Below are 133,359 nucleotides of genomic sequence, written 5' to 3'. Positions count from 1 at the left end.
CCCAGCCCAGGCTCCTGCAGCCGGGCTGCTGGGGTGGACGCCTTGCTGGGGCCTCTGAGAGCTGAGGGAGAAGGGGCACACGGGGGCCCTGGGGCAGGGCTGCCACCCTCGCCTCTGTGACAGGGGAGGGACCTTGATGGGGGCAGGCCCTCTCCTCCCCCAGGCTGTACGAGGAGGAGGCAGGGATGCCTCAGAGCCCCCACCAGTGCAGACTCGGGACAAAGAGCCTTGGCCCTGGGCCAGGCCGGCCTCATCCCACCTTCACCCTGCCTGGCTGAGGAGACAAACAGCCAGGTGGGGCAGGGTCCCCTGGAGGGAGACCCCAGGGCCAAGGGGGTCCCTGCTCCCAGTTCTGCAAAGCCCAGGTTCCAAGAGGAACGTTCTTCTAAGTGGGCACCCTAACTCCTGGGGTCCTGCATGCCTGGGTAGGCTGGGCCCCTGCAGCCGGGCAGGAGAGGCTCAGGGCTGGCAAGGGGGGCTCTGCAGGCCCTGGAGGAACTCCAGGGAGACCAGCCCCAGGCCTGCTCCTGCCCCGGGCTCCTCTGTGCTTTCTGGAGGGCAGCAGTGGGGGCACTGCTGCCCTCAAATTACGCACAGGGGTAATTTGCTGACACTAGACCCCTAGGCAGGGCAAGTGGGGGGCCAGCCTGGGTCCCCTCCCCACAACACGCCCTCTGGGCCCCCGGGCGGGGCCTAGGGGCAATGGGCGCCCTCCACTGCCAGGACCCAGCCTGCTAGAGGGGGGTGGCCCGCCCAGGGCAGGGGCTGGGCCACTGCTGGGGAGGGAGGTTGGCCGGCCAAGGAGGCTCCTGGAACCTCAGGGAGATCGGGCAGGGACGGCGGGGGAACAAAAGGCCTGTTCCCGCCACGGGCCAGGCATCCGGCCGGTGCCCCGCACACCAGGCCCTGCCTGGACGGCACTGGCCTCCGCACCCACTGACTGCCCAGGTGTGCCACCGACTCGGCCTCCTGGTGAACACCTGGCAGCGTCCACATCCCAGTGACCCAGCAAGAGAGTCGCCCCTCAGGGCCGGTTGGGCCCCTCCTCGCGGGGCTGGGCTAGCGGGGGGCCAGCGGGGAGGGAGAAGAGGGCAGGGGCCTCAGGAGAGGGGCTGGGGCCTCATTTCCATGCTGGGCCCCCGAGCGCCCCGCCCACGGTGCCCCTGGCCAGCGCACAATCGCAGCCTTTGTGGTGGCCTGCTCCCGCCCTGGCCCTCCGCACTGAGGCGTGGAGGGCGAGCGGAGGGACTCCTCCCGGCCGGCCCGTCCAAACCTAAGCCAAGAGACCCGGGCCTCTGCGTCTGTGGGGGGCTTGCCCCGCGTCTGCATTGCACCCCTCCCCTGTCACACAGGAAGAAGCCACAGGTCAGTGTCCTCAGAGCACGTGGGGGCAGAAGAGGCCCCATGAAGGGTCCTTGCTGAGGAGGGTGGGGCCCCTCCCCCCCCGGGGCCCCTCCCTCCCCTCCCCCTCCCCCTCCCTCTCCCTCTCCCCCTCCCTCCCTCCCCCTCCCTCCCCCTCCCTCCCTCCTCCCCTCCCCCCCCTTCCCCTCCCCCTCCCTCCCCTCCCCCCGCAGCACCTGGCCCCTACTGTGTAAGTCTCTGAGCTGTGGAAGGGATGGGGATGGGCAGAACCCAGGTGCTTCCCTGGGCAATGCTGGCGGTAAACTGGTGTCGCTGCAGGAACCGTTCTGTACGTGGGGGCCTGTGAGGTCCCGGGACCACCCAAGCTAGAGCTTGGGAGCTGTGGACCATCTTGAGGCTACAGGGGCCTCAGAGCAGGGCTTGGCCCAGGAGCCCTGGGCCCGCGCCAGCAAACTGCCCCCTCCCTTGGGCTGGGGCTCTCAGCCCCACCCCCCCGCAGGCTACCTCTGCCCTGCGGGTCCCTGCTGCTGGCCTCCGGCCTCTCCCCATTCCTTCGGGTCCCAAGACCCCGTCCCCCATTCCTCCCCCACCTTGGAGCGAGGGCAGGGTCAAGGGTCAAGAGGCCAAGAGCCAGCGGTTCCCAGATGTGCCATGGCCCCTCCCCTTTCTGGAGGAATGACAGGCCTGCACCCAGGAGGGCGGGCGTGTGATGAGGAAGCAGGAGCGGAAAGGGCGGGGGTTCTTCCTGGTTTCTGTGGATTTGTTTTAATCCCACGCTATTCGCAGGCTTTCACGGTGGCTGAGGGGAGGGGAGGGGAGGAGGAGGGGGTCTCGGCTGCATTCCTCCCTCCCTCCTCCCCGCCCCCGCCCTGCAAAGCCACCTGACCCATCTCCAAGTTGCCGGCCCAGGCTCGCGGGGCCTTTGTGCGCAGGGAGCCAGCTGCCCAGAACCCGGAGCCCTGAGCCACCGGCCTCGCCGCCTCCCCACGCCCTTCACTCGGAGCTGGGGAGCCCTGCCCCCATCTGTGGAGCTGGCAAATAAATTAATCCACAAACACAAATTCTCGGTGTGACAGCGGAAGCGGCGGCGTGGGCGGCGGCGGAGAGAAGGTTCGGGGGCAGCTGGGCTGGGGTTTGGTGAGGCTGGGCCGGTGCCCGAGGAGCCGACAGGAGCAAGCAGGGGCCTGGCAGCAGTAAGTTGACTCTTATGGAACCTTCGGAGGCTTCAGGACCACCGAGAAAGGTCCCCACTGGGCTGGTGCAGAAGGGCGGGCTGGGTGGAGGCTGCAGGTGGTCTCTCTTTCCCCATCCAGCAGCCCCCCATGCCCAGGGTGGCCCTTCCTCCAGAGGGCCAGGGCTGGGGGCATGGGTCACTGGGAATGGGAGAAGGGGTGAGCTTTGGGCCCCGTGGGTGGATCCTCCTAGGGATGCACAAAACGCCCGTCTGATCCAAGACGAGGGGCGCAACCCCCCACCTACCTGCTGGCGGCGGGGAGGCAGAGTGGAGGTGCTCAGCCAGGGAAGGGAGCAGGCCTGGGAGGGGCAGTGACCCTCCCCCGGCCCTGGGTGGAGCCCGCTCGGTATGAAAGGGGTCCGAAGAAAGATTTGGGGTCCATAAGCCTGAGGAGCCCTCCCCCATAGGATGCAGGCGAGCTCCAGGGAGCTGGAAGCCAGAGCAGGCCTGGACCCACCCAGGAAGTCACGGGTGGGGGCAGGCGTTGGCACCGACCTTCGAGGCAGAGGATGGAGTGGGGCGAGCAGGGTCTAGAGGAGGCGGGAGAAGACGCCTCTGGGTTCAGGGTTCGGTTTCAACACCATGGACAGCGGCCCCCGCCGCCGTGGGGACCTGCCGCAGTCGCATTAGAGGCCGCCGGCGACGCAGTTTCTCATGAAGCTGAACTGTCAGCTGCCCGCGTCCCCCGCCCTGCACCCCCCCCACTCCCACCCCCCACCCCATCCCCACCAGCAAGCGTCAGGCCTGGGCCCAGCTGTGGCTGCGCACCCGGCAGGCCTGGGGTCTTATTGGGCACTGGGCTGGGGGAGGCGAAGTTCAGCTTCCGGTAGACAAGCGGTGGAGTGGGGGCTGGTTTCACGCCCCACGCAAGGGAGAAGGACCACTCCTGGCACCAGTGAAGGGTGAGGAACCTCAGCGGGGAAGGGTCCCAGGGGAGGGCTGTCCCGGCGGGTTGAGGACCTGCAGGGGTTGAGGCAGAACCACCCCCTTGCCAGTCGGCTTTGCTTCCCAGGGCTCCTGCAGTGCTGGAAGGCGGGCGCCCAGAAGGGAGAAAAGGACCGCATGCCCAAGGTGGGAGGGTCAGCGGGCTGGGCTCTGAGGGCAGATGGCGCAGGGGCTGGGTGGGCCTGCAGGGAAGGAGAGGGGACAGAGGCCTGCTGCCCAGGCCGGGCCTGCGGCTCCCTCACGTCTACCCTGAAACAAAGGCCCGCGGGGAGGCCTGAGGTGGTCTGGCTTCGGGAAGCCGCTGGCCCTGGGCCCTAGAGGGATGAGTCAGGCTCAGCCCTCAGAAGGCTCCAAGGAGCTGGGCTCAGTCAGGCCGTGGGGTGCCGCCTGCGCTCCCACAGGCCATGAGATGGGACTGCGAGCACCCACCCGGGCCGGGACACAGGGAGGAGAGCGGGCTTTGACGCGGGTGGCTACCTCCCTCCTCCAGATAACCACCGGGTGGGCCAGTGTCGGCGCGGCCTGCGCGCCCCAGCAAGTCCCTGCCCTTCCTCTGGGGTCTGGAGGGGCTGCAGGGAGGGGCGGTGCAGAGCAGCACGGGGAGTGTGTTCTGGGGAGAGAACTCGGAGCGGCGAACCCGCGGCGAAGGCCGAGCGCGGAGGCGCGTTCTGCGGGGGGACTCTGCTGCGTGCAGCCGCGGAGTGGGGGCGGGTGTCAGCGTGCGCTCAGAGGGGCTGCGGCGGGGGGCTGCAGGAGGGGCGTGCACGCGGGGGCAGGAGGCGCGCGGAGGGGGTCGTATGCGCGTGTGTGTGTGTGAGAGAGAGAGGGGCGTTCCCGTGGGCAGACGTGTGGCCGCGGCGCGCCGGGGCCGGTCGAGCGCGCTCGAGGGCGGCGTCCGTGTGAACGGAGGAGCGCGCGGGGCGCGACGCGGCGAGTGTGTGCGGGAGGCACCGGGCGCGCAGTGCGTGTGTGCGCGTGTGCGCGGCGCGCGTGCCCCCGCAGTTCTCAAGGACACCTCGGGGAGGCGGCGGCGGAGCCGGTGTCCGGGTGACGTCACCGCGCGCCCCAGTGATAATCGCCCGGTGCCCGAGCCGAGCGCGGAGACGCGCGGAGGCAGCTGCGGCGGCGGCGGCGGCGGCGGCGGGCGGGGGACAGTCGCTCTGGGCCGGCCCCGGCGAGCAGGAGCTGGGCGCCCGCCGCGCTGAGCCCGCGGACGGTCGGCTCCCAACCGGCCCGCGGCGCTCGGGGACTTGCTCGGCTCCTTCTGCGGCGTCCCCGCGCCTTCCTCCGCCCGGGCAGCGGCGTGCGGGGCCCCCGGGGCGCGCGGGGCCTGAGGCGCGGCGGCGGCGGCGGCCGAGGAGCGGCAGGCGGCGGCGGCGGCGGCTCGGTCCCGGACGGGTAACTGCGCTCGGGACCGGGCCGGGGCGAGTCCCTCGAGCGGCTTCTCCGGGTCTTCCCGGCTTTCTCTCCACCAGCAGCTCGAGCGCCTCGCGGGCCCGGCGCGTGGGGAGGGTGAGCTCGCTGGGCTGTAAAAAGAGACTGGCTTCCATTTCTGAGCATCGAGCTTCTTTCTTTTAACCGCTTTCGTGGCGCGCTCGCGGGTCGGCGGGGAGGGGGAGGCCGCTGCGGAGACGCTCGCGCTGCCCTGTCGGAGCGGACCCGCAGCTCCCCGCGGCCCGCGGCGGGCGGCCGGCGCGCACGCGCTCGCTCAGTCCTTGCCTCGGCGCCTCCTCGCCGTGCTTCTGCAGAGTGCCAGGCTCGGGGACGCCCGAGCGGCTTGCCGAGGCCTCCTCCGCGCTGCGGGAGGGGACGAAGAGTGGGCTCCTCGGAGTCGGAGGCGGATCCGGGCTGGAGTCCGAGGAGGCACCGTCGGCGTGGCGCAGCGCCCCCGCCCCGCGCGCCCCGCGGCGAGGACGCCGGAGCGCTCGCGTCCTTCGGGCGAGGACCCCACGCGAGCCGGAGCCGCTGCCCCGACCCCGGCCCGGCCGTCCGCCGCCCGCCGCAGCCCTGAGGGCCCCTCTGCGTGTTCACAGCGGACCTTGATTAATGTCTATACAATTAAGGCACGCGGTGAATGCCAAGAGAGGCGCCTCCGCCGCTCCTTTCTCATGGAAATGGCCCGCGAGCCCGGCCGGCGCGCTGCCCCTCCCGCGGGAGGAAGGCGAGCCGGCCCCCGGCGGCCCCTCGCGCCGCGGACCAAATCCGGCGAACAATGCGCCCGCCCAGAGGGCGGCCCAGCTGCCGGGCCGGGGACCTGGCCGCGGGACACAAAGGGACCCGCACGCCGCGGGCGTCGCGGGGCTGGTGGGGGCGACCGAGGGGAAGCCTGCGGCCCGGCGAGGCTGCGGCCACGTGTGTCGGCAGCGCGGAGCGCCCAGAGGGCGGCGGGGACCGCGAGACAAAGGGAGGGGCGGCGGGGGCGGCGGGGGTGGGGGGCGCGCGCCGGCGGCCGTGGCGGGGGGCGCGGTGCGCCGGGGAGTTGGCGGCCGCGCCGGCTGGCTTTAGGGAGGCGGGCCACCGCGCGGGCGGGTCGGAGCGCTGTCCGCGGTGCTGGCGGTGGGTGGCCCCGCGGGACAGGAGCGCCGCGGGCGCGGGGCCAACGATGTCCCGAGGGCCACTCGTCCCATCCGCGGTGCGCTGGGCAGTTGCCATGGCTACGACGGGGGAGGGGGGGAGGGCCTGAGGTCACTGCAAAGTCTGTCCTTCCTCAGTCCGCTGGGCCACGGGTGGGGGTGGCCCTCTCTGAGCCCCGGAACTGCCCCTGTGCCTCGAGGACAAGGGTCAAAATGGGGAGGGGGGACGTGTTTACACCCAGGCCAGGGTCCAAACAAGGCAGGTGGGTGTGCCTGACCACCTCGTGCCCCAAACCTCCTCTGGGCTGAGCAGGACGGGGGCACGTGCGGCTCCGCAGCCCCGGGGAGAAGGCGATCCCTCCCCCACCATCTGCAGCCGCAGTGACACCCACTCAGCTTTGCTGCAGGCATTTTTTTTTCTGTCCTTGGAGCTAGCGCCACCTGCTGGCACCCTGGCCCATGCTCGCCCTGGGCTCCTCTGTCCCCCTCTCACCCGCCAGGCTCCCCCATCCCGACAGCATCTTGGGTCCCCCTTGGGGCGGGCGGGCCTCTCCGCCCAGCTCACTGTGCCCTGCTTCCCCTGCAGCAAGCCCCCAGCCCTGGCTCCGCAGCTGCACCTTTCCTCCTAGCTGGGCCGAGGATGAGCCCCTCTGGCCAGGCTCCAAGCCTGGGCAGGGACCTTGGTCTCCCTTATTCTCCCAGCCCCGGGCCCCAGGCAGGGAGCAGAAAATCAGCACAAAAGCAAGCACTTGGGTTTCCGGCTGTGGGCCCTCAACACCCACCCCTCCTGCAGCTGCAGGGCAAGGGCCCCTGCCTCCCGTCCTCCTCAGCTCAGCCCTCCAGCCCCTCCCAGAGACGTGGGTTGCAGGCACAAGCAGAAGCCAGGGGCCTCCATCTGCCACCCCACCCTGCGTCGGGGTCACTGCAGAACCTGAGGACAGAGTCCTCCAATCTCCTGCCCCCTGGAGGACAGGGAAGGCCAGAGAGCCACAGCCCGATCGTGGCGCAGCAAGGCTGGCCCCTTCTCCTTCCTTCAGCTGTGAGGGGGTGCAGACAGTACCTCCAGGGACATCTCTGGTCAAGGGGGCAGGAGGAGCCAGCAGGGGCCCCAGGGTCACTCCGGGCAGCCCTGGGTCTGAGTGTCCCCACTGGATGTAGGAGGGTGGCCCTTGTCCCGTCTGAACCTTCTCCAGGGACCATAGCGGCAGCATGGACCTTCTCTCTGAGGGCAGGTGAGCCCTGCATCCCTGGCTCTCTGAAGCGGGAGTGGGTCGGGCTCGGTGCCTGTCCACCTCCCTTCCTGGGGACTCGGCTTCTGACCAGAACGACGGACCTTCCGAGTGGAGAGCCGGGGAGGGGGCACCCTCGGCACATTTCCCAGCCTGCCCAGTCTCTGGTGGGAGTCCCTGGGAGGAAGCTGGGGGCTCTGCCCCTCTAGAACACTCCCACAAAGGAGGCCTGAGGTCACGGTCCACCCAAGCCCCGGTCCCATCCAGCAGGTCCACGGTGCCGTGGGGTTCTCGGGGCCTCCACGGGGCTGGCGTCGCCGGGGCTGGGCTGCAGCTGGATGGCCGCCGCAGCGCGGGGAGGGCCACGTGCCACAGGACAGAGCCCAGACCACGGAGCTGAGCCCAGACCTGCACCCTGCACCCAGCAGAGCCCCGAGGGCCCGTGCTCGGCCTCCCTCTTCACATGTCCACACACGGACCCCTGACCCCACTCCCAGGGAAGAGCTGGGCCCCCACAGGCCCTGGCCCACAGGACACGCCCTGTAGAGGGGCCGGGGAGTCACCCTGGGGGGGCGGCAAGCGTGGGTGAGGGCTCAGAGCAGCCCTGACGTGGGGCTGGGCACCAAGCGGGGGTCCAGCCCAGGGCTCTCCAGCAGGGAGCCACCCCCAGTGTGGGGCCAGTGCAGGGGACCCCAGCAGATGGCAGGGGACCCCCCCCCCCCGGCCTGCCCAAGGATCCAGCCCTGGGGAGAGGATTTCTCTGCTCTGAGTGAAACCTAATAAACACCAAGGCCGGTGCCACCTGCCCACAGCCTCCTCCAAGCACCCCGGAGCCCTCCCCCGGCCCCAGCACTGCCCACTTGGGTGTGGCCGCAGAGGAGGCGGCGCTGCAGGGCTGAGCAGCAGTCCGCCCAGGCGGGGACGGTCACCTCCTCACGCTCCCGGTGCCCTCGGCCCCGCTCTGACCTTGCCTCTTGGGCAGGGTGCCCTTAGGTCCAGGCCCCCAGCAGGCCCCCGGCTGGTGCACACATCAGGAGCCAGGCTCCCCGGCCTGTCTGCCTGGCCGCCTCCCGGCCTGGCTCGTAAGCCTGGACACTGGTGGCGGGTGAGGCAGAGAGCGAGCTCCTCGGCGGCCCAGCCTTCCCCCCAGGCTCCCAGCAGCTGGGCGGGGTATGGGGTAATGACGGCCGGGGGGCAGTAAAAGTCAAGACCTGGAAGTGGAGAAGCGCTGCTCCCCCAGCCTGCCAGCGGGGAGAGGGGGCGGTGAGGGGTCTGCCTCTGTGTGGGGCCCCCACGGCAGAGGGACTGAGAAGGTGGAGGGGTCTTCTCACGCACACCCCCAGCCTCATCCCCTCCACACCCTGCAGGGCTGCCAGGCAGAGCCCGCGGAATCAGGGAGCCAGAGAGAGGCGGCCCTGGGGGAGCCTAGACTCGGCTAAGCCCCCAGCCCAGAGCTGGAGGCGTGTTCCAGGCGAAGCACGGCCAGGCACCTCCCGTCCCACCAACATTCCTACAGCCGTCCTTGTTCCCACATGGGGGCATGCGCAGACGGCCTGGCTCCCTCATGGGCGTCAGCAGCCCAGACAAGAACGGCCATGGAGACGGGCGCACACCTGCCCTCCGCAGGTCCACTCTCCACCCCAGCCGCTGGGCCGGTGCCCAGATACTCAGCACCCAGGGAGCTCGCAGCAGGAAGGCAGGGGCAGGAGTCACCCCTGTGCTGGGGAGCAGGAGGCAGAGGTGATTCTGAGGCCCTTCGACAAGCCACTTCTGCAGACGCTCTTGGGGGCGGGGGACAGCTGAGCCCTGTCCCCACGTCCAGGGGCGGGAGATTCAGGGAGATGGAAACGCACAGCCCCTCCGCCAGAGGCAGGGCTTTGCTCACGGGGCTCCAGGCCCCATCTCAGGTCCTCCGCGCTGTTCAGCAGGTCCCTTCAGGCTGCCCCAAAATGCCTGTGGGCTCCCTGACTCCCCACCCCAGGGTCAGCAGCTGGTGTGGGACACCACGCTGGCCCCAGAGTCCAGCAGACCTGGAGTTCCAGCCCTGCCAGGAGCCCCAGGCACTCAGGGAGGGCGCCTAGGCCCACCCTGGGGTGTGACCACCCTGGACCCTCCTGCTGAGAGCGTGCTGGGACCGAGACCCGCCACCAGCCCCGGGGAGGTCCAGTCCTGGGAGCCGTGTGCACCGCACAGGAATGATGAGCCCCAAGACCGGGCTTGGGGCGCTCCCAGCCCCAGGCTGTGGCCCGTCACAGCTCAGAAAGCACAGAGGGTCAACGCTCTGCAGTGGCCATTGTCTCTGCGGGTCAGGACGGCTGCTCCTGGAGAACACAGAGCCCTCCACGCGCACCCCAGTGTAGACCGCCTCTGCGCCCGGCCCCCTGCAGGTGCTGGGACTCACCACACGAGGGCACCTTCTGCTGCCCGTGGAGGGGGAAGAGGGGGGCACCCACCTGGACGCTTTTCAACAAACATTTCTCAGCCCATTCTGGGGACCAGGCCACAAGTGCCACCAAGCTCTGGGATGAGAGCCTGATGGGCAGAGAGGGAACCCAGCGGGAACTGAGTCTGGGACAGAGCAGGAGCCTCTTGGTAACAGCAGGCAGGAAGGTGCGTCTCAGGCCTCACCCAATTCTTCCACCTCTCTGTGCCTTGGTTTCCTCATCTGTGCCTGGAGAGTGAGCTCAGACACATTCGCTCAGTAAATGTGACCACTGCCACCACCACCACCACCACCACCGTCATCTCCACTATCATCTTCACCAGCGGCAGCAACGGCAGCACATCACACCACCACGGACCTCACAGGATGAGGTCACTCGGACTCCCTCTGGCTTGTCCTGTTTTCAGTCCTTTGAAGCAGGGGGGGTGGGCGAGCGGAATGAAGAGGACGCAGACCCGCTGGAACGGTGGCCGCCCACAGGTGGCCCGTGTGCTCCTAGGAGGGTGGCCATGTGGTGAGGACTCAGGAGAGGCAGCGACAGGGTGAGGTGAAGGGCTGAGAGTTGAGCAGTGAAGGGCGGGGCTCTCAGGGACAGCTGGGTGTGACGCCCAGGTCACTGGCCCCGTACCGGACAGCTCTCACCAGGCCACGGAGGCCTCCGCCATCACTGCCCCGTCAGCTCTGCGCCCAGCTGACTCTGGGGCAGTCCCCAGTGTCCTTTCCCCACCATCCTTCAACATGTCGGGGAAGACCCCTGTCCTGGCACCCAAATGACATCTCCCCAACCACTTCACACCCAGAGAAGCACAGACCCTCCTAGGGGTAGACAGTCCTGCCTCCTGGTTTAAAAGGCACAGTGCCCACCTGTCCAAAGATCGGAGATGATGTCCCAAGAGCCCACAGAAGGCCCACTCCCAGATAAACCCCACTTTCCCCAAGTGCAGAGCACCTGCACCCAGATGGAGGGTCAGGCAGGATTCCTCCCCAGGGCCCTCACCCATCCTGAACCACTGAACTCACAGGGTGGCCGGGGCCCATGTGCGTGTGTAGGCATGTGGATGTGTGTGCACTCGTGTGTGCGTGTTGTAACGGCTTACATGCGTTCACACACTGGGGCATGCGTGTGTGTGCTCACGCGCACATCTGCATGTGTGTGGTGGGGTGTGTGTGTGCAGAGCACAGAGGGCAGCTTGAGGGTTGGGAGGAAGCAGGGAGTCCAAAAGGCCTCCCGGCTGCTCTAGCTGGAAGGCCCTTCCCCCTCCCCAAGCCCTTCCCCAAACAGCCCTTCAGGCCTCAGCTCCACCCTGATGGCCGCCAGGGCACAGGCGCTCCTTGTGGTCATTTGCTTACTCCCCTCTCCCTCGGAGGCTGGCCCACCCGAGGGTCCCTCACTGGCAGCTGGAGAGGCCGGACCAGGACCCGTCCCACGGTCCAGGGCTGCTGGAGGTCTGTCTACCTACTTCTCCAGCCGGGCTCTGCCCTCCAGGCCTCCCTCGGCCCCGCCCCAGCCCATCCTGGCGTCGACCAGGCCACGGTCCTCCATAGCCAGTGGCAGAAAACTTGTGGCTGGAGGTGAGAAAAGCCGGTTCCGTGCCGCCCTTCCTGTGACCCCCAGCCGCCAGGTACCGGGGGATCGGGCCAGCTCTGGGCTTCACCGCCCCCACCATGCCCAGGAGTAAGGCACTGGCGGGGGCTGTCCCAAGAGGGCCTGGCGGGGCCGTGCGCCTTCTGGCAGCACCTGCATTCCCCCCACCACCCGCAAGCACCCCCACCTCCTGCACAGCCGGGACCCGGAGCACCAGGCAGTCTCCCAAAGGCTGGGTCTGCCCCCGGCTCTCCCCTGTCCTGTCCCGTCTGCTCCAGCCTCCTCCCTGCATCCTGAGTGCAAGCGGCAGCCCCCATCCGCTCGCCCTCCCGGGGGCCTCAACCCCCTGCAGGCGCAGGGGCCCTCCGTGGCAGGGACGGTGTCAACTAGCCCTGTCCCTTTGAAGGAGGCCAGTGACCAGAGCTCCAGAGGCTGGCCAAGTTCCAGGTCCCAAGGACTGCAGAGTTTGGGGACGATGGGAGACCCTGGGGACCTGCATGAAGGGACATGTCCACTCCATGAGGGGCCGGGATTCAGGTGGCTGCACCAGGCATGCCCTTGGGCAGGAAGGAACCCTGACATCCGGGGGGAGGTGACCACGGAAAGGGTGCCACTCGGCCAAGAAAGGGGGATGAGCCACAGGCCCTGGCCACTGCCTGGAAGCTGCCCCCTGGTGGGACTGTCCCAGGGCTCAGGCATGAAGCACAGACCCCGTCCTATCAGGGCCACATCAGAACCTTTACTGGCAGTTGTCTTCACACTGGGTATGGGCGGGGAGAGGCCGTCCAGCCCCTGCCACCATGCTGGGGTGCAAAAGGCAGTCGTCACTCAGGACCCCTCAGAGGACAGGCCTCCCGGAGAGCTGGTGGCCAGTCTCCCGTGAGCAAGGAGACACCACAGTTCATCCCCGCAGCGGGATGGGCCCTGCTGAGCCCCTGTTGGCCCAGCCCTGGACCCTAGCCCCTGCCCCGCCCGCGGGCGACCCTGCCCTCTGCACCGGCCCTGGGACTAAACGCACTTCCGCTCCCATGGGCTACTGCTCTGAGCTTCCCAGCCACCAAGCACCTGGCCCAAGTGCTCCTGGTGCACCGGCCCTGGGACAGCAATTACCAGAGGAGGCCACCGAGGGGCCAGCCACACAGGGGCCTCTGCAGAAGGAGCTGGAGGGGCAGGATCGGCCCTGGGCCCCGCCCTGGGGTGGCGAGGCGCCGAGGTGTCCTTGTCCAGAGCAGAGAGCAGGGATGGGGGCTGGGCATGAGTGGAAGCCTCCTCCACGGGGAGGTCCAGCCAGGAAGCACTCCCGCCCTCGAGGTGCTGTCACAGACCCTGCTGTGTTGATGACCTAACTGGGCCCAGCTGCACCCACGCGCTGGAGCCCGACAAGCTCCGGCCAGACCCACGCGGGCATCTGAGAGCTCCGCACACACCTCACAGGGGGCGGAGGGCACGCGCGCAGCACGCAGCACACGCACACAGCACACACCTACCTGTGCACACACGCACATGCCACACGCACCTACACACACACACGACACACCCTCAGCACACACCTACCTGTGCGCACACATGCACATGCCACACGCACCTATGCACACATGCAACCGCACATGCACATACACACAACACACACCTACACAGACACACACAGGACATGTCTGCATCCAGACACACACAGCCCTCCACACACACACACAGCACATGCACAAACCTATACATGCATACACACACGCACGAGAGGGACACGCCCACGCCCACGCCCCCGCACAAGCCCATGCAGCAAATGATCAAGGATGGGGCCAAACACTCACGACAAGCAAATCTGGGTAAAAGGGATTCTCTGCTCTATTCCTCTTCTGGTAGCTTTTCTGTAAATTTGACATTATTTCCAAATTAAAAGTTTGAAAACAAAGATTGTGGCTTCCTCACCAGCCACCACCCCCCTCCCCCCGCCCCGGAATATGCCTCTGTGAGCAGCTCTCCCCGACCTGGGACAGCGTCTCCTCTCACGGCGCCCGGTACCCTCCCCATCTCCAGTACCTAAGCCCTGTCCCGAGGGGGTGGCAGGTCCCCCAAATAGCAAAGGGCAGTGAGGCCCTCCCCGGCCCCAAGGAGCAGCTCTGCCCAGGGACCCGGATGTTCTGGGAGCCCCGCCCCCCGACCACTCAACCTAGACTGAGAAATGGCACCAACTCCCCCCCCCCACCCGCTCCCTCCTACCAAGACAGAGGCGAGGCTGGCCACACCTGCCCACACTCCCCTGGGCCCCGGGGACGCCGAGGCCACCCCTAGCCCAACCCAAGCAAAGCGCCCGAGACACAGGGACAGCTCGACTCTCCTCCTGCCAGGTGCAGGTGGCAGCAGAACCGACACTTGGGGGTGGGAGGGGCACCGCCTGGGCTGGACACTGCCTGTGGCCACTTCTCGTCCAGAGCACTGCGCCCTGGGTCCCCGGCGTGGCCAGGCCTCTGCCAGGGAGAGCCCCCCATCCCTCCTCAAACTACAGAAGCCCCTAATTTCTGAGCCAGTTAAGCAGGGCTGAGGTGACATGGCCCTGTCCTCACAGCAGGGGCCACCCACCAGCCCTGCACCTCGCTTCCCCTCTCAGACCCTCGGGGGGCAGGGGGCAGCCTGGGCACACGAGAAACCACCACCCCGACTGCAGGCCCGTGAGAGCCCGGCCACCCTGAACCGGGCGGAGGTGTTCCTGCAGCCTCCGGGCTCTGCAGCCCTGGGACCCCCGCCCTGTACCACCATGGGGGCCAGCGGGCCAGGCTCTCATCTGGCCGCTCCCAGAGCTGCCCTCAGGAAGGCCACCGTCAGGGGTGAAGCTGGCCCTGAGGGTGGGTGCCAAGGCGCCCTCTGCCCAGTGAGGAGGGGTCTGAGTTGCCTCCTGGCGTGTGGCTGTGCCCATCCCCTTCCCCCTGCCCATCCCCTTCCCTCTGCACCATCCTCTGGGGGCCTTTCCAGTAAATGAAGACACGGTCCACCGGGTGACCACTCGGTTCGAAAAGGTCCCCCATGTGACATGACCCACACGGTTGCTACAGTGAAGCTGCGGTGCAGGAACTGCTCTAGTTCCTCTCACACCCACTGGTTTCGGGAAAAAGCTGAACAAGCAAACCTCAAATCTCCAGGATGCGGGAGAAACCAGCACGTGGGCCTCACGGGGGAAGCCGGGCGGCAGGAGCGATTGCCACACAGGGCTCGGGAGCCCGAGGAGGACCCCAGGCCCCGACGAGAACCTGTCTGTGGGCTACCGTGCCACCTGAGCCCCGCATCCTGGACAGCAGACGACCCGAGGGGCAGGGCCCGCCGAGGGAGAAGCCCCCGGCAGGCTGAGCCCACCTCTGTCCAGGCCTCCTGGTCACCAGATGGCTTACCTCCTGGTCACCAGATGGCTTAACTCCCAGTGTGGAAGAGCCGCCCGCAGACCTGCCCATGAGGGTGCAGCCTGCAGCCAGGGAAACTGCTCACACCGGAGGGACCGCGTGGAGCACAACGGGCGGACAGCACCCGCCAAGGAGCTGCCGTGCGGTGGACTTCCGGGTGGGACGAGGGAAGCAGACACGGGGCGGGCTGACAAGCAGCTGCCCTCTGCAGCCAAGACATGACGCAAGGCCCCCGCTGACCCTTCCACACGGCGGCCCGCACTCCTTCCCCCTCGGGCACGTTCAGGCCCAGGTACCCGCAAGGCCAGCATGCTGCCCGCCCTCTGCTCCTGGTGCGAGCCGGCTGGTGGGGAGGGGACGCCTTCAGAGCCGGTGCCGTTTAAGGCCCAGGAGCACAGGCCAGTCAGTAGCCGATGCCATCACGGCCTCTGCCTCTGCCTCTGCCTCTGCCTCACAGCGCTGCCCCCAGTGCATCGCCCACCGGCCACTTGACGAGCCAGGCTCTTCACGGCTGCCCTCGAGCAAGCACACGTGAGAAGTGGCCAGCAGACGCGGGAGACACACGCAGTTAAACCCATGTTACCTGGTGAAACAGGTGAAGAATGAAGTGACAGCAGACTTGCTAAGTAGGTATAGTTTATTAAGGCCTGTATTCTCCTAGAGGAAGTTATCCGATGTCGCCCGTGACTCCGCCCAGGCAGTAACGGTTCAGAGAAAGTGACACGTTCTAAATACAAGTCTAGATAAAACAGCTGCGCCTGCACCGCGAGGGTCTGTCGAGTACACGGTTTTCAGAAAGCACCTGCGCTCCGCACGGGAGGCTCTGCATGGCACGTGCGCCCGGCTTTTGAGCTCCAACTCCGACTCCCGGGGCAAGTGCTTTGGCGGCCCCTCGTTCCACGGGACGTGACAGCAAAGTGTTTCTAAAAGGTCTTTTGTTTTTGCTTTTTTCACCCATTCAACAGGAAAAAGAAACGAGATACACGCTGACATCTGCAGCCGGGGGCGTCAGCCACCACGCGGTCAGGACGACCAGACCCCACGTTTAAAGCTCGGCGTCACTGGTACAAACGTGACACGGCATCAGGGCTCCCCAGCGAAGAAAAGCGGGGAGTGAGACAGTCTGCACACAGCAAGGAACCCTCCGTGCCCGGGCTGGGGTCACCGCCCGACCTTGAGCAGTGACCTAACCTTGGTGTGCGCAGCTGCGGGAGGCGGGTGTTCTGAGGAAACAGCGGGCTCACCCAGTTGGAGAAACGGAGATTTATCCTCCCGCCTAGTGGGAATCAACGGGCAGAAAGCATCTCAGACAGACGACAGGTGACGCGGCCAAGCGGCCGAACACGGTGATCGTCAGCCTGCTGGCTTCAGCATCTTGAAGGGAAGCCTTTGAACAGAAAACGCTAAATGCCAGACGACGCGTGGCTTCCTACATTCGCTACTAAAGCAAAAGGGGTGAGAGACGAGAAGTCTCGTATAAAGATGTTAAATGGCTGCGATTGTAAGAAAAATAACATAATTTTCACCAATAATAATAATAATAATAATAATAATAATAATAAACCTTTGGGATGGGTTAGGGTTTTGAGGCCAAGGGTACTTACACTGCGCGTTAGGCCAGTGTGGCTGAGAACCTGACAGACAGTCCTTTACCAGAGAGCTCTATACATGGTAACACACAGAAACACGCAAACGGATGCAGGTCGTCCGGGCGAAAATAAACTACAAAGGACATGAAGACACAAGCTGGCGCGCCCTGCACGGGGTTGGCTGCGGCCGGGGCCAGGAGACAGCACCGAGCACACGCCCGCCGACGGCACCGGCCCCACGTCTGACGGCGCAAGAACCTGCTTCACCCTCACGGCTTGTGTCGGTTCTGCCGTTCCTGTAAGAAGAGGGAAGAAGTGTAACACAGTGAGCGCACGCGCCCGCAGACGAAGCCCCTCCGGGTCGCGGCGCTGTGCCAGGTCTGGACCCCACTCCCTACAGGGGCCACCGCCCACAGCAGCACCGAGCCCCGGGTCCTGGCCACACGGACCGGGCGCCTGATAACCACCTACTCGTGGCAGCCACCTGGGCAGTCTGTTTTCTGCCGCCGAGGGCCACCTTGCCCAGAGCATGTGACGAGCCTGTGACTCACAGCTCCGTCCCTCAAGGCTGCGAGAAGCCATCCAGGCCTCTCCTCACAGGCGCCACTGGATCCAGCTGAGACACGGAAAGGCCCCCCCTCCCCCCACCCCCGCCAGGACGCAGCAGTGAGGGACACTGCTGGGCAGGGGCAGGCCGGTGCCACTCGGGCTCACTACCTGTGACGTGTAACACAAGGAAAACCCTCTCTCTTGCTAAAAACGCACCACACGTGTCTTCAGGTTAATAAAACACCGACTCCCCCCGCATCCTCTGTGTCGTCCCCCAGGCCAGGGCCATCCTCAGGAACACCTGTGGGTCAAACCATCCCTGTCCCAAAAAAGCCCCAGAGCACGAGGAGGCGCAGCCAGGCTGGGTGGACGGCCATGACTCCAAGACTTAACCCTGCCTCCCGGCCCTGAACTCTGAACTGGAAGAACCAGGAGCTCTGTGTTCTGCGCCCTCCGAGAAGGGCGACAGCTCCCGCCCCTCCCAGGGAGCAATGCCAGCCTCTTTCAAGTTCAAAGTGACTGCGGCTGAAGCGGTGCCGGCGCCGATGAGCGTGGGCACCTCCCAGAGCCCAACTCCCTGCGTCCACGACAATGCCCACCCCTCCCCAAGCTCCCCCCCACCCCCGAGGCTGCTCGCAGCCTCTTCTCAAAGCAAACACAACGGAGGAGGCCGAGCGCCTCCGGGGCGGAAGGGTCGAGGACAAAGCCCCGTGGAGGCTCACTCCTGACCCTCTGCCTCTACCTGCTTTTCTGCTGAGTCGCCCCGTCTGTGCAGAGCTGACCCCGGGCCGCGGCCAGCCTGTCGTACGAGGAACTCTTCAGCTTGACTCTCGCTGTCACTTAAAACCTGCACTATTTTAAGCGCTCTGAGGAGTGGCTGTTTCTAGATTTAAAACCCAGAGGCTCGCAGGGCTGGGTGTGACCCAGCTGCCACAGGACGTGGCGCTTCCCTAAGGAGGCAGCTGGCTCTCAGACTCCCGGCTGAGGCGCAGGACAGCCAGCCCACCTGCAGAACGGCGAGCGTGTCTCTCCTTTCCACACCTCCTGCTTCTAAGCATCGCGAACAGTTCAAGACAATGGAGTCAAACTCCAGCCGATAACAAGAGGACCTGCTGACAGTCTCCAGGGCGGCCTCCCTGCAGGGGCGGCCTCAGCAAGCTCGGGGTTGAGGGAGCGGCTTCCAACCTCACCTCAGTGCACGTCTTCCTGAAGGACTCGTCCCGCTCCTGCCTGGGATCAGTGCCAGCCGCCGACTCCGGCACGAACCCTGGAGACAGCGTCCTGGCGGGAGCCCCACCCCCACTCCCCTACAGCCCAGCGAGCTCCAGAGAGACCTGAGATCCCAGCAGGACAGCAACAGGTCCGGGTTCCAGGACACGAATAAGGTTACACTGACCCCTGTGGACAGAGGCCTTCAGCCGGCTGGCTCACGCACCTTTCCTTGCGGGCACGCACCTGCTTCCGGAGCATTCCCTGCCCCGGGGGGGGGGGGGGGAGGGGGAGCAGCCCACAGAAGTCTCACAGCAAAGACAGCAAAGTGACAGGACAGCCCTGCCAGCTGTCATTAAGGTCCCAGCCGTGCCTACCGGAGGACCAGCTGGAAGCCTTGAGCCCCGCAGACCTGCGTGCCGGCCGGCTCCTTCTTCCGTGCCTGCACCATCACCACGACGCAGTTCTGGGACACCAGCAGCTTCAAACGCCCACCAGGGCCACAGCACGTGAGACCCCACACACACAGAGCTGGCGCCCAGTCACCAGGCCCCCCAGTCTCACGAGCACGACCCCGTCCTGTGCCCGCACAGCCAGCAGCTCAGCGTTTCATTTTATACCCAATTTCGCAGTAACCAGAAATAAACAAGCCCATCTCCTTTCCGCCCAAGACTGACAGAGGGACCAACCCGCTTTCAAAGTTTTGCAAACTGTGAGTTGTTAGTGTAACTTTAAAACTGCTACCCGCACGTGGCGTTCTCTGCACATCCCATTCACAGAACACACTCAGGACACTGAAGTTCCCAGGTGGGTAATGCTTTTCTAATGCACGTGACTAAAAGGGGGTTGAAAACCCATCTATTAGCAACTGATACTTCATGAAAGGACATTTTAATACCAGAAAAGCAGGAAAAATTTCAGGATGAATTCTCTTGAACAAAGTGGCTTTGCCAAGTGTGTCACAATGTCCTCCTCCTTCCCATTTCTGGGCCAGCTGACGGGCACCTAAGCCCCGATCTACAGAGCGGAGTCACGCCCTGGGCTGCCGCAGGAGGCTGGGACCCGCTCAGAGACCCGCCTAGGGGTCTTCACTGTGGCTCCAGACGCACGCAGCTGTGCATGGTCTGCACTGCAACCTCCCCTCCTCCACCCTGCCACTCTCCGGACGAGCACACTCACGCTTGCAAAACGGCAGGATACTGGGTTTTTGAGATAGAAACAAGCAGCAGCCTCTAGACCAGGGTGTCCCCATTGCTGAGCGCACCACCCAGGGAGGCCCTGGGGGGTGACACCCGGCCCGGCAGCCTCACCCGTCCACCCCGGGGCCCCAGAACAGGACTTCTAAGTGTTTCTCTCCGCACAGAGACCAGGAAGCATCGTTCTGGCAAATGTCACGATTCACAAAGACAAAAGGAGAAAGCTCCCCGCAGGGCCTCTCCAGCAGCCTGCACGCCCGCGATCACGGGAAAGGCCCCGCCCCGCCGCCAGGCCCGGACTGACCTTGCGCACCACCTCCTCCTCCTCCTGGCGCCTCTCATAGTGCGAGAAGTCGTCGAAGATGGAAGTGGTGTGCTTGTAGGCGGCGATGATCCTGAGCACCTGCTTGGCCTTCTCCAGGGGCACCTCCTGTGTGTCGCGCGAGTTGGTGACGGGCTTGTTGTCGTTGTTCTCCAGCCGGATGTGCCGCAGCTGGTTGTTGGGCACGTCCTTGACGAAGATCCACTTCACGTCGAACTTGCCCTTCCACTTGTCCTGGGACCACACCCCGGCGCTGGTGCCATAGTCCACGGGCGACTTCATCTCAGCCACGCCGCAGAAGTGGCCGCTGCCGTTGACGCTGAAGAGCAGGTAGACGGGCCCCCGGCTGCCCAGGGCGCGGAAGGCGCTGTCTAGGCGCCGGTTGCCGTGCTCGGTGCTGCACCAGAGCGAGTACTTGATGGAGCGGTGCACGTCGTCCTCCGAGTAGCTCTTGATGATGAACACGCGCCCGCTCTTCAGGTTCCAGTCGAACTCCCGAGGGTTGTAGCTGTGGGCGGCCTTCAGCCTCTCCAGGACGGGGTGGGGCTCGGCGCCCAGGGCCATGCCGGGCGGGGCGCTCCCGGGAGAGCTGCGGTCACCCCCGGCCCCCCCGCCCTGCCCGAAGGCCGCGCTTCTGTTGCGGGGGGCAACCCAGCGGGCCTGGGGGGGCTGCTGGGGGCCCGGATGCTGCAGCGGGGCCGGAGGCGGGGGCTGGGGGGGGGAGAGGCTGCACGGCCGGCTGGGCCTGGGGGGCCGGCACCGGCTGCAGGGCCGGGGCCTTGGGCACAGGCCCCTTGTCCCAGGTGCCAATGTCCATGTTATGCTTTATAGGGGGAGGGGGCAGCGCCCCGCCGACGGCAGGCCCGCTCTTCACCTTCACCTTTGGCTGCGGTTTGGCCGGCTTGCTGGCAATGGCCGCCCACGAGGTCGGCTTCGACACTGGCATGGTCACGTTCGCCCCGCCACTGCCAGGAAGGATGCCCGTCATCGCCACACTGCTGACGACCGACCCCGCCGTCTTGACCGCAGAGGCGGTGACGTCCCCAATCTTCAGGCCCACCACGCCCTGCTCCAGGCTGTTCATCCCAGGGGCCTTGTTGAGGGTGTCGCCGTGAAAGCCCGTCTGTCCGTCCACGATCGTGCCGCCCAGGGAGCTCGGCGGGTAGGTGTAGCTGTTCCCGTAAGCCGAGTTCTGGGCCTGCTGCCCCTGAGACCCACTCGTCCCCCAGGCCGAGAAGGCAGGGTTTTCGGGGAAGAAGTTAAACCTGTGCTGATAGATGCTGTTCCCCAGGCCTCCGGGCTGCCCGAAAACAGCATCGTGCATGAAATGGTGGTCTCCGTTACTGAGCTGTCCGTAGGTGGTGAGGTACGGGATCGGAGGGTCCCCTCCGGTAGACCACGGCGCCTCGCTGAGGGAATAGGGAAATCCGATGGACGGTGGGTAATAGCTGGGCAGGTAGGGGTCGGCCATGGAGGGGTAACTGTTACTCTGCGGAAACAAGCACATGGTGAGTTAGACACGTCACGACACAGAGGAGGCACTGCCACGCCAAGCACACCTTCCTCTGGGCAGGCTGGCGGGCACGGGCCTGTGCAGCCCGGCTCCCCTCCCGGGGACCCCACCAGGACACAGAGGGCGAAGGCCCGGACGACCCGGGCGGCCACTCCGAACACAAAGCATCCCTTGCAATGACCTGGATGCAAGTCAGGTGACAGCAGTCTTCTCAGCAACCCCTCCACTCCACCTTCAAGGGTGACCCACTTGAAGGAACCCAGCCTGAGGAACAGGTCTCTGTCCTACCGGCAGCACGCTTCTGCAAGACACCACCAGCATGGCACAAAGCGAGGAAGCTTTAAGGAGGCAGCAGACGCTTCCAGCAGCAGCCGGGACACTCAGGAGGGGCTGCGTGGAGAAGAGCCAGTCCCCGGGAGGCAGGGGCCGGGGCAGAGGACCTGCTCTGTGAGGCGCGGCAGCCCTGGGGCGGAAGCCTCCGTCCTCTGACCGGCGCCTGCCGGTGCCTGCCGACGCCTCGCCAGGACCTCGGGCACAACCCTTCCCTTCGGGAGGCCAGCCCTCCCTCCCCCGTCAGCCGGGCGCCCTCCTCGACAGCACCGGGACCACGTCAACACGCCCTCCCTCACACGCAAGGACCGCACTCGGGGGAAGAGGGGCCCCGAGGGCTGCGTGGCATCCGAACCATGTGGCCATAAATCCAACCGGAGCCACAGGAGCACGGCCACAGAACGCTGAGCTGGTGAGGCCCGCACCTCAGCCTCAAGCACAACAGGACTGAATTTAAAACGTGAGACCGCACAGACGACGTCAACCACCGCGCGCCCCTCAATCCACCCACGCTCGCCATGAACGGAGAAGCCCAACACCCCGGTCACAGCGACCCCGCCGTGTGGACGGGCGGTTCTCAGCCCGTCTTCAAGGCAGAATGAGTCTCGCGATGGTAGGAAAGACCCCCGAGTGCTGGACCTTCAGGGCGCCTCCCTGAGACTCAGCGACAAGCGGTAAACAAAGGGGACCCGCGAACCAGACAGACTCAGTGTGCGTCACCCGACGACTTTCTTTGAAAAATCAAACAGTAACACACAACAAACTCATAAACCTGTTCTACAATTAACTTTTCTGTATTTAAAACTTAACCACGTTTTAAAAAAACTCATCCTCAGTGACCAGAACCACCTATTTTAAAGTTAAAACGTTTGATTCCTATATCCATTTTTCTGAGCACGAAGGAATTCTGAAACGACGCAAATGCTTGACGTTTCACAAACAATAACGTGACTCAGCCGTTAAAGTGACCAAGAGGCAGGACTGGAGGGAGAAACCGAGAGGACCGCGTGGAGCCCGAGGCACACGGACACCTCGCCTGCGGAGAAGCGGTTCCGGCGCCGGGGCTGAGAGCAGGCCCCCCTGGCGTGCGGCTGGGGCTGCCCGCTGCCCCGCCCTGGGCCTCAGGCCGCAGGCAGGGGAGAGAGCAGCCGCCCCGGCTCCCAGACCGGCCCCCCGAGCCGCCGTGGAGCAGCAGGAAGCCGAGCGCCTCCAGGCTCGGGGGCGGGGGGGGGGGGGGGGGGGGCGGCGCCCCGAGAAGGCGGACGAGCCCAGCTTGGTGCCACCGGGCGGAAAGCCCACCTGACCCTGTCAGAAACCCCGTGCGACAGCCGAGCACCGTTTTCCAGGAAGGAGCCGTCGGGGAGGCCAGAGCGGAGAGGCACACACGCTGGGTGGACCACGCGGGACGGCCTGGGAGACGGCGGACAGCGGGCCGCCAAGAGCCGCCCCCCGGACCCCCGGGGGGGAGCCCTGGGCACTAACCCCCGCCCAGCCTGAGCCGACCGCGGGGCGCAGCGCCCACCGTCCCGCGCGCCGACTGTGCCCCCTCGCGCTCCTCACACTCGCGACGCGGCCGCGCTCTCCCAGGGGAGGAGGGAAGAGCCCGGGCCGCAGCGCCGCGTGCAGACGCAGGACCCCGGGCGCCCCGTCCACACCCGGCCTGGCAGTCGGCCGGCAGCACCTACAGCGAACTCGGAGGCACCGGCCCCAAAAGCCCGAGCAGGAACTTTCCGGGTCCCTGCAGCCCTTCCTTACCTCTCAGAGAAAAAAACAGAGAACCAGGGGGTGGGCAGGCCCCGAGGAGGACCAAGCCGGGAGGATCCGACGGCATCGGAGCCCCGCCCAGAGCCCCTCCCCTCGCCCCTGGGCCCCCCACCCAGGGCCCCACCCCCCATGCTTTCTCTCCCGCCCCCCCCCCACCGTCATTTCCGAAAAGCTGACTGAAGTGCACTTGAAGTCCCAGAAGGGGACCCAGGGCCGCTACACAAGGAGGCTCCAGGGCCACCGGGAAGGGCAACCCGCACCGGGAGCGGGGCCCAGCCTCTCTGAGGGCAGAACCACCCACCCGAGCGCAGCAGTCCCGTCAGCGTGCAGTGCAGGCCACCTGAAGCCATGCTTTCAAATGTTTTCCAAGTCATCCAAAGCGTCGACGTGTCGCATCAGAAAACCATCATGTCTCCGACTGGCTACTACAAGCCACAGCGGGGTTGAAGGAAGACAAGAAAGCACCGCAGGGCTGGTGGACAGCCCGTGGGCTCCCCCGCCGTGAGGCTCCGCAGGCGCACGCGCATACCAGACAAAGGTCGCGTGTGAACCTGTCCTCTTTAAACACGCCAGTTCGTCTCACAAGGCCTCAGTCACGACTCCGCGCACAGACAGGAAGTGTGTGCTCCCCGCTTCCGGCCACGCCGTCTCACTCGCTAGCGGTCTGGCTGGACATCTCGGCAAAGTCCACAGCCAGAGGCAGCGGCAACCCCAAGGAACTGCTGACTGCATCACAGCCCACGTGAGGAAATGTGTGGCAAACACAGGACCACAGACCCCGCTGCATGCTTGGGCGAGAGGTACCGCCCCTCCGTCCCCAGCCTGGCTCTGCCACCTCTCTGGCCCTTAGGCTCCTCACCTGTAAGACGAAAAGGCCGGGAAAACCAGGATCTAAGAGCCCTCCGGCGTTGCACACTCCCCACACTCCAACAGCTGGACATTTCTGGAAGGTCTGTTCTCAACTAGGAGTTTCCTCAATAGACTCACCCCAGTGACGTGCTGATTAATCACCTTGCTGAAAAGCACACGTCTTAACATACAAGATAAAGGGCTGTTCTAAGGCTGTCCACGGGTAGCACCAACTTACCACGGTCATTCCACGTGGCTTCCCCAGGGTGAGCAGCTGGGACTACTCCACCGACATGACAAAGTCAACTACTCCATTTTTAAAGACATCCTCCCAAGTAACGAAAGCTCCTACCTTATAAAAATATATCTCAAGTGAAGCAACCCCCTCCCCGACCTTTCTGGTTAAAATTCCGTCCTTAACACTGCTAGCGCAAATCACCGAGAGAGACAAACAAGTCCGCTTCGCTTCCTGCCACCGCCTCTGGCTGAAAGGCCATCACCGCACAGCCCCCTGTCCTGCCCAGAGGAGAGGTGGGCTCTCAGGGGCCCCTCAGGTGTTGACGTGTCAGGTGCAGTATTAGGAGGAGAACGGAGAACAGTTCTAAGACATCCTAGAGAAGGGCAGACGAGCAAGACGAGAGGTGGACTAGCCTCGTTCCACAAGCAAGAGGCAAGGCCTGATTTTACCCTAGAGCAAACACACATTTTAAAAGTGGCAGACGTTTTCCCTCAACTTGAACTCCAACTAGCCCAGTGGTTTTAACCAGGACAACTTAGCCTCCCAGAAGACATCTGCCGAGACATTTTTGGTTGTCACACAGAGGGTGGCAGGCAGGTGCTACTGACATCCCATGGATGAAGGCCAGGGAGGCCGCTAAACACCCACAACGCATAAGACAGCCCCCCAGACAGAGACTGTTTCACTCCACAGTCCCCTAGTGCCAAGGCTGAGAACGCCTGCCACACCTAAGAGAACAGGTGGTACAACTGACTCAGGCACCGCTTTGAGCTCTGCAGGCGCCATCTAGCCTCACCCTCCACACACCTCTAGGAGGTGCCACCTCTTCACACTGTCCTAGATAAAAGGAAGCAAACACAGAGAGGGCGAGCCATCTCGGAAGTGTCACAGCCAGTGGTGGCGTGAAGAACCCAAGGCTGGAGGCTCACTCCAGAGTCCTACTCTAGCTGCGCCCAGACCAAAATTCCAACTGTCCAGAGGTAAAAAAAACACACAACTCACCAGAAAGCTTCAGAGAACTAGGCGCACCTCCACGCTGTCAACAGGGATGCATGACTGACCCGCCAGCCCCAGGGGCGCCACTTCCTCCAGGGAGAAAGCTGCACACACGCCCCGCCTTCAACACAAGCCTCTGTCAGCCTCTGGCTTTATTTCTACTACTTTACAGTCTGCTTCTCTGCTGTTTAGCATAATAAGGTCACAAATACGGCAGCAAAGGTGTACTACAAAGCTCAGTCAAGATAAACGTAAAAATGTTAAAATAGAAAAAAGATAAACTCACCTGGTTCGACTGTCCGGAAAGGTAGGGCTCAAAGTCATGGTCGTGAACTGCATCCTTCTGATGCAAAGAACCGTTCTGTACTAGAATGAGAGGTTGCAAAACATTACCTTTCAATTTTTAATACATTACTTTTAATCACAGAAATGAAAGGTAGTCAAGTTTATATCCATCAACTTATACTAGAAATCGCTTTTACTTAAAAACGGACACAGACATTATGGAACTGATATTTACACAACTAATTAGAAACGTGGTGCAAAACTTTCAATAACTTAGGGTGTGTTTTTGATAAAAATTAACGATAATTTGGTAGATGTTGACACATAGAGATGGAGATGCAGACAAAACAATGCCAGGAACTCGTAAGCGAGTTTTGGTAAAGATGATGTGGTCTCAGATCTGTGTCTGCCAGAGAGAGCACGGCGCTTGCCAAAGCCCGACCCTGTGGGCAGCAAAGCTGGGCAGCGGGGGAGCCAGCGACGTTTCTGACCTGCTGTCTGGCTGTGCTCTTATCCTCCACTGTCCCCATGCTCAGCCAAGAAAGGAAGGAAAGGTAAACACGTGCTGGGCCTTCTCCAATCTCAGAACACGACAACCGTATTGGGTTACACCCGAGTAACACACACACTGGTCCAAAACAGTCTTTGGAGTAAACACGAAGCGTCCCCCAGTTCTCCCGAGAGTGAGTCTCGGAGTGGACCCCACGCCGGAATATCCCCAGCGACCCCAAAGACAGAAGCTTTGACCCCCGAGGCAGGGCGCCAGCGTTCGGGGCCGAGGGCCCACGGGCGCCGCAGAGCCAGCCCCACACCCGGGGCCGCGCAGACAGGCAGGCAGGGGGCTCGGCCGGCCTCCTCCGCTTCCCCCGCCTGGGCGGCAGGGAGGGACGGACCGCCTCCCGCCGCCGCCTGGCCGACCCCTGCTCGGAAAGCGCCCGCGTCCGACCTGTTGCGCGCCCCCCGACATCACAGCCTGAAGCGCCGTCTCCCCGGAGCTGAGCGAGCGCCGCCCCCGCCCCGGCCGCCCCGCCGCCCGGACTCGGCTCACCTTTAGCGTCTTGTCCTTTTGGCCTCTGCTCCGCCGCAGCCCGGACGTGCGAGCGGACAGCACCCGGGGAGAGGGAAACACCGAGTTATCCACCAGCGCCCCTCCCGCCGGGCGGCGCGCCCCGGCCCCGGCCCCCGCCCCGCGCCCCGGCCCCGGCCCCGGCCCCGCGCCCGCCGCCCCGCCGCTACCTGGGGGTCCACGCTGGCGGCCGACATGCTTCATGAACCGGCGGCGCGGCGCGGGGCGGGGGCGCCCGCCGGCGCGGGCCTCCCCGCGAGGCCGGGCCTGTCACCCGCGCGCTCGCGGCCCCGGGCCCGCCGCCTCCTCCCCGGGCGCCAGCCGGGCGGCGGCGGCGGCGACGGCTGGGCGCGCGGGCCGCTCGCAGGCGGCGCGGGGCGGCGAGCGCGACGGGACACACTGACCAGGCGCCGACTCCAATGGCGGAGGAGGCGGCGGCGGCGGCGGCGGCGACGGCGGGGACGAGGCGGCGCGACGTCAGCGCGCGCGGGGCAGGCCGGGAGGTCGACGAACCGCCACGCGCCGCGCCTGCGCGCCGCCGCCCGGCGGGACGGATCTCGCGCCCGGGTCCCAATCTGGCGCGGCGGGGCGGGGCGCGGCGGGGCGGGGCGGTCACGTGGGCGTGTCCCGCGGCGTCAAGGGGCCGCCGGCAGCCGAGCACCTGTCGGGCCTGGGCCCGCGGCCACAGCTGGGGCGCTGGGGGCGCGGCCGCGCGGCGTGTGCAGGCGCAGGCGGGCGCGGGGTGGGAGCCCAGTGGCACCCCGCGCGGGTCCCTGAGATGTGAAGAAGCGCGGCCAGCGAGCGCGGCCAGCCACCAAGAGCCACTTTCAGCGGGCCGCGGCCCCCTCTTCCCCGCAGCTCGCCCCAAACGCCCCGCCAGCAACCCTGGGAGGGCGCGCAGGCTCTGGAGCTTTGGGATTCTCGGGGCGGCTCCGCGGAGCCCTGCGCTGGGGCTCTCTGAGGGCGCTGCTGTGTGAGCACTTTCTTGGGTCTCCAAGGGGCTCCCCAGTTTGTAACCAACTTGCCTGTTAGAGTCTTGACCCCGGGTTTCACCCCGGGGAGGCTGAGTTCAGTCCCGCACTTTGCCCTAGTCCAGGACCTGCTAGGGGCCTTTTGGTCTCTATTCCCAAGGGGACAGCCCCTTCCTGAAGGCAGACCTCTTCTCTCCCCCCACTCGCTCCCATCTCACCCCACACCAGGCCCCCAGTCTGGATGCCCCTCAGGGCTCCCCGGCCCCTGCAGCCACTCCCCAGCACGGCTTCCAGGTGGCTGTCTTTTCTTCTTTTCCAGCTCTGGCAGGTGTTACATCTTCGCAAGGCCCAGATCTGCTGAAGGTTAAAGGCCTGGAATGCCAGCTCTGCCAGCATCTGGCGGCCCCGGTGTCCCTGGCTCTCGGCCTCTGCAATCACACAGCCTCTCCCTGTGTCGTGGCTCTGAATCTTCCTTTTCTTGTAAAGACACTGTCATTGGGTTTAGGGCTACCCTCATCCGGTATGACCTCATCTTAACGTCATTCTGTCTACAGAGACCCTATTTTCAAATAAGGTCACATTCACTGGTACCCAACGGACGGGAGTCTGGGGGGACACCATTCAGCCAGTAAGGGGATCACAAATGATGTCAGCTGAAAATTCAGGGGCCAAGCAGTGGAAGGGGTGGCCCCCCAAACTAGAGGCCTGCGGAGGTGCAGCCACACTGGCCTGCTGGTCAGGGAAGGGGCAACCAGGATCTGATAGCCACCACCTGGGCCCACCCCAGGCTGCCACTTCGCCAGCTGGGAAATCTGGCAGTGGCCCTCACTGATCTCAGGGAGGGGGGAGCGTGACGGCAGCCTGCAGCGCGGAGCATAGAGTCCCCAGAGGCCCTATAAGGGGACTCTGTGGGCCCAGCACAGGGGGCTGAGGCCCCCAGACCAGCCCCAGGGGAAACCTTTCCTCTGCCAGGCCTGAGGACACGGGAAGGGTGGAGTCATGGAGTCTGGAGCTGAGCTTCCTGTTACTGCAGAGGGGCACTACCACGGTCCAGCCGTGAAGGGGGTGGAAGAAACTGCCCCAGCTCCTGGCACGGGGAGGGGGTGTGGGGGCCTCAAGTGACACTGACCAGCTCTGGCTTTGGAACAGCCCAGGGACCTCTGGGCAAGGGTGATCGGGACCAAGGGGCTCTCCCCACTGCCCAGAACACGCCGCTCCTGCCCTCCCCCACCTGACACCTGGTCGCCCTTCAGCTTTGGGGAGGAGTCGAATCCATGCAGGCACGTGGCTCAGGGGTCTCCTGCCAGCACCTTATGGGGGCCCTCCACCCTCAGGCGCCCCCTCCCTGCCGAACCCAGCTGGGATGGAGGATGGGATTGTCTAAACATTTCCAGCACTGATTTAAACAGGTTTGATTTTCTATTTATTTCAAAGGCATGTAAGCACGTGGTTGAAAACCTCATCAAGGACTTCCCTGGTGGTCCTGTGGTTGGGGCTCGACGCTTTCACCACCGTGGCCCCAGGTTCAATCCCTGGTCGGGGAACTAAGATCCCACAAGCCACGTGGCCAAAAAAAATCAAAAACCAAAAAACAAACAGACACAAAACACCTCACCTATGTACTGAAAGGTACAAGGTGGGAGGCAGAAGGTCCTTCCCAGGCTGTTCCAGCCCTGCTGGCCCAGACGCACATGCACACCTGTGCGGGGGCTTCCTGCAGGTGGGATCACTGGGTCAAAGGGCATGCACAGTGGCCACCCGCATGATGTTAGATCTGGCAGGTCACCCCCAAAAGAGGCTGTGCCCGTTCATTGACAAGGAGACCTTCCTCCGAGCAGGGGGTGGGGCCAAAGCGTGTTGGCCCTGAATTCAGATGACCGTTGGCTGGAGCAGAGTGCCCCCCAGGGACTGGACAGGGCTCACCCCACAGTTGGCCTCCAGGGGCCTGCACACAAAGACACCCGTCCACCTGAGGCGTGAGGGGGGTGCCCGTGCTGGGGCCAGCCACTCCCCGGCCCCTTCTCCCCTAAACGCGGGGCTCATCCCCCATCGGTGGCCTCCTTCCGGAAGCCGCGTCCTCTGTGCTTTCTCGGGAGCTGTTCCTACCACACACACCTGCTCACGTGCTCGGGCCTCTCCTGCTGCTGGGCTCAGGAGTGCCTTTGGTGTGTCGCTATGATTTACAGCACTTTACAGTTTTGAAACCGCCTCTCTTTGAATGTCTCGTTGGGTCAGTAATTCCGTAAGTGTTAATCGAGCACTTCTCTGTGCCTTGCGTGTGTGGGGCTCGGGGGTGCACGTGGCCCCTGCCCCGGGGAGCCCCGCCCTGGGGGTCTGCTTCACAGACCGCAGAGCGCCGCTGGCCTGACGCTCAGTGAGGGGAAGAGGCTGCCCCTCGCCGGGGGGAGGCAGGGCACCTCGGATCAGGGTTCAGGTGGAGCCAGGAGGGGCGCCGGCCTGACCTTGGGAAGGCCTCCGGGGCCCGTCCCAGAAAGGAGGCTCAGGACAGGCAGGCGCTCGCCAGCTGGGGCTGGGAGCCAGGGCACAGGGCTGGCTGCGTGCTCCCTGGAGGGGGCTGTGATCCCCACCGGTCACGATCTAACAGGTAGAGAGCAACCTGTGAGACAGAAGCGGGTCTGGCTTCCTGGAGCCACTAAGCGCCCAGAGGTTAAAGCTTGCCCGGGCCACACAGCTCATCCGTGGCCGCCTGGAGGTGCCCTGGGCCCTGCCCCTCCGCACCGCGTCCCCCCGGGCCCTGCAGCACCCGCCCCTGTGCTGGTCATGCCCGTCAGCTCCCACCCTGCTTTTCCAGGAGCTGCACTTGAGGTGTCTGAGTGCCACGTGGTCAAGGGCACCTTCAGCCTCAGCAGCGTACCACTGTCTGTCCCCAAAGACAGTGCCAGGTGGTGAGGGGCCTGATGTCTCGCAGGTGCGGGAGCGGGACGCGTGCTGCCAGGCAGTCGACACAACAGCGGGGACTGAGTTGCTCTGCAGCAGCATCCCAGCTCAGGTGGCGTCGACCTCGGCAGCGAGATGATGCAGGGCCGCCGCAGTGCAGGGCGAGAACCTGGGGCCTTGTTGCAGAAGCAGGAGAGGCCTTCCCTTCCCTCTGCCGTCTCTCTCTGACCCGCGGTGGCATTCGTTATTTATTATTTGCTGTTCAATGTCAGGGGGCACTCCCAGAGGGAACACAGGCCCTCGCAGACACCCGGGGCCCAGCCCTGTCCATCAGTGTGCCTCTGTGTTCACCCCTCGACCTCTGCTGGGGCGAGGGGCAGCGATGGTCCCTGGCTGGAGGGCCAAGGAGTGGGCGGCCAAGAATCGGTCCTAGGAGAAGGGGCACTGGGAGGCCCCAGGCCCCTGCCACATGCCCCTCTGTCCCGTCGGATGGCGCTTTACAAAACATAAATTCAAAGACAAAAGTATTAGGAATGTCAACGTGGTGATAACAGAGCTTTATCTCCCAAGCACCAGCTCATCTCCGCGCAGGGCGCATGCTGTGAGGTCCCAGGACACCATGAGGACTCTCTGCTAGAGGTCCGCAAAGATCGGGACCACAGGAGCCAGAGTGGCCACAACACAGGGCGGGCGGGGGCGGGGGCGGGGGCGGGGGTGGCACCGGGAGCAGGAGCGATGGGGCCCGCGTGACAAGACCGTGCAAGGCTGCAGGCAGCCTGGAAAAGGAGGGGCCTTGATGGCTGGGCCGGGTGCCTGGGGAGGGCAGGCAGCTGGGGCAGGAACGAGGGTGAGCGGGGCCAGCCCTGGAGAGGGGACCTGCCGCTGGAGGGGTCCTGGGGGCAGGTGTGGAGAATCACGCTGGACAGCACAGCCCCCCTGTGGGAGGCATGGAGCCCAGGGCCTGTGGCGTCTGGGGACGGGGAAGGCCCTCCACGCGGCTCCCCAGCTGTCTCTTTTCGTGCCAGCATCGTCCCCTTCTGTGCAGTGACACGTCCTGCTAAACTTTTGGGGAGTCCCCCGTTGGTCCCTGTGGCTGGGGGTGGGCACCTCACCTGGCCCAATCAAGAGCCTGTGAGCCCCAGCCCAGAACAGCGGCCAGGTCCCCGGGGATGAGACGCTGAGCTGTGAGTGCAGGAGCTGTTGGCGGCCGCTCAGGGGACGGTCCGGGCTCTGCAGGACTGAGACCAGAAGGCCACGTCTCAGCATTCCCTCCTTTCCCTTCCCCAGGCTCTGCCTCCCGTCCACCTCCCAGCCTTCTAGCTCAGCTTCAAGGGGCACCTGGGCTTGAGGAGGGGCAGGAAGGAGTCAGGCCAGCTGTGCAAAAGCCTGTTCTGGGAACCAGGTGATCATCCTGCCAGGCCTGGGGCCATGCAGGCCCAGAAGTCAGCTGATCTAACAAGCCCAGGTGACGCGGACTGGCGTGCGAAGGCCGCCCCGAAGCTGTGGTCCAGACAGCTGCGCGTGGGCAGGTCCAGCCTCAGGCAGTGGGGAGATGCCCGGGAGGGCCCGGCCACCCTGGCACTCACTCTCCCCACGCGCCCCCGCTGGCCTTTTGCTGCGAGCCCGGAGCCAGAGCCTGGCCAGCTGCCGGAGGGCCGCCTGCTCCGTGGCCCCCAGCAGGGGTGCCCAGAGCAGGGACCCCTCGGAGCATCTAAGCTAACAGCACCTTGCCCACCCCCCAGCCGCTTCCTGCAGTGACCCCCAAATAAAGCTCTTCCGCTCCAGTCTTGGTTTCAGGGTCTGCTCCGGAGGACCCCACCCCAGCCTCAGGGCCAGAGGTAGGGTGGTACACAGCATCTTTCTCTGAGGGTGAACTGAAAGAGCCATCCTTCCCCTCTCCCTCTGGCCCTGGGACCCTCTGGTCCCGGCACCTTTCTAGGCTCTAAGGGCCCCCCAGAGAACCACAGCAGATGTGTCCCCTCCATGGGACCGCCTTGGCCTGCCTGGGCTGACCCAGGCCGAAGTCAGTGCCGGTCACGCGCAGCTTGTGCTTTGTCTGATTTCCACTGGTGGCTGGAGGGACAGGTCCTGGTCATCACCCGCAAGTGGGGCCCAGGTGGAGTGCAGGCCGCCAGGCAGGGTCTGTCTGCAGGAGCTCTGAGGGGGACGGGGCTATGGACACGGTGGGGAGGGGAGGGTCGGGGAGGGAGGGGTCCCGGCCCCAGGTGCTCTGCCCCGCCTGCTCTGCGGTGCTGGCCTGGTGCCCGGTGGTCACCTGAAGTCCTTGCTCTCCGGACACAGGCCGGGACGCGCCTGTGCCAGCCAGGCTCCAAGATCCCCGAGTGGGGGACCTGAGGAGAGGTGGGGTGCGGGTCCGGAGAGGGCCGCCACTCCCCAGGCTCGGAGGAGCTTGTGGTGCCCCCAGGCCCGGGCAGCAGGCGCAGCTTCCCAGCACTGAGCCTCCTGGAAACTCAGGAGCCCGGAGGGAGGCCTGAGGCCTGGGCTGGACCAGGGCGTGGCCGGCACCCTCCCCTGCGTTCTGCCGACTCAGGCCGCGGCCTCAGAAGCCTCGCTCCAGGGGGATAGGTCCAGCAGGTCTACCCACCCGCCCCCCCAGGGACCCTGGTCCTGCCATCCCGAAGGAAAGCCAGAGCGCCTTCGAGTGGCTGCACACACAGCTCCCGTGTGAGAATCTCCTCTGGTGGGTGAGCGGCTCTGGGGGAGGTGCTGGCCCGGCCCCCATCATTCTAGGCCAGGTCCCGTCATGGGGGGGAGCCCTCAATCTGGGGATATTCCTGTCCAACCCTGGCCGTTTTGTTGGTGTTTGTTTTATTTGTATATGTTGGCTGCATCGGGTCGTCATTGCTGTGTGCGGGCTTTTCTCTGGTTGCGGCAAGTGGGGGCTACTCTTCATCACAGGGCGTGGGCTTCTCAGTGCGGTGGCTTCTCTTGCTGCGGAGCAAGGGCTCTAGGTGCATGGGCTTCAGTAGCTGTGGCACAGCGCCTCGGTAGTTGTGGCGCTCGGGCTTAGTTGCTTCCCATCACGTGGGATCTTCCCAGACCGGGCATTGAAGCCATATGCCCTGCACTGGCAGGCGGATTCTTTTTTTTTTTTTTTAAGAACTTTTATTGAGATACAGTTAACATACAATAAGCTGCATATATTTAGAGTGTACAATTTGGTCTCCCAATCTTCCAACTCATTCCCCCCCACAACCCTCCCCGCTTTCCCCACTTGGTGTCCATATGTTTGTTCTCTACACCTGTGTCTCTATTTCTGGCAGGTGGATTCTTAACCACTGTACCGCCAGGGAAGTCCAGACCCCATCTTGTTCTGAATCTGTGGGGGAGAGTGGGGATCTGGTCCAACTGCAGGAGCAAATCGTATGGGGTCCTGGGTCGTCTTTGCGCTCCTGCCTGTAAACGGATCGGGGTGGCCTGGAGGCCTCTACCCGCCGCCTCCCGTCTGGCATCGTCTTACCTGGGGAGGTTTCACTGCAAAGATTCACAGAGCTCCCAAGGTGGTCAAGGTGAGCCATCTGGGGCGTCGACAGATATCTGTTCGTGTTTAAAAACTGACACAGGGGGCTTCCTAGGTGGCGCAGTGGTTGAGAATCCGCCTGGCAACGCAGGGGACACGGGTTCGATCCCTGCTCCGGGAAGATCCCACATGCTGTGGAGCAACGAAGCCCGTGCGCCACAACTATTGAGCCCATGTGCTGCAACTACTGAAGCCCAAGCGCCTAGAGCCCATGCTCCGCAACAAGAGAAGCCACGGCAATGAGGAGCCCGCGCACCACAACGAAGAGTAGCCCCCACTCACTGCAACTAAAAAGAAAGCCTGCGTGCAGCAAAAAAGACCCAACACAGCCAATAACATAAATAAATAAATTTAAAATAAACAACACATTAAAAAAAACTGACACAGAAAGCAAAAAACAAACAACAACAACAACAAAAACTCCTGGTATGTGCCCATTTAAAGAAAAAAACCTGACGTACAACACTAAGTGAGGAAAATGGGCACATAGCAAATGCGCAGAGCATGCCTGGAAGGAAACAGCAAGATAGTAACAGCCGTGCTTCTCTCTCAGGGGAGGGGAGGCTGATGGCTTTTCTCAGTTGCTTCTTTTGAAACGACTGTAGATTCACGGAAAGTAGCAAAGAAACGTGTGAGGCTCCAGGGAGCTCCCTGCCTGGGCAGCTGCCGGGCAGCGTTGGTTCTGGAAACTGGCCCTGGTGGTACCAGAGCCAGTTCAGGTGGTGACTTTTATTTCCTTATGTTTTCAATGTTCTCAAAGTTTCTGGAATTAGCGTATGATAGTTATTTTTAGCTCCCGATGTCTTTTTATTTAACTGTATAAGTAAGACACGAATAATTCCTCATGTTGAGAGTTTCAACTGTGGCCTCAGACAAGCAGAGAGGCCAAGGCCAGTCTTCGTCCGCATCGCGCACGGCTCTGAGGGTGACCCCAGCCCTGCTCCGTGCAGCCAGGCGCCTGGACGTGCTCGCAGACACACCCGCTTCCAGGTGCGTGCGCGGAGGCCAGGAGCGGCGGGGCCTCCCTCAGCTCAGGCACCGGCCCCCCTTCCCAGGGAGATTCTGCCACGGGGTGGGGTGGTCCCTGCAGGTTGCACGTCTGGAATTTCTGGAATTGAGGGACCCTGCTTCTCCCCTCTCAGCCCCCAAACTTCAGGATCTGAGGGAACAGACCTCAGAGGTGCTGCCGGGGGACCCTGCCCCTGCTGCCAGGACCCCCTGCAGAGGGCCCTCTGAGCCAGCCCGTCCCCATGCCCGGATGGTTTGGAGCAACCCTGGGGGCTGTGCTTTCCCTCCTGAGATGGGAGCAGCTGGCGACCCGGTGCCTGGGGACCCTCGTCCTCCTCGCTGCCCACCAAAGGGTGGGGGTGGGGCGGGCAGAGGGCCGTCCCGGGGAAACCTGCTGAAAGGGCCCCGGGACGGGCACACCTGAAGTTTGCTGAAGTGACAGAGGTCTCGGGGTTTCCGCACGGGCTGCGGGACCGGGGCAGAGAGGAGGGGCCGGGGATCCCCAGGCGTCTTGCTGGGAGGTCCCAGCGGGGGCCCATCCGTTTCCGCCTGCCCCCAGGACCCTCTCCTGGGCGACGTGGCCCGCCCCTTCCAGTTGCCCGAGCACCCCTCTCCTGAAGGCCCCCCCCCGTGCGGGACAGGCTTTCCTGTAGGAAACCGGCTGTCTCCAGGCCTCTGCTGGGCGAGGCCCCGGGGCTCCACGGGACCCTGGCCACTCGGCTGAGCGGCTGGTGCAGCCAGGTGGCTGATGGGGTCTCCGCCAGGTGCAGAGGGCAGCCCCGCTCCCAGGAGCGCGGCGCAGGCCTGGGCTCCGGGCTCCTCGGTCTGTGCCCAGGTGTGGGTGGTGGGGTGAGGGCCACTGGGGGCGATGGGGGCCCCGGCCTGTGTGAGCACCCACTCCGCCCACCCCTCTTGGTGACGCCCACTGTGCCCGGCCGCTCCTGCCAGCCTGGCCCTGGGGCCAGGGAGCCCCTCCTCCCCGACTCTTAGCGCGATCCCCAGAAAGCCTGTTCCTCTCTGCTCGGCTCTCGGGAGCGGGGAGGAGGTTCGTGCTCCGGGGAGGAGGCTGTGGGGGGCAGGAGCACCCCATCCGTCTTCCTCTTCATCCCTTCCTCCCTAAGCCTTTCCGTCCTGGGGACCCCGCTCCACCCACCGGAGTTACAGCCCTCCTCCCATCTTCCCTAATTGCTAGGTTTGGGGGCGCTGGGGCCCCTGGGCCTGGGCTGTGACCAGGTTGGAGGGCAGCCCATCCAGGGAAGGGGGCACCCCACGCGGCCAGGGGCTTTGACTCGGGCCTGGAGCAACCCCAGACCAGGAGCCAGGTCGCCCTGGGCTGGTTGGGCTGCATACCTAGCAGGCAGGGGGCAGGAGTGGGGCCGGGCCTGGGCACCTGATGGGAGGGGTGGTCCAGTCACCCGAGCAGCAGGACTAGCCTGACGCGCGGCAGGTACAGGGAGCTGGAATCGTGGACCCTGGCGTCTGGGGCACGGCGCCTCCTGGAGTCTGGTTCAAATGGGGAGACGGACCTCACCGCGTACGGCTTCAACCCCTGGATCCCTCGGAGGCGGAGGCTGAGGGAGGGGACAGAATCTTGGAGGCCGGAGGCTGGACACTGCTCCAGGGCCTGCTGAGGGCCTCCTGCTCCTGCCCAGCTGTGCACAGGCATGGCTCAAGCCCCTTGCAGCTCCAGGCCTGGGAGCAGGACATCCAGGTAACGTGCTCCAGTGCCCAGGCCCAGCCCTTCACCAGGCACCCAGGTGCTAGGCCGTGCCATCCTCTAGCGGGGGCTGCCCTCCCCTCCTGGGCAGCACCGACTGTGCGGTTTAGAGCACCTGGAACCTTCTGCGTTCAGAGGGCCCCCTGGCGCCGGGCCCAGGGACCCGGCACGGAGAGCCAGAGCACAAGCCACCCCCATCCTCTCCCCTGCCCCTCTCTCCACCAAGGTCCCAGAGCCAGTAGCAGCCCTCTGCTGCCTTGGGAGGGGCCTCCACGCTCTGGCCCCTCCCTTTGTGCCAAGAGACCCCGCCTGCCCCTGTAGAGCAGGGTGACCGCCGCGGCCCCCACGGTGGCCCCACGGCTGAGGCCCTGGCCCAGGAGCCCCGTGACACACGCCCGCTGCAGCCAGCATGTGACACGGGCTGCCACGCTGGCCCCTTCCAGAACGTGGCGGGGCCCCAGCAGCCCCCACCCCCAGCCCCCTGGCTGCTCCGCCCCCCGGGGCACCGGGGGGGGGGGGGGGGGGGGGGCAGGACCGTGCCTGACCAGCTATTGGAGGCAAAGGCCAACGCTCTCCCCAGGCAGGGCCCAGGGGTCGGGAGCCCTGGGGCAGGCTGGCTGGGCACATTCCAGAACGGGCAGCCTAGGGACCCGTCACGGCCACAGGACGCAGCAGGGCCGCCATCTTCTCTATGGGGCCCGAGGACGGGACCAAGGGCTGGCACTGTGGCCCGGAGCCCAGCCGCTGGGCAGCTGGCAGCCACTCCGCTGGGGAACACCACGGACCCCCCTCTCTGTGCGGCCTCATCCGGGGCCAGCGTGCCGACCGTGCCCTGTCCTGGGAAGGCCAGGACCACACGGATGGGCAGATCCTGGGCCAGCTGCGCCCCCTGGCAGAGGAGGAGGAGGATGGGGCCGCCCAGTCCGCGAGGCCTGCCTTCCCCGGGATGGGCTCCGAGGAGCTGCGGCTGGCCTCCTTCTACGACTGGCCGCCGAGCGCTGCGGTGCCTCCGGAGCTGCTGGCCGCCGCCGGCTTCTTCCACACCGGTACGTCCCGGGGCCCGGGCACCGCGCGGACCCTTCTGGACTGGGCTCCACCTTCTCCGTGGAGCCCATCCCCCGTGGCAGGGAGGGTCCTGGCCAAGGTCCCCACAGCCCTTCCGCGCCTCCCCCCGCCCTGCAGTCTCTCCTGTGCCTCCAACCTACATGCCCCCCTGGGGAGAGGCCAGAACAGCACGGACAGTTGGACCCTGGGCTGGGGGCGGGCAGTGGTGGGACAAGGGAGCCAGGAGGAGGAGCGGGAGGCGGGGGGGCATCCATGGGGCCCCAGGGGGTCCGGGGGCAGGTTCTCGGAGCTGGTGGTGGGATGTGCCTGTAGCAGCCCCCGATCTGTGGTCTCTGCACCAACCCAGCCTGGCAGCAGACAGGCCCCCTCCTTTCTGTCACGGGGAATCTGTCCTGAGGAGGGGCACCTGGGGCAAAGGTGAGGGGCCGGGGGGCACCAGGACTCTGCCTGCACCTTTCCGTGAACAGCGTAGACGCCCCCCGTATCCCCTTCCCCACGTGCACCTCGATCCTGGCAAGCGCCCAGACAAGGTTACCCCCATTCCACTATCGGGAAAATGGGGTGCACGTGAATTCAGGGGAGAATGCTGGGCAAAGGGGTGGCAGAGGCCAGTGGGATCCCCCAAGGCTCCCAGGCAACCCCACAGTGCTCCTGCCCTGGGAGGAAAGGCCTCCCGGGAGCCCCCAGGGAAGACACATCAGCCATGCGAGGGACCAGGTATGGTCAGGACCCGTGTGTTGGCTCCACCCCAGGCCAGCAGGACAAGGTGAGGTGCTTCTTCTGCCACGGGGGTCTGCAGTGCTGGGAGCAAGGTGACGACCCCTGGACCGAGCACGCCAAGTGGTTCCCCAGGTACGGGCTCTGTGGGCAGCCTCCCCTCCCCAGTCCCCAGGGTGTCCAGTCTCAGGGACCAGGGTTGGGGGCATTCTCTGGGAACGGCACTTCTGCTATCTCTCCCTTGATGTTCAAGAATCTGTCTCCAAGACAGCCTCCCAACGAGCGCCCACCATCCCAGAGCCCAGCTGCCCCCGCAGGCGCTGCGGGGCGTGGGGGCAGAAGGCACGCCCCCAGCCCCAGGGGTCCACTGAGCGGGACCTGGAGGGTGCAGGGGGCCCTCTGACAGCCCAGGCCCACTGCCCACGGGGCTCCGGAACCCGCTTTCCTCAGCTGTGAATTCCTGCTCCGGACGAAGGGAAGGGACTTTGTCTGCCGCGTCCAGCAGTCTTGTTGCCGCCTGCCGGGCTCCTGGGTGAGTCCTGCCTGCCCTTAGGGCTTTGGGGGCGGGTGGTGAGGGTCCCCCCAACCCCTGCTCCTCCGTCTACTCGGGGCACAGGTGTTCTCTGGCTCCTTCCAGGACCGTTTGGAGGAACCAGAAGACGCAGGTCCCGCCGCCCGCCCAGGTGAGCCGGGTACGCGGCCTGTGCTCTGCTCCCTTGGGCACCTTGGCCTGCACTGGGGCCGGGGCCACAGGGGCCCCCCTGCAGGACAGCAGGGAGCGCAAAGGCCGCTTGGCCAGGCCTGAGGGTGCTGCCTGGGCTTGCTTCCCGGGGGGCTTCGCACAGGCACTGTGTGTGTCCAGGGCTCCAGGGAGGCCAGAGCCGTCCCCTGCTACCCCTGAGCTGGCCACCGTGGCTGGCTCGGGGGCGGGGCCGGGGAGGCTGCTGTGCACCGGGCAGCCTCTGCCGGGGCGGCAGCCCACCACGCCTGAGAGCCGACCGGCCGCGTCCCCGCACACAGGGGGGCCGCCGTGGGGACCTCTGCTCTCCATCAGTGCCCAGGGCCCGGGGGGTGGGGTCCGAGGGGCCCCAGGGTTCAGTCTGGGTCGTGCTCTCTGAGCCTCAGTGCCCTGAGCTGTGCAGAGGCTGGTGCTGACCTCGTTTGGGATTAAGCAGGGGTCCGTGGCCGCGCTGGCAGCAGTGCCTGGCACGCGGGCAGGCTCTGTCCACAGCGGCTTTGGGGACCCACTTCACATCTTCCCTGCGTGGCGGCACCTCTAACACTGGCCCTGGGTACACAGGAGGTGGAAGGGGCGGCCATGATGGCCACGGCGCGCCTCGTGCTGAGGCGGCCCCGTGGACGGGCCACAGTGGCGGGCCGTCGCCTCTCTGCCGGGACCCCGAGGCCCCGGCCCCCGCCTGCCCTAGGCCCAGCACCCCTCACCCTGCCTTGCAGCTGCTGGGGGCAGCCGGGAGTGGCCCGTGTGGAGCCAGTGCCCCGTGGTGCAGGCCGTGCTCCGGATGGGCTTCGGCCCAGGCCAGGTGCAAGGGCTGCTGCAGCGTAAGTACCGCCAAGCAGTGCCGACCGGAGTGTCCACATCGCAGCTGGTGGCTGACCTGCTCCAGGAAGAGGACGGGGGCCCGGCGGCGGGGGCCAGAGGTACCTCCTCCTTCCTGGACACGGCCCACCTCTCCCCATTCATTCCCTCTGAGCACGGACTTCCCTCAGCGCCCCCCCACCCAACCAGTGCTGGGCACACAGCATCGTGGCCACCACGCCAAGGGCTAGATGGGCAGAGTGTCCTGGGGAAAGTGGGCTCTGGGATCCTGGTGCACTGTGGGTGGGGGAGCGGGCTGTACCAGGTGTCATCTGTGGCCTGCTGTCTCTGGGCCGGGCCGCGTGTCCCCTGGGGACCTGGGCCTCACGTCTGTTCTAACTGCCCACAGCGCCTGTCCACCCGGGGCTTGAGTTGCCCACGCCCAGCAGAGAAGCCCAGGGGGAAGGCGCCAGGGAGGCAGGTGAAGGGGAGGGCCCACCTGGGGTGGCGGCGGGGCCGGGACGCCTGCATCCCACGGGGGGGCGGTCCCTCCAGGTCTGGCCTGCCTCCCCCATCAGCCAGTGCCGTGGGCGGAGGTCAGGGCGTGGGGACGGTGTCACAGGGTCCCCTGTGGAGAACCGGGTGGAACCCGGGCCCAGAGGGTGCCGCTGGCTCTCGAGCCCCCAGGAGCCCGAGACGCGGAGGAGCAGCTGCGGCGCCTGCAGGAGGAGCGCACGTGCAGGGTGTGCCTGGACCGAGCCGTGGCCGTCGTCTTCGTGCCCTGTGGCCACCTGGTCTGCACCGACTGCGCACCCAGCCTGCAGCTGTGCCCCATCTGCAGAGCCCCCATCCATAGCCGCGTGCGTGCCTTCCTGTCCTAGGCCAGGTGAGCGTTTGGCCTGGACGGGGACCACGGGCGCGCTGGCTCCTGCCTCCTGGTTCGGGGTGCCTGCGGGGCCCGGGGCCCGGGAGGCAGCACCTCGTCCTCCTCCTCCTCCCTGGCCGCGGCAGACATTGCTAATCAACTCCATACCTTCCCCCGATGCACAGATACTTGCTCTGAATCCTTCTCGACACAGCACCCTGGGGGGCCACTGCCACTGTGCCTGGGCGCACGTCTGCCTTGGTTTTCCTTGTGGTCAAGGGGGGTAATGCCTTCTGTCCAGCTGAGCACGTAGGCCAAGGGGAGGGCGGCTTTGGAGGTGTGTGCAGACACGCACTACGCCCTTGTCAGGAGGAAGGGCTGGGGTCTGCCTTAGCATAAGACCCCATGGGGCTCTCAACCTGGGAGCTGAGGCCTGATGGAAACGCTAGTGGGTGGGGGAGGGGTACCTGACCCTCCGATGCTCGTGGCGGGGCAGGAGCCGTGGCCTTCTCAGGGCTCCCAGCGGCTCTGAGCCCCAAGGTCTCTCCAAGAGCCTTCCACGGGGGAGAAGTGGCAGGGAAGGGGACTCCCTGGGGGCTGGGTGCTCCCCAGGCGGGTGGAGAAGCCAACCGGAGCTGCCGATTCGCACCCTCGCCCCAGGAGCTCTGAGCCCCGGCCCACGTGGGCACCCACGCGGTGGCCTCTGAGGATGGCTGAGCTGGTGTCCAGCACACGACCAGTCCAGCATGGAAGACGGAGCTGCGGCGGCTTAGCGTGGGGGTGGGAGCCGCTTTACCTACGTGTGGGTGCTTCACAAGAGTCAAAATAAAGCCTGGGTTGGGCCTGGGTGGTGCCCAGCAGCCTCTGTCCTGTGCCGCCCTCGCGCCTCCCCCCACCAGGGGCCACTGCCCCAGCCCTGCCCCTTCTTCTTAACTCATCGGCCTTCCAAGGATCTTTGGAAGGGACGAGCCGCGGGCGGCTCCTGAAACTGAACTGCTGATTGTCCACCAGTTGCTGCACGGGCGGGGAAGGCGGTCTGGAGGGCTGGTTGCTTCCTACCCTCCACCTGCGGGCACCTTGGGGTGCGCGGGGACTGCTGCACCCGGGGCCTAAACAGTGCCCTCCGCTTCTCACCAGGAAGCCCTTGCCTTGGGAGCTCCGGGCCAAGCCCAACCCCCACCCCCAGGGTCCCGCCGGACACAGCACCTGGAGCCCTAACCCTAACTTCCCCTGAGCTCGGGTGGAGGTCACTGTGGACTCAGCTTGACCCTCATGGTGGGGTGACCCTTGCCCATCTCCCAGGCCCCCTGGCCCGCCCCTCCCCCCAGCATGGGTGTGTGCAGCCTTTGGGGGTCTGGCGGCCCCGGGGAGGGCACCTGCGGGAGGGGCTCCGTGGACAGCGGCCCCAGGCCTGTTGTGGATGGAGGGCGATCGGGTGCTGCCAGAGGCCAGGGACGAGGTTTTCTCTTGTGTCTTTTTCCTTCTCTTAGGAAAAGGAAACAACAAACTCTTTAGAAGTTGCAGCCGTCCCCGGCCTGGCACGGGCCCTGCCGCCCTGGCTCACGTCCAGTCACTAGACCCCGGGGATGCCTGCAGGGCCGCGACGGCGGGAAGGTCCACTGCGTGGTCTCCTCACCGTCCACAGCGGGTCACTGAGGCTGGAGGCTGCAGGGGCGCGATGGGGCCTCCTCACTTACGAGGGCCTGCAGGGGCGAGGCAGGGGGCGGGCAGGGTCAGAGAAGCCGGAAGGAAGGCGCGGTCAGAGGCCGGCGGGGCTGCTGTGCCCCCTTCCCTTGGAGAGCAAGCGGGAGAACATCCAGAAGGCAAGGACTTCCTTGCCTTTGGGAAAGGGTGGGAGAGGGGCTGGGCTTCTGCAAGGCCTGGCCAGGACTGGGGCTCCCCGCAGGCAGCTGGGGGCCTCGTCCCTGAAGAGCTGACTTTGGCGGCAGAAATCTCGTCGGGGTTTGAGCCGGGGGCTGGGAGAAGTGAGGGACTCTCCCTGGGTCCATCTAGCTGCCCCAGCTCCCCGGCTGGAGGGAACCCCTGAGGCCCGTCCAGCCTGGCCAGCGCTCCCAGCCTGTGCCCCGGGTCCCTGACTCCCACGTACCTGCCCGGCTCGGGCACCCGGGCGAGGCCTCTGCCCCATCACAGGAGCCGGATGCCTGCTACCTCTGATGGCCCTGGGCTGACGTGCGGCCTCACTAAGAGGGTAGAAGGGCTGGGGGGCCCCCAAGAGGGTCAGGGTCCCCAGGGGATGGCCGCAGGTGTGGCCCTGAGGGGCAGGCTCGTCCCCAAGGGCCTGGGTGGGACAGAGGAAGCACAGTTCCACCAGGAGAAGGACCGCAGCCACCTTTTCTGACCCCAGCTCTCAGGATGCCGTGTGGCCAGGGCCTGTGGCAAAAGCCACTTTGGAGGAGGGGACCGGCACCCAGGTACCCCAACTCGAGGCCTGGGGTGTGCAGGGCTGTGGACACTGCTTTTCGTGAGGGAAGAAATCTGATCCTCCCAAGGTAGGAAACCAAAACCTCAAATTTCCTGCCACAGTGAGACCCAGGAAAACCGCCACGTTGCTCTCCTGGGCAGTGGCCTCTCAGGGTCCCCTCAGCCCCCGGCACAAAACCGGCTCAGCCCCGACTCCCACAGACTCCACAGGGCGAGGAGCCATGGCGTGTAAGGGCCAAGCCCCAGAGCCTCTGCACCTCACACCAGGCCCAGAGCCGACACAGAGCAGATCTCAGGAAAGCAGAAGACGGACAGACAGATGGATAAAGGATGGATAGACAGACAGGTGCCTGGTGAGGTTTCCCCAAGGAGAGGAGCCTGGGGGCTGTGCTACCTGGATCGGCCAGGCCAGTGGGGCAGGCTCTGCGGGCGTACTTACAGGTACGCCTGCTCGAACAAGAGGTTGGAAGGCTTTTCATTGACATGGTAGAGAGGAAATGGGTCAAATCCACCAATGACATCAACTGAAAGAAACCAAGACCCAAATAAAATAAACCTGAACAATGGCCAGGATGGCAGAGTGGAGAACGTTCCCAAGTGCGGACACTTAGGTTGTGACGCAGAGGTGGGAGGGGCCTCGGACCGCCCAGACTGGAGGGCAGATGGCAAGCTCTCACTAGGTGAAAAGCTTCAGAGGATGCTGGTGCTCTCAGTGGGGGCTCCCCCGTGCCCTGTCAGCCTCTCCCAAGCACAGCGCCTCAAAGCTGTGCACAGCACGCGGGCAGCGGGGCTCACTGGGCAACGCTAACGCATTTCCGAGCCCCAGGGCTGGATCCTGTACTAGAATGTTTCGATGTAACCCATACAGGAAGCCCCTCTGTCTCCTACCAGCGAGCTGTGTGCCGAGCGATGCTTTGGGGTCACCCAGCGCCAGGGCCGAGGGTAGCGGGGGGCTGGTCCAGGAGTGAGTCTGGTCTCTGAAGGACACGTGGACCGCCTACCCCGTGGCCACCTGACTTCTAGGCACAGAGGCTCTGCATTCTGACTCAGATCCCAGGGACGTTTCCACCACGGGTGCGCCCAGCCCCTGCTCACCCTGGCGAGACCCCATCAGCGTGGGGGTGGCCAGGGCCAGCGAGGGCACCGGAGGTTGGTTCTGCAGGTCAGGAAAGTCGAGAGGGCTCACAGGTGGGGGATGTGCGCGCGCTCCTCCGTGCACCCCCGCCAGCACCGGGGCCTCCAGGGGGCCAGCTGCCAGCTGCAAGGGGGCACGGGGGCGCTTTCCCCTGTGGGTCAGAGCTCAGCCTTCTGCCTGCGACAGCTGTGGGCATCGCCGGCCGCCGGCGCCACAGCACAGGGGCTCTCAGACCGGGGGAGCCTGCGGTGCGCTGACCCCCGGCGCTCACAGCCCGGGGCCTCCCCATCTGTCTCTGCTCAGGCAGGGCCCTCCGTGGCACGCCGATGCCTTTAAGAGGCAGGTCACTGACGGGATCCCGCACGAGGCTGGCGGTCGCACAGTTACAGCCGTCCTCCTCCTCGGTGACAACGCTGACCACGCCGCAGGCACAGACAAAGCCCATGAGCTGAAAGACACGGAGAGGTCCCTCAGGGTGAGGCCCCGGGAGCCGCAGAAGCATCACTGTAGGGCGTGGGCCCCGGCGCGTCCTAACCACTGCCACCCCCCCACCCCCGGCCTCAGCGTCCTCATTTGTAACACAGATCAAGGGGAGCGACCTGCCGGCCTCCTTAGCTCTGGAGCCCCAGGCAGCGTCCACCCCCCTGAGGGCAGGGGTTGAGAGGGGTGAGTGGACAAGCAAATCATGCCCCTGCTTGAACGGGGGGATGAGATCAGAGAAAAGCCCTGGGAGACACCTGACACAACCTGGGCGCCCCCCAGGCTGACACCCCCGTCACAGCTAGGCGGTCCTCACCAAGGCCTCTCGCCGTAAGCAGACAACTGCCAGGTTTCTCCTCCTTGGGAAACCACAGCAGAGAAGCTTTGAGCCGGCTAAGCGCACGGCTTGGATGACAGTGCAGGGGAGACAGACCGAGGACTTGGTGCAGCGGGCAATTCTGGGCAGAGCGGACAGCGCTGGCTGCTGCCCTGCAGGAGCTGAGGGCTGGCCGGGCAGAGGTTCGTTAGCCAGGCTCCTCAGAGGATACTCGGACTTCAGGGCACAGAGGGCAGGCCCGCGTGAAACCCCCAGACACCTGGGCACCAGGGCCACCGCAGGAGAAAGGGCTCCAGTTGAGACAGGGCAAGGCCGGCACTGCCCACAGCCCGGGCGATGGTAAGCACGGGAGCAGTTCTTCCCCCGCACGGCATTTCCTGCATCCTCTTTGATGAGGCGAGGCCCAGCCCTGACCCTCAGCCAGGGCTGACAGATGACGCACAAGGCGGCCTGGAGGGACAGCAAAATGCATCTTGAGGCCACAGGGTCCCGTGGAAGGCCCACAGCCCTGTGTACTCGCAGGACCCCTGAGGGGCCACCCCGCCCCAGCGCATCTCGGAGGGAAGCATCTTCCACAGCAGCTGGAAACCTAAGAGGTGGCCCAGGACAGTGAGGTCACACTCTCTGGCCCCTCTCTGCCCTGCAGGTCAGCCCTGCATCCTCGTCTTTGGTCGCCCCCATGGCAAGCCGTGGTCTTGACCCCAAGGACACAGCACAGAGTGAGGTTCCGATGCTGGTGGGTCAGAGGTGCTTCTTCCACATGCCGCATCCCACGTGGTGTGGCCAGGGTCCACCACACCCTCCAGCTTGGGTGGCCCACGGGGACCCCAGCAGGAAACTGGAGGGAGATGGGGAGGGGAGAAGCAGGGCTCGTGTCCCATGCCTGGCCCTGTCTGCCTGCACAACTCCTCCCCGCATCCCTTCAGGCCAGGGTAGCAACAGCTCAGCCATGAGCCCCAGGGGAGGGTGATGTCCCGTGGGGTCTCCGACTCGGCACCTACGCTTAGAACAGCCCCTTCACCAGCCCCCAGGAATCATCCTCATCTGTGGGCCTCATCTCTGTCTTGCTGGGACCCTGACTGATCAGAGGAAGAAGCAGAAAAACATGCCACAGGGGTACCTGCCATGGAGGAGCTGCAGGGGGTCTTCTGAGAGAGGAGGGTGGGGTCTGTCTGTGGAAGGGGGGACAGGAAGGCAGCCAGCAGCGCAGCTTCAGGAGCAAAGGGCCATGGGAGGAGAGACTGGCCTTCCATCAGCAGTGGCGAGACCTCAGGGGGGTTCCTTAACCTTGGTGTCCGGGTCTCTTCATCACAGAACAAGCCCAGCAGCCTCCCTTGATGCCCCGTGTGCCTCCAAGGAGGAGATGGAGCAGGAAGGGCTCAGAAGCTGGTCCCCCAGGTGGCAGGCCAGGGGCGTCCTCTGTGCCTGTCTCCTCGCCAGCCATCGAAACGCAGACCGAAGCTGCCTTCCCAAACAGCCTCTCCTGGCGCCGCCTTTGGCCCAGGGGGAGGGAGGCGGCCTGGAAGGAGCCAGAGCCCGGGAGCTGGCCGAGGTGCTGAAAACTCCCCCGCAGCCCTGCTCCTCCTCGGCGGGCGGGGCGCTGGGGGAGGCCGCCCCATCTGCCACACCTCTGTCCTTCCACTGCCCCATCTCGGATCTGGTCCAGCTCCCCCGCGAGGCGCTCAGACCCGCAGTCCCCACCCCCAAGCACCGGCCGACTGTGCAGCCAAGGGTCTGCTGCTCCTGGACCCTCCAGAGCAAACAGTGGCGGGCTGACAGGTATTTAGAAGCTGGCATTTCACTGAACACCTACAGTATAGCACAGGGAACTCCACTCAATATTAGGTAATAAGCTTTACAGGAAAAGAATCTGAAAAAGAATGGATATACGCACATGTAGAACTGAACCACTTTGATGTACACCTGAAACTAACACAATGTTGTAAATCAAATATCCCAATATAAAATAGAAATTAAATTAAAAAAAAAAAAGAAACTCCATCCCTGCGGATGAAGGATGAAAGCGAGGAGGCTCTCTCTCTGCCATCACGTGCAGTCAGAAACGCCCGGGAGAATCTTCCTTTGTTCTTTCCCAGCTTCTTCCTGTTGCCTTTTCACAGGTTCTGTACGTGACTTCAGAAGCTCTGACGTGTATCCTTGGCAAGTGGCTCCTTCTCCTTTCGAGGAGTGCACCTGGGTTCCCGTGTGTTTTCGGGTAACCAGGGCCCTCTTTTTGCCTCAGTGAGTGAGCCGTGGTGGGAGAGAAGGTCCAAGCACCCGAGGGAGGGGCAGCACCCAGACGCCCCAAAGTCTGATTTTCGGCAGGACCTGTAAGAGTTGGGGGGAGGGCATCCTGGGAGCTCGCGAGGCACCCAACCTGTCACCTTTTCTCTGCCAGGGAAGGGCCTAGACTTGGAATTCAGTTACCAATGTCAGCCGCTGGCGTGGGGCCTCCGTGCTATAAACCCAACATCCACCCTGACACATTGCTGTCGACCCACTGTGTGCACCAGGAGTCAGGAGCCTCCAGGTGTGACCAGCGCCCTGCAGTGGCCGCACCCGTCCTGCCCGAGTCCTGGAATCAGTCAGGGCTGCAGGCACTGGCCCAGCCCACTCGGGCCTGGCCCATCAAATCGCTTCTCTGGGGCTGCGGACAAAATACCCCATGTTCAATTAAGTTTGAATTTCAGATAAACAATGAAAATATTTTTAGTATAAGTACATCCCGAACATGGCATGGAACACACTTACCTTAAACATACTGTTTCTCTGAAGTTCAAATTTAACTGGGCATCCTGTGTTTTTATTCACAGAACCAACACCCCTACTCTCAATGCTGCAGGAGCAGAAAGCAGCCAGCGTGCAGGCCAGGCCGGGCCTCCACCCCCTTACCAGCCCCCGTTGTTGGGCAAGGAAACAGACCCTCTGACTTGGAGGAGGCTGTGCAGAAGCTCTCAGGGCTCTGCACCCCCCCCCCCCACGCTGCCTCCAGGGTGGGGAGGGGCCACAGCAGCCTTCATCTTGATTCTTCTCATGGAGGGTCCCACGCACCCGCCTGTCCCCACAGCATCATCAGAAGCTTCAGGTTCTGTCTCCTCAGTTCATCCTCGCACTGACCCTGGGAGTGGAGTCGGTTATGAGCCCACTTCACAGAGCGCGTGGTCCAGGCCACACAGGTGGGGGGCGCAGTGTGGTTGCTTAGCCTCTCAGCAGGGATGGGGTGAAGAGGGGCTTCCTGTCCTGGCAGAGGACCTCCTCCGCCCTGCGCAGGAAAGACTGAGACCTGGTCCCACAGCAAGAGGAGCCCCTCCCCCTGTCCACCTCTCCCCACCCCCGTGCTCACCACCACCAGGATCTGCAGGGCGCTGTGCAGGGCCGCCACACAGCCACGTGCCAGGGTGCAGCCTGGCTCTCCCGGGGGCCCAGGTCGGCCGCCAGCTCCTCATGCACTCAGCCCAGGCCATGACTGCGCCACCAGGAGCCGTGCCCGGAGAGGCTGACGGTCAGGAGCTCGCTGTCCTGGGGTGAGGTTGTGGGACCAGGTCAGCACCAGGGACAGCGCCAGCCCCCGCCCACCGCGGCCCGGGTGGGTTCCCTGAGTGGGGCAAGGGGTACTCTGCCCTCCCACCGCCCCTGCCCTGGCCCCCTTGGGCTCCAAGGCCCTCCCAGCCATTCCCCAGCGGGGAAGGCCTCTCTGTACTTGTCACGGGCTCCCAGCTCACACCCCCTCCTCTAGAAAGGCCTCCCAGTCCAGATCAGATCCCTGGAACACATGCGCACAAGGCCCTGGGTCCCTCCGTCGTGTCTCCAGCCAAGCTGCCACTTCAGGTGTGTTTGAGCTAACATCTGTCTCCCCCACTGCTGCCCAGGTGTGGTCCCCTGAAGCAGGGGCCGTCTGCCCCGCTGCCCACCCGTGCCGCTCTGCTCCTGGCTCTTGGGCTCCCCTCTGAGCTTCAGGCAAGGAGGAAGGAAAGTGCTCTGCGTGAAGCGCCCGAGTGAGCTGTGTAGACAGGACTCGCTGGCACCAACGCAGAACACAGCGAGGATGAGGTGTCCCCTCCCCTGCAGGGGGGGCCGGGGCTTCATCAGCATTTGAAGGAGCAGCCCAGAGGGTGGGCGGGAGGACCACATCCCCTCTGCCTGACCACCCCAGTGGTGTTCCCCCCGCGCCCTCTGCAAAGGCTTGTCTCTCTGCTCCTGCTCCCCAGCCCTGACTCTCCTTCCAGGCACTGCCCAGGCTCCCAGGCCCCCTCCTCCAGGAAGCCTTCCCTGATGCATCCACTCCCAGCTGGAGACCATCTGCCCACCAATGCCCACAGCCCCTCATCCATCCATCACATTACTGGTCTTTCCCCAAACCTTTCCTGAGTGGCCGTGGTGGGCCAGGACTGTTCAGGGTGTGGGGACAGAACCAAAAACAGACCTAGCCCTGTCTCCATTGCGGGAGATGAGTGACAGACAAACAAACACGTCCAGTGCCCCCCACCCCGCCAACATCCCCTCTGCTTGCATGAGTGTCCCACGATCTAACTCACCTTTGAGAGGCCCCCCACTTCCAAGTAGAAGCAAATGATGAAGACATGCCAGGCGACCTAGGCGGCTGCCCACACAGAGTACTATGGAGACAAGAGAGGGCAGGGAGGGGGTGAGCCCAGCTCTTTGGGGGGGGACTTGATTTTGCACTGCACCCTTGGAGGATGAGGCCTCTGCAGGGTGGGGGGCTCTGCTCCCCGAGTGGAGGAGGGCTTCCCCGAGCCCACCGGGGATAGGTTGCACACTGTGCCAAGAAGCTGATGGGGCTCCTGCTTCCATGGCGGCGGGGTGGGGCACCCAGGAGATGAGGAAGAGCCAGCTGGAGAGAGCCAGCTCGGAACATACTTTCCGAGCTCGGTGTCCTGGCCCCGGGTGCCCATGGCCCATACCATGTGGACCAGTGACCAGCAAGAGTGTGAGTGCCTGAACTCAGAGTACCCCCAAAACCCACCCCAAACATCACCCCCGAGAGCTGCCTGCGGCGGGAGGGCTGCCAGCTGGCCCCTGCTCTTGTCAAGTTTTACTGAGACGCAGCCCCACTCGTTGCACAGCACTGCTCAGGCTGTGTCTGGGCCACGGCAGAGCTGGGTACCTTCCACGAGACTGTGGCCCACGAAGCCTGGGAAGCCCACAGCTGGGCCTTTACAGAAGTGTTTGCTGCAAACCCTGGTCCAGACCCATCATGTTGATCTGCACTGAATGAAAGTGCTGCTCTGCTTGGAGTAAAACTTTCTGTACATCGTTTGAACTTCTCCAGAGGCAGGACGGTGTGGGGGTGGGGCCGGGGGCAGGGGAGGGAGTGCTGGGACGCGCAGGGTTCAGATCCCTCCTTGCGCCCCAGCAGGTGCTCTGCAGCTCAGTTTCCCAGAAGCATCCCTGAAGCCATAGTTTCCAGGTCAGGACTCAGATGTCCAGGCTCTGGAAAGGTTTCAACCTGGGGGTCTCTGGGGCTGAAATTCTGGTCTTTCCTGCTTTTCTGGTGGCCTCCAGGACAAGACTGTTGCTGGAGCCCCCCATGCCTGTCATCCCGGCCCAGCGGCCCGTGGGAGAGGTGCCGGAGCAGGCGGACTCACCCCCGAGATGTAGCCAGGCTGGTACCGGACGGAGCCCAGGAGCCCCAGGATGACCAGGACGACGTGGGCAGGGGCGGCCAGGATGGGCGCCCACTTACCCGTGGGGCCAGGAAGTCGAGCACCTGCAGCTCCAGGGTGGCGACCTAGGAGAGGGGTGGGCAGTGAGGGGCTGCGGACCCCGGGGGGCCCAGGACCCCCTCCTGACTGATCACCCCCGGCCAGCACCCACTGTGGTGGTCTCGGCTCTGCAATAAAAACCTCCAAACGCGTCGGACGGGCCTGGAAGCATCCCCACTGGGGTGTTCCTCCCAGAGCAAGCCCCCAGCCTCAGTGTCCTCGCCTGCAGAACGGGAGCACGGGGGCGGCTCTGACTCGGGGCTGTAGGGCCAAACGGCAAACACAGGGCAGGAAGGTCGAATGGGCACTGGGCCCCTCGGGCCCCCAGGTCAGCACCCTCTCTGCTCTGGGCTCTCTCAGCACTTTGGGGTGCCCTCCCCTTCCAGGACACTCCCGCCCCTCAGCTCTGTGGACGCCAGCCCTGCAGGCTCGGCCAACAGAGGACCAACTCCAGGGACTCAGAGACCCTGAGAAACGTGCCATTTTATATGCGGGGTAGAGGCACCAGCTCTGAGCTCGGCTGTAACTTCAGAAGACATTCCCTCATTCACTCATGCATCATGTTTGTGGGGCCGCGATCATCACCAGGAGAAAATATGGCTGAATCCACTGCACCCCAGACACCATCCGACTGCACCCCATGATGTCCCCGCGGGCCCACTGTCCACCCGGCACTCACTGCCACTGGGAGGGCTGCGGAGGCAAGAGACCACCGCGACCCAGAGCGGGTGGGGCGGGGGCCGCCCCCCAGAGTCCTGGGCTGCGGAGGACGCCGAAGAGCAGAGGAGGGAGGGGAGCCCCTGCCAGCAGCAGCCTCGGGCGTTGGAGCGAGAAGCCAGTCTTCTCACAGCAGGGGGGCAAGGTCCCCGCACGCCCCTACTCAGGACTGGAGGGGCGGAGACCAAGAGCACCAGGGGCTGCGACAGAGGGGAGCAGGCAGCATGGGTGGCAAGGGGCCGCCTCCCTCCCCCGTGGCCAGAGCCCACCCAGGCGGGCCTTTGTGGGCTGGCCCCGCGGTCACCAGGCGTGCTGGCCACAGAAGCCCCAACGGCAGCCAGGGTGCTCAACCCTCCCCCGAACCCCCACCCGCTCCTCCCAGCCTGCGTCCCGGAGCCGTCACGGGACCCCCGCCAGCACCCAGGAAACGGCTGCTGTGGGTGCATCCTGGGGGCTGCCCCGCCACCGTGGACGGCCTGGAGTGAGTGGCAGCTATTCCAGGGGGTCTCAGGGAGGGGCGCTGCAGGCAGCCTCCGTGAGGGGCGGGCGTCCACCTTGCATCAACGTCAGCAGCCCTGACCCAAAAGGCAGCGAGAGGGTCTGCCCGCCCGTCTGTCTACAGACGTCGCCGGGGCTAGGCCACCGTCAGGCCCCGAGCGAGCCTCATCGCCCATCAGGGCTGGCTGCCCCCATCTGGGCGTGGCCCCCAGGGCCCAGAGGAGGCCCACACATAGACATTCCTCAAGTACACAGATTGTGGGAAAAGAGACGGGCGCCTAAGGGCAGACGTCCCGCCTCCCCCGCCTCACGAGAGCCCGGCCCAGCCTGACTGGGCAGACGTGGGCGGGTGGCCTCGAGCCCCACGCTGGCAGTCTCCACAGAGGATGGGGGCCACGTGGACCCTCGGCCGCAGATGAGGGCAGGGCGGGGTGGGTGAAGGGACTGCCATGGGGCAAACATCCGAGGTGGTGGGAAAGGGTTAGGGAGACGGGCAGCCCGAGACGGAATGGCCTACACTGTGGTGGGAAGCTCCGTGGGGCAGGGAGAAAGAAACGCACATCCGCGTGCACACACACGCACCCACGTGCACGCACACACAAGTGCACACACACAGCCCTCGGGGCCAAGCTGGCCAACAGCACCTGTCCTAGACACAGAATGAAGTTACAGTCTGAGCTCCTGGCCTCCCCTTGGTGCCCGAAGCCCCTGACCAATGTGCCGCGGGTGCCACACAAGGAGGGGGTCCGCGGAGGGAGGATGCCCCCGGACCCCTCTCTGTGCCGCCCCCCACTCCATCACCGGCCACCGGCACTGTCCCGTGAGGCCCAGGCTCACGGCCAGACCGGCTGTGCATCCCTGCCGACGGCTCTCTAAGTCTGGGGGGCAGCTCCCAGGGTCTGCTCACCAAAGAGAGACCCTGCAGCTGGGAGGGTGGCCAGCACAGGTGGGGCTGATGGGGGCATCTTTTTCTCTTCTAAGCCAAGGCACTGGCAGGCTCAGCGCTCCACAGCACCCCAGCGGCCTGCTCGCCCACCCCCAGCCCCCCGCTGGGCCCTGGCTCCCATCGCCGCCTGGGGAAGGGCCTGGGGAAGGGCCCCGGGGTGCTCCGGCTGGCTCAGGGCAGGCAGAGCTCACGCTGCTTTTCAGGGCGAAAGCTCTGAGATATCCAGGCCTTTGTCCTGTAGCTGGGTAACGAGAAAAGTCTCACACTTGTCAGAAAGAGAAAAGAAAGCCAAGGACGCCCCCACCCCCACCCCCCACCGCCTCACCTAGGGACCAGAGCCGTGGGCGGTGTCCAACCTCTTCCTACTCCACCGCCCCCTCCACCTGGCCGAGGGGGGACAGGTGCATGGCAGGGACAGAAGGCCTTTAGCAGCTGCCTGCTGCCCTTAGCTGTGGCCACAGACCGTGTGGGGACACAGCTCTGTCCCAGCCCCAGGGCTCACCCGCCTAAGACTAAAGAGCCTGTGAGAAGCCCCCGTCCACGGGAACCCTGCTGCCATCGAGCCTTGATGGCCCTTCCCCCCAGGCCCCAGCTGCAGCCAGGCCTCCAGAGGCCTGTGGCGGCACACCTGTGCACCGTCGACCTTGGAGGGACACCACTGCTCCAGGGCCCGGGACAGCTCCCTACTGCCGGGGGCACAGTCCCTGGGCCTCATGCCTTCTGCAGGCCCGGGCTCTCTCCCAGCCTTATCTGCCCAGCAAAGCCCCCACAGTCTGCCCCCTCCTCCCTCCCCACCACCCCTGCCCGGCGGGTCCACAGCACTGGGCCTGCCCCGCAGGGAGGCTCCAGCAGCTCCTTCCTTCCTCCGGGTGGCCCTGTGTATCTCAGCCTCCTGCGAGCCCGACAGAAGCCCCGTCCCCAGGCAAAGAACAGGATCCGCATCCCTGCACAGCCGTGGGTGCAGGAGGACTCTCTGCTCACGGCCTCGTTGAAGCCAGCGCCTTCTTTCTCCGCGGCCCCCTAGCTCTGGAGAGAGCGCCCGGCCAGACCCAGAGACCTTCGACAAAGCAGCACTTCCCTTTTCAGACCAGAGGCCCAGGGGCCCAGCAGCATCTGCTCCCCAGCCCAGCGGCCTCCGCCTTTGTGTAGCCCCCTCCCCCTGGGCAGCAGGAGCTCCCTGAAGCTCCAAGGGCAGGACTGAAGCGTGGCGGAGGGACGCCCAGGCCCTCCCACAAAGCTCTGCGTCCGGAGGGCCCAGCTCCCCCCAGACACGAAGGACAGGCGCAGCCCCGGGCGCCTCTTCAGCCTCCCCCCACTCCCCACCCGCCAGGCCGGGGCACAGGGCCGGCGCCTCCTCCTCCAGCCTGGGGGCGTCAGCGGCGGGCGGGGTGGGGCTCACACACCGCTACACAGACAGACAGGCCGCCGGTCGGGACGGACACCCACTCTCTAACTCACCAGCACCCTTGCCCCAGGGGCTGTCAAGTCTCAGAGAGTGGACTCCGCTGCTCACTCATGGCCTAGTGCTGGCTTCGGAAAGGGAACACACACACACACACACACACACACACACACACACACACACACCTCACACAGGCTCCTTGCGCACTCGGGGCTACACGCACCTCCCGACCGGCGCGGACACCGCGCGCAGCAGCGCCCTTTCCCCGCCGCGCGCATGGGCCTTGGAGATCGCGGGCCGGGCGCCCACGCCGGGAGGCCTTGGTTCGTCACCAGCCGCTTCCAGCAGCCGCCCAGCACCTGCCGGGCGCTCGGACCCCACGGCCGCCCCGCCCCGCGCCCCCAGCCCGGCCCCGACGCGCCAGGTCGCACGGAGGGGCCGTGGGGGTCGCGCATAGGGCGCGAGCTTCCCATCCCACCCGGGCGGCGGGAACTTCGGCCGCAGAAGCGCGCGGGTCCGAGCCGTGCCCAGTCGGAGCCCCCAGGGGCTGTCGCGGACCCAGCGGGCAGGGCTGAGGGTCGGACGGCGTCCGGATCCCCCAGTGTGCTGGCACCGCGGGCCCGAGGAGGGCTCGCCACTCACCAGCTGGCAAGCGCAGGGGAAGATGAGCGCGCAGCGGCGCGCGGGGTAGGCCCGGCCCGGGGCGCCGCCTCCGCGGGTCTGGACCAGCAGCCGCCCGCGCCGGAGGCCCAGCGCCCCGGCCCCGCCCGGCCCCGCCCCGCTCTGCCTGTGATCCCAGGTCCCCGACGTCCCTGGCCCCGCCCCCGCGGTCGCCGCCCGCCGGGAGCACGCGCAGCTCACCCCAGCCCTCTGTCCCGCCCCGGCCGCCGCTCCGCGCCGAAGAACAGCGGCGCCGCATCTCTCGCTCCCCAACCCTGACTCTCAGCCTCTGGGGGTTTGGGGCCAGCTGGGGGGGGGGGGACGGGACCCCTTCTTAAAGGGGGCAGTGGCTCAGCTTCTGTGGCGGCGTGAAGCTGGAGGGGCCGTGGCCGCAGGACTGACCCAGAGCTGCTGCGAACCCTCCCCATAGAGTCCAGGGAACCCCAGCCCCGCGCTTGCCCCAGGCCCTGTGTGCCCCACCCACCCACCCTCCTTCCTCATGGGGCCCCAGCCACACTCCACCCCTGGGGCATCCCCCACCTCGGGGCGAGGACCCAGGAGCAGGCGGAGGGCGGGCCGGCCTGCCAGCAGCGCACTTGCCCAGGCGCTGCGGGGGCCTGCGGGCCATGTCTGCCCCGTGACTGGGACAGGCCAGGGTCCCCGGGAGACCCTGGGTTGCAGGCAGCCTCGGGGCATGGGTCCTGTCCTTGGTGGAGGGAGGACTAGATGAGGACCCCCGCGTGCAAGGGCATGGAGGTGGGACTGAGTGAGGTGTAGGGCAGATGGTGGGGAGGGAGGCAGGTGAGGCAGGGGCACAGGCTGGGTGGGACGTTATCCCACGGGGCATAGAAAGTCACTGGGTTCTAGATCAGGGTGAGCCGTGATCAAGTGAGTCTTGTGCTGGGAGGCAGGATGTGGCCCTGGTCAGACCCGGGGAGGAGAAGGACCTGAACGGAGTGGCCGTGCGGGTGGCCGTGTGGGGCCACACCAGGTGAGGGGCAGCCCAGCCCGTGGCACTTCAGCCTTGGCTCCAGCGGTCCAGAGCCAGAGGGTCCCAGCCCCGCGGCGACGGTGGTGACAGAGCGCCTCATGACTAAGTAGTGCCTCCAGGCAAGGGCGCTTGCAGAGCCTTCGCTGGACCTTGGGTCCTTGGAGCTCTGGACACCCCATTATCACCAGCCCCCTTTACAGAGGAGGGGCCTGAGACCAATTTCTCATGGCAATCTCAATTCCTGAGCCCACTCATGGTTTCACAAGCTACCCAGAGTTTCCCCTACATGGTTTTGGTTCCCCCGCGTGCATTCGCTCACCTGTGCCAGGATGCTCGGGCAATGGCTGTCACCGCAATGTCTGCACACAGAAGCCAGACAAGCACCTGAAAAGAGAAAAGCCACTCAAATCCACGAGAGAACCCTTCACACCCAGGACGGCTGGAATCCACAGACAGACACAGCAAGTGCTGGCCAGGACGCAGAGAAACCAGAACTCAGATGCACGGCTGGAGGGGGTGTAAAATGGTGCCGCTGCCGTAGGAAACAGTCTGGCTGATCCTCAGAGGTTAAATGTGAAGTTACCATGGGACCCAGCAATTCTACTCCTAGATATTTGCCCAAAAGAAACTAAAGTGCCCACACAAGTGTTTATAATGGCCCAGCGTGGAAACAGCCCAAGCATCCCTGAATGGATGGATACATTTAAACATGTGGTCCAGCCGTACAATGGAGTATATCCAGCAATAAGAAGGGATCTAGCTACTGATACGTGCCGTACGATGGAGTATATCCAGCTATGAGAAGGGATGTCGTTACTGATACGCGCCGTCTAGAGAACGAACAGTTTGAATCACATGATGCCAAGTAAAGTAAGTCATCGCAGGCCAGCCACTCCTCGTCAAAGCTGATGCCAGTTGGGGGTGGAATGGGGCTCGCCTCCCCTGCCGGCACCTCCTGGAGGCCTCCTGGACATCGCCTGTTCCAAAAGTCCAGGTCCTGGTGGAGGGGTCGGGGGTTAACCAGAGCCACTCAGACACTGACCTCTGGCGTGTGGGGCTCTGCACAGGGTCAGTGGTGTCCATGCACCAGGGGCATGCCCTCTGCTGTGGCCAGGAGGCGGGCCCCCCGGTGCAGAGCCACCCGTGTTAGAGATGACAAGGCTGTGACTCTCCCCAGGCCTGTCTGGGCTGTGGGATTTGACATAACTCCTCACTTCACTTGCCTTCTGGCTGAGGGTTACATGCTTGAAAGCTGAATTATGCCAAATCTGCATTTTACGTGGACTCCCAGACGGGAACGTGCTGGTCAGAGGCCCCTCGCCCAAGCCAGATGTGGGGCAGCAGGAAACCGCGGCGCCATGAGTCGTGAGCAGGGAGCAGAGGTGGGCTGTCTCCAGGCCCCCAGCAGGCCGCCGGAGGGGCTGAGGGACGACGGCAGCCTGACACCTGGGCAACACAGCCAGGTCACCAGGGTGAAGAGGGACTGTCCTCACTGCGCACGCTGAGCACAGGCAGGGAACCAGGAGGAACGCCTGCCCTGGGGTCTGCGGGCCGCGGTGGCGCGGTCGGGGGAGGTGCCCCTGGTTTCCAGAGGGTGAACGCTGGATGCGCCAAGTGTTGGGACCATGTCTTCCTGGGGAAGGAGCAGTCTCATCCAGGCAGTTTGCTGTGGCAGCTTTAAGTTTGCTACAAACTAGGTGGGGGAGGGGGGGTGCTTAAAATCGCAGAAATCTACTCTCCCCCAGTTCTGGAGGCCAGAAGTCCAAACTCACGGTGTCAGCAGGGCCCGCTCCCTCTGGAGGCCCCAGGGCAGGACCCATTCTCGAGTCCAGCTCTCATGGCCCAGGCGTCCCTGAGCTTGTGGCCACATCCCCCCCATCTCTGCCTTATCTTCACATGGCCTTTTCCTCTGTCTGTGCCTCCTCTTCTGTGTCCTGTAAGGACACATTTCGGGCTCACCCAGGTAATCCAGGGGAATCTCATGTGAGAGCCTTACCTCAATCCCGTCTGCAAAGACACATTTCCCAGATAAGGTCCTGTTCACAGGTTCCAGGCAGTAGGGACGCGTCCTCCAGAGGCCACCATTCAGCGCTACGCTTGGAGAGGCCAGACTGAGGTTCTGGGGCCCCCCTGCACCCCTCCGCCACCTCCACCTACCCTGCAGAGCTCAGCCCTCCCAGTGGCAGAGCCAACAGCTGCCGCTGGGCCTGTGCCGGGTCAGCTCTCCACGGCCTGGAGGGATTTCTGCAGTCACAACCTCTTGCCGTCCCTGTTCACCCAGAAGGACGGGTCCGAGGCATGTGCACAGACGTTTTCAGGTGAATTTGGGAGACCTTCCTAACTATCACCAAACACTCCTGGAAAAACAGAGGCCCGTCCCCAGAACTGCACGGGGTGGGGGGGCCTGACGCCTTCATCTGGCCCCGATTAAAGGCAGCCCAGCGGGAGGCCCTGTTGACCCGGCTCTTCCTTTGAAAGAACACGGAGAGCAGCCCGGGCTCCCGGGGCACCTGGCGCAGGAGCGAACTCCCTCGGCCCAGGTGGAGGCCCTGCGTGCAGACAGACACCACGCTGGTTCTCCCAGACGGACCACAGGCCCTTGTGAGCGTGCTGTCGTCAGTCGGGGCTACAGATGAGGCGTTAAACCCAGGAGCCCTCCCACGGGGCTTTGAGAGCCCCTGACTCCCTGCTTGAAGTGCTCGGCGGGAGGGGACGGCTCGCTGCAGGGACCCGGACACAGAGCCACACGGTCCAGGCTCTGTCTCTGGCACGTGCACCGCAGGTCGGCCTGGACCTCGAAAACCCTAGTGCGTGAGAGCACAGAGGATGGTCCATCCACAGGTCTCGCTGGGACCTCGTCATCCCTGTCAGCGATTCAGGGATTAAAGGGGAAAGCTGGGGGTGGGGGCCTTAAACGTTTGGCTCATTAAGCAAACAGGAAACAATCACAGGCAGAGGGAAGCCGGTCTGCAGGCCTGTGTGTCCTGTGCCGAGGCCAGCGGCCGCCCCCTACCTGGCTCTGGGTCCCCGCTGTCCCCCGTCTCTGTCTCTCGGTAGAGGCCTGGCATGGGGTACGATCCTCCGGCGGCACAGGACCACCCACGTCAAGCCAGTGTTTGCCAAGTCCCAGGAAGGATGCCTGGTCTTCGGGAGCAAAGGGAACACCGGCTGCTGACAGGCGCTTCTGCCCTGCTGACGTCCTCTCCCCCACTCCCGAAGCCTTTGCTTCTGTCTCCGTGCAGGTGAGGGGTGTGAAGTGACCAGGAGCCCAGGCGGCCCCTCCTGAGCTGAGAAGTCGCCCCAGGGAGGAGGCACAACAGAAGCCTTGTCCCTCAGCTCCCTCCCCCCGCCCACCGCCGTCAACGCCACGGGGACCGTGGGGGAGGGGCGATGATGCTCCCACTTCACAGACCGGGAGGCTGAGGCTCCGCTGGGCCCAGGGACCTGCCCGCAGCTCAGGGCGGGGCTGGGTCCACAGTCCAGGTCGGGGGTTGGAGGGGGGCATGGGGGAGGGGTGGATCGCGGCGTGGCGGCTCCCCTTGCTGGGGAATTCCAGGTTTCACAGCTGGCAGGTACCCGGGAGCTAAGACCGTGGGATGAGGGTCACAGTTCCTGGCGGCAGGCTCTCAGGGCTCTCAGGCCTCCCGGCTGACCGACCAGGAGTGCTCTCAGCCCAGATCGTGACGGGCTGCATTTGTGGTCCTTCAAGACCCGATTCCTAACCCCCACCCCACCCCTCCGCGGTCATGTGGGCCTTGAGGTCGTGTGTCAGCAGCTGTGCGCAGTTTGCCGCCCACCCCCTGGCCGGCTCTTCTCAGCCTCCTCGTGGCTCCAGGTCCTGTGTCTACCTGAAACCCCTCCTCCCTCCCACCTCCAGGACGAGTTCCTGCCTCTCCAGACAGAGGACCCGCCTGTCCACCTACACCCGTTCCCTCCTTCCTCCCAACAGCAGTCCTCCCCCCCACCACCCAAGAGAAGAGGAGACAGGCAGAGCCCCACCCAGGCATCCCCAGCATTCGTACCATGCTGGCTGGGCTCATGCTGGGCCCGAGGGACACAGGGGGAGCCAGGAAATGCCCACCTCCGCCTTGGCCACAGGGAGAGCTCACCTGGCCCCCAGGGGGCATGGCCGTGGGCTGCTCAGAAGGTGTTGACTGCTTGCTCCCCGACCCCTTAGACTTCTGTTTCGGGTCCTTGCAGTCCTGGGAACCTTCCTGCTTCCTGAGCTCCAGGGCTGGAACTCGGGGCTTAGATGCCACAGGTCAGCACATTCCATCCCCTTGGCCTGTTATTGGTTTAGAAGTGGACACATGACCCAAGCTAGTGAATCTTGGGCTTTTGGCTGGGATGTGAACCAGGGAGGTTACAGCCTTAGGAGATAGGGAGAGAAACCTGGTTCTCAGTGATATTGTTGAGCTGCTGGATCAAGCCTCACCTGAAAGCCAACATACCACTGGACTTTTCACCACACGAGCCAATAACATCCCTTTGTTGTTTAAGTCACATGGAGTTGGGTTTTCTGTCTCTAACAACTAGAATCTTGATAGGCATGGGAGGGGCTAAGGCATGGGGTGTGTGGGTCTTCCTGTCATAGATCTTCCCGGGATCTGAGCCCTCAGACCCGCACACGCTATTGGGGAACGAAAAACAGGAGCCATGATGGGAATTGAGGATTGCACGTCCGTTTATTTCTGTGGGCTTCCAAGGGCCCATCATGAGGCCTGGCACCCAGAAGGGACTCAATTTTTCCCTCGGTTCAGGCTCAAAAGTCTGCCTCAGCAGCACCTGAACCCACGTCGGGCCCTGCAGCTCTGCTTCCCGTCATCACAGATGCTCCAGTGCCACCCAGGTCCATCTGTCCTCTGCCCACCAGCGCCCGGCAAACAGACGGCTCAATCTGCATCGGTGGGACAGGACGAATGATGCTGGCCGCGGGCCCTCCCGCTGGGAAACTAGGGCTGTTTCCATGGACCTGAGGCCCTGTCAGCCTCAAGGTGGGTTTCACTGCTCCCTGGAGGCCAGTGGGGGCCTGGGTGGCCCCTTAAACAGTGTGAGAAACACCCCCGCCCCTGAGCTGAGCCCAGCATGGGAGAGATTTCAAGATCAGCTAAGAGTCCAGAGGGAGAGCAGGGCTCTGGTGACACCTGAGGCTGGAGTCCACCTCTCCAGGTGGCCCTGGAGTGCTGGCCAGTCAATGGGATTAGACAGTCATTTCGAGATGCCCCCAAAGTCCTGCCACGCCCCAGGCTCCTGACAGGACCACACGATGGCTGGTGTTTAAATACAGGCAGTGGGACTTCCCGAGAGCCACCCTGTTCCCAGGCGGGGAAGGAGCCTTGTCCTCAGGGGCCCTGCGCAGCCCTCCTCAGCCTGTGTCCGTGTCAGGAACGCTGACCTGGGGGCCACGCCCAGGGTGCGGCGGGGGGGTGGGGGGGGTGGGGGGGGTGGGGGGGTGGGGGGGGTGGGGGAGGGGAGCTGCGCTCCGGGGAGGGTGAGGCAGGCACAGTGCTGGTTTCACTTCTCCCCGCGCGCGCGGGGTCTCGGGGCGAGCGCTGCTGCAGTGCCTCTGGGGTCCGAGTAGCCTGGCCCACATCCACGTGCGCTGCCGCTGGCCGGGGCCGGGGCCGGGGCCGGGGCCGGGGCTGGGGCGGCCCCTCCGGCTCGAGCCACAGCCTCTGCCGCTGTGCAGCACAGCTCCGCACACCCTGCTTCTCTGGGAAGCCCTGGGGGCAGCCCCTCCCCGGGGCACAGCCCAGAGCCACAGCTGCTGTGTGCGTGGGGGACTCAGCACAAGACAAGGACCTGGAGCCTCATGAGCCTTGGCACAGACCACACATGCAATACCATGCCCGTGTGTACACACGCACACGCACCTCTCGTGCACGCTGCACACATGTGAAAACCCAAACATGCTCACAGATGGGCACACTCACACAGGCACACGCATGGCCCTCACCAGCCCTGTGTAGCCTCAGCTGTTGTTTTAAGCTCTGCCACCCCTGATGGCAGCCGGCTGGACCCCTGGGAGCCGGTCGTGAGCCCCTGACAGGGACACGGGTGTCCAGCGCTCACGGCCCCACCCAAGTCCTCCGTTCCTTGAACATGTTTGGAACGAAACCGATCTCTGAGACTGGTGCTGGGTCAGATCAGAGGACACCAGTGTGCCCCCAGTGGACGCTTAGCCCCCACGCCCTCCTACTCTGCGGAGGGTGTTATGCAAGCTGGGTACCAACCTCGGCTCCACCACTAACTGCCTTCTCGACCTGGGGCCAATGGCTGACTTGTTCTGCGCCTCCATTTCTTCACCTGAACAACGGGTTCACATCAGAAAGAGCTGCACTGTCGCGCAGTTTACACGAGATCTTCCTTTTCAAACCCAGGGCCTGACGTCTGGCAAGTGGGCAGGAAGTGTGGGCCTCTGGCCCGAAAGGGGAATTGGAGCCCTCCTTTCACAGATGGGGAAACTGAGTCCAGGAGGCAGCAGCGATGTGCCCCAGGTCCCCCGGCAACTTCACAGGTGAACTTGCATGGCCTGGGCCAGCCCCAGCCTGCATAGCCATTTACTCTGAGGTTTTCATTTTGCTGCCCTCGTGTTCCCTTCGGTTTTACTCACATCGAGAGCTTCAGGAGCCCTGCGAAGGAAACCACAAAGGTGGTCACACTACTCTCACCGGAAGTTAATGGACTGCCAGCGGTTCTAGAAGAAAAACAAGTGATCTAAATATCTTAGATGGGGTAATAAAACGTTTTCAATATGCAGCTACATGTTCAGCACCATTCACCACTTCATTGCCCAGATTTGTCCTCTGTCTCTTGGTCACTGAACCAGCCTTGAGGTGGCAGAGACAGGCAGGGGCCGCCACAGTTGCTGTGAGGCTGTAGGCTTGCCCTGTCCTTGGAAGAGCCGCCCCTCTGCTCTTGGCTCTGGGGGTGATCGTAGCCCCAAGCCTCTCCAAGCCAGCGCTGGAGTGAGGGTTGACCTTTTAGCTTTATGATCAGAAAACTGAAAGTTCAGTCTCTGCTGGGTGTTTGCTCTAGCCAGTGCCAAATGTTGGCTCCTGTTGTGCCTTCCTTTTTCCTCTCCTCCCTTTCAACATCCTTCACAGCCCGCCTCCTCCAGGGAGCCCATGTAAGGAATCCAGTGCAGGGCTCTTGCTCTCTGAACTTGTGGAGCCCACACAATCCCAACCCCAGGGTCTCGTGCCAAAATCTACACTGTCTCACATTGCCCCCGCGTAGACCCTGTGGGTGCCCCGTCCACATCACCTCAGCCCTCTTGTTTCTGTGATGCCAGTGGCTTCTCCCTGCAACCCCTGCTGGTTCCTTCCTGAGGGCTTCCCCTGGTTGCAGGAGGTACTGATGCTGAGCTGGGCACAGGGTGGCCTGGAAGGGCCAGGAAGCTCAGCTAAGCCTCCAGGGCAGCTTTCAATCAGCAATGGAGGGAAATGCAAATGAGACCACCCCATGCACCCACCAGACACCGGAGCTCTCACACTGCTGGTGGGGTGTGAGATGGTGCAGCCATTTTGGGAGACTGCTTTGCAATTTCTTACGACATTCAACACACACCTCCCCCATCACCCAGCAACTTAACTTCTACTACGTAACTACGCAAAAGAAATTTTAAAATGTACCCCCGTGAATTTCGGGGCAGCTTTATTCACAATAGCCAAGACCCAGAAATGACTCCACGGTCCAGTGTGTGAATGGATAAACAAAGAGGTATGTTCGTTTAATGGGATAGTTTTCAGCCATAAAAAGGAATGAAGGGCTGACATGCGATGACATGGATGAACCTTGAAAACATGATGCTAAGTGAAAGAAGCCATTCACAAGAGTCCTTATTGAATTTATTTATATGAAGTTCTAGAACAGGCAAACTAAGAAACAGGGATAAAAGTAAGGACAGTGGTTGCCAGTGACGGAAATGATTATGGTGGAGGTTGCACGGGGGTGTCATTTCTCAAAGCTCATTGAATGTAAATTACACCTCAGTAAAAATGTTCCTCCTTGATTGCTCCAAAAGTTACATCGAGCAATGAAGAATCTGTGGAATACGCACAGAAGCACAAAGTAAAACCAAAACCAAAACCCACTTGCAGTTATACTCCCCAGAGACCATCCCTCTCGGACGGCTCTTCCTGCAGGCGTGTTTCCCCGTTTGGGATTCTACTATTCATACTGCTTTGCAGCCTGTTGCAACGTCTCGAGCTGCCCTCCGTATCCACCCCGCCCTTCTCCACCTCAGACTGCACCGGTGGGCTCGGCCAGTGGGAAGCAAAATCGGGAGACCAGAGAGCGAGAGGCCAGACAGGGCGGTGTTTATTCCTGAGGCTTCTTCTACTAGGTCCCCTTGGGCAGGCCATGCCCTCCACCAAAGATGGCAGCTCCTCTGGGGCAGCGGCCCTGAGGACCCTGTCCTTCGCGCGCCCGGGCCCCTCCCTCCCCCTTTGCCTTGGAGCCTTGCTGACGTCACAGCTCTGCGGCTGCAGCCCTGGGTTCCCGCAGAATTCCTACGGCCCTAAACTCGCCCACGCCCTCCTAATCAGCCCCCTCGTAAGTACACGCCCATGAATCATCCTAATTGGAGCAGGCCATCCGTTTCCCGTCCGGATCCTGACGGCGCACCGCCGGCTGGCACGGCTGTCGGTCCCCAGGCTACCGCGGGACCGGGCCGGACCGGCAGCTCTGAAACAGCCGCCCAGAAGAGGACGCGTCCCCATAGCGACGGGGGCGGGGCCGCGCTTCCGGCCAAGCTGGCGGGCCGGAAGTCCCGCCCCCGCCGGCCAGCCCCGGCTTCCCACCAGGCCTTGCGAGGCGCGACGTAGCCGGAAGCGGGTGGCGGCGGGGCGGCGGCGGCGGCGGCGGCGGCGGCGGGCGGCCGGCGGGCGTCGTCGGTGCAGTTCGCGGCGCGGCCGACCCCGACCCGGGCCCCCCGCGCTGACCCCGGCCCGACGCGGCGCGCAGGCTCGAGCCCCCTGCCCGGTAAGCGCACGGCCGAGGCCCCGAGGCCCCGGCCCCTGCCGGCGGCCGCCCCCGCCCGGACGCCCGCCCGCCCCGAGGCCGCCGTCCCGGGGCCCGGCCGCGCCCCCCGCGCTCGCGCCGGCCTGGTCCGCGGGCCCCCGGGCGCCCCTGCCTCGGGCCCGGGGGCCGGTTTGCGCTCAGAGCCCAGCCAGGCCGGGTCTGGGCTCGGAAGGGGCCTCCGCTCCTGGGAGGGCAGCGTCCTCCCCTCGGTGCGGGGGAGGCGGGTCTGATCGGAACCGGCAGGCTGGCCTTCGGCCGCTCGCCTCGCGGGAGGGCGGGGAAGCCGGGAAGGGACGTCGGGGTTCTCCGCAGCGGCGTGCGGTTAGCAGCGCTGCGCTGCGGCACGGCGTCGTCGCCGACCGCCGACGTGAGACTGAATGGTGCTCGTGGAGTGCGGGCGACGGGTCCCCGCCGTCCTCTGCCTCGGTGCCAAGGGAGGCTGTGATGACGGCCCGGGGGTGATGGGCGTTTCAGTTGGCTTTGGCCTCCGTCCTGGGACCAGGCGCTACAGAAATTCAGAAGTAGCGGTGCTTTAGGATGAGAGACGGTTGTGCTTCGACGTAGGTGCTCTCGGTGCCTCGGGTGGCTTCTGAGAAAGGTGACCATGATTTCTGCCTGTCGCCTGTGTGGCAGCCCCAAGCAGTGTCCCTGAGTCATCGCTCTTAATCTCCCGTGTTGAGGAAGTCCCCGTGTAAGGAATAGCGTTCCGGGCTCCCACGGGTGGCTTCTTTCGTGAACTGAGACGTGTTCTCACTTGGTTCCCCGTTTACTGAAGCCGCGTACACTTGCAGAGAGGTGTGTTTTACCATCTTGGTTGCAAGCATAAAAGCGGGAGTTCTTGGATTATTTTTCAAAATAAACTATTTTGAAGGTATTTGTTTTTATGTGTTAAAGTTAGCATTTAACAGAACTAAAGGATTCTCACATCCAAAAAAGTTCCTTTGAAATCCGAGCCAAGTCTTACTTTTCATGTATTTTCCCTGCAGTAATTCTGCAGACACTCACTCTCCCTTCTTTTACACATTTAGAAATTCAGGGCAGGCTCACCCCAGTCCTGACTCTTGTTTGCCTGTGTCCTGTTGGCCAGGACGGGAGCCTCTGGGCAGACACAGTTCTCTGGAAAGTGCTCCCAGAGGCCACCCGTTTCTGCCTTTGCGCTGTGGGTGACTAGAGCTCAGTGTGAGAACAGGGTCCCACCTGAGTGGGTCGGGCCAGGTGCTGGATGGGATTCTGGGTTCAGGTGTTCACCTCTGAGACGTCACACTCAGCACAGAGACATAGAGCAGAAAGGCCGCAGGTGACCCCTTGGTTTTCTTTCCCTAGATGATGGGAAGCAGACGTCTATCTCCTGACTTGAACGAGCTTAAAAGTGGATTCAGGAGGGGCGGTTGCAGGAGAGGCGGGGTTCCCTTAGGGAGTAACCGAAGGTGACAGGCAGACCCGGGCGGAGATGCTCCTGGGCTTTCACGCTGCAGCAGCAGCAGGAAAGCCAGTCGGAGCGGTCCCCTCACAGAGCAGGGTGCCCGGTCAGCAGCCCAGGTGTGTGGCTCTGTCCCTTACAGTGGCCGTGTGTCCTGAGATGGTAGCTGGAGGGACAGCCTGCAGGTTCTGCTCACGAGGGAAGGGCCAACCTGAGGTCCAGGCCGGGGGTCCAGGGGTTAATTTACGTCCATCACCATGCTGGGCGCCCCCACCCCCGCCTGAATCTTACTGTATTGACTTTCCTGGCCATGAATTAAACAGGCCACCAGTTGGACTTGAACTCTGCTGAAGCTAGGAGATCTGTAAGGAAATAAAGGGCATCTCCTCAGCCCAGGCTGTGTGGCTGCTTTTCCTTGGCCGTGTGCCCGTGAGGCGTGGTGGCAGGTCTGCTGGGCCACAGGCCCCTGTCCTTGCCCTGCTGCGGCCACATGGCCCCAGGGAGGCCAGCCTCTTCCCGTGTCAGGCGAGCCTCCCTGCACTGGTGGGGGTGTTGCGGGGGCCGAGAGTGCGGGGCTCCCTGTCTTCGGATGCTGTCAGCCCGAGTCCGGTGTGTCGCCCCGAAAGCAGGGAGTGAGGTTTAGCAGCCGGTCTGAGCACATTTTATAAAGACCACCGCTTGCTGTGGACTCACCAGGAGATGGACGTTTTTGTAAAACGTGTGGTCTTGATGGTATGTGACGAGTGGCGCCCGGCAGCTGCACGTTGCCCCTAATAGTCACGTCGCTGTTGTCCTGGGAGTGTCCAGACTGCTCTCGGCTCCTCTCAGCGCCGGAGGGCGGGTTCCTGCAGTACGTGCGGCCCCGATGCCGCCTGTGAGCAGCCCTGTTGCCCTGCAGCTTCCAAGCAGCTGTGCGCGTTTGAAGTTGTACTTTGTCATGTGTTTGCATCAACAGTTGGTTTTCTTGTGAAGTGACCCATCTGGAAGCTGGAAAGCTTGTTTTTCTCTCCCGCAGCGCCATGGCCAGCCCAAGGACCAGGAAAGTGCTTAAGGAAGTTCGGGTGCAAGATGAAAACAACGTAAGCGTCCCCTTTTCCTTGACACTTGACTTCGGTTTCGGGAACCTCTGGGACTTGCTCACAGCCTCAGAGCTCTCCCTCCCCGCCGCCACTGGCCTCACAGCCAGCCTCCCTCCGTCCCCTCTGGGGCCACTCATTGGGTCTTCGGGGTCCCCGGGCCCCGCCCCGCCCGCAAGTGAGCCACCTGGGTGCTCTTGGCAGGTGTGTTTTGAGTGTGGTGCCTTCAACCCCCAGTGGGTGAGCGTGACCTACGGCATCTGGATCTGCCTGGAGTGCTCGGGGAAGCACCGCGGGCTCGGGGTGCACCTCAGGTCAGTGCCCTCCGCTCCGCGGGGCTCCTGGGCCAGGGCCTGCTGCCGGGCACGGGGTCGGGAAGGCGCAGGCCCTCTCACGGGCCGGCTCCTCCCTGCCTGGTGCTCTGTCGCGGGAGGCCCACATGTCTAATTCGAGACTCTTTGGGGGTGGGCTCTCGGATGCCGGTACTGGAGGCGAGGTCGGCCCTCGGGGGGCGGGTGCTGGGTGCCCAGTACCGGAGGCGAGGTCGGCCCTCGGGGGGCGGATGCTGGGTGCCCGGTACCTGAGGCGAGGTCGGCCCTCGGGCGGGTGCTGGGTGCCCGGTACTGGTGGCGAGGTCGGCCCTCTGGTGTGTAGCTTTGTCCGGTCTGTCACCATGGACAAGTGGAAGGACGTGGAGCTGGAGAAGATGAAGGCGGGCGGGAACGCTAAGTTCCGGGAGTTCCTGGAGTCTCAGGAGGACTATGACCCGTGCTGGTCCCTGCAGGAGAAGTACAGCAGCAAGGCTGCCGCCCTCTTCAGGGACAAGGTGAGGACCGGCCCCAGCCGTGTGCAGGCTGCTCTGTCCAGCGGCTGCTTTAGTGGTTCCGGGAGCTGAGGTCCCCTGTGGGTTCAACACGGCACGGGGGCCGTGTGCAGTCCACACGCAGCTGAAACACTCCTGAGGACAGCAGTGCCACGGGGGGGGTCCATCATTTGGGGGTGCAGAAAGGGGGCCCCGGGCGCTTGGGGCTGGAGACACACCGACCAGGAGCTTGCTCGTGCGCTGCCCGTGGAGAGAGCCAGTTCGGTGCCTGCACCCTGCAGAACCCCAGCCTGTGGCCACCGGGGCGGCGGGGTTGGAGGGGCGTGGGTGGGGCCGGCAGAGCGCCCTGGAGGAGGGGGCATCCACGCGGCCCCGACGCTTCCCTGCTCTCTCACCTGGGTGCCCTTGGCAGGTGGCCACTCTGGCCGAAGGCAGAGAATGGTCTCTGGAGTCATCGCCCGCCCAGAACTGGACCCCGCCTCAGCCCAAGACGCTGCCATCGTCCTCTGCCCACCGGTAGGTACTCGTCTGGCTTGCTGGCTGAGCTCTGTGCCGGGTGTGCCCAACCCTGACCTTAACCTTGGCTCAGGGGCCCCGTGCTGTCGTGGTAACAGTTCCAATTGTGAGCCATTTCTAAAGGCAGTGGGAAGGACAACATTTTAAGTTACAATTCAAACTTCTAGTGAACGTTCAGCTGGGAAAGGCACGTCCGAAGTAGAAGTGCATCCCCCGTCTCTCAGGGCTGTGGCCCCGACAGGCGGCAGCTCTGCAGGACCGGGCGGCCGGCCACTTTGGTCTGCTGTCCTGCCTGAGGGCTGCCCACGTCCCAGGGCGCAGGCGCGCAGGGCAGCCCATCCCCCTGGTGGGCATCCCGTGTCCTTTTGTGGGTTGGAGGCCAGTGTTCCGGGGCGAGCGGTCTCAGAGAAGGCTCCCCGTTTTCCCCAGGGGAGCCTGCGGCCCTTCCCTTTCTCCCTTCTATGGCGAGATTCCGGTTGGAAGGGCTCCAGGCCCCTGCCCCGTGCTCCGTTTCGCCTCTGTCCCTGCAGCCTCCCTGCAGGCACGGGCAGGCGTGGGGCCGCTGTGCCGCCGCTCCCCACCCCCCACCCGCAGCACCTCCCCCAGCTCCTTGCCGGCTTCAGCCGCTGAGCTCTAAGCCTGAGCTGCCCTCTGCTCGGAGCTTTGTTTTCGGAGCTGCCAGGTGTGAGCAGGTCTGCGTGACAGCACCTCCCAGAGTCCCCTGAGGGGCTGCAGGCGTGGGCCCGCCCTGTCGGCCTCTCTGACTCTCGACCCTCCGACCTTCTGTTGCAGAGCCTCCGGGCAGCCGCAGAACTCCACCACCTCCTCAGACAAGGCGTTCGAGGACTGGCTGAACGATGACCTTGGGTCCTGTCAGGGGTACGGTCTCCGGGGAGGCTCGGGGAGGCCCGGGCAACCCGGCCTCAGGTGGTCTGATCCCTGCGAGGTGGGGGAGCTGCCACCCCCGTGTGCAGCAGCTGCAGGGTTGGCAGGCCGCAGCGGTGCTGCCTGGCCGCCCAGGTTCGGGTGGGGGCTTGAATGGAGAGAAAGCCACTTAGAGAAGGGCGCTCCTGAGAGCACGCGGAAGCAGAGAGGACATGTTTCCTTCCTGGAACCTGCGTGACCTGTGAACGAACATGTCTGCTCCCTGCAGTGACCGGCTGTCGCTTTGGGTCTCGCTGGGTCCTCTGGCAGGTGCGGCAGGAGGGCCTCGTCCCACGCGCGGAGGAGAGCCTGACCCCGTGCTGGGGCGTGGGAGCCGCACGGCCTGCGGGGCACCCGTGCCGGGTGGGGGCGTCTCTGCCCCCACGGCCACTGGGAGCAGCAGGGCTGTTGCTTGTGTCCTCACCAGGGCCCCGGAGAACCGCTACGTGGGGTTTGGGAACACGGCGCCGCCTCCGAAGAAGGAAGACGACTTCCTCAACAGCGCCATGTCGTCCCTGTACTCGGTGAGGACGCCCGCCCTGGCCCGGCCCCCGTGCCCGGGGCCTCGCGGAGCCCGGCATCCTGGGATCGCGCAGGCCCCCCCGCCTTTCCTTCACGGACGGCATCGTCTTACGGCGCAGCTTGCGGAGTTTAATCCCCCACGTGTTTTGTGTTTTGTTTACTCTGGCGACAAAACACATATACATCCGATTGAACAAGACGCGCTTCCTCCGGGGAACTGGGCTGAGTGGAGCCCGCCTGGCCGCCGCCTCCTGGCCGGGCCTCGCGGGCGTGTGGGTCCTGGGCAGAAGGGGCGGTCGGCCTGGCCTGCTGTGCGGGAGCCTCCCAGGGCGTGCTGTGTGTGTCTCCGTGTCCGTCCCCCCGTTCCCCCACCGCCACGTGGGGAAGAAGCTGAACACGCTTGTCTTCTCAGTTCCCTTCACGAGGAACAGGCCCTGTGGGGGTTTAAGTGAGATGTTTGTATTTCCAAGTGTTTCTGTCTCACCTGTTTTGGTGGCTTAGGGGCAACGACCTTGGACTTAGAGGAAGGAGGACAGGTTTCCGGGGCCCCCGCGGTCTGTCTGCAGGGGTGGCGGGGCCGGGAGCGCTGCCCCCAGAGCGCGGGCGCGGGGCAGCTGGCGGTGCCCCAGGAGCCGCTTCCCGGGGGGCTGTGCGGGGAGCTGCCCCGTGGCCTCCACGTTGCTTCCTTTCAGGGCTGGAGCAGTTTCACCACCGGAGCGAGCAGGTTTGCCTCAGCGGCTAAGGAGGGCGTAAGTAGCCCGTCCCGTCCCGCGACTGCATGGGTGGCTCTGGGAGGCCAGGGGGTCCTCACGGGGCTCAGGCCGCAGTCCATCTACCCTGAGGGGGCTTCAGTGAGCAGCCCCCTGGCCTGCCGTCAGCCAGGGTCTCCGAGGCCCCGTGGGAGTTCTTTACTGTGCTGGTGGGTTGTGTGCCGGCCAGAGCAGAGCCGCCTGCAGGGCCCGGGCCGGCTCCGGGAGCGGGTGTTGAGGGGGTGGGGCAGGGTGACCTGTTTCCCTGCCTCCCTCTCCCCGCGGCCCAAGCGGGGCCCCACGTGTCTGCTCCCGGGTCTGCGGGGTGTGGACCCCGAGGCATCCTGTCGTCCTCGCCTGCTCCTGGGCTGGAGGCAGGATGTGGGGTTCTGTCAGGACAGGCAGGTGGGTCGCGGGCACGTGCTCGGGCTCCGGCGGTGACCGGGCAGGAGCCAGGCAGGAAGGGACAGGCCTGCGCCTGTGTGTGGGGTGGGCCTGGAGGAGAGACTGCCGTGGTGGTGACAGGAAGGCCCAGAGCAGGAACAGGAGGCTGCCTGGAGGCCGACCCGGAGCAGAGGCCCCGGAAAGGCCAGCACGGGAGGTTCTGGGGCCCAGAGCCCCAAGAGGAGCCTGGCCTCAGGGCACCAGCGCTTCGCCACGTGCCTGTGCCAGTTCTCTCCGGGGCCCCGTCTGTAAAGGGGGCCGCAGTGGAGGGTCCAGGCCTTTCCCTCTTGTTACCAGCGCAGCCGGGGTGCTGGGCAGAGGCGAGGCCAGAGCAAGAGAGCCCGCGGGAGGGGGCTGGTGGCCTGTGGGGCCCGTCCCCTGATGGCCTCCCTGCTAGGGGAGCGGGTGTGGTGGGCAGCTTCGCAGGGCCTCTTGGAGCCGCTGTGGGGTGAGCACCGGTGCCTCCCGGCCATCAGGAGACTGGCCTGGGCATCTGGACCCTGAGAACGTGCAGCCCCGTGGCCAGCATCCGGCAGCTGACCCAAAAGCCCTCTCTCTCTGTTTCCTTTCAGGCGACAAAGTTTGGATCCCAAGCAAGTCAGAAGGTAAAGGAAGCTTCTGCATCGAGCCCTGTGCTCAGGGGAGGGGAGTTCGGCGGGCGCGCCGCCCCGGCGCCGACAGGCCCGCACGCACGTTTCTCTCCCCGGCTCACGTGGCCGTGCGCCCCTTCAGGCGCCTGCAGGGCTAGAGGTGGAGGAGGCCTCGGTCCTGACCCCACCCTGGCAGCCGGGCCGCCGTGCGCTGCTGTGCCCTTGGCCTCGTGGGGAAGGAGGCTCCGTGCTGAGTCTGGGCAGCCGCAGGCAGGAGGCCAGCGCCTCCTGGGGGGCGGGGGTCTGCGTCCTGCACAGAGTCCCTCTGCCACTGGCTCGTGCCCTCCCTGCTCGTGGGCGGTGCCTCGGGCCCTGGTGTTCGTCTTTTCTTCACACCTTGGCTGGCAGCGCCACTGGTCCCCGTGTGGTGCCGGGCCCTGGGCTCGCCTGTCCTTCTGGCGCCAGGACTCAGGAGGGAGCGGCCCTGGAGACCGTCCCAGGAGCCTCCGGGCCACGCGGGCCCCTCGCGTCCCGAGGGCTGGTCTGTCCCAGCCCCGCTCAGGGACCGTCTCTGAGCCCCCAGCTCGGCTCCTGAGCCGCTGGCTCCCGTCGTCCTGGAAGGATGGGGTGGGGGTGGGGTGCCAGGGTCCCTCAGTGAGCGCGTGGTGCCCGCGGGACCGCATCTGGTTGTTGCCGGACGCCGCTCCTACTGCCTCGCTCTCTCTCCCTGCGCCTCCCGTGCCGTCTGGGTAAAGTTCTGGGGCTCCAGACAGCAGCCGGAGCCGGTAAGGCCGCGTCTGTGCCCGTGCACGCCCCCCCCCCCCCCCACGCGTCTGGCATGCGCCCTGCTCCGAGCCGCCCGCGCCGTGGCCTGCATGGGGGCGCTTCCTGTGCCCGTGCTCGCAGCGGCCGCCAGCCCGACAGGCTCCCTCCTGGCCCGTCCACTGGGCGCGGGCGGCCGCGTCACAGGCAGGGGCGCAGGGCCCAGGACCCGGGCGGCTGCTGCTGCAGGGGCGCCGAGGGCCAGGCACCCTGAGTCCTCGGGGAGCTTTTTACCGTGTGGTGCCATTACCTTCAGCCGGGTAACCCAGGGCCGTCCTGTCCCGGCGGCGAGGGCCCCGCGCCCTGGGTGCTTCCTCTCCGTCCTGCCTGCCCCCGCTGGAGCCGCCGGCCCGGGCACGCTGCCGGCTCCACGTCCTGCTGTCCACCCTCCCGCAGGGCCCTGGGGGGCAGTGGGGCTGGAGCCGCCTGTCTGTGTCGGGGGGGGACGCCGGGGCTCTTCTCCCGGGGTGGGTCGCGTGGGCCGAGGTGGGCAGAGCCTGACGGTGGCCGCTGGACCGGGTGGACCCCCGGGGGCTTGCTGCCGTCCGGGCCCCTTCCCGGGGTGCGTGGGCCGGGGCAGCGGTCTCCAGCCTCCGCGACAGCACAGAGCCTCGGGTGCTGGCGGGCTGCTCGCCGTGCGCTGCCTCCCCTCTGCGGGCAGGGTGCGCGGTCCTGGGGTGAGCGTGGCGCTGCAGGTGCAGCTTCTTCTCATTGCGTTTTTCCACCCAACAGGCGTCGGAGTTGGGCCACAGTCTGAACGAGAGTGTCCTCAAACCAGCGCAGGAGAAGGTAACACGGGGACGTCGGTGCTCAGCTGTGTGCCGCTCCCGGGGGCCTCGTTTGGGGGGCAGTTGGTGCTGGAGCTCTTTTCGGGGGTTTAGACTCGCGTGTACACTCCGCGTGTCTCCATGGGTGCCCCGTGCCTGTGGCTCTTGTGCCCGGCTCAGCAAGGCCCGGCCTTGGGCCGTGCTCCCACGTGGCTGGATGTGCGCCCGACCCCTGGCCCCGGAGGCGGTCCAGACAGGGCAGAGACGCTCCCCGGGCGGGAACAGTGCCAGCCTGTGCCCAGGAGACCACCAGGGAGGGTCTGAGCTGGACCGGCCCGGGCTGCAGTGTGGCCGGCCCGCTCCTCACCTTCACTTCTGGGGAGGGGGCGGCGCGGCGCTGAGACAGGCCCCCGGACAGGTGCCCGGGCGTCGTCCTTTGTCCGCAGCGGGCAGCGGGCAGCTGCAGTGACGCTGTCTCCACCCACCAGGTGAAGGAGGGAAAGGTTTTTGATGACGTGTCCAGTGGGTTCTCTGAGTTGGCAGCCAAGGTAGGGCAGCCCCGCCTGACACGCGGGTTCCGCAGAAGCGTCTCCATGTTCCAAGGCACCTGGGACCGCGAGCAGGAGGGCCCGGGCGTTTCACACCCCATCGCCTCTCGGCCTGCGGGGCCCACAGGATGTGAGGAGGGTCAGGTGGACGCTCCGGTGCCGACGGCCTGAGGAGCATGGAGACGGCTTGACGGGCGCCCGTCACAGCCACTAACCTGTTGCTTTTCTTTCTGTCCTTGTCTCGCTGCTGCCGACCTTCCCGGTGAGTGTGCCGGGCGGCCGCCTGCTCTGCCTTAGCGCTGCGGCGGTGGGGGGAGGAGCACTGGCCCTGCTTCCCGCCCGGGGGCCTGTCACATCCACACGGCGGGCGTCCCGCCGTCCCCAGCAGTCCTGTCCGGGGTGGACTGGCCCAAGCTCCGCGGGGTTGCTGCGTTTCTGAACTGCACCCGGCTCTCCCGACGCCGCGCTTTGTGTCAGAGCCCAGGCTGAGCACCTGCGCCGTCTCCTTGCAGGTCCAGGGCGTCGGCAGCAGAGGATGGCGGGACGTCACCACCTTTTTTTCTGGGCGAGCGGAGGACCCATCGGACAGGTATGGCAGCCCCGCTTCCTGAAGCGGGCTTCCTTCCGTGGCGTTCTCCCCTGGGGTCTGGGGGGGTAGGTGTGTTTCCCCAGGGGCTCAGGGTCACAGGGCAGAAGCCCCTGCAGCCCTGAAGGTGAAGAGAGGCACGTCGGCCCCCTGGCCTCTTGCTCTGCAGCCCTGCCTTCAGCCCTGTGGGAGCTGCCGCGCGCTGCCGAGGCCTGGGGAAGGGAGGGCGGTCTCAGCCCCGCCCCGTGGAACAGGCCGAGGGAGAGGAGGTTACGGCTGGGCTCCGGCCCACCTCCGGGGCGTCTGGGGCCCTCGGGGCTCTCGCCCAGGCCTGTCTGCTGGGAACCCAGGCTGGCCAGCTTGCTCCTTCTGTGACCCCAGGTGGGGTCCTGGGGATCTGATGGGGGGCGGCCTCGGGCCAGGCCCGGAGCAGCGGCCACTCAGGCCGTGGCGGGTGCCGTCCGTCTGCCCTTGCCACCTGGGCGCGTTTCCCTTGCTCACGGGTGGGCTGCCACGCGCTTCCCTCCCCACGTACTGTTGGGTGTGCTCAGTGACGTGCCTGCGGTTTGCGTGAGGGGTTCGCGTCCTGAGCTGACTCCACGTGGCGGAGGAGGGTCAGGTCTCTGGGTTTTCTTCTTAATCGTTGTGGGAAACCAGCATTTTACATTTTCCTTCAAAACGTCCTGTCCTTGGACGGGGCTGGTGGAGCGTGGGCTCTGGAGGCAGGAGACCTGAGCCTTTCCCGAGGCTGGGTCTCCTCCGCCCTGAGCGAGAACGACGGCTCCGGGGCCGTGAGGGGTGCCGGCTGAGCGCCCTGGTTGGGGACGGGGCTCTGGGTGGGGGCTCGTTCTCTGGGGAGACGTCGAGGGAAGGCCAGGTGGCTCGGGGCCACGTGGCGACCTGTGGCTCCGGGAGCCGCTCAGAGCACGCTGTCCGCCCCAGACCCCCGGAGGGCCAGAGCTGCCAGGGCACCGTTGACCGGAGCTTCTGGGAGGCCTTCGGGAGCGCCGACCCCGCCAGGGCCCGCGGGTCCCCGAGCAGTGACAGCTGGACGTGCGCGGACGCCTCGGCTGACAAGAGGAGCTCGGACAGCTGGGACGCGTGGGGCTCGGGCTCCGCGTCCGACAGCCGGCACAGCGACACCAGTGACGGCGGGCGGGCCTGGGGGGGTGGCGGGGAGGGCAGGGCCAAGGCCGCCAAGAAGGCAGCGCCGCCGGCCGTGGTGGACGACGGCTGGGACACCCAGGACTGGTAGGGCCCCCACCGCCGGGGCAGGTGGCCACGCGGCCTGCCCGCTCCCTCCTCGCAATCCCAGATGCGCCGGCCACCGGGAGACAGCCTCGGCCGGGACCCCGGGGGCCACGGTCCTGCGTCCCTGGGACCGGGGCCCCGGCGCTGTTGCAGTAAGGGCTCCCTGCTGCTGCGGGAGGCCGGCCGCGCCGAGCCGCTCCCCAGGCCCTCGGTAATAAACGCCCTCTCCGGCGGCGCCCACGGCCAGGCAGCGCCCGTGACGGAGGCCTGTGTCCTTGAGTCGACTCCAGCTTCCCCTCTCATTTTTCCTTCCTCTGGGAGAACTTGCCTGGGGCGGCAGAGCGGCCGCCTGCCCTCCGCTCCGCCGTTCCGTCTGCACCGGTGCCGACCTGCGTCAGCCCTACCCGGGCACCCCTCGCCCTGCCTTCCCCGGGGCCCCGCCTCCCGGCTCCTTGCACCGTAGGTGGATCTCACCGTCGCCTGAGCCCACGTGACTTTGACGGCTGCGTGCCGGCCACCGGTCCTTGTGGTCTGGCGCTGACGACCACGTGACACGAGGCCGTGCTCCGTCCTCCATCCCCACACCTGCTTCTGTGGCTCTCGGGTCCATCAGCCAGGCTTCCCTCAGGTCTCCTGTGTGATTTGTATGTGACGTCCCTGCTCCCTGCCCTGCAGCACGGGCCCTCCCGGCGTGGGTGGCCACCTGCGGCGCGTCCCTCAGTGGTGAGTGGCAGCCCTGCCGCCCGCAGCTCTCCTTGAGGAACGCCCACGGGGGACGGGTTGCCCAGTGGCCGGCACCTGTGCCTTTGGCTGACCCTGAGGGTCTCGGTCGCTGAAACAGTCTGCCGTGCTCAGATCTGAGGTCAGAGGCCAGGCTTAGGGTGATGAGAAGATCCAGGTCAGCCCGAGGGTCAGGGTCACACGTGATCTGCCAGCCTGGGAGCAAGGCTCAGAGCACCGGACGCAAGATGAGGGTCCCCACGGGGCTGGCGGGCTGCACGGCAGCGGGCCGTCAGGTCAGCACCAGGTTGGACGAGGGCCGGGTGAGGGGTGCGGTCCGTCCCGACGCTCCTGTTTCCGCGCTGGAGCGCCAGTCTGTTGGGATCGGGACTCTGGGATCCTGCCCCCGCCCTGGAGGCTTCAAGGGCACTTTGTTCCTGTTGGTTCTGGTCCAGGAGGCCCTGCCCCGGAGGCCACATCCAGCTGGAGTAAGTAGCCCTCTGCCAGGAGCCCCTGCGCTGCTCAGCGCAGCCCTGGAACTGACCGGCCTGAGACGGGCTCCGTGGGGAGGCCTCTGCTCTCCAGAGCCGCCTGAGAACGCTGGGTGGGGTCGTCCGAGACCCTCACGGGCAGAGGACAGATGCCTCTGCTGTTCTGCAGGTCCGTACACTGGGCCCAGGACGGTGGCAGGCCCTCTCCCGGCTGGGCAGGCAGCGAGAGCCTGAGCGTTCATCTCCCAGGCCTTGCACAGGCACCAACGTCACAGGAAGGCACCCGGGGCTCGGGGGGAGCGACGTCCCCAGCGGGTGTCTGCTCGGGAGAGCAGCTCTGTCAGGACAGACCGGCGTAGACGTGGGGCCCGCTGGGCCTGACAGGGACCTGTGGCCACGCAAGGCTGACCGGAGGCTCCGGGACTAGAGCTGTCTCCTGGGTGGCTCTGTGTCGTCTTCGCGGGCAGTGCTTTGGGGCAGGCAGGGCCTGGGGTGAAGGCAGTTGGGTCTGGGTAGAGAGGCAGCTCGGGCCGGTGTGGTCCCAGGTGTTCTGGTGCCTGTCCTCAGCCGAGTCCCAGTCATGTGGACCAGGCAGGCCTCTGCCTCTCTGGACAGCACTCGCGTCAGCCATGAACCTGCCCTTGGCCTGCTGGCCACTGCGTGCTGTCCGTCCCTCCACGCCCCCCCCCCCCCCCAGACTCCGGCTCCAGGAGGGCAGACCAGTGGGGCAGCTGAGGCCTGGCCAGCCTGTTCCCTGTTTGCCCCAGACTTCCTGGCCAAGATGCGAGGACTGACCAGTAGATCCTCAAGGCCAGCCCCTACCCAACTTAGTTTCCTTTTCCAGAACCTTTCTCAGGAGACCTGCGTTTCTTCCCGGCCACCTCCTTTACCTCCTTACGTCCACCTTTGCTGCCACCCTAACAATGGCTCCCAGCCAAGTGGCCATGCCCAGTGGGCTCAGGCCTGCGAGTCAGTTGCTGGTGGCTCTCCTGGGACCCCACACCCTGAGCCAGGCCTGGCAGAAAGATGGGGAGCAGGGCTTCCTGGGGACTGTCTAGGGAGGTTCCTGGGCAATGGCGGCCCTGCCCTCTGCACCACCTCCCCAAGGGGCCGGGGAGGCCCTGCTCAGCACTGAGGGCCGGCTTACCAAGTGGTTAGGGTTGGGACTCCTGGGGCCATGTCCCCACTGCTGGGGCTGGGAGAAGTGGTGCCTTTGCTTGGGGTCCCCCCAACACTCTAGAGAGGGACGGCTGTGCAGCTTCCAGAAGGCAGACAGGACTCGCCCCGGGGGGCCAGCCTGGCTCTGTCCTGCCCTTTCTCAGCGGTGACCATGGGCAGCTCACGCCCTGGCGGAGCCCTGACCCCCACTGGGTGGGCCGTGAGGTCTTGGGGCTCAGGTGTGGAGCGCCGCCGGGTGCAGGGACTCCTGGGCGGGCACACGGGTGAGGGGCTGCACAGGGTCCAGCCCAGAGCACGCAGGACCTGACTGGCTTGTGAGGGTGAGAGCCGTGCCTTGGTGGGCTGTGTGGGGATGCACACACGTGTCCTGAGTGCCTGTGAACCGTGGACGTGGACAGACTCGTGAGTGCCAGTGTGGGTGTGTCTGCAGAGACCAGGCCAGGCGCCCTCTGCTGGCCTGCGCGCCCAGCACCCAGAGCGGGGCATCCACCAGCACTGCTGCGTCCGGCTGTGGGTCCGCGTGGGCGGGCGGCTCCCAGGCCACGGCAGGTCTCAGAACTGCCCTTGCCTCGGCTTCTCGGGCCCCTCCCAGCTGCAGGAGCACCGACCACGGGGCAGGACGGGAGGCCGAGAGGGGCTCTGGGCGACGCGGGGCAGGGCTGGCTGGGTCCTGCAGCGCCTGCCCAGTGGCTGGGGGTCCGGAGGAGGGGCCACGCGCCCCCACGGGAGTTGGGAGGGCCCCGCCCCTCCAGCAGCATCCAGCCCCCGACCTTTGCCCTCTGGCCTCTCCCAGTCTCCTGCGAATATCTGCTGTGCCCGCCGGCCCCGGCCCCGGAGCAGAAGCTGAGGCCAGAGGAGGCCAGGCAGCCTCAGAGCGCTTGGGGGAGGAGCTGGTCCAGGTTGGAGTGGGGCGTTTCCGGCGGGGGGCGGGGGGGAGTCCTGGAGTCCAGTAAGGGTGGACGCCCCCGCCCGCCCTCGCAGCAAGCTCTGGTTAGCAGGCCCAGCCTGCGGGGAGCTTTGTCAGCTGGGCAGTCAGGGCTGGGCTGGGAGGGTTCGGGGAGGGGCCGTCCTAGGCTGGCCCTCAGACGGGGGAGGGTTGTAGAGAACGGGCAGGTGTGGAGGAGCCGGGGAGGGGCGGGCGGGCAGGCAGGCAGCGCGGGCGTGGGCCTGGGCACTGGGGAGACGCCACCAGTGGCTCAGGTTTGGGGTCACAGGTCCTGGGGGGCGGTGCTGGATGAGTGGGAGGATGTGGAGGCACGTGTGACCCTGGGGTCCAGGTGCCGCTCCAGGCTGCTGGAGCCCCCCGGGCCCGCCACCCACAGCGTGGCGCCCAGGACCCCACGTGGCAACCTTGGTCCCTGAGGTGACTTCCCCGGGAACCTCTTCGGAACAGACCTCGTGGGCGGAGGGGGCAGGGGGAGACGGCCCCTTGGTGCTTTGCATCCTTGCCCTGCAGTGTGATGGGGTCCTCCACGCGGGGACCTGTGTCCCCCACGCTGGGAGAGAGGTCCTGGGCAGAGTGGAGAGCGGGGGGTGGGGCGCGGGGTGGGCCAGGGCTTGGCCAGGGGAGGGGGTCGGGCCGGGGTGGTGACATCAGAGGAGAGGGGCCTCATAAGCTGTGGCCTCCCTGCGGCTGCAGGGGGACCAGGTGGACGGGAGCGCGCAGGACCGAGGGACGCTGCCGTGGGACGGGAGCAGGTTGGTGACGCCTCAGGGCCGGGGGGAGACAGAGGGGCCACGGGATGTGCCCAGGTCTGTGATGTGGGGATGACGACCTTCCAGAGAGACGGGGGAGAGCGGAACTCCTCGAGGGCGTGGCAGGACCGGGTGCACAGGGCTGGGGCGGGGATGCGGCTGGCCCGCCTAGGGTCACGGGCGGAGGAGAGCAGGCTCCGTAGAGCGGTCCTGTTCACAGCCTTGAGCTCTGCGGGGAGGGGGTGGGCCTGGGGGTCCCACGTAACCCATGCATCGCCTTCTAGACTCCACAGCCCCGAGGACCCCCGTGAGCTCCACCACCCTGGGTGTGGCTGGGCTGGGGAGGCCGGCGGCCTGAGGTTCCTCACTGTGTTCCCCTCCGCTCTGTCAGTGGAGGCCCCGAGGCAGCCCCCAGCACCGAACCCCACCTTCGGGACGTCCCCTGCCTCACTGAGAGGCCGGCTCTGGGGTCTGGAGGCTGGCGTCCTGGGCGGCCGGTCCTCAGCCAGGACATCCCCTCGTGAGGCAGGTGGGGGACAGCACAGCTGGGGTCCTGGTCCCAGCTCCAACCCGCTCGCTGCTCAGGGCTGTGGGCGGGGCCGCCCCCCACCTGGCCTCGGTTTCCTCCCCAGGCCCCTCGGCGCTGGCAGTGGCCGCCCCAGTCTGGTCTAACAGCGGTGACCGGAGTGGCGGCCGCGCCGGCCTGTGGAGAGCACCCTGAGGGCGGGGTGCGGAGGCTGGGGAGGGCAGGCGGAGGGCCGCTGACCTCCTGATGCAGGAAGCAGCCCCAGGCCTGTGGGACGCTGGCCCCCGTGGACTGGAGGACGGGTGGCTGGAGGCCTCCGGCGTGGGCTCCGTCCCCGGCCCACACGGGCACAGACGAAGCGGCTCTGGCTTCGCGTCAGGAGGGGACAGAGGGACGGACAGACAGATGGCTGGCCTCTCCTCCCCCCGCAGGCCACACGGCATGAGCGTCCACGTGCGCCCCCACCTCGGGGTCAGCCTCTGGCTGTGGCTGGGCCTCACCCTGGGACTCGGCCAGGGACCAGGTGAGGACGCGGGCGGGGGGCTTCCCGGGACCGTGGCCCCTGCCTGCCCCCCGTAGGCCGTGCCTGCCCAGGGTGAGGCCGCTGCCCAGGGCGAGGCCGCTGCCCAGGGCGAGGCCGCTGCCCAGGGCGAGGCCCCTGCAGGACCAGCCTCGCTCTGGCCCCGAGCCCCCAGCTGCTGCAAGGGGACAGGCACTCGGGGGGCAGAGACGGGAAGACGGGCAGCTCTGCCCGCAGCGCCGCCCTCAGCTGTGGCGTGACCTTCGGCCTGTGGTCTTTCCTTTCACTTGGGTTTGTTGTGTGTGTTTTCCGGTTCATTTTTCTTAAGTTATTAACATACTGTGTGTGCATTTAATTCCCTCTTACGTCAATATTTTTCATCATTCCCCGGACCCCTTTTCAGTGTGAAATTTTCAAACAGCAGAATCTAGGATAAAAAATGATGCCCACCCCCAACCAGGAGAGCCCGAGATGCGGCCTCCAGCAGGTCCCCGGCTCTCTTACGCTCACGTAAGGCCCCGTCATACCCGCTCCCCGCCCCCGCAGGTAGCTCCTTGAGCGGCTGCACCCCATCCAGCGAGGGGACGCGTCAGCTCGCAGTGTCCTGTGAAACACCCCAAACCGATGGGGGAAGACTGCGTGGCCCGACCTGGGGAGGTGGTGACCGCGTACCCCGCCGGCCGCGTCCCTGCCGTGTGCCTGGCGACCGTGGGTGCCGAGGGGCCAGGAGGCCGCCGAGGCCCGGCCTCACGGGGGCGGCGGGGGCGCGCTGTGCAGCCACTCGCGCAGAGCCCCCGTTCTGCTGACCGCCTTCTTACGGGTGGTGCGTCTTCCTGGATGTACTTTGCACCCAGGTGGCTGGGCCCTCTCTCCGGGGGCTCCGACAGGATCACCCCGGGGGGGCCAGGTCACTACGGGACCCCACAGACACGTGAGTGCAGACATCACGCGGTGCCTGCAGGCTCTGGGGAGACTGGGGGAGCGGGGGGAGGGCCCCCACGCCCAGGCTGCCCTTCCCCAAGGATGGTTCCCCTGGCACCCTGCCAAGGCCCCGACCTGCAGACCCAGAAGGCAGCTTGGGATGCGCCCGGACATGTCAGGGGTGCTGGGAGACAGAGGCTCTTCATGAGCTGCGCCCCTGCTCACAAGGGGCTTTTCAGAGCCTCCACCTCTGAGACATTCCTGCTTTTCAGCCCAGGCTCCAGGGAGCAGCGGGCCCCCTGCTCAGCTGCTCCCTGCTCTGAAGCGGTCATTGTATCCGCCGTGGGCTCCCCGCAGCCCTGCCCCTCCCCCGTGCCCAGCTCTGAGGGGGCGGCCAGAAGAAGCCCCTCTCTGTCCCCACTTTCCAAAAATAGTCGCTTCCACCAAGGAGCTCCCGGAAGCTGAGGTCAGGCTGTGCCTGAGAGCTCAGGCATCCGCTGCCCTGTCCTCCTCCTCGTTTGTCCAGGCACCCACCCCAGGGCAGCCCACATCCAGGGAACCCCCCGTCAGGGCACCCCCACATCCAGGGACCCCCAAGTCAGGGCACCCACCCCAGGGACCCCCCCCCCAGCCAAGGGCACCCCCCCAGGGAGCCCCACCCTCGTGGGCTGTGTGAGCCCAGTGGCGACCTTGGAAGCTGGGGTCTGCAGTGGCACAGCTGCGTCTCCCGCTGCAGGGAGACCAGGCTGGGTGGCAGCTGTGCTGGCTCAGCGCCTGCGGCTCTGGGGGGGCGGTTGCGGCTGCTCCGGGGTGCTGGCCTGAGCTTTAGTCCGCAGGGGCAGGGGTCACCCCTAGAAGAGCCGAGCGGGGGCCTCCCTGGACAGAAGTCTCCCCCCCGGAGCTGCCTGGCGGCCCCGGCGCCTCAGACCCCCAGGAGACCCAGCCCTCCTTCAGCCCTGGGTGCGGCCTCCTCAAGTTCCCCCGAGTGGGACTGGGGTTGCCTCTCACCCCCAGTGGGGCCACAGCCTCCTTGGACTCTCAGGATGCGCCCCCACAGCTGGTTGGGTGGCGGCTTGAGGGTCAGTTCTGACCACCTGTCCTGCTTGTCCCAGCGAGCGGCCGCCTGAGGCTGGTGGTGCTGCCCGAGGACCGGCTGCAGATGAGGTGGAGGGAGTCGGAGGGGAGCAGCCTTGGCTACCTGGTGCAGGTGAAGCCCAGGGCAGGTAGGGGCTCTGTGCGGACAGGCGGTGACCACGGCCAGCATGGCAGTCTCCGCGACTCCGCCTTCCTCGTCCCCGTCTGCCCCACTAACACGGGGAGGTTGTGGCAGGAGAGCAGGGCCTGGAACGTCCCCGCCGCTGTATCCCCGCACCAGCACACGCCCCAGGCACTTAGTGACTTTGAGGAAGTGAGGACCCTCCTCAAGCTTAGAGCTCTTAGGGCTCCGCCAGTGCCCAGCGCGAGGACAGATTCACAGCACGAGACCACAGCTCACGGGAGGGCGGCAGAGACCTGGCGGGTCAGCACGAACCCGCAGGCAGGACAAGGGCTGCAAGTGTTCACGCATTTCGCAAGCTGTGGATGGACCCACGCCGGCCAGCACGCCCTCGTGGGTGTGTGATGGCAGAACTGGCGGAGGGAGGGTGCGGCCGCGAACCCGAGCTCCCTCCCAGGGTGAGGAGAGCCCCCCACCCTGGCCTCCACCCCCTCTGCTCCCGGGAAGAACCCGCTTCTCGACTTGGCTGTGGTTTTCTAATATTCTAACTAGGCCAAGTTTATTTACCTTGTTTCTCACATCTTTTATGTCTTTACTGATTTTGCGTCTGTGTGTCTACGTATGCTGTTAGTTACCGAGAGGAGTGTTTTAAATCGCCCACTGTGACCACAGAGACGTCTTTCTGTGGTTTCTCCCGGACCTTTGTTTCATACGTTGAGGCTCCGATGTTGGGTGCATACAAACTCAGATTTATCATATCTTCCTAGTGGATTGAACCTTTTCCATCATTATCTTTGTGGTTGCGGTCTTTTCTTATATTCTCCTTTTTGTGAGATCAGTATTGGTCCATCAGGAAGCGTTTGCACTGAAAGCCTTTTCCCATTCATTTACTCAACTTTTCTTTAGCCTTTCATTTTAGATGCATCTTCTAAGAAGCGTACAATTTATATTGTTTTTATGTTACTCTCTTTGCCTTCTAATTGAAACATTTTTCCATGTACATTTAAGGAAGTTACCGATATATTTGGGTTTAAATCTACTATCTTCCTGTTTCTTTTCTTTTTGTTACACAAGTTATGATTTTTTCCTCTCCTTTCTTGTCTTCTCTGGAACTGAATTTTGCGGAAAAACTTAAACACACGCGAAGGAAGAGAGCCTGATGAAATGAAGCCTCATGTTCCCAGAATTTAGCTTCGACAGTGATCAACATGTGGCCAATATTGTTCCGTGTCTGTCTCTCCAACCCCGTCCTTATATTGTATTATCTTAAAGCAAATCTCAGATGTCATATAATTCTGTCTATAAATATTTCAGTATGTTTCTCTAAGAGGAAGGACCAAAAAAATAACTCCGGTACCACTAGCATGCCTAAACAATATTTCAGAACCATCAATAAAAAATGTGTCATGTTAAAACTCTTCCAGCTTGCCTGATAAGTACCTTTTGCAATTGACTTCTTTGCACTGGGGTCCGACAGAGTCCTCACGCGGTACTGTCCCGATGTCTCAGGCAGTTCTCCATCTGCAGCACTTTCCTCTCTCCTTTGCCTCGACCCTTATTTGTTGAAGAAAGAGGGTCGTCGGGCGGAACGTCCGACGTTCCGTGTCCTGCTGGGGGCGTCCCTGTGGTGCCACTTTAATTGCTCCCCACCCCACCCCTCCCCAGTTAGGTCCCAGAGGTTTGGTCAGATGCAGGTTTGATTATATTTTGTTGACAGTAACCCTTTCTAAGTGGTTCTGTGTTACTCCTGCTGCCCCGCAGCTGGAGGTCCAGTGTCTGCTGTCTCTTTTGTGTGTGACGTTAAGATTGACGGGAAGGTGGGGGAGGATTGAGCACGTTTTATCATCCCCTCTGCGTGGTAGTCACGTATCCCATTACTTGTGTAGTCATCACCCCAGGGACCACAGCGCCACCCGTAACGTATCTACATGTAGCATCCGTGACGGCTATGTTACCTTCCCCCACGGGAGCGGCACAGTCACGTCTGCCCCCTTTGCATGCATGTTACGTCTGTGTCCATGTTAACCCTCGCCAGGCATTTTCATTTGTGCGGTTGTGTAAACTCGGCGTTAATTTGGACCAGCTCACATGGTCACCCTTTCATTTTCCTCTATTCCTTCCAGTGTCTCTGGGGTTATTTTCCTCCTGCCTGAAAATGTGTCCTTTAGTAAGGCTCTGCTGGTTACCCATTCTGTGGTTTTTAGGGGGAGGGGGGAGTTGTTTGTTTGTCTGAAAATGTCTTTACTCTGCCTTCATCCTTGAGGGGTATTGTTGCTGGGTATAGAATTTCAAGTTGGAACTTTCCTTCAGCACCTTGAAGACGCCTTTGATTGTCTCGGTTTCTGCTGTTTTTCTTGAGAATCCAGTTACCAACCCAGTTGCTGCTCCATTAGATGTAATATCTTGCTTTCTTTTTTTTTTTTTTCCAGGCTGCTTTTAAGATTTCCCTCTGTTTTAGTTCTCAGCACATTTAGCCTGATGTTCATGGCTGAGGGTCTGCTTTCTCTCGCTTCAGATTCATGGGACTTTGAATCGGTATCTGCTGTCTTGCGGTTTGGGGAAGTTCTTTAGCCACATTTCCTCCATCATTGCTTGTGCCCCGTTCTCCCTTTACCTGTGCCTCTTACTCGTTCTTCTATATTTTCAATCCCTTTATGTCTCCATTCTTAATTCTGTGTTTTTTATTCAGACTTTCCACCATTTATCTTGTCATTTGTGTGTGACAAGCTGTCGAGTCATTCTTTGCATTTCTAACTTCGTGTTTTGTGTTTTTCCATTCTAGAACTTCCATTTGGAAATTTCTGTTTGGTTTTTTTTTTTATGGTTTGATATCCGAATTCATAGGCTTATCTTTTGAATTTTCACACTAGTTAGCATAGTTATTTTAAAATCTCATAACTCCATTATCTGGGAAATCTGTGGGTCTCTTTCTGTTGTCTAATGTTGCTCTTAACTTCCAATCACATTGTCTCGCTCCTTTGCTTACCCAGTTATTTTTTATTGCATGCCAGACATTGTGACAACTTATAGAAATAATTTATGGCCTTTGATAACATTGTCTTCCTTCAGAAACAGTTTTTGTTTGTTTCTGACAGATAGTGATGTGAACTAGTTGGGGGTCATCTTCACCCCATTTTAGAAGTTAAGAGTTGGGCTTCTGTGCTTTCAAGAGCCAGTCTATCCCCATTAACCCTTGCTCCTGGGTGGAGCTCCTCAGGGTCTCAACCCAAAGAATGGGGGGGGGGGGGGGACATGTGCCAAGGATTCACTGCCTCAGAGGGCCTGCCCGTTCATCCCTCCCCTGTGCAGGCGGACCTGGGAACCCGACAGACCTGGATTTAAATCCCGATTCTACCACATAACTGTGTGACTCAGTTTTCCCATCTACAAAATGGGGGCATGGGTTTGTGACAGTTACGTAGCTTCAATCACGTGAGGCGCTGACACCCTCGCCCTCCCAGCCTGTCCCACCTCCCCACGCAGGGCTGGGCCCAGGCTAGGGGCTGTCCGCCCTGCAAGGTGACAGGTGATGGGGTGGGTGTGCGGATTCTGCCTCCACTAGTCCCCTTTCTAGCACCTGAGACCCAAGAATCTGCAGGTGCTTTCTGACCCCGGACTGCAGTCTCTCCATCGGCTCTACAGCTGCCTCCCCTGAGAGCTTAGCAGTGTCCCCTTTGGAATTCTTTCTTTCTTTTCTTTCTTTCTTTTCTTTTTTTTGCATAGACTCATGGAGTCACAGTTGGACGTGTTTACAGGCTTACTGCCGTGTGCCGTCCAGTCCCCTGTGCCCCGGCAGGGGGGCCTCTCTCCGTGTGCAGCCCCATCTTCACACCTTCATGGTGTCGCCTAGACGACGACTCTGGGCATCTGGAGGGTTTATGGTTCCTCACCAAGGATAAGTCCCTCTGGGGAGGCTTCATAAAGGACGTATTATTTTGCTGCCACAGAGAGACGTTCTTTCTGCATGTGTTACCCAGGAGTGCAGGCCCCTCCCATCAGGTCCTAGAGAGAGCAGCAAAGACCGCTCCCCTTTCCCCCTCCCCCACCCCGAGGGGAGGAGCTGGGGGAGGGGAAGAGGAGGCACCTGGAGGGCTTCACCACCCCCTGACACACCTGCAGGCACGTGTGCCTGCACGCATGCACACACCATCCACCTCAGTGGCCTCGGCAGCTCTCCCCACCCCTACGCAGGGGACCTGGAACAGGAGGTGATGCTGATTTCCAAGACCCCCAAGGCCACTGTGGGGGGCCTGAGCCCCTCCAAGGGGTACACCTTGCAGATCTTCGAGCTCACCGACTCAGGGAACGTCCTGCTGGCTCGGAGGGAGTTTATGAGTAAGTCCCTCAGGGGTCCATGTGTGCAGAGGAGGCCGGAGCTGAGCCCCGGCAGCCCCTCTGGGCTGGGGGCCCTAGGCCTGGGCTTCAGTCCTGACAGCCACCCGGGAGCCTTGCTTGTACCTGACGCCCCTGCTCGCCTCCCAGGGGGCTGGGGGCCCGCGGAGCCTGGACGTGCCCTCGCGGGGAGGGTTGGGTGTGCAGTCCCCAGGGCTCCGTTCTCTCCCTGGGGGGTGGGGTCCTGACAGCCCCTCGCACCTCTCTGCAGTTGAGGATTTGAAGAGGAACTCCATGAGCAGGAGCGGGCAGAGGCCACTGGGGGCAGCCCTGGAGCCCACCCCTTCCCACGTGGGGAGGCCAGACCTTGAGCCGCCAGTGGCTTTGGCACCAAGCCAAGACCCGCCCACACTTGGTGGGTCCAAGTGGGGTGACGGTAAGTGCCTGGGAGGAGGGGGTGGCCTTCAGCTTCCCACAGATTCTCTCCATGTGGCCAGGAAGTCCTTCTTCCATCTGACCTCAGAGTCTCTAGCTTCACTTAGGCTTGGCTGCCACGCTCCGGGCTTCACTAAACCCACTGGGGCAGGTCATCTGCTGGGGGTGTCCTCGGGGCCCCAGTGCCTGGTCTCACCACCCCGAGCCCCCCAGGAGTCCCCCAGCCTGACTGTGGCTGGTGAGAGCTGACACGGCTGCGACCGCCCGCCCCAGGAGTACCTGGTGAAGAGCAGCACCCACCCAGGGGCACTGAGGGGGAGGCGCCTGCTCAGCCCACCCCAGACCTGGAGGGGCAGAACCGCGCCAGGGCCTCGGCTGGAGGGAGAGGGAAGCCAGGTAAGATGGCCAGCTTGCATTTCCCACGAGGCCCTGGAGATAGGGCTGTGCCTCCCCCATCAGACCTGGGATGTGTCTGGCTTTGTCTCCCCCATCAGACCTCCTTCCTTAGACCTCACATGGGGTCCTGGGGTCCGGGACCCCCGCTGTCTCCCAGTGGACTTGGGGGCTCACAAGATGGTCTCCCCCACAGTGCAGGGCCTTGAGGCCAGGGCCTGCCTCCCCCGTTAGGTGGGGGTCTCACCACACCTACCCTATCCGGGAGCTTCCAGGTGAGGTTGGGCCCTGGCGCTAGGGCTTGGCGTGGAGGCACTGTCTGTGCAAAACCCAGGGAGCCCCAGGCCAAGGGGCATGGCTTTGTTTTCAAAGAGCTCCTGGGGCCTTAGGACAAGCCCCTACCCCAGACGGTGAGGCCTCAGCCCAGGGCTGGCAGAATGGGCAGCCGCCTGGAGCTGTCCGTGGTGCTGACCCGCCGACGCGCCCCCATCGGCACCCCGCCGGGCAGCCTCAGAGTGCTGAGCCTGGATGTCGGCCAGGCGAGGAAGGTGGACCCCCCCTCCGTAGACAATGGCACAGTGACCAGCACTGCCCAGGCCAATGGAGGGCAGAGCTGCCGGAGCGGCTGCACGTCCTGTGGACGGCCTGCAGGGGGCGCTCCGAGGGGCTGGGCTGATGGGCCGAGGCTCACGTGGGGTTTCCTAAGCCAGGTGCCTGTCCCCCAGCACTCAGCTGCCCACCTCACCGGAGGCCAGAGCCCCGTGGCCCCTCACCCTCTACCAAACCCAGGGCGGGAGATGCTGGGGCCTGGAGCCGGGCCCAGGCAGCCCAGGGTCCTGCAGCAGCGACGGGCCCTGCCCGGCACCTCACCTCCTTCCCCTCCTGGCCCAGCTGGACCCCAGTTCCGCTGCATGCCCCCCACGCCCGCGGACATGGTCTTCCTTGTGGACGGGTCCTGGAGTATCGGCCGCGGTCACTTCCAGCAGGTCAAGGAATTCCTGGCCAGCATCATCGAGCCCTTTGAAATCGGGCCAGACAAAGTCCAAGTAGGTGGGTCCCAGCCCTGCCCTGTGCCCCACCTGTGGTGGTCCTCACCTGCACTGGCAGGACAGCGGGCCCCTGGGGGGACATTGTGTGGAAAGTGGGTCTTTGCAAATGTGCCTTCCTGGTGACCTGGGTGAGGCTGTGTGTGTCCTGCCCACCTGCTGTGTGCCCTCCCCTCCATCCCGACTCAGTACAGCGGGGACCCCTCCCCTCCCAGGCCCGACTCAGTACAGCGGGGACCCCTCCCCTCCCAGGCCCGACTCAGTACAGCGGGGACCCCACCCCTCCCAGGCCCGACTCAGTACAGCGGGGACCCCTCCACTCCCAGGCCCGACTCAGTACAGCGGGAACCCCTCCCCTCCATCCCGACTCAGTACAGCGGGGACCCCTCCATCCCAGGCCCGACTCAGTACAGCAGGGACCCCTCCGTCCCAGGCCTGACTCAGTACAGCGGGGACCCCTCCCCTCCCAGGCCTGACTCAGTACAGCGGAACCCCCCAGACAGAGTGGGACCTGAGTGCCTTCGGCACCAAGGAGGAGGTGCTGGCAGCTGTGCGTGGCCTCCACTACAGAGGGAGAAACACATTCACAGGTCTGCCCAGCCCCGGCCCCACCCTGGGGGTCCGTTTAGGTCTTGTCCTGAAGCCCCCACTGTTCTGCAGTCACCCCTCCTCGCACCCTCTCAGATTTGGAAACGTGTGTGAACCATGCCCGAGGGCTGCGTACTCACACTTTTGCAAAGGGCGAGTCCGCCTCGTTCGTCCATGGTGAACGTGGTGCGTCGGGCAGGCCTGCTGAAACAGCGGCTCCCCTGGAGGAGAAGGAGGGCCCACCAGTGGCTTGGGGGGGCCCTGCTGGCAGCAGCCCCCCCCCCCCAAGAAGTCTCCCCCGGGCAGACCCCTCCCTCCACGCACAGTCCCCTCCCTGTTCCCAGTCCCGGGGCCTCACTGCTCTCAGGCAGGCAGCAGGGTGTGGGGTGCCAGCCCCTGGGCTTTGGGTGCCTTTGAGGGAAGGAGGGAGTGTCGCTGTCCTGCAGGCGCCCGCAGGCTGAAGGGGCCAGGCCTGAGCTGGTGGGCAGAGCAGGGGACCAGTGGCTGTGGAGGCGTCGTCGCAGGCGCGCAGGGAGGCTGCTAGGGGCCGCCAGCACTTTATTCTCACTGTGCCCAAGGCCTGGCCCTGACCCACGTGCTGGAGCAGAACCTGAAGCCCGAAGCGGGTCTGCGTCCGGAGGCGGCCAAGCTGGTGGTTCTGGTGACGGACGGCAAGTCCCAGGATGACGCCCGCGCCGCTGGCCACGCGCTCAGGGATCTGGGGGTCACTGTCTTTGCTGTGGGTGAGCACCCCCCGGGCTCGCGGTGGGAGTCCTCACAGCAGGCTGGCTCCTGGCCGCCCCGCCCCCGCCACCGCCCCGGGCTGCAGGTCCTGTGGCCTCCGAGCCTCGGCCCCCGTCTGCGAATGGGGGGACAAGCCCCCGCCCTGACGGGTGGAGCCCCACCCGGATGCCCGGAGTGTGACCACACACGTGGGCTTGGGCGGTGCGGCCGCTCCCTGGCGAAGTGACCCGTTGGCAGCGTCGTCTGTAGACACTCCTGCACCCCTGCCACCCGCCTGGGCCCCGCTCCCCGTACCATGGGCGCCCGCACCCCTGAGGGCTCACCCTGCTCCCTTCACTGGCCAGTCATTGACGCTCCCTTGGAAGGGAGCTCCAGACGTGGGGGTGAGGATGCCTGCAAGCAGAGACGCTCCTCGGTGCCCGGCCCCAGCCCCTGGTGTCTAGGACCCCGAGGGAAGCACGCTGACCGCCCTCCTGGCCCCAAACCCCACCGAGACCCAGGCGGGCCCCTCTGCGAGGGGCCCTCACACCAGCCTGTCTCTCACGGGGGCCTGGCCGGGTGACCCCGTTCTGGGGCCTGTGGGGTCGGGTCTGTGGCTTGGGAAGGAGCCTCTGCCCACGGGGTGACCCGCGGGGGCCGCGTGGGCTCACCGCACCCCCCCCACGGCAGGTGTGAAGAACGCGGATGGGGCCGAGCTGGGGCTGCTGGCCTCCCAGCCGCGGGACATCCCCGTCCACAGCGTGCAGGACGTCCCCCAGCTCGGCGCGCTGGCCGGCCTGCTCAGCCGCCTCGTCTGCCAGGCGGTCCAGGGCAGGAGCCCACGTGGGGGCCCAGGTGAGCCGGAGGGGGTGCCCAGGAGAGCGGGCAGGGCTCGTGCGAGGGCAGAGTCACTCCCACGGGCCGCAGCCCCGCCAGGCCCCCGCCCCCTGGGGTTCAGGGCTCCAGGACTCCTGGGGGACCCCTGTGCTTCCGGAACGTGGCCGCCGGGGGGCGCAGGCGGAGCCGCTGATGGGAGCCCCCCCCCCCAGCTGTTACACCAGCAGCAGCCGCTCCGGCCCTGGACGCCCTTTCTGCTGCCAGCAGCCTGGTCCCGACCCAGGTGACCTCCTCCAGCGTCCGCCTGTCCTGGACCCCGGTCCTGCAGCCACCCCTCACGTACCTGGTTGTGTGGCGGCCTTCCCAGGGCGGCACCCCCAGGGAGGTGAGGGGGCCTCCCCGGGCAGGCAGGGCTGGGGGGCCCGCACGTGACAAAGCCAACGCAGAGGAAGAAGGGGGCGGGGCGGGGCGGGGGGGGGCGCTGCCACACCGCGGCCCCTCGTGCCCAGAGGCGGCGAGGGCGGGAGCGCGCGCCCACGCGACCGGCCGATGGCCCAGACCTGGCCGGGGACCCGGCCGGGGACACAGCCGTGCGGGGAGCGGGGCCTGACGCAGCCCCGCAGCCCACCCCCCGGCGCCCCGCCCCGCCGTGCCCGCTCCGTCGTGGCTCCTGCTGCAGGCGGCGGTGGAGGGGCTCACCTCGTCCGCAGAGCTGCACAACCTGACCTCCAGCACGGAGTACCTGGTCTCCGTGTTCCCTGTCTACAAGGCCGGGGTCGGCGAGGGCCTGCAGGGCCTGGCGACCACAGGTGGGTGAGGGGACCGGGGCTTCGGGCTGTAGGGGCTCCCCCCACCTGCAGCCCCCCTCGGAGCCTGGCACCAGCGAGGGTGGTTTTGCCCGATTCGGGGTAGCGCCTCCAGCGTGTGACCGAGGCCAAGGCACTGAGCCTCTCCGACCCTCAGTGTCCTCTTCTGAGCACACGTGAAGACCCTAGCTCTAACCCTAACCCTAACCCGTCCCCGACAGCCCCTGCCGACCCCTAATCTGCTTTCTGTCTCTGGGGTTTGCCATTCCTGGACCCTATAAATAGGACCACACAGCACGTGGCCCTCTTAACGCCGAAGCCACGGCTCTCCCACCCTCAGGGACAAGGCCTTAACGGAAACCCGCAGGGTGGCCTAGGGTGAAATTGGGAAAGAGACTTAGAGCTGTCTGCGGGCCCCTGCCCCTGGTGGTCTGCCCCATCCGTGTCTCCGTCAGGACACCCCTGGCCTGCGCTTACGAGGCCCTGCGTCCCGCTGGCTCGTGGGTCTGAGTTCTGCCGGTGCGGCATCTCTAAAGCTCCCCCCGCCCCGTCTCCGCAGCACCCCTGCCCCCACCCCGGGAGCTGACCCTGGCCGCAGTGACGCCCAGAACCATCCGCCTCACGTGGCAGCCCTCGGCAGGGGCCACCCGGTACCTGGTGCGGTGCTCGCCCGCCGCCCCCAAGGGCGAGGAGGAGGGGAGAGAGGTACGGGGCATGGGGAGGAGGCGCCCACCTGGGGTGGACGGACGGGGCAGCACGGGCAGGGCCAGCGTGAGTGTCCCCGCAGGTGCGGGTGGGGCAGCCAGAGGTGCTGCTGGACGGGCTGGCCCCGAGCAGGGACTACGACGTGTCGGTGCAGAGCCTGCGAGGTGCAGAGGCCGGCGAGGCCCAGGGCATCCGCGCCAGGACCCGTGAGTGCCCGCCCACAGGCTGTGGTCCCCTCCGCGTCCCCCGCCTTCCACCGTGGGGGGACGCCCGACCCCCTCCGGTAGCCCCACCCCGCCGGCCATCGCCCGCCCCTCCCCTGTCTGCATGGGGCGATCCCTGAGGCCTCGGTGTGCCCTGCAGCTGCCCTGGCCGCCCCCCGGCACCTGAGCTTCTCGGATGTGAGCCACAACTCAGCCCGCGTGTCCTGGGAGGGCCCCTCGAGGCCTGTGCGCCTGTTCAGGGTCAGCTACGTCTCCAGCGGGGGCGGCCACTCGGGACAGGTGAGGCCGGGCCCGGCGCGGGGCCCGACGTCCTGGGCCGCCCAGGGGGATGCGCTGTCCACGGGCGCCCAGCGCCCTCGGCCTCCCCTGCCGGGCACCCTGCGTTCAGGGTCGGTGGGTGTGGTGCGTCCCCCCAGACACAGCCTTGGCTGGTGCGGGGGGTGTGGAGGGCAGCTGACAGCACCCCGGCCTTTGTGGGCCCCAGTCCTGGGGAGGGGGACAGACGTGAAGCAGAGAATCGTACAAGTCCTTGTACATGGCAGCTGTGACGGGACGTGCTGGGGGCGCACGGCGTCACGAGAGGGCAGGAGGGTGGGCGGGACCCCAGCCCAGAGCCGTGGATTCCACAGCCCGTCCCCGTCTCCCCAGTCTGGGGGTGGTCACGAGACAGGCCTGGGTCTCCCTTTGGCGGGGGCTGCCCCCTCCCCAGCTTCCCGCGTCCACCCCCTCCCCGCCCCCCGCAGACGGAGGCTCCTGGGAACGCCACCTGGGCCACTCTAGGCCCCCTCTGCTCCTCCACCACCTACGCGGTCCGCGTCACCTGCCTGCACCCTGGAGGCCACTCCTCCACCCTGACTGGCCGCCTGACCACCCGTGAGTGTCCCCGGGCCGCCTCCCTCTGCTTCCCTGGACGGTTCAGATCAACACATCTGCTCGGTGTGTGCTCTGTGCAGCAGCGAGCCAGGGGAGGGTGGGTACCTGGACAGGTGTGACGGGGGCCCAGAGCCAGTGCCCAGCCCGCAGCCCTCCCCGGGAGAGGGGAAGGTGGGCTCCCTGCGTGGGGCCTGGGGGCCCCCTGCCACCCCAGCCTCAGTCTCCCTCTTCCAGGGCAAGTCCCCAGCCCGAGCCGACTGTCGGTGACGGAGCTGCCTGGGGACGAAGTCCGGCTGGAGTGGGTGGCCGCAGCGGCGTCCGGCGTGCTTGTCTACCAGATCACGTGCACACCCCTGGGAGAGGGGAAGGCCCGTGAGGTGTGGGGGACAAGACCCTCCCCACCCCAGCTCTTGGGGCTCAGACCCCCGTGCTGCACCTTGGGGGCACTGGCCTGCCCTTGGCCCATGAGCCGGGGCCCCACGTGAGGCCACCACTCGTGGACACCCGGCCCCTCCTCCCCGCAGGTCTCCGTCCCGGGGAACCTGGGCGTGGCCATCCTGCCGGGCCTGGGGAGGCACTTGGAGTATGAGATCACCATCCTGGCCTACTACAGGAACGGGGCCCGCAGCAGCCCGGTGTCCCTCCACTACACCCCCTGTAGGTGACCCCTGCTCTGCCGCAGACCCCCCGCGTCCCTGACCCTGCAGCTGGACCGCTTGGGTCCACAGGGCCTCCCTGAGCCTCCAGGCAGACATCCCTGGGGTGACCGAGAGTCCAAGTCACCTGGTGTGACGCAGTGCCCGGACGGTCCTGGAGCTGGCCTTGACCCTGTCTGGGCCGAGGCTGCTGGGCAGCGTGGCGGGCACACTGGGGCTGTGGAGTGGGAGGTGGCGGGTGTGGTGCAGAGCGGGGGGCGTGTTGCTCTCTGAGGACCCCCGCCCCGTGCTCCCCCGCAGTCAGCCGGAGCCCGCCCTCCAACCTGGCCCTGGCCTCGGAGTCGCCTGACAGCCTGCGGGTCAGCTGGACGCCCCCGAGCGGCCACGTCCTCCACTACCGGCTCTCCTACGCACCGGCCTCGGGCTCAGGACCCGAGACGTCGGTGGGTCTCGCTGGAGCTGGGGAGCCATCGCCCCTCACGGGCCCCCGGTCCTGGGCCTTGGGGGAGGCACGTCCTACGCTGCCTGTTGAGGGGCCGCCCTCCCATGTCAGGACCCACAGACAGGGAGCTGAGAGCCCGAAGTGAGCAAAGACGCTCAGGTGCCACCGCACCCCCCCCCCAGATCTCCGTGCCAGGACCCAGGAGCCATGTGACTCTCCCTGCCCTGCTGGCGGCCACCAAGTACCGGGTCCTGGTCTCAGCTGTGTATGGAGCCGGGGAGAGCGTGGCAGTGTCTGCCACGGGCTGGACGGGTGAGTGGGCACAAAGAGCCCCAGAGCCCAGCAGACCCTGGCCGGCCCCTGGGGGCCAGGACGTTTGGGCCCTGCCAGCCCCGGCCGCACCCTGCACCGCAGAGCGTAGCAGACGGGGTCAGGGCTGCCCGGGAGACCTTCCCAGTGTGGAATGCCAGCCGCTACAGGCCAGCTGGACGCATGCAGGCTGGGCCGGGGGTCAGGGGGTGGCGGGATCACGCTGTGGCCCGCCTGCAGGTGCCCAAGGCTGGGGGACGGGCGCTGTTCTCCTGGATGTGCATCTGGGGGACTGCAGGAGCAAGAAGCCCAGCGGAGCCCAGGGCCCCGGCCTCGGGGCGTCGGTCGTCTCCGGGGTGCACCACCTGCAGGCCAGAACCCAGCTGAGAGGAGCCTTTGCTTTTGTTTTGGTGTTCGTGCTGCTTTTCTTGGACAGTCAGACACTCAGAGCAGAAGGCCCTCAGAGGCTGGTCAGCCGACCGCCCCAGCTTCCTTCTGTGTCCCCTCCATGGGGTTGCCTGGTTTGGGCTTGAATACCTCTGAGGACAGGGGCCTCACTCCCTGAGGCTCAGCACCCTTCCTATTTTTGAGGGGGTTCCAGTTCCTGCCCGCACTCACCTGTGAACGCTCCTGAGGGCCCGCATGGTGCCCGACAGTGGAGCAGGCCTGCACAGCTGGGCCCAGGGCAGCGGGGCCCCAGGCACGTCTGCCCACCCAGGCGTCTCCCTGGGCCTGCCACCTGCGGCTCATCACCGCCCAGGGGGGGCACCCTGGCCCGGCCCCGTCTTCCCAGGGATGGGACCTGAGGCAGCAGGACACCATCCCCGTCCCGTCCCGTCCCTGAGGTGTGGGGACCGCAGGGCACGGCATCCTGCCACCAGGGGCCCCTCCCCGCTGACCCTGACATCTGTCACCTCTCAGCAGCCTGCCCGGCCCTCCACCCGGACAGCTCCCTCCCAGGTAGGTCCCCTGCCCTTAGGCGGCTGCTCCCCTCCTCTGGGTCCTTGGGGAGGGTGGCCTGGGACCAGGGTCACGCAGTGTTGGGGGTCCTGGGTCCTGTGTGGCCCCTGTGAGCCTCTGCTGACCAGGAGCTGGGCGGGCAAGGGGCCGCGCGGGGGTCCACGGCATCGCCTCTTTACCGCTGTGGGTCTGAGGCCCTCCCCAGGGAGGAGGCTGACACGCGGTCCCGTGGTCAGGGTGATCCGGCAGGTGGGGGCCGTGGGGGGCCGGCTGGGTCTCCTCGGGATGTCCAGCAGGCTGCTCGGACCCGGCTGCGGGGCTGGCTGAGTGGGGGAGGCGGTGGGACGGGCACTGAGGGTCCCGGGGAGGCGGGGGCTGCCGCGTGTCCTTCCCCAGGCCCTGCGCCCTCCTCTCGCCCAGCACCTGGTTCTCTTCTCCGCCTCCCGTCCCCCCCGCCACCTCCTGTCTCTGAGTGTCCCTCATCGGCCCCCCCCACCAGGCTTTGACCTGATGGCGGCCTTCGGGCTGGTGGAGAAGGGACACACCTCCATCCGCGGCGTGGCCATGGAGCCCTCGGCCTTTGGCCCCACCAGGACCTTCACACTCTTCAAGGATGCTCCGCTGACCCGCCGGGCCAGGTGGGGACGGGGCGGGCCGGGGAGCAGGAGGGCCCCCGGGGGTCGTGGGAGGAGGAGTCCCCCAGGCCCAGCAGCTCCGCCCCCAGAGCCGACCCGGCAGACTCCAGGGGGCACGTGGGCTCCAAGCATCCGAGTTGCACAAGTTGATAGATCTCTTGTGGGTGAGATGAGGCCACGGGGGGTGGTCCTTTTCCCCACGTGGCCCAGGGATTCACCAAACTTGCAGACTTCCGGGCGGGGGCCGCCCAGTTTGTCTCCCTGGGAGCTCCTGGCTCCTGTGGGCTCTGACTGGGCTCTGCGACTGTCCGGGGTGTGTGAGCAGCCGCTGTGACTCACCACAAACAAGGCTCGTGACGCCCCTGGTGTCTGAGAATCACCCCCTTCGTGCATGGAGGTGTCTTTGATCACACGTTGGAAATTCCACACGCACAGCGTCATTTTTTCTTAAGTTACGTTTTAAATTGCAAAGGTAAATCATGTGCTTTATAATAGAAATTTGAAAAATACAACATGTGACTTTGGGGCTGCCAAGAGTGGAAGGAGTTCCTCCATGGGTCAGAAAGGCTCCCCAGGAGGTGGCAGAGAGTAGGAGCCGCTAGGGAGACCATGGGGGAGAGGAGGGCACGCAGTTAAAAGCGGCAGCACGTGCCAAGGCCCTGGGGTCAGTTTGCCTAAAGAATTGCAGCAGCGAGGCTGCACTGTGTCTTGCAGGCTGTTGGTTATCCCAGGAGCAAAGGAAGGGCAAACAGGGAGGCTGCAGGCCGTCAGCAGCAAGTTTATTGGGTGACTCGGGACTCTGTCACTGCCCCTCCCGCCGCTGAGCGGCCGGCGGGCAGGCACGCGCACAGACCCCCGACCGCCCACCCAGTCTGAGCGACTCCCGAGGGCAGAGCTGCGCTGGGCCTGGGGGCTCCTGACCCAGGAGACAGGCTCAGAGACTTCTGGGACCCTCGCCCCACACCCTCCCCACCCACGCGGAGACCCTGCAGAACGATCGCCAGGGACCTCGGCTGTGGTGGGACGGCCTCCCGTCCCTGCTGGGCCTCGGTGGGGAGGGCTGCGTGCAGCCCCAGGGGTCCCGGAGCCGCCGTGTTGAAATCCGACAGGCCGGGGGGCCGCGGGGGTGGGGGGGGTCTGCCCCTGACACGCCCCGCGTCACTCACGGGGAAGCTGAGGTAGGAGAGCCCCAGCCTGGCCCCGAGGACCCCACTCCGCGGTCCCGAGGGTCCGGCCTCCTCTCAGGCCTGTGGTCGCCGCCTGTGTCCCTACAGCGACATCCACCTGGCCACCCTCCCCACGGAACACACGGTGGTCTTCCTCCTGCGCCTGCTCCCCGAGACGCCCCGCGAGGCCTTTGCGCTGTGGCAGGTGGCGGCCGAGGACTTGCAGCCCGTCCTGGGGGTCCTGCTGGATGGTGAGTTGGAGGCGGAGCGGTGGGCCCAGGTCACCCCGCGAAGGCAGGGGCCACTGCCGCAGCGCAGCCTCTGAGGCTTTGCACACCCGTCACGCCCCCACCCCGGCCCCGTTCTGGCCTGGGTGGGTCCCCCCACCTTCCGAACAGGGGTCTCGCGTGCTCCTGGCCCCACCCCCAGCGGGCAGAAAGCCGCTGACCTACTTCAACCGCGACCCCAGGGCCCCCTTGCAGGAGGCCACCTTCGACCTGCCCGAAGTGAGGAAGATATTCTTTGGGAGCTTCCACAAGGTCCTGAAAGGTCCCGGAAGGACCACAGCACGTGCCTCCCTGCCTGAGACCCTCCCAGCTCCCAGGTTCTGCGGCAGACCCGCCACGGGGCTCTGCAGGACACAGGCGGCCCCCGTCACCATGGCTCCCCCCAGCATGCTAGAACTTTCCTCTGCCCGTGTGGTCCCCTCTGCCCTGGACGTCCTCACCTTAATTTGGGTCAAAGAGCACCCAGCCCTTTTTCCTGGGTCCCACGAGCCCCTGGGAGGGGGTGTGGGGGGTGTCATTTGGTCCATTTTACAGAAGGGAAACTGAGGCCCCGGGAGGGGCCCCACGGGACGGGGGGTAGAGTCAGGCTTCTGACCCCAGGCCCCGGGGGATGGTCACCTGCCCCTCCCCACCGTGGCCTGTTGGTGCGGAGGGGAGTCCGTCCTGGCCAGGACCGTGGGGGACCTCCTGGTGTCTCCCGGGTGCACGTGGCCGTGGGCCGCTCCAAGGTCAGGCTCTACGTGGACTGCCGGAAGGTGGCCGAGAGGCCCGCTGGGGAGGCCGGCAGCCTGCCTGCCGCCGGCTTCGTCATGCTGGGGAGGCTGGCCAAGGCTCGGGGCCCCCGGAGCAGCTCGGCCTCGGTGAGCCAGACAACCCGGGGCTGGTGGACCCCCTCCCACCCCGGCCCCAGCTGTGCCCAGCCGACTGCGTCCCTCCCCCCACCCCAACAGTTCCAGCTCCGGACGCTGCAGATCCTGTGTGGTGACTCCTGGGCGGAGAAGGACAGGTGCTGCGAGCTCCCAGCATCGGTAGGCAGGCATGTGCCCACTGACAGCAAAAGAGCCTGGGCAGGCCGGCCATCCAGGTCATCGCTGCTCTGGGAGAAATCCGGGAAGGCTTCCTGGAGGAGGTGGCCCCCGGGGCCAGAGCTGGAGCTCAGGGCAGCTGGATGGGTGTCCTGGAGGCCCTGGGGCAAGGCAGGCTGGAGCAGGCCAGGAAGCCCCCAGCCCCAGGGATGGCTGCTTCCACGTACTCAGGGCCACCACCCTTTTCTGTGGGTGCAGGCGTGGGCAGGGGTCCTCACCGACTCCCCTGTGTGCCCACACTGGGCTTGGCCAGGCGGGGGCCTGCAAGGGAGTGAGAGCTGCAGTCCTGTCGGGCGCTTGTGCCAGGCAGCCAGGGGGGTGGGCTCCCAGGACCGGGTCCTCACCCCTCACCCCCAGCCTCCCTGGACCCTGGACCCTGGCGTCCGTGGGGACGCTGAACTCTAGGGTCGAACAGGAGCCGGGGGGGGGGGGGGGTGTCGATGGAGTGGCGGGGTCTCCTTTCTCCCAGAAGGACGCAGAGACCTGCCCCGCCTTCCCTTCTGCCTGTGTGTGTTCCTCGCAGAACCCCGGGCCCCCGGGCCCCCAAGGACCTCCGGTGAGTCCAGCAGCTCCTCCCTGAGGTGACCAGGGACTCCTGGCAACATCTCGCAGCCCGTGGCGAAGGGGGTGCCCCCCCCCCCAGCAGCCATCCCAGACCCGCCACACAGATGGGACAGACGTCATGGGTGTCCTCGTCCACCCCCACCGCGGGCCGGCCCCTTGCTGGTGTGGGAGCCACAGCTTCCCCTGGGGTGGGGCCTGGGCCCAGCCATCTGCTGCATCACGCTGGTCGTGGCCTGGCCACGGGTCACGGCCACACAGGCAGCCTCTGTCCTGGGGGCTCCGGGCTGTAGCGTCGTCCTGGGGGGCCCTTACCCCAGGCCCCCAGGGAGGTGGCGCCAGGGCTGGGCCGCGCTGTGGGGCAGGTCCAGACCCTCTGGCCGCCACGAGGCTCCAGGACCCGCTCCAGCTGGTGGTCCACAGGCCTCACCAGGGAGGGGCCAGGGCTGGAAGCCAGACCCACCTGAGCCGTGTGCGCGGGAACCAGCGTCTAGGGGCGGGGGGAAGGATGCCCTCGCCCCCGGAGCCCCTTCCTCTTCTCCCCTAGAGCTGGGGACTGGAGTCCAGGGCGCTGCCTGGGGGGCCGACGTGCACCCAGCCTCAGCCCTGCTTGTGCCTCTGCAGGGCCCCCCCGGGAGGAACGGAGCCCCAGGAGGGCAGGGCTTCCCGGGGCCCAGGGTGAGTCGCGGGGCGTCCTGGGGGGTGGGTGCAGGAGTAACCCCCCGCCAATCCAACCCCAGGGGGGCGTGGTGCCCTCCCCGCAGGTCTCAGCCTGGGAACCGCGTGACGGACGGCCTGGGGCGTCTGGCCGGGCCGCGTGTCCTCTGCCCTCACGTGTTGCTCACCAGCGGCTCCACCCCCTCTGAAAGCTGCTGGCATTTTCTTGTTGGACGAGTGTCCTGGCCGCAGCTCCGCTGGGTTCTTTCTTTCTATCCTTCTTTATTCGTTGGGGCTCTAGGTGGTACGGAAACATCCCTGAGCTGTGACGCGTTGACCGTGTCGTTGTGTTTTGACCAGGCTTCCGATGCCTGTCTCCAGGCAGATTTTAGAATCACCTTTGTCCAGTCAGCTGTTTGGGTCTGCCTCTGCGGCGGCTGGCGTTTGCATCTTATTTAAAGGCCTTCCTTGGTCTGAGAGGACACACCTCCTCACGGTTCCTCCCGCTGCTTCTAGCACCTTCCAACACAGAACTGCGCTTCCTCCCTCCTCCCCAGACCACCGCCCCGTCGTTCCTCCCACTTACTGAGTGGCCACCCCCCCCCACCCCCAATGCCACATACAGTCTCATCACATCCGGAGCTTTCCACGGACCCCAGCGTCCACACAGCTGCGTCAGACGCCGCCCGTGACGCGGCGGTCCCCGTGGGAGACGGGTCCTGGTGTCCGGCCCCACCACCAAGTCCCCCAAGTCCTCTGTCCTCTCTGCGTATGATTTTTGTGCCCCATTTCTTATTGAGTTATCTTATTTGCAATAGTTTTTTATTTTCAGATGGTTTTCTTGGAATTTCCTGGTTTAAATGTACATCACCTGTGAAATATCACTTCCCTGTCTCCTTTCTGATTTTTACGTCACGCGTTTATTTTTTTTTTTAATTTTTCTCATTTATTTCTCTGGTGTTGGTGAAACTCCAGAGTTTGTCAAAGAACCGCGGTGACAGCAGATGGGCTCATCTGACTTCACGGAATTACTTGTCGTGTTTGCTGTTGAGTGTGGGGCTGGCCCGGGGGTTGAGACAGATTTTACCACGTGAGAGCAAATCCTAACCTTATTTTATTAGATTTTAAAAATCAAGAAAGGGGGTTACGTGAGATTTAGTGCCTCTTTGCTGTGTGTGGACACAAGCACGTCATTCCTCTTCCGGGAGCGATGAGTCGGGGGAACGCGTTAGTCTCCCCCAGATGCTGGCGTGTTCCCGCTCCCGTGAGAGGCTGGAGCGATCGCCGAGCCCTCGCCGACCACGTAACAGGCTGCAGGCTTCTGCTGCTCATGTTTTATTTAGGATTTTCCCACTGATACTCACAAAAGGGAACGCCTGTGGTTTTCTTTATAGAATTTGGTGTGTTGATATGCTTAATTCACAACAATCATTTGAAAGCACCCCTTTTTTTTTTAACTGCAAATCGAGCCGTTTAAACGGCGGGCGGCAGTGGTGTCGTCCGTCCCTTAGAGATGTGGTGGAATGTTCCGGGGTCTGGGGCTCACAGCTCCGTGACTGGCCTGTCAAGAGTTGGCCCAGCTCCTAGCTGCAGAGTGGGGTCGTAGCAGCACCCCTCCCTCCCGGGGGGACCGTTGCGGGCCTGGGTCTGGGAGGGCCACGGAGGGCAGGATCAAAGGAGGGGCTGCAGGAGGGGCCCCACCCACCCCCGCGTCTCCAGGGAGAGCCCGGGCCACGCGGACAGAGGGGACCCGAGGGTCCTGGAGGTCCGCAGGGGTCACCGGGCGCCCAGGGCCGAGCCATCCAGGGACCCGTGGTAGGGGCTGCCTCCCCACCCCGCCCCCGCCGCCCCCCTCCCCCCGCCTTCCTGCCCACCCGTCTCCCCCTCCAGGGTCCGCCAGGGGTCAAAGGAGAGAAGGGGGACCGTGGACTCCCAGGCTTGCAGGTAGGAGGTCAGACCGCCCGCGGGGCATAAGGGCCGTGCGCTCGGGACGCAGGTCTGGGGACAGGGCCTCCTCCTCCGGGTCTGACTCGACGTCTCGCTGCCACCTCTGTTCTGTTCCAGGGCCTCCCCGGCCTCCAGGGCACCCCCGGGAAGGCTGGCGTCCAGGGACCAAAGGTGGGAGAGAAGCCTGGCCGGGAGGGTCTCGAGATGGAGGCTGTGGGGGGCTTCCTTCTTTGCCCCACGCCCAACGCGCACCCTATCCTGTCCCGCCACGGCCTGGCCAGCAGGGAGGGGAGTCCGTCCCTACAGACCGGGGGCAGGTGTGGTCGCGGCCCAGGGCGGGGCAAGCCCTGAGACGGGCCAGCCTCTGCCAGGCACAAGCGTGTGCCCACGACAGCTGCCTGTCTTGGGGGTCACCGTGGGAGGGGCGTGCAGGGTGCCCGCCCCTGCCCCCACCCACCCCTTCCTTTGCCTCCAGGGACTGAGAGGCCTGGAGGGGACTGCTGGCCCGCCTGGACCTCCTGGCCCTAGGGTAGGCAGCACCTCCTCTGTGAGCCCCCCAACCCCGCCCACCCCCCCGACACCCCTCCTGGCTCCTTGGGGCTGAGCCGAACGTGGTGACCCAGGGAGGCCTCTTTCCTGGGCTGAGGCCTCTTGGGAGGCGCTGGGCCTGTGATCGCCCTGTGCCCGGGGGCGCAGCAGCCCCACCCCACCTAGCCCAGCCCACTCGGCAGCCCAGGACGCCCTGCTGGAGGGCCGCGGGCACCGCCGCTCACGCGGAAGCGCCTCCCCTCCCAGCCTGGCGGTCCCAGTGTCCGAGCGGAGCTCAGGGGGTGGGAGATGCTCTGAGGTGGGGTCGGGGGCGGGCAGCCCAGACCCAGCCGGGATCTCCCGGGGGCCGCCCTCGCTGGGTTCCCATCCTGCAGGAGGCCACCCCGGGGGACCAGCCTGTGGTCACACCCGGACCACCGGGACGCAGGCGGTGACGTATCCGTGCTGACCCAGCGCCCGTGGGCGGGACGGGCGGAGGGCTGCCTGGGCGCGGGTGAGGCCAGCAGGGCCTGCTGGGGGGCAGGAGGCGCAGCCTGTGGGAGGCTGAGGACAAGCTAAGGGGTCTGGTCTTGGTCCAGGGCAGGAGGGACCTCGAGGGGGGAGGCACCCGGTGGGGGCTGCGGGCACACCAGACCCCACCTTTGCAGGGCTTCCGGGGCACGGCAGGGACCAGGGGCAGCCATGGGGAGCGGGGGCCTCCGGGGGCCGTGGGGCCCACGGTAAGTCCCCTCCCCACCCAGCCAGCGGAGGGAGGGCGTGCAAACGTGTAGACGCGTCCCCGCTGACCGCTCGGGGGCCTCCCACGGCCGGCACGAAGCTCGGAGCAGAGAGAGCCCCCAGCTGCCCCCTGCCAGGCCCGGCACAGACAGGTGGGGGCAAGTGGGGGCCTGGGGGCAGACCTGGGCCTGCCAGGCTGAGTGGGGCTGGGCAGCCTGAACAGGCCTGGCCGCCTCCGTCTCCCGGGCGGGGAGGTAGGTCCTCTGCCCTCCGGGGACTCCCAGCATTGGTCCAGCAGGAGCCTGCGCCCCTGGGGGCGGTGCGTGGGGGGGGGGGGACACATGCGACCAGTGGGTGGACAGCCTCGGGGTCCAGGCCTTCTCCTTTTCCTCCCACTCAGGGGCTGCCCGGGCCCAAGGGCGAGCGCGGAGAGAAGGTGAGCGTGGGGAGCCTGGGTCCGGGCCTTTCCCACGGGAGCACAGGGAGGCGCCGGCCCCCATGCTGCCCGCGCTCTCCGCCACGGGGCCGGTCCTCCCTTGCAGGGCGAGCCACCGTCCCTGGCCACCATCTACCAGCTTGTGGGCCAGGCCTGTGAGTCCGCCATCCAGGGTGAGTGGTCCAGCCTCCTGCGAGGACCCCAGAGCCTCCGTCCTCTCCTCACGCAGGAGGGAAGGGAAGCCTGGCGCCCGGTTACAGCTCCTTCCAGCCTCGTGGCTGTTCTGCTGAGCCTGCCCCAGAGCAGGGCGGGGAGCAAGGGAGGGTCTCCCGGCCCCGCCCCCCCGACCATCCCCCCCCCCCCCCAGCGCACGTGCTGAAGCACCACGCCTGCACCCGCGACAGCACCCGGCCCCCCATGCCCGTCTTGGAGGCCCCCAGGGCCCTCGGCACGCACAGCGAGGCCCGGGTCCCTGGAGGAGGGGGGCACGGCGGCCCCCGCCCTGAGGACAGAGGTACCGGCCCCCGTGCGGAGCGGTCCCGGGGCCGGTCGCTCCGTGCGGCCCGCCGCAGCCCCTGCTCCAGGCCCCCCGCCCTCCCCTGAGCCCACACGCACCTGGTGTTGCCTGGGGTCCTCCAGACGGCCCTTTCCCCAACCTCCCAGCAAGCCTGAGCTTAGGGGCCCCTCCCTCCCCTCCGGTCCCTCCCCCGCCGTCCTCCCTGCTTCGTCCCCCTCCCCTTGGCTGGGACGCCAACCCTAACCCAACGGGAGGCTCGGTCCCGCGACCTTGTCTTGAGTCCATCCACCTGACCGGGGCTGCGGCTGTGTTCACGGCTCGGATGCCGAGATGGGCGGAGAGGTTGATTAGGGGAGACAGGGCGCGCGGCCTCGGTGGGGAGGAAGGAGACGGTGGGGGGAGGGGGAGGGGGATGAGGGGGAGGGGCCCCCCGCACATTGCCCTGCGTTTGTGGGGAGAGAGGGACCCCTGCCCGGCAGTGCCCAGCACCGTCCCCCGGACGTTGCCTTTGCCATAAGCCCCCCGTTAGCACATCCCCCTCTCCCCCCAGGGCGCCCACCCCCGTCCCCACCTCCCACTAAACCCCCGACTCTGAGACGCGGATTCGTTCCTGTCTGAGGTCAGGGACCCCCAACCCCGAGCTTTCAGCCTCCACCTGAAGGCGTGACCTGCTGCCCCCAGGCCCGGGGGGTCCAGGAGCCACCTTCCCCAGGTCAGAACAGGGGCCCTGAGAAAGGAAGCATTGCCGCCTGCGCCCTCGGGCCTAGAGCACCCCTCCTTCCCCTCGCTGAGCCTGGAGCCCTCAGGGAGACGGGGGGGGGGGGCGCAGTGCGGGTGCAGGCAAAGCGGGGGGGGCAGCGGGCCGTGCGGGGGCCCACGGGCCTCGGGGGACCAGCAGGACTGCAGGTGGGCGCGGGAGGCCCCAGCCGGCCCGGCGGGAGCCCTGGGGGGCCCCAGTGGACGTCAGCACCTGGGCGGGCACCTGGGCCGGCTGGGGGGCGGGGGCCCCCTGGGGGCAGCGCCCTGAGAAGCAGGTGCGAGCAGACGGCTCACAGGCCCGCGGGGACCCGGGGGCCTGAGCCACGCAACCGGGCAGGCCAGGTGCCGCTTCTGGCAGGCGTGAGCTGTCCGCTGCCTCCCCCAGACCCGCCCACCCTTTCCTCCTGCCAGGACGGTCCCCCTGCTGCCCCGAGTGAGCCCGCACGTCCCCCCGGACCCTGGACACCGAGCGAGCGAGTGGCTGAAGAAGAGGGTCTGGAGGTGGGGGGAGGGAGGCAGGCCGGGCCTGGGACCCTTTCCTCTGTGCGCGTCTGGCCCGGATAAACCACGTGTGCTCGTCCAGGGTGCTGCTCTCTGCCAGGCCCCACGCCCGCCCCGTCGGGTGGAGGCCCAGGTTCCCCACCCCCTCTCAGAGAGGGGCCACCATCCATCCTCGGCCTCAGGGACCCCCCGCCATGGCCTCCCTGTGACCCCAGGGGTTACCCTCCCTTCCTGTGAGGCCACCGCAGCCCCCAGGCCCTGGTGCCCCCGGCCGGCCCTCCAGAGCTCAGGGCCGGCTCAAGGGGTGCCAGCCCTGCACGCGTGTTGAGTCAGCTGGGTGGGGGTGGGCTTGCAGAACGTGCCGGCCCACCTTCAGAGGCTGGTGTGGCTGTCATGGGCCCCGTCAGGGACCCCCCACTGCCAGCCGTGGGCCCCGGGGCAGCACCTGCTGAGGCCAGGCCCATGGCAAGCAGTTCTCTGAACACGAGGAAGCGTCTGAGGTGGGGCCAGGGAAGGCTCCGAGGTGCCCCTGGGGCAGAGATGGCACAGAGTGGGAGGAGGGAGACCGTGGAGCGTTCCGGGCACCGCCCGGGAGTGGCCTGGGGCTGGGCCTGGCTGGACACGAGCCAGAAACAGCCCGAGGAATGAACAAGCTGACCACATTCCGGGCAGGGGTCAGATGGGGAGCAGGGAGCTGCAGGGAGGGGTCCGGGTTTGTCCTCAGAGCACCTGGAAGCCCCCGGGGGTTCTGAGCAGGGGCTGCCGTGACCTGGCGTCTGCGTGAACCACCTGTGGGTGGGCGCGTGCGTGGCCAGGTGGGCGGGGACCGTGCCCGTCGCCCACCGGGATGGAGGTGGCTGGACCGGGGAGGCAATGGCTTGAACGGGGCAGGAGGGGGCCGAGCCCCGGGTGAGGTGGGGGGACGGCGGGTCCAGGTGCCCGGGAGCAGGTGGTGGAGGGGCCGGGGCAGCGTGGGTAGGTGAGCGTGGGGTTCACGGGGCAGAGTGTGGGCGCCACCATCTCCGAGCTGAGCGGAGACCACGGGGCCGGGCTCGTCGCAGGACTGAGGCCCTCGCGTCTCTACGGCTGGCGGGGAGGGCCGGGGGCAGCCGCAGGAGGGGGACGCTGCTGGTGCGGGCAGAGGAGGCGCTGGAGCCGGGCGCGCCCGCTCAAGGAGGCGGGGACGCCTGTCCCCGGGGCCGCCGCCGTGGGAAGGCAGAGGCGGGCGGGAGTGGCCGCCGGCCCACCGCCCCGTCCAGCCGTCGCCTCTGGCCAGGCGCAGGGGCTGCACAGCGACCAGCGGGCCCCGGCGCGTCACACTTTGGCCCGTGTCGAGGGCTGACGTGAAGCCCTCACAAGACAGGAAACATCCCTCCCAAATCTCCCCTCCTGCACACGCGTGCAGGCATCCCCGTGCGTGCACACGCGCTCTTACGCGTTCACACACGCAGCACGACCGCCCACCGAGCCGTACCCTTTGGTCCATTAGTTTTAAGTCAAGGAGGGAAGGATGGGTAGTCGTGACACCGCGCCGCAGTGAGCAGGTGCGAGGAAACACGGCACGGAAGGGCTCAGTAACCACGGCAACTACGGACAGGCTGTGAGGTCGCGGAGACAAGCCGCCCCGGGGCGGGGGAGGGGGTCTCAGGGGAGGATAAAAATGGAGAAAGTGAGCGTTGCATCCGCACAAGGGGCTCCAAGAAGAAACAGGAAGTCCGTGGAGGGGCAGAATGTTGAAATAAGTGCTTTTAAAGATTTGAGAATTAGGGAAAGATTGAAGACCCCAGACTGAAAGTCTCAGAGGGCCAAATGGGACCGACTTTTAAAACATACCCTTAGATTCATTGATGCCAAACACAAAGATGGTGGGGAAATTCTTTAAACCCTTTTCTACGAAAGGACAAGAGCCGCTCAGCGTCAAAAGGTAGTAGGAAATGACCTCAGATACAGAAGGAGAAGGCTCAAGTTTGTACCCGGAAGAATTATTACTGAGACGAATGGGGTGAAAATACATTCTGAGACCCACAAAGTCTGAGATGGCAGCTCACACATCACACGGGATCCTCTTTGAAACCCGGTTGGGGGTGTTTCTGCAGGAAAGGAAAGTAACCAGCTCTTAGGCTCGATACACAGGGATCCCAGGTGAGCGGAAACCCTAGTGATGTTCGCCGCTCTCAGAATCATCAAGCCCTACCCAGACCATCACGTGGGTAGCAACCTAGAACTAGATTCCAGGCTGTTCCGGAACCCCTGAGGGCAGCCGACCTGCTTGCTTTGTTTGGAGGTGGGAGACATGGTGGAGACAGTTTTCATACCAACTTATTAAGCTCTTAAAAAACACAAACACGGTTAAGTTAGGAGAGCCACCAGGAGGGAAAGCACTGAAAGTATAACCTTCAAGATTAGCCAACTAGGGACGTTCCTGGTGGTCCAGTGGTAAAAGAATCCACCTTCCAATGCAGGGGATGCGGGTTCGATCCCTGGTCCGGAGAACTAAGATCCCACGTGCCACGGGGCGACTAAGCCTACGTGCCACAACTACTGAGCCTGTGCACCACAACTACTGAGCTCATGCACCTCAACTAGAGAACCCATGTGCCGCAAACTACAGAGCCCACGCACCCTGGAGCCCGTGCACCACAGCTACAGAGAGAAGCCCACGCCACAAAGAAAGATCCCGCACGCCTCAACGAAGATCCCACGTGCCGCAACTAGGACCCAACATGGCCAAGATGATGATAATAATAAAAGATTAGCCAACTAGGTCAAGTTTCCCTCTATGGAAGGGGATAGAGCACGTGGAAACAGGAAAATGAGAGAGAGGGCCTACCCACATCCCAACGTAGTTTAAGTTATGATAGTGGGGAGGTCAGCTGTTCAGAAGACTGCATTAAAAGACCAGATCCAGCTTTCTGCTTCTCGCCATCATGCAGTAACCCATACTGGATCAAAACCCATTAAAAAGCAGGGGAAATATGTGGGAAACTGTTTTTAGGCATTTTAATGTAGAAGGGTCCGTGTTTCAACACATGGGGCTGAAACAACCCTCTCCCGGGTGTGCGAGCCCCCACGCTGTCAGGACATCACAAGACAGAGAAAATGAAACGCAGTCAAGCCTGAGAGAAAGGAGGACGCCCTGCGAGGCCTGCACACAGTGGCTTGAGCGAGAGTGACCGGCAGAGGCCAGCGCAGCTGACGAGACACAGACGGGTTCTGGTTTATTCGGACGAGGAGAACACGACACAGCAGCTAACAACAAAGCCGGTTAGGGACGGAGACACGGCCACGGAGGGTGCTGGCCACGTCACACCCGGTGGAAGGACAGGATGGAAGCCTGCCACCCAGGGGCTCCACTCCTGCCAAGGTCAGGGGCAGCCGAAGCCCACCTCCGGTGAGGAAATCAGAGCCGTCACTGCCACCGGGCACAGGCTGGAGGGGGCTGGAGGGGGCTCTGGGGGACGGGGCCTCGGGGTCGAAGCTGGTAAAGCTCACTGAGCCCAGGGCTTGAGACCAGGCGTTTCATCACAGGCAAGTTTTACATCAATAACAACAGCAACAAAAGCCCCCCAAATAAGAAAACAAACAAAAAAACCCTGGAGGCAAGTGCCCCAAAATAGTGGTCGTGGTTAATTTCCTGGGAATGTGAGTGATCTATTCTGGGTGTGGATTTTCTGACTTGTTTTTGGGTTTCAAAAAAACGGAAAAACAGAAACCAGAAAGGGGAAGCCTCCCCATCCCTGGGCCTCTGGGCTCTCCCGACCCGGGAAAAAGCATCTGCAGCTGGGCCCCCAGGGTCCCCACAGCTGCCCCACACCTGGCGCAGGACCCGCCTACGCAAGGATCGAGGCGCTGACGTCTGCAGCCTGCATCCCGGCTGCATCCTCAGGGACCCGGCCCAGCTACCCGGCCCCGGGGCCCTGTTCACGGCCCGCCGCATCCTGGGAGTGGTGCTCCCACAGTCCCCAGAAGGCAGGTGCCAATCAGAGCTGGGCAGGTGGGGTCCTGAGTGTCCCGCGGGCCGGGCCGCGTTTCACAGGCGGCAGGTGGAGCTGCGGGCTCCAGCCTCCCCGGCCCTGGCGCTGCCCTCTGGCTGGACCTCCACAGCAACATCTCTGAACGCCACTAAATTATTCATTCAATTCTCCCGAGCACCTCGTGACCCAGACACGGCCTGCAGGGCGGGGGGCCGACGGGGAGGACGCAGGGCTCCAACCTGCCGGCCCCACCCCTGACGCACAGGGTCCGGAGAGGCCGGGGCTTCACCCTCACGGGAGGAGGGGCCGGGGGGGCTCAGACGCCCCCACTGAGCCGGGAGCTGCCCTGTGTGTCCTCCTTGGCACCCGCAGCCAGCGCGTCTGGCAGAGTCCGGAGAGCGTGGCAGCAAGGGCCCGCCCCGCGCCGCCCCCGGGGCCCGTGCCTCCCGCGGTCTCGGGGGCCTATCTCCGCCGCCCCGGGCTCAGCCTCGGGAGGGGGGCACTGCGCCCCCAGGGCCACTGCCCTCGGACCTCCCCCACCACCTCGGGCAGGGCAGCCCCTGCACGGTGTGAGGCGGGGCTCCTCCACTCCCGGGACGTTTCTCAGGGGCCCAGCCCCGGGGGCCACACGCCAGCGGGTCCCGGAGTCGGCCAGGTGAGCTGTCCTCGGGTGCCCCCGGGTCACCGTGGCTCCTGTGTCAGGGAAGTCCTTCCGGCGTCTATGCCCCAGAGGGGTCCTTGGGCTGTGAGCAGAGGGGAACCCGCTGGAGGTGTCAGGGGAGAGCCCCACGGGGAGCCCGGACCCGTGTCCTGAAGGTGGCTCTGGGTCCCTCGCTAAGTGCCAGGGCCCACGGGGGATCTGGGGGCATCACCGGGCCCCTACAACGTGCCTGCCTGAGACCCCCAGCTCCCCTGGAAGGCAGACGTCTGGAGTCCCTGGGGCTGAGGGCCCCTCACCCGCGGGGGACCTGCCACCTGACCCTCCTCCGAGCAGGACTGCCTCTCCCCACTCCATCTCCAAGGCTCCTCGGGCACAAAATCTGGGTTTTCGCTAATTCACCCGGAACCGACCAAAATAAAATCCCTGCTTGGCCCCGCCCCTGGCAAACGAGATTCGCGTGTTTGCTGACTCGCCTCCGGGGTCAGAGAGAGCCGGTCTGAGGACCCAGGGGTGCCCCAGGCCCAGCGGGGAGTGGAGAGGTGGCCAGGCCCAGCTCAGTGCCTGGGCCTCGGGGTTCCCACGGGGCTTCGGGGGCTCTGGGGGCTGAGCGTGGCTGAGGGGCGTGGCCCCGGGACAGTCAGGGCTGCTGGGACGTTTGCCGAGGGTGGTCAGGCACGCATCCTGGCAGGAGGCCATCGTGTCGCCATGCTCTGGATACACGTTAATAAGACAGGCCGGGACACCGCCCTGCAGCTGGACAGGCGTTTGCAGCCCCCCAGGCAGGTCCCCAGGAGGCAGCAGCTCCTCCCAAGGCCGTCTCACAGCAGACAGGAGACGGGGGGCAACCTGGCCAGTGGCATGGCCCCGTCGAGTGCGGGGGGCCCTGCGTCCCGGCCCCTAGATCATGCCAGCCAGCCAGGGCGGCAGGAAGAGGCCCACCGTCCCCAGCAGGCACACGACGATGAACACCCAGAGGAAGATGCGGTCGATGACCATGGCCACGTACCTCCAGTCCTCCTTCACCTGCAGACAGACACACACGGTCACTCCCGGCACCACCCGCAGGCCTGGCCGCAGGGAGAACCTCCCAGAACCCCTCTCTGTTCCTCTGCTTGCCACCCAGGTCCCCAGGGGCCCAGGCACACCTGTACTGAGGTGAGGGGTGGGGAGGGGGCGCAGGGAAATGGCTTAGCCAGCGGAAGGCTGGGGTCAGAGGCGCTGGGCTTCAGGGGTCAGAGCCCTCTACCGGGGGGGCAGGCAAGGCCACCGTGGGAGACAGGGGTCCTGCAGGGCGCCCCACCGACTTCACTGCCCGGCAGGGTGCCTGAGCCCCAAGGACGCAGCGACGCCTCTGGGGGAACGCCAGGGTCCAGGCCGAGTCACGGTGAAATGTGCTCTGGCTTTTGCTAAAGCTGGTGGCACCAGGGGCACCCCCCAGCCCAGCTGCATTTGCGGACGGGCAAGTGAGGCCCGGGGAGGGACGCCCACGGCCCCGGCTGTGCAGGGCAAGGGCTGCGCGCGTCCTGGGTGGTGGGGCCTGACCTCCAACAACAAGCCCGCGGTGGGCTCCATGCTGGACGGCGGCCCAGGAGCCGCAGCTGAGGCCTGACGGCCTCCACTCCTGCCCCCTGCCCTGGGGCAGTGTTCACGGCAGCAACACTGCTGTGAACTGACCACGTGGCCCAAGCCCCTCGTGGGTCAGTGGGTCCCTCAGCCCCTTGAAAGTGAGGGTCACGTGTGAGGGCGGGCACAGCCCCGTGCTGCGAGCAGGCTCTGAGCCGGGCAGCTGTCCGGGTGGAGGGCTCCACGGAGGCACAAGGAGGGTACCCTGGGCTCCACGCAGCACCTGCGGTCACGCCCTTGGACCCGACGAGGAAGGTGGCTGCACCGTCCTGTCTGCAGGTGGGACCCGGAGGCCCAGGGTGGCGCAGGAGGGGCCGTGTGTACACGTCCACCCTGGAGGAGAAGGTCCCAGCCTCCACCCGGGGTGACCCCAGGGCAAAGGCTCAGGGAGGCCACAGGCAGGTCCCAGGTGGGCAGCTGCCAGCACATGAGTGACCAGAAAAGATGCGGCCCCCAGGCTCAGGCCAGCTGGACACCAGCAGGTGTGGCGGGCCCGGGCCAGGGCGGGTTCAGCCCCCGTCCCCGTTTCGGGGGCATCGAGGGAAAGAGGACTCTTCAGTGCTGTTTTCTGCTCTGATTTTTAAAGTAATCAGAGGCGGCGTGATGGTTTTTAGCCAAAGCTGAAAGGGCGGTGTTTATTCTCGGGAAAGCAGTGCAAACGGGGTCGCTGGCTAAGCGAGGGGGGCGCCAGGACCCTCTGTTCCAGGAAGAGGCCACCGCGCCGCCTTTCAAGCCACCCCCTCCTCCAAGGATGAGACGCACGCAGACAAAGCCTCCCTGGCCCCGATCCCAGTCGGTTCCTGTGAAGTCGCTTCACGCCCCAGAGCCCGGGGGCGACGCTCGGAACCAGAACCAGGTCACACGGCCGGGCCCGCGCTGCGGGCGGAGGGGTCTGGGGCGGAGGGGCCGGCCCTGCAGGAGGACGCTGGGCGCCCGGAGGAGCTCGTGACACGTCAAAGGCGCCCCTCTGCTCAGCAGACCCTCAGGCCCGCACAGCAGAGCCAGAGCCCCTCGTCTCAAGAGCTGGCAGCAAAACAGCCCAGAGCCGGCGTCTCCCAGCTGGAAGCTTCCAGAAGCCCCCCGGCAGCCTCGCAGCCCCTTGGCATTCGGGGCGGGGGACTGAGGGATCGGCTCGCCGCTGGGGGGGGCTCACCACGGGACAGACCGTCCCCTACGATCACACGCGTCCAAGAAACGACCACCGACGGTTCCCCAAGGAGGCAGAGGGGCGCGGTCTGGGGCGGGGACAGCCGTGTCACGCCCGCCCCCGGGGCCACGTCCCAGGGCAAGAGAACGCTGACGTGGGGCGAGGAGGACGCGGCCCGAGCGGCGCCCAGGCTGAGCCGCGGGTGGCGGCCAGGCAGGCTGAGCAGGGCCTCCCCTGCCCCTCCCCCCTCCCCCCGCCCTGAACCGGGGCTCGGCCACCAGCCCGGCCCCACCCTCGCAGGCCCCCCGAGACGTGGCCCGTGGGGTCTGAGCCTCGGGGGGCAGCCCGCCCCCCCCCCCCACTCCCCAGTTGGGCATCGGGGTGCCGGCCAGAGGGGCAGGGCAGGGCTGTGTCCAGGCTGGAATTTTCCTCCCCCGTGCCAGGCCGCAGAGGCCCCTCAGCCCCATCCTGTCTCCTTTCAGCCCCTCTCCCCCCAACCCCAGGGCCCAGACACCCCCCAGGGCCTCCCCAGGGGCCCGCGGCAGGGTGGGGGGCCCGCGCGGTCTGGGGAGACGCTCACCAGGCACAGGCGGGGCTGGCGGCCCCACCCCCGCCTGCAGGCTCCCTGTGCCCTGAGCCCCACGGAGGTCCCGGGGACCCACCCTGCCCCCCGCCAGCCGCTCCGCCGCCGCAGGGACCCCCAGCTGCTGTCGGAGGCTTGGGGCGGAGGGGGCCGGCGGCGGGAGCGCCAAGCTGAGCGGCCAGCTCTGAGCCCTGGTTCCTGGGTCTTTCCCCAGCCACCCCCTCCTTCAGAGTGGACAGGGCAGCGGGGCCCGTCCGACACGGCCCCGGCAGGGACTTACCGAGAAGTCCGTGTCTTCCGCCTTCAGGTGGTCTGCGATGTACTGGACACCCTCGACCGCCCGAGCCAGGGCCGGCGACAGGGGCGGGGGCGGCGCTCTGGTGCCGGGGGCCTTGAGCGCGGGGTTCCGCTCCGTCCCGCACTTGCATTGGCAGGGGGAGGCCTGGTCTGGCGGCGGGAGCTCGGCCGAGGGGGCCTTGGTCGGAGAGGCGGGGGAGCCGTCCGCCGGGCGCTCGGCCGGGGAGGCGGCCTGCTCTCGGGGCCCGCAGTCCTGGATGCTCTGGGACCGGCACCGCACGCCACCCTCCGCCGCTTCGCTGGGGCCGGACACGTGCTGGACGCTCAGGGACCGGGCCTCGGCGAGCCCCGGGGCCCGGGTGCTGGCGGGGCAGGGGCCGGCCTGCTCGGCCTCTGAGGGCTGCGGGGCGGGGACCTGGTCCACGGGCGACGTGCGGCCCGGCTGGGGCTGGCCCGGCTGGTCCAGGCTGCTGGACGGGGACAGGGATGGGGCGGGGGCCCCGCTCCCACGGCCGGGCTCCCCCCGGGGCTCCGGCCAGAAGTGCGGGGCGCCGGCCACCTCGTGCACGGACGCCATGAGCCGCCGGCAGCTGACCTCGACCACGGACGGCCGCCTCATGAAGAGCAGGCGCGGCATGAGGTCCAGGAAGAGGCGGCGCACCCAGGCGGGCATGGCGTGCGTGCGCGGGGAGCGGTGGTGCAGGCTGAGCACGAAGACGGTGATGCCGATGGAGAGGGTGACGCAGACCATGGTGAAGAGCAGGTACCCGCCGACGCGCGGGACCACCAGCGAGGTGGGCGGGACGATCTCGGTGATGAGCAGCAGGAAGACGGTGTGCGAGAGCAGCACGGAGGTGCAGAGCGTGATCTTCTCGCCGCACCCGGGCGGCAGGTAGAAGACGGGCACGGCGAGGCAGGAGATGAGCAGGCAGGGCACCACGAGGTTGACGCTGTAGAAGAGCGGCAGGCGCCGGAGGACCAGGGCGTAGGTGATGTCCGGGTACACCTCCGCGCAGCACGCGTACTTGCGCGTGTTGTAGGTGCCCGCGGCGTCCACGATGACCCACTCGCCGCTCTCCCAGAAGTCCAGCTGGTCCACCCGGCTGTGCATGCTCACCAGGTCGATCTTGGCCTTGTCGTAGGTCCAGGACCCGAACTTCATGGTGCAGTTCTGCTGGTCGAAGGGGAAGAAGGTGACGTCGATGCTGCAGGAGCTCCTGTAGATGGCCGGCGGCGTCCACCGCACCCGCCCGTCGTGGAAGAGGTGCGCCTTGGTCAGGTGGGTGACCGCGAAGTCCCCGTCCGCGCTGGGCGGGAGAGAGGGGGGGGCGTGAGGTGCCCGACACCCGCAGCCGGGAAGCTCGCGCGCCCCTGCCCGCCACACGCGCCCCCGCGTGGCCGTGGCCTCACGGGGTGGGGGGGGGGGGGGGCGGCCCTGGGCGCCTTGCTCGCCTGCCCGCCTCGCGGCCGCCCCTACCCTGGGGGCAACACGCCCCGGCGACCGCGGTGATGACCCTGATTATTCGGCAGCTGGAAAGGCCGTCCGAGCCGCGGCAGGGGCCCCGGAGGCGCACGCAGCCCCTGGGCGGCACGCAGAGCGCCTGCGGGTCACCCTGGAGCTGGGCGTCAGTCGGACCTGTCCGGCCACCTTCCCCTGCTCCAGACCGGCGTTTTCTCCCCGTTGACTCCCCAGACTTAGAGGCGGGACCCCCCCCCCCCCCCCCGCCCCGAACAGGTGAGGACGCGGGGCCCAACAAGACAAAGACTGGCCTCCGAGCGGGACGTGGACTCCAGACGTCACATCGCAGGCCCTCAGCCCTCCCGCATCTCCCTCGGCCTCCTGGTCCGCAGAGCAGGGCGGGTGACAGAGCGAGAGGCGGCTGTCCCGGCCCTTCTCCTGGCGGGCAGAGCGCCCAGCCTGCAGCCCTGGCCCTGTGCCTCCCAGGGACGTCCACCCCAGTTTTCTCCACCAAAGACGCCCACGGCAGGGTGGGGGGGACACGGACACCATGAGAGGTGAGGCAGGTGAGGCAGCCAGCCGTGGGTGGGGACACGAGGACACCTGCACGCAGCCCCTGAGAGCCCTGCGTTCCCCTGGGGTTGGCTACGCTCTCCTCTGCGGCTGGAAGCATCCGGTCCCCGGGCTTTGTCCCGAGCTGGTGTCGCCTGGGCGGCAGGGGCCCGTCTCTTGGCCTGTTTCCCCACAAGGCCTGAGCTGCCCTCGCTGACCGTGCGTGGTGTCCACGGGCAGGTCGAGGCGGCGAACGTCCCCCCAGCCCCTCCGGCAGCCCTGCCACCTCGGCTCTGAAACACTGACGGGAGCGGGATACCCCCAGGGACAGCGCGTTCCAGGATCGAGGGACACCGGACGCTGGTCACCGAGCCCCCGCGTCTTCACGCTCGTGTGCCGAGGGCGTGTCTGCCCTGGCCAGGTGCTCAGAGGCCGAGGGCTCTGCACGTGGGACCCAGATACCCAGCGCAGCCCCAGGAAGGAGCCGCTCTCCCCAAGGGACGTTGTCACCACCTGTCACCACGACACGAAGTCCCACCCCTCCCCCTGCAGCTGGTGCCCCCGGTGCCTGGGGGACAGAGCAGCCCCCGCACGGCTGTGCCCCCAGCAAGCCCGGGGGGTGTGGACGGCGGGACTGTACACCGGCACCCGTGGGAGAAGGGGAGCCCGACCCGGCCGGTCCCGCTCCTGCTTCTGCCCCGGGCCGCCGCCGCCCACCCACACGAGACCCTCTGCCTGAGGGCCCGATGGAGGGAAGCCCCCCGTGCACAGCGCAGCCTCGCGTGCAGGCCCCCCACCTAGCAGGGCTGCCCCAGAGCTACCGGAAAAGCCACCCCCCACGTCCCGCCCTCGCCCGGCCGTCTGTCCTGACCGCTCGGCCACACTCCAGTGCACACGGGCCTGGCCAGCCGCTGCCCGTTGCCCCTGGAAACAGGCCTCCCCCGTGGCTGTCCTGCCAGCGTCAGCCACCAGCTCTGGGGTCCGTCCTCGCCCACGCCCAGCCCCCCCAGAGGGGGCCTCAGTGCCGATCTCCACCCCCAAGAGAAGCTGGGGGCCCACCCCACTACCCCCCATGGGTCTTGGGAGGCCAGAGAAGGAGGGGGCTCGCGCTGCCGTCCGTCCTGGGGGCTGCACGGCTCCCGGTGCGGCTCGGCGGCCGGCACAGCCCCGACGACGCACCCCTGGGTCCCGGAGGACTGACCCCTGTGCCCTGGATCAAAGCGGCTCCGGTGCAGTCAGTGTGAGGCCCCGGGGGCAGGGGGCTGGGGCGCTGAGTGAGGACGCCGGGGGGACCGGGCGGCTGGAGCACTCCAGGGCCCAGGGTCAGACTGGCCAGCTTGCAGAGGGAGAGCGGAGAGCCAGCCCCGCCTTCCACTCGCCGAGTGCCCCCCCCTTAATGCAGCCCCGAAAACCATCTCCCCCACGTGCAGCCGCTCGTCCGGCTGCCGTTACCAGAATCAATTAAGCTGGAAGAGGAGGCCAATCGTTCTTAATCACACGGCAGCGTTTGTAGGTCAGGCCCAAGCCCGGGGGCCCGGGAGGACTTTTGTGCAGAAGCACTGGGGTCTTGAAGGGAGGGCGGGGGAGCTGTGGGCAGAAGGCTGGGGCCAGAGGGGGCTGCGTGCTTCTGCTTGCCATGTCCGAGGTGCTGTGCAGCCGCGCAGGCCCAAGCCTGGATCTGCCCGTGTGGGTTCAGCTCAGGGAGAGCTGGCCCAGCAGTGACACAGCAGAGACTCGGGGACACGCGAGGGCATCGGGCTCCCCCGAGGTCAGGGACCCCTCGACGTTCTCGGGAAAGGACAAGTTCAAGGACGCCAGCCCTCCGGAGCCCACTGTCTGCCACGGCCGTGCCGGTAACACCCCGGTCTCCAGCACAGGAGATCCGATTCCAGCTCGGCTTCCCTGGAGCCGGGGACGCTTGGCCCAGACAGTGGCTTCGTTTGCTCTAGTGTGATGAGCCGGGGTCTGGGGACTTCTGGTGACGTCCGTGCGGGGAGGCTGCGAGCACAGATGGGGGAGCAGGGGGAGGGCGGGGGCAGCGAGCCAGGAGGGCGGGCCATCCTGGGGCTTCCTCCCCCTGTGCACCCCAACCTTTGTTCCAGGACACGGCGAGGTGTGCGTGCAGGGCCCACGTTCCCCGGAAAGAGGCTGATTCTGGACATGACTGCAGCCCAAGGGGAGCAGCCGCAGGGCCTGCAGTCCACCTGGCAGGAGCTCAGACCCCTTCCCAGACCCAGGACAGGCGGCGGCCCCTGGGCTGGCCTGCGCAGGGACGGACCCCCCCAGACCCCCGTCTCCCCGCCACTTCGCCCGCCCACCCCGCCCTCAGCACCGCCCTTCGCTCCCCCCACTCCTTCCGAGCTCACTCTCACCCCGGCTCGAGGGGGAGCCCAGACACGCAGCCTGCCTCCTGCTCACACTGGCCTGGGCAGAGCGCCTGGCCTGGGCACAGCGGGCTCCCAGCACCTGCCGCCTCTGCCCACTAGGAGCCCCGGGCTCACTTGTTGTACAGGACGATGTCCGGCCGCCAGATGAGCTCAGAGGGGATGCGGATGGAGGTCACATTCTCGTAGTCGGCAGGGTCCCAGCGCAGCTTATAGTCATGCCACTCCTGGGGCAGGCAGAGAGGGGTGGCTGGTGAGCGGGGAGGGGCGGGGTGGGGGAGGGGAGGGTGGGGGAGGGGCGGGGTGGGAGGAGGCGGGCGGCTCCCTCCCGCTCACCTGCTTCACCCACACGTTCGTCGTCATCACCTGGTTCTTCTCGTCCTAGGGCACAGACGAGAAGGCAGGTTGTGATGCCCTCAGGTTCAGGGCAGGTCTCTCTGGCGCCCTACCCACAAGGGCGGGCCAGGGCTGAACGTGGGGCGTGGGCACCTCACCCCTGAGGCCACCAGGCCCAGGTGGCAGGCCCGGAGGGGACTCAGGGCCAGAAGGAAAGGGAGGCCAGCATTCGGCTGACTTCACAGGTGGCCGGGCCTGGCCCCCCCCAGCGAGGGACGGGTGTGTGGCAAAGGGAGCCCTCCCCAGGCTGGCCCCGCCCCCCTGCGTGGCCCCAGGGGACCTGGCACCTGCCCCCCCCCACTTCCCTAGGGCCACCCACTCACTGGCCAAGCTGCCCCTCCGGGACCTGAGCCTCAGAACCTGCAGGTGGACAGGTGAGGGGCCAAAACAGGTGAGGGGGGAGCAGGAGGCCCGGCGGGCTCAATTCCAGGTCACGGAGCGGCCACCTGCCCCGGTGAGAAGGGCTGGACCGCACGCGCTGTGAGTTTCCTTCCCGCCTCTACCCCCCCCCCCCGTTGGCTCCACCCTCTCCAGGGCCCTCCTGGCTCACAGGGCGGGCAGTCAGGGCCCAGCACAGGCTGGAGGCCTCTGGAGAAGCCCACCAGGCTCCGTGCAGGGACACGGGCGTCCTCACGCCCCCCTCTGAACCAACCTCCAGGCACCACGGCCACACCCAGCCCACTCAGAGGGCGGCTGGCGCTTTGCCCAAGGCTCGGGGGAGGGCATTCAGCAGCTGTCGGGGGACCGCACAGGGCCGGGTGCCCTCGGGGGCCCGAGGGGCAGGGGCTCTTCCCCGGGCGGAAGGCGGGTCTGGACAGCGGACACGGGGCGGGGGGCGGTGCCTGCACGAGCCTCTGCCCGCTCTCGGACGGCCCCGGGTTTTCCCTCATCCGCCCCGGTCCAGGGACACACAGGCCGTCGAGATGCCTGCTGAGGCCGAACACTCCCAAGGGCGGTCAAGCAAGCAAAGCGCCCAGGGCCGGGGGTGGGGGCCGGTGTCGGACGGCCCAGGAGCCTCCCTCCTGCTTCCCCCAGGGACAAGCCCCCGGTGGGCCAGGTCACAGGAGGGGACCGTGTCTCCTGCCACCCCGGGCACGGCCCTTGGTCCTGCTCTCCCTCGGGGCCGCCCGGGACAGGCCGCCAGAGGACACCGAGGGTGCGTGTGGCCTGAGCAGGGCCCGGACGCCGCGCACGACGCCCTCGGCGGTGCGGTCCTGCGGCGCAGCGCCCACCACCACGTGGGCGGCCTGCCCACCTCTGCGCCACCCCCGCCCTCAGGCACAGAACAAGCTTCCAGGCAGCGGGGCCGGGCCTCCTTCCCCACACGCCCGCCACTCCCCCCACAGCTGTCCCCCCAGGCACCCGCGTGAAGGGCCCTCTGTACGTTCTGGCTCCTGAAAGGTCAGCCCAGGGCCCAGAGGCGCCCAGGGGTTCCCCAGCCTCCTCTGCAGGCGTGACCTCACGCAGGCAAGCCCTCCGCACCAGGGCGCGGACCGGCCGCAAACACCTGAGCCCTGCACAGAGGGGGGCAGGGAGGAGGCTCCTCCCACAAACGCCAGCACCCAGGACGGGCAAGGACGTCTCGTCAGCACACACGAGGAGTGTCCTTGGCCAGCGTGGCTGCAGACAGCAGAGCCTGGGAGCAGCTCCCGTGCTGCCCGGCGGATCCCTCCCTGGTGTCTCGGAGCTGGTGTGCCCCAGGCTGTCTCTCCTGGGCAAACGGGAGATGCAGCGGTGGGGGTGGGGGTGGGGGGCGCGGCGATGAGGGCGGGTGAGACCGCCCTGGGGGCGCAGGTCGGAGACCAAGCCCCGGTGCAGCACCCCCCAGGACACGAAGCCGCGGCCACCACTGGGAACAGCATTTGCAAACGCCGTGGGTCGGGACCCCTGCCACCCTGAGCTGCCCTCTGGCTGTGGCACTTTACAGGAAGCAGTTGAGGCCTGGTTCCAGGAGGCCGGAGGGCACAGGCTGGGACGGGGACGCAGTGGTCTCTCTGCTAATGGGGGCCCAAGCGTGGCTCTTTCTGTCCCCGTGAACGTGGCCGCAGCCCCTCCCATGCTGCCGCCTCGGGCCCAGAGGGAGCTGCCACACTCACCCCACTTCACGGGTGAGAAGATCAGGGCCCCGAGGGCCGCCCCGCACAGCCGGCACGAGCCGGGAGCGATGGCCTCCGGACTCCAAAGCTGGTGGCTCCCCCCTCACGGAGCCCGCTGGGGCTTGGGGTCCAGGCAGGGGCGCGGGGTGGGCGTTTGCAGAGATCTACAGCCCCTGCAGCTGCACACATCCCAGCTCCGCCCACGCACCCAGAGCTGGCCGGAGACCCCAGCCCATACCTGGCTGACCTCGGACCCCCCGTGGCAGTGAACCAGGCCCCCCAGGCCCCACCTCCCCCCGCCGGGCCAGAGCCCACCCTCCAAGCCCTGGGACCCTGCCCCAGGCTATGCTGCCACCACCACATCAGACCCGCAGGACAGGCCCCCACCCCGCCCGAATGGACACCCCGGGCCCCCCAGAGCCGAGGCCACGTGGACTGGGACTCCTGGCCTCTTCCCAGCAGCCCCCTCGGTCCCCAACCAGGAAGATAAACACACCTGACAGATGACATGTCTGAGCCTCGCCAAGACCCCCCACTCCAGACCGGTGGACAGTGGGGGGCCTCCTGAACCAGGTGGAGGTCAGGGTGCTGCCAGCACCTGGCTCACGGCCGCACCCACCCCACTGGGTACCACGGCTGATGCAAAAGCCCCTAAACTCTGCCACTGGCCCCACACACATGCTTCCTGCTCTCTGCCTCTGAAGGGGACAGCCCTGACCCCCTGCTGCAAGTCTGGCTCTTCGCGCTTTTCTACGTGGCGGGAGGAAAGGGCAGGCCTGGGGCTGCTGCACAGACCCTGCCTGGCCTGCCGACTTGCTTAGGCGTGGGTGCTGGGCTCGGGCAGGGCTGGGCCGCGCAGCCTGTGTGCAGCTCTGATGCAGCCCTCCCAGCTCATCCAGCCCCACCCCCCGGCCCGGGGGCCACCTCTAGGCCGGCCCCTCCCAGACGCAGGCCTCCCTCCAGGTTCACCCTGGGTCACCGCCCCCCACCCCGCCCCCAGCACCTACCACGTCAATGAGCTGTGCGATGGACAGGCCGAAGTGGACAAGAACTACATCTGAGATGTTGGCCACGGGCCGGGACCACTTGTTGTAGCCAGAGAAGAGTTTCTTCAGCAGCCGTTCCTCCGCGTGGGCCCGTGTCTCCACATGGCCGCTCACTGCAGGGACAAGCAGGGGCATGGCTCAGGGGCGGGGGACGGTGGCCATCTGGGCTGCCCCTCAGGGCTCCTGCCTGGCCGTGCTCAGCACCTGGGCTCCCTTCCAGCTCCTCAGAGCACATCCCTCCTACCTCAGGACCTTTGCACGTGCTGCCCTGCTTCCGGCCGCAGTTTCTCCCCCACTCCCTGGGTCTGTAAAGGTAACTTCCTGAGGGAAGACTTCCTAGCACCATGCCCCTTGCCATGAAAGCAGATAACCCGTCAGACCACGACTGAGGGAGGCAAGGGCTGTATCTCTAGCTACCAGCAGAGTCCTGAGAACCTTGCCTCAAAGCACAAGGTGGGGGGAACCACAGGACAGGAGGGGGCAGAGAACAGCAGGGGCAGGACCCAGGCAGGGAGATGGAGGAAGGGGAGTGAGGATCTGGCCACAGAGAGCCTGTTTCCTGGGGCTGCGGCAACGGCACGTGATCACCCAGGAAGAACCGTGCCTTGATGTGTAAGGGGCATTTTAAGGGCAGACCCTGACGATGAAGCTGGTACCCTGTGTTCCTAGACGGACACGTAGCCTGCCCTCGATGACCAGGTCTGGTGTGCGCCTGCGGAGGGTCCCCCCATTCAGCCCTGCCCATTGGCCAATCTGTGGTCTGAGGGCTTCCCTGCCGCTCCTGGGTGCCTGCACTGGGACCACTGCATCGTGGGGGGGGTTGAGGAGGGGGGCAGGGGACCCCTCTTCCCTGCTCCTCTCAGCTCGGTTCTGCTCACCTGTGAGTCATGGCTGGACCTTAGGAGGGCATGGACAAGTACCCCTGGGGTCAGTCCTAGACCCCCAGGACACTTAACTCCCAGCCCAGAGTCCCAGCCTGGTCCCTCTGACAGTAGGTGTAGCCCACTCCTCACTCAGGAGGCCAGAGAATTACATTCCCTCCACTCACCCCTGCAATGGCAAGGTGGCTTCCCAGGGAATGGGGAGGGGAGGGGGCTGGAACGTCCCCTGTTCCAGTGAGCCTGGGGGAGCAGAAAAGGTTTGGGTGGGGCCCTGCCAAGGGCAGGCCACCGCTCTGATTCCCCAACCCCCCGGGAGGGTGGGCAGTCTGCAAGGAAATTGGGCAAAATGGATCAATGGGGGGGGGGCAGTGGGGGGAGGCGGGCTGCGCCTCTCTCCCTCCACGTTGGAGCATCTGGGTCCGCCCTTGAAACAACAACCCCCCCCACACCCACTCAAACCTTTTCTCCGAATCGCGGGCAAGTTAACTCCTTCCTTGCCTGGCTCAGCCCGCGCCGCAGGACGGCCCTTCGCATCTCGCGTGGTGGGGGAGCCTCCGCAGCTGCCCCGTCGCGCGCACCCGCGGCTTGGGACCGCAGCCAGGAGCCTCCCTCCCTCTGGCTCCCGAGGTCCGATGCCGCCCTGAACCGGGCGAAAGCGGGGGTCCTTCCAGCGCCCCGAAACTTACCAAGCAGGAGGCCGGCCGCCAGCAGCAGCAGCGGTAGCAGCAGCTGCGGCGGCGCCCCCGGGCCCCCAAGCTCCATGGCGCACCGAGCGGGCTCCGGATGCGGGCGGCTCCCGGCTCCGCCGCGCCCCTGCTCCGAGCTCCCCGCGCGCCCAACTTCATGCCCCGCGCCCCGCGCGGGACGCTCCGTCCGCCGGGCCTGGTTCCGCCGCTCCTCTCGCGGGGCGTGGCGGCGGCTCCGGGTCGGCAGCGCGGGGCTGCGGGCTCAGCGGCGCGGCCCCGCCCGCCTCCAGCCGGCGAGGAGGAGGGGAGGAGGGAAAGGCGGAGGGAGCGGGAGGGAGGGGGAGGACCGGAGGGAGGAGGAGGACCGGAGGGGAGGGGGAGGACCGGAGGGAGGAGGAGGGGCAGACCGCGCGCCGCGAGGGGCGCGGAGGCTGGGCTCGGCCAGCGCGGGGGCGAAGTTTCCTTCGACCTCCCGGGGCCGCGGACGTGCCCGAGTCTCGGGGGGGGGCCCGGCAGTCACTGCGTGCTTCCGGAGGGTCCCGGCGCGGTCTGGTTTGCGGACCACGAGGCGTGGACCCCTGCGCTGTGCCCAGCCCAGCGCCTCCAACGCCTGCCTGGAGGGAGGAGGCGCACACAGGGTCTCCGGGCGCCGGGGGGGGGCGCCCCGCACTGATGCGGTTAACTTCATCGCCCCCGTCCCGCTTTGCCGTTTGGAAATCACAGGTCCCTCGCCATCTTCCCCAACCAGGCCTCAGGACAAAGTCCACCCCTTATCAGCCTGTCCCCGGCGGGGCGGGAAGCGTCCAGGGGAGCTCGGCCCCCGCGGCCGGCCCTTCGGGGGCGGGGAGGACCCTTAAGCCCCCGCCCGGGCGAAGCCGCCTCTTGTGCCCCCAGGGCGGGCCGGGGCCGGGGTGCACCGCCCCCACCTCTGCACGGCCTGCAGCGGGGGCACTGCGCCGGCGTGAGCGCAGCCCCCGTGCCACGCGGGGCGCCCGCGGAGGGTCTCGGGCCCAGACCCGCGGCGCCTCCGGACGAGTGTTGAACAATGTCGCCAAGCTGCGCGGGCGCTGCGCTGGATGACCCGGCCCTCAGGTGGGTCGAGGCGGCCGCCGGCGAGCAGCAGGTGCTCGGAGCAGGAGCCGCTTTGTGCGGCGGACCCACGCTCGGCGCCGCCCCGCAGCCATCCCCGCGCGCCCGCGCGCCCGGGGCTCTGCGGGACCCAGCCCCCAGACGGAGACCTCGGTCCCGGGATGGGGGCAGAGAGGCGGGAGCTGCAGCTGCCCCCGCGCTCCTCCCCAGTCGGCACCGGCCCTTGAGGCGGCTGAATGCCGGTCGCGAGCCCCCTCGTCCCCGCCCCTCACAGGCGAGGCTCTGCAAGTAACAGGCTTGGTCCCAAGAGGGCCGCTTCCATCAGCGACGGCCCCTGCCCCTCCGCATGCCCCCAATCCTGCCCCCTCCCAGCTGGTCTCCCCGGTCTCCCCTCTTTCTCCTCCCTTCCCTCCTCTCCCCATCTCCCCCGCTCCTCCCCCATCTCTCCCGCCCCTCCTCCAGCCCTCACACACTCTGACACCTCACACAATTGCTCTGAGGCCTCCAGGGCTCCTCTCCCGGGAGCTGTCTGTCCACTCTGGCTGGTGCCTACAAATAGAGCTTTCCAATAGCATGGCTCTGAGCCGTGGCCAGTCTCAGCAGTGACTGTGGCTCCCACCCTGTCCGCGGGCTTCCTGGATGCTGGCCCAAGCCATTGAGACACATGGACCAGCTCCCACAGCATCCCTGTGAGGTGGGCTCTTTATTTCCCCGTGTGTCCCAGTGAGGAAATGGGCGGACAGAGGGGTTAGGCCACGTGTCGAGGTGTTGCCGTCGGTACCGGGGTTCCAGCCAGGCCATCCAGCGTCCGTGTCTGCACCCTGGCCTCCCCCGGCCTCGGGCGTAGTGAGCTGCAGGGCTGGCCTGTGCCCCTGCAGATTGGAGCTGCCCACCGTCTGCCCTTTCCTGGAGCTGGGAGGCTGCCCTCTGGGAGACCTGCTGGACCGCCCAGCCCCAGCGCACGGCCCTCTGGGACCACCGCCCACGCCCCGGGCCGGTGCTGGTTTGTGGCCTATGGCTGCTGGCAGCCCCCCTCTTACCCTCTCCTCCCTCTCACCCACCCCCTACCAGTGCAAACCCTGGGTTCCTCTCGCACACCTAGGCCCCTTCCCTGAGCCAGCTCTGCACCAGGAACCAGAAGCTTCTCTTAGCTGAAGAGTTGCACTGAGCCAGGAGCTGGGGAACAAGCCCGGCCCTATGGTGGACTGGGTGAGGAGGGCGAACCCGGATCGCTGCCTCTCCTGGACCTCTCCCCACACACAGCAGAGCGCTCAGTTCAAAGCCAGGGAAGCTCCCCATCACAGGGGAGGGGTGGGGGAGGGGCACAAGCCCTGGTGACTCCTGGGCCGGTTCTTTGTCGGCTCCGTGCTGTCCCAGGACAAGGTGCCCTGCTCAGTGACCTTCTCTTGGTGGTAGAGGCCAACCGCACTCTAGGTGCCTCTGAAGGCTTCTCTAACCATCTCAGCATCCGTGGGAGGCAGGGGTTCCCTCATCCGGCAGCCGAGGAAGGGGAGGTATGGACAGGATTTGTCTAGCTGTCGAGGCGAGGTTGCCTTGTCCTATCCCCCTGTGGCACCCCCCACGCCTTTCAGAACGGGGTTGCTCCCTCAAGCCTGTGCCTTTAGGCTTGTCTCTCGGGACTTGTGAAATCTGGGTGCTCCTGAGAATGTTAGGTTGGAGTCAGAGGAGAGAGGTGATCTGGGCCAATCTGTGAAGGCTTCCTGGAGGAAGGGGCACCAAGGAATGCAGCCCCGGGGACCCCACTCATAGCCGCGCACAGGGATCACCTGGGAGTTTGCTTCCGGTCCAGACTCTGGCCTCCCACCCTCAGAGAGCACTCAGCCTGGCCAAGGCCCCCATCTCCAACTGCTGACAGCCGTCTCCAGGCAACCCTGACGCAGGAGGCTTCAGGCTTAGTGCTGATTTGGCCCAAGGATTTGGGCAGAGGATCAGGCCAGGCCCCCACCCAGCCTGGCATCCTGGCCTGGACCAGCTGCCGGCATCGCCCAGGGGCCACGTCCAAACAGGGAGAGAAGCCTGGACTCTCGGCAGCAGCCTGAAGCCGCCCACAGCCAGGTCAGCGCTGCGTCCCTTCCCTGCACTGGGCCAGCTCACGCAGCCGAGGAGCTGGCTCCCGACGGCCGTTCCCCTGACTAAGCCCAGCCAGAGAGCCCAGCCGTGGCCAGCAGGCCTGTCCCCCTGGCACTCGCGACCTGGCTGGGGTGAGCGTGGGGCCTGGCGGAGCGCCGCGTGCACACACACACACATCTGTCCAACCTCGTTTGGCTTTCCCCGCGGATTTGCTAATGCAGCAGGATTAATCGGGCTAACTCATTAATTTGCACGGCCCTCCCTCCCCACCTGCGCCCGGCTGGAAATCACTCACTGCAGGGACCTAGTCGTCATCGTAGCCACTGAATTAGATTCTACTCCAGGCCACTAGGCCCTCCCTCCCGCTGCTCCTGAAACCGCTGTTTCAGAGGGAAGGAAAACCCCCGATTCACAAGCGTGTGAGGCCAGCTTTGGGGAGCAGGCGCCTCCACGTCCCTGAGTCCCGGAGCCTTTGCGGCAGGAATGGCGTCCTCTGAGCTGATCCCGGGTGGGGGCCTGGGGAAGGAAGGGTGTGGAATAGACCCCCCAAAGACCCCTCCCCACAGCTCCCCCGCCAGTGCCAGGCCGCTGGCTAACCTGCAAAGTCCTCTGCAGGAGCGGCCTCCTCTCTCCCTCTGCTGCCCTCTCCAGCCTCCACCCTGTCCCAAGGACATTGCCATGGTAACCGGTGGTTGGCATAAACAGGGACTGGAATGGAAGGTGGGAGCTTAGGCTGGGTCAGGGGCTGAGGGGGGCGGAGCAGGGCAGGCCTGGAAGGGGACCAGGCCCTGCACATGACCAAGGGCAGCGCTGTGAGCTCAGCGGGCCAGGAGGGGGGGTCCTGCCTGTACGCCCACACCCCTGGGGGCCTTCTTCCTCCAGCCTTTCAGCCAGGCCCACCCACAGGGGAGGGGGTGGTCCATCCCTGATGGCCCCCTCCGAGCCCCTCCCGGACCCGCCCTGCTCCCCTTTCCGTGGTCTGCTTCCCTCAGCACCGGTGTCCTGCAGGTCCCTGCGGCCTCCCTGCCCTCAGCACCACGGACAGCTCCACCTCCTGCTCCAGCCTCAGTCGTGACCAAATGCCTCCCCTGGGGCTCTTGGGAGAAAGCCCATCTTTGAGACTCTTTTGCCCATTTCTTTCAGCAAAAGTTTTGAAAGTCATCAAATGCAGGAGGAATGTGAGAATCGGGGCCACGCCTCCAAAGGGGGCGTGCCCTGGTCTCCCCTGCTCGAAGGTGCTTCCAGCCAGGCCCCTTAGAGAGGCGCCCTTGCTGGTCAGCCAGAGGCCACTGACGCTGGGATGAGGGGTGGGAGGGGGCAGCTGAGAGGCCTCGAAATCTGAAAACATTGGTGTTTTTCTTGTGGGGGAGGAGTGGACCGTAGCACAGAGGAAGCAGAGACCTGGCCCTCCTGAGACCCCGGCCGTCCTCCTCTGGGTCTGGATTGAAGCCACCAGCCTGAGCTGTGCTGTGCCACAGCAGGGCCTGCCACCCCAGCAGGCTTCCTCGGGGCCCCTGCGCCCTTGACGTCCCACAGCCCTGGCCTAGAGGAATGTGCTGTCCAGAGCCAGACATGCAGACAGTTGCCCTTCCTGTCAGGGCTCTACAGGGCCCCCTCCTCCCCCTGAGCCCCGCTCCCTCACCTTCAGGAGCCCCCCGCCACAGGCCGGCTTCCTGGGAGCTGGACTTTGGCCTCCGACACCTTGCAGCATCTTTTCAGAGGTATCCATCTGCCTCTGGCCAGCCTCCAGCTCCACAGCTCCGCGTGCCTCTGCGCCCCCCCCACCCCCACCCCCGCCCGCCTCTCTGCTAAGCAGTTAATTATCTATAAACACACTCCAGGGGAGCGCCAAGCGCTCTCAGGGTGAGGACCCGGCTGGGGGCCAGTGAGATCCCCGGCCGTCATGTCTGCTCCCAAGTCATCTGTTGGCCCAGGGAGCGCGGTGGGGAGTTCGGGAGGTTCAACGGCCCCAGCTGCCGGCACCTCTCTGAGCCTGTTCCCCCAGCTGTTAAGGGGGGCGCTGACAGTCCCCACTCATGGGGCCATTGTGAGGGTGGGGGGTGGGCCCGCGGGCACCTGGTACCTGGCTCGTGGTCTGGCAGGTGCTGAACGGTTGCTGCCGCCACTGAAATGACCCTGAAACAGGACCCGTCCGGCAGTGGCCCTTTGGCGCGCAAAGGAAGGCCCTGGCGACAGCTAAGGGCTGGAAGCCGGGCGCAACTCAAGTGCCTTCCGAGGCCAGGCGGGGGGCCAAGGGGCCAGTCCAGGTGTGGCGCAGACGCAGGGCCTGCTCCTCGCCACCGTGGGCCCTGCCCGCTGCCTCGGGGGCCGCAGAGCACCCCAGGGGCACTGTGCCCAAGGACCGCCGCACCTTGGCTTCATCCCCACCGCCTAACCCAGGACCCGAGCAGCAGGTGTCTGGATGCCTGCCGTCCTGAGGCAATGGGTCCAGCTCTTTGTGAAGAATTACGTCCTGACGGGCCCCTGGCACAGAAAATCCCTTTGTCCCAGCCAACTGGCCACCCGCTAATGAGTCCCAGCCTGGAGGATCCATGCGGCTCCTGCCTGGGGGACAGCGGGTCACAGCATCCCTCGGAGGAGGGGCGGGGGGCGGGGAGGGCCATGCTGAGTCGCTCCGCGTGAGGAGGGCAGGCCCAGCGGGGACTCCATGACCCTCCGAGGGGAACGCTGCGTCCCCCTGGAAGTTCTCTTCCTCCTTTGCCTCTGAGTCGCCTTGCCCTCGCTCGCCCGGAACTGGTCCCGCAGGTCCAGGTGGAGCAGTGCCTGGGGCGTGAGACCCGCTGCCCCGAGGCCAGAGCAAGGCCACAGCGGGGCTCCTCCTGCACATGAGGCCCGGACCCCCAGCTGCAGCTCCGGTTGGGTTCCCACCACGTCTAGGGTGACCCCAGAACAGCCTTCCTTGAGCACAGCAGGGTGCGTGCTCTGGGCCTCGCCCCAAATCGCCGGCTGGGGTCCTGAGCCCCTCGAGGCAGGCAGCTGCCAGGAGGTCCTGGAGGAGGCCCTGGGCCCCGGGCACATCCTGTCCAGACCAGACTTGGCCATGGCCTGGGGGCTGCCACGTTGTGGAGGAGCCCCTCCTGGGGTGGGAACTGGGACTTGGTCCTCAGAAACGGGCGCCACCAGCCCTGAGGGAGGGGAGCGCGGCTGAGCTCATGCCTCCTGATGGCCCCCGGGCTTGACCAATCAGGCCAGGCAAGGGGGGCTGTTCCCTGCAGACCTGGGGCCGAGCGAAGCCCCCCACCTTGTCCCCTCCACCCCCAGGCAGGTGCCTGGGGCCCCCACGTTCCAGGAGGCATGTGTGACCCAGGAGACCCAGACCCAGGCCTGATCCTTCCCCTCTGGCCACAGGCCTCAGGCAGCTCCCCAGCTCAGCCTCCCACCTGTAAAGTCGGGCACTGCCCCTCGATTCCAAGGCTGCCCCTAACCAAGGGAAGCTCCTCACCACAGTGGGCCCCAGGCTGGGCTGTCTGCGTGTCTGCCCAGGACACCGGGCCTGGGCTGGGCCCTGCCCCCAGGACACCGGGCCTGGGCTGGGCCCACTGCCCCCCAGCTGAGACCACCACCTGCGCTTTGTCACCATCCCAGGCCCCTTGGGAAGCAACACCGTTGGGGCCCCTCAGGGCAGGCTGGACCCCCTCTGCTGCACCTTCCGGGCCAGTGTCCTGGGGGCCTGAGTTCCCGCAAACACAGGCTGGCAAAGGCAGCTGTGTGGGCGCCCCCCCCACTGCCAGCGATGGAAAGAGAGTTGCTGGCAGGGACCGGGCGGAGGGTCTCCTGCGGGTGGGGCCTCCCTGGGGCCTGGGCCAGCTGAGGCCCAGCACAGAAGTCAGGAGAGGAAGCCCACGCATCTGCACCCACAGCCTCTGCAGGCCCAGAGGCTGACGACCCCCGAGGCCGCAGGCCGCTTCCTGGTGAGTTTGCGCAGGGAGCTCGTGCGAAAGCCGCGTGCTGTCTTCCCAGACAGCCTTCCGTGGCCCTGGGCCTGGCCTGCTCTGCCCCCTTCCACCCCCGACTCTGTGCCCAGCTGTCCTGCCCAGGGGGGGACTCAGCAGGAAAGCAGACCCCCAACACGCACAGCCTGCCCGAAGCTGGGGTGCCCACGATGGGAACTCACGTCCCCAGGCCCAGTGGCTGATGGCAGCGTGGAGGCTCCCCGGCCACTGACCGGATTTTCAAATCAGCGCATTCGCTGGAAGCAGGCGGCGGGCAGGCCCTCGTCCTCAGCGTCCTCAGCATCCTCAGCGTCCTCCCAGCGCAGGCCCCTGAGATTCCAAGGCTGCTCACGCTCCACCGCCTGCAGCTCAGGAGCCGTCAGGAGGCCGGGACGCCGCTCCCCGCCCCCCACCCTGGATCCCATCCTCAGTGAGACCCCTGAGTGGTTGAGATGCCCCCAGACCAGGTCCTGGGGGCCCTGCTGGACCCCAGGCCACGGCCCCCCCTGGGGAGCCCAGCGCCGCCTGCTCTGTCCAGGTTCATGGACGCAGGGAGGTCCAGCTGGGCCCTCAGGCTCTCAGCCTCGGTCCCTTCCTGGAAGGGGCTGCTGGACGTTCAGCCTCAGAGCCAGGATCCAGGCCTGCGCAGGTGCCGCCGGAGGAGACAGAGCTTACCCATTAGCCCTTAGAGATCACGTTCTGGCATCTGTCCTCGGTCCTGCCGGGGGGCGGGGCGGGGTGCAGCGCGACTCCTTTGGGTTTATAAGCCTGTCATTTTAGGGAGGGGGTTGGGGGGGAAGGAAAGGGGCTTCTTTGCAGGGTGGGGCTGCTTCTCTATTTCGGGCATGTTCTAACGTTTGTCGTACCAGATGGATGGCCACAGCATCTGGGGTGGCATTATTATTCTTCCACTCACACGATGACAAAGCCGAGGTCATCCGGCTGAGGAGAGGGCCAGGCCAAGGGACCCCAGGATCGCAGCTCCACACCCCCACTTCCCAGCCCGACGTCCAGTCGGCCGAGCCTCCTGCTGCCCCACCCACCGTCCTCCCTGAGATGCACCTGGAGCTGGAGGCTCAGGAGGGCCCGCAAATCTGGATCTACTTTCTGTTCACAAAGCCACATCCACAAATGTCTCCTCCAGGCCCCAAAACCAGGAGGCAGGCGCCAGCACGGCCGGCCGAGCCAGTGGCCCCGGCTACCTGGGCACGGCCACTCAGGAGTGTTCACAGCAGCTCCCCGGCGATCAAGAACTAAGCCGACCAAGCTTCCCCCACGGCTCCGATCATCTGACTTCCTGCTCCCCCTCCCCCGTCTTTTTTCTCTTCCTTCCAGCCCGGCGGCGGGACGGGGCGTGTGGGGGCTGCCTCAACACCCCCCCCAGCCTGGGCCGGGCCGGCCTCTGTGTGGGCTGCCCCAGGGCCGGCACCCGCCTCCCACCCCGTTCCCGCTCGCTCTCTCCCCAATGCGCTTGGCACGTCCCTGGCCTGTTCTCAGGGAGGCCCTGGACCCTGTCCTGGTCGCGGGTGGAGATAACTACCCGGAAGCCCGTTTGCAGAGTTTAAACACGTCCTCTTGGCGTGGGAAACACAGAATTGGTTGTGGTGACTGGGGCTGGGGGCTCAGCCCCCCAGGAAGGACCGTTTCCT

General features: G+C 65.9%; 5 protein-coding genes across 11 annotated transcripts; 3 read left to right on the top strand and 2 right to left on the bottom strand.

Moving 5' to 3' along the window:
- Positions 1–15,387: 15,387 nt before the first annotated feature.
- On the bottom strand, positions 15,388–26,976 carry YTHDF1 (YTH N6-methyladenosine RNA binding protein F1). Its single transcript, XM_057703242.1, is given in 6 exon segments — positions 15,388–16,645; positions 19,608–20,343; positions 20,345–21,114; positions 25,602–25,681; positions 26,649–26,673; positions 26,837–26,976. Coding segments are annotated over 6 exon segments (1,665 nt in total). The 5' UTR covers positions 26,864–26,976; the 3' UTR covers positions 15,388–16,618.
- A 10,516-nt stretch (positions 26,977–37,492) lies between these two features.
- On the top strand, positions 37,493–41,001 carry BIRC7 (baculoviral IAP repeat containing 7). 2 transcript variants are annotated; one of them, XM_057703948.1, is made up of 6 exons: positions 37,493–37,847; positions 38,619–38,718; positions 39,034–39,115; positions 39,221–39,275; positions 40,530–40,601; positions 40,808–41,001. In XM_057703948.1, exons 1-6 carry the CDS (start codon positions 37,493–37,495, stop codon positions 40,999–41,001), a joined length of 858 nt encoding a protein of 285 aa, XP_057559931.1. The 2 variants fall into 2 exon arrangements, with proteins under 2 accessions (XP_057559931.1, XP_057559930.1); XM_057703947.1 differs by having other exon boundaries at positions 40,757–41,001.
- Positions 41,002–65,173: 24,172 nt separating this feature from the next.
- Positions 65,174–76,662, top strand: ARFGAP1 (ADP ribosylation factor GTPase activating protein 1). 6 transcript variants are annotated; one of them, XM_057702869.1, is made up of 13 exons: positions 65,174–65,301; positions 67,776–67,839; positions 68,074–68,150; positions 68,491–68,662; positions 69,072–69,175; positions 69,968–70,054; positions 70,527–70,623; positions 71,314–71,370; positions 72,387–72,419; positions 73,959–74,015; positions 74,482–74,541; positions 75,054–75,130; positions 76,070–76,662. In XM_057702869.1, the coding sequence occupies exons 2-13, from the start codon at positions 67,780–67,782 to the stop codon at positions 76,380–76,382; spliced, it is 1,194 nt and encodes a 397-aa protein (XP_057558852.1). In that variant the 5' UTR covers positions 65,174–65,301; positions 67,776–67,779; the 3' UTR covers positions 76,383–76,662. The 6 variants fall into 6 exon arrangements, with proteins under 6 accessions (XP_057558852.1, XP_057558850.1, XP_057558849.1 ...); XM_057702867.1 differs by having other exon boundaries at positions 68,041–68,150; positions 75,060–75,130; XM_057702866.1 differs by having other exon boundaries at positions 68,041–68,150.
- A 3,699-nt stretch (positions 76,663–80,361) lies between these two features.
- COL20A1 (collagen type XX alpha 1 chain) lies at positions 80,362–106,150 on the top strand. Its single transcript, XM_057702178.1, has 34 exons — positions 80,362–81,512; positions 83,543–83,653; positions 87,838–87,981; positions 88,250–88,393; positions 89,698–89,856; positions 90,323–90,442; positions 91,019–91,183; positions 91,854–92,018; positions 92,228–92,385; positions 92,680–92,809; positions 93,366–93,511; positions 93,594–93,717; positions 93,875–94,014; positions 94,479–94,608; positions 94,843–94,985; positions 95,133–95,265; positions 95,559–95,707; positions 95,889–96,018; positions 96,940–96,975; positions 97,475–97,613; positions 98,885–99,027; positions 99,206–99,314; positions 99,764–99,923; positions 100,014–100,091; positions 100,618–100,704; positions 101,334–101,387; positions 103,257–103,310; positions 103,431–103,484; positions 103,789–103,842; positions 104,510–104,581; positions 104,980–105,015; positions 105,122–105,170; positions 105,383–105,529; positions 106,083–106,150. Exons 1-34 carry the CDS (start codon positions 81,236–81,238, stop codon positions 106,148–106,150), a joined length of 4,008 nt encoding a protein of 1,335 aa, XP_057558161.1. The 5' UTR covers positions 80,362–81,235.
- Positions 106,151–112,324: 6,174 nt separating this feature from the next.
- On the bottom strand, positions 112,325–130,311 carry CHRNA4 (cholinergic receptor nicotinic alpha 4 subunit). The gene is given in 11 exon segments (XM_057702174.1): positions 112,325–112,450; positions 115,061–116,384; positions 119,590–119,699; positions 119,809–119,853; positions 122,972–123,123; positions 124,578–124,811; positions 124,814–124,861; positions 124,864–125,312; positions 125,504–125,787; positions 129,841–129,893; positions 129,987–130,311. Coding segments are annotated over 11 exon segments (3,150 nt in total).
- Positions 130,312–133,359: the final 3,048 nt, after the last annotated feature.

Source organism: Hippopotamus amphibius, chromosome 12 (genome assembly GCF_030028045.1).
Source record: "Hippopotamus amphibius kiboko isolate mHipAmp2 chromosome 12, mHipAmp2.hap2, whole genome shotgun sequence".
Classification (NCBI taxonomy): Eukaryota; Metazoa; Chordata; class Mammalia; order Artiodactyla; family Hippopotamidae; genus Hippopotamus; species Hippopotamus amphibius.
Note: the sequence above shows the minus strand (reverse complement) of the source record. Positions and strands in the feature narration are given on the sequence as shown.

Excerpts from the sequence above, each read along its gene's own strand:
- ARFGAP1 (XM_057702866.1), top strand. The coding sequence starts at position 67,780 with ATGGCCAGCCCAAGGACCAGGAAAGTGCTTAAGGAAGTTCGGGTGCAA. Across the intron at positions 74,016-74,481 it reads TCAAACCAGCGCAGGAGAAG|GTGAAGGAGGGAAAGGTTTT; the intron begins GTAACACGGGGA and ends TCCACCCACCAG. Across the intron at positions 75,131-76,069 it reads GCGGAGGACCCATCGGACAG|ACCCCCGGAGGGCCAGAGCT; the intron begins GTATGGCAGCCC and ends TGTCCGCCCCAG.
- BIRC7 (XM_057703947.1), top strand. The coding sequence starts at position 37,493 with ATGGGGCCCGAGGACGGGACCAAGGGCTGGCACTGTGGCCCGGAGCCC. Across the intron at positions 38,719-39,033 it reads CACGCCAAGTGGTTCCCCAG|CTGTGAATTCCTGCTCCGGA; the intron begins GTACGGGCTCTG and ends CGCTTTCCTCAG. Across the intron at positions 39,276-40,529 it reads CGCCCGCCCAGGTGAGCCGG|CGCCTGTCCACCCGGGGCTT; the intron begins GTACGCGGCCTG and ends AACTGCCCACAG.
- COL20A1 (XM_057702178.1), top strand. The coding sequence starts at position 81,236 with ATGCAGGAAGCAGCCCCAGGCCTGTGGGACGCTGGCCCCCGTGGACTG. Across the intron at positions 99,315-99,763 it reads TTCTTTGGGAGCTTCCACAA|GGTGCACGTGGCCGTGGGCC; the intron begins GGTCCTGAAAGG and ends TGGTGTCTCCCG. Across the intron at positions 103,843-104,509 it reads CTGGACCTCCTGGCCCTAGG|GGCTTCCGGGGCACGGCAGG; the intron begins GTAGGCAGCACC and ends CCACCTTTGCAG.